General features: G+C 39.9%; 2 protein-coding genes across 3 annotated transcripts; both read right to left on the reverse strand.

The window, feature by feature from the left end:
• Positions 1-16,524: 16,524 nt before the first annotated feature.
• Positions 16,525-44,791, reverse strand: mtnr1bb (melatonin receptor 1Bb). 2 transcript variants are annotated; one of them, XM_063895423.1, is made up of 5 exons: positions 44,463-44,791; positions 23,146-23,264; positions 22,695-23,039; positions 22,000-22,408; positions 16,525-16,571 (listed from the first exon to the last, which is right to left on the reverse strand). In XM_063895423.1, the coding sequence occupies exons 1-5, from the start codon at positions 44,665-44,667 to the stop codon at positions 16,525-16,527; spliced, it is 1,125 nt and encodes a 374-aa protein (XP_063751493.1). In that variant the 5' UTR covers positions 44,668-44,791. The 2 variants fall into 2 exon arrangements, with proteins under 2 accessions (XP_063751493.1, XP_063751494.1); XM_063895424.1 differs by lacking the exon at positions 16,525-16,571 and having other exon boundaries at positions 21,915-22,408.
• Positions 44,792-52,696: 7,905 nt separating this feature from the next.
• Positions 52,697-107,361, reverse strand: LOC134872205 (protocadherin Fat 3). The gene is made up of 51 exons (XM_063895385.1): positions 104,389-107,361; positions 104,150-104,284; positions 103,506-103,707; positions 98,933-99,051; positions 97,701-97,899; positions 92,576-92,637; positions 91,203-91,517; positions 89,759-89,969; positions 88,461-88,532; positions 86,903-87,039; positions 86,081-86,356; positions 85,679-85,889; positions 85,303-85,517; positions 84,904-85,062; positions 84,703-84,824; positions 84,432-84,614; positions 84,213-84,327; positions 83,835-84,116; positions 83,033-83,383; positions 82,574-82,747; positions 81,920-82,450; positions 80,668-81,032; positions 80,204-80,357; positions 79,568-79,675; positions 79,269-79,452; positions 78,702-78,922; positions 77,774-78,226; positions 77,344-77,478; positions 76,847-77,240; positions 75,874-76,070; positions 74,155-74,308; positions 73,817-74,050; positions 73,376-73,554; positions 71,541-71,754; positions 71,231-71,445; positions 70,810-70,947; positions 70,460-70,603; positions 70,177-70,374; positions 69,279-69,556; positions 68,152-68,711; positions 67,887-68,018; positions 67,606-67,763; positions 66,994-67,504; positions 66,581-66,734; positions 65,055-65,211; positions 63,612-64,028; positions 61,838-62,093; positions 58,253-58,336; positions 57,715-57,774; positions 57,445-57,483; positions 52,697-54,791 (listed from the first exon to the last, which is right to left on the reverse strand). Exons 1-51 carry the CDS (start codon positions 107,359-107,361, stop codon positions 54,040-54,042), a joined length of 14,289 nt encoding a protein of 4,762 aa, XP_063751455.1. The 3' UTR covers positions 52,697-54,039.
• Between the last annotated feature and the right edge of the window lie 1,437 nt (positions 107,362-108,798).

Consider the following 108,798-nt stretch of genomic DNA (forward strand, 5'->3'; position numbering starts at 1 on the left):
TCCCGAGGGAAATTGCTGTGCAACAGTTGCAGGACAAAGTGGGAAAGTAATAAAAAGTGAGAGGTAAAATCAAACTAACATAAAATAAACTAAGTAAGTACTAAGTTTTCTTTCACCCCCTAATCATATGCCTTCTTGCCTCTTTTCAATTACACAACATGATGATGGGGGATGTTTGCGACGTACAGGAAACCTGCTACAAATTATAAAGGTAAGCAATTTCCAGAGACGGTCCTCATCAGAAAAACCATTGCTTAAAAAAAACACTGTGTTTTCCTGACAAGCAACCTGCTCACTGGTTGTTTTTTTGAATCAGTGGAAGCACTTACCATTAAGATAAGGTTAAACATTGAGGCTAAATATTGACCAATTGACTAAGTAGCCTTGTGGATCAGAAAAGAAACCTCCTTTACATACCAACTTCCAACAAGTAACAACTAAATATGCACTATGGAGTTGTGTTTTAGTTTGCTAGTCCCTGGAAGCATCATGTGACGAGTCCTGTTGTGACAGGAGCTTGCTGTTTCACTGCAGTCCCAAATGCACTCAGTGCTGCTATTCCACAAGGGCATGATCTAGCTGTCCCCCTCAATGAATTACTGGCTTAACCGCGTGCAACAGAATAAGTCTTAATGAAGTGTGAGGCTGGGATCATTGCTGATCTTCTTATTTCAGCTCTCTCTTCAGCTCCTCTAAGGCTGTTAGTGTTGTTGCTCAGGTTAGTTCTTGAACAGAAAACACTTTTCAGCTCAGTGTCCTTCAATTCCCATGTTCTCACAATTTGATTATAGCCTTAGCTTGTCTGCCTCCGCTCCTCACAGAACTGATTTTTCTGTCCTTTTTTCTGTGAAAACATTGGTTTAATTTACATTCATGGCCTTTGGAGCATGAAATCTGGTTGACACAAACTGTGCCTGACATTTGAGGAGGTCATGACACTCCAATTAAACTGCTGTCAATAACACAACTTACCTCAAAAGCAGTTTAGCCTTTTTTTCCTAGGCATGTCGGACATCTGTAAATTCTTCACTGCCAATTTACGAGGCAAAAATAATCTTTATGGTTTAAATCCCACCTCCTTCTGTGCTCCCTTCTTCCTACTACATCAACATCTGCTCTGTTATAAACTGTGAGGTGTTAATCATAAAGGTTACAAGCTGTGAATGTTGGCACTCGATGATTACTACGGATTTAATGTAGGTGACAACCTTTCAGATTGTAGTACATAGATTTGGTTAACAATATCTTAGTAAAACATAAGAGAAAGCATCCGGTACGAAGAAGCTGTACTTTTGAGCTAAAAATGAATCATGTCATGAAAGAAAATAGCTTCCTGAAAATAGAAACCAGTGTAGGCTTTGTTTATGTCATAAATCCCCAAGGAAGCTTTAGGCATTAGCAGCGTTTTTTAAAACCGCAGATTAGTACTTTTAGCTTTATTGCTTATGTGAAAACACCCTCACATGTCTTTCAGTCTGTCATGTTTGTCAGTTTGTTTTGATGACATTTTTGATCCAATCTATTTCATCCCACTTCTTCTGTAATTCTCTTCCTTAAATTGCTTTACCGCTGTATTCTCCAACACGGAGAGATATTTCTGCATCAAGAAACTTTTAATGGTGTTATTTGGTAAGATTGGCAGACCCGATTGCCTCCAGCTCTCTCTGAAAAGAGGTGAGGTTAAGGCAAGAGTAATATACCAAAGAGTAGTGAGTGAACAAAAGAGAGCCGGAACCCAATGGCTTTGATACGGTCCAACACACACATCTCTTTTACTTCTTCAAAGACCTTTCTCACTCCCACTTCACTTGATCACCCAAACTCCTCATCCTCTGTTTCCATTATTGTAAACGCAGGGCGGGAGACGAAGTTGGATCCACGAGTCATTCATCCTCATTAAATTCCACAGTTATAGTGGTAACTGTTTAAATTCAGCATGCGGTCTAAAAGAGACGGACGGAATTTGATCAGGTTTCTAATTTACGGACTTTTTAACAGAGACAGACACATCTTCAGCTCCTTGGTGGAACGGATATAATCTGACGTCGAGACTCAGTCGCTTGTTTTTTTGTATCGCATCAATTAAAACATTTACAGCAGGCTACTAAGTGAACGTTCTAGTTTATAATGTTCTTTGACTTTTATGGAAAGCTCACGCACGGTAGTGGCAGAGTAAAACTGTGCACGGGTGTTTATTTCTAATTTCCTAATTATGACACATTTTCTTTGACTCAAACACTTTCAATTTTAATTGAAATCCTTCAGCCATTATAATCAGTAATGAAGGAGAGAATTTAATGAACCGGGTGATAATGTAAGCCCATTGAGGCAGCCATGAGTGAGGAATATGAGACTACTTTTGCTCAACTGCTACACATAATTATCCAATAATAGTCATCTGTGAACTCGCAGACATTTTAGGGATTATTGAGTCATTTCATTAATGAGTTCCAAAATGCATTCATTCAAATTTAATTTCTATTACAATTTGATGTTTGATTTAACTTATAAACCAAGATATTCCAGATGGTGCTTCAAATTGGCGTTACGTTATCAACCAACAGTTTTTAAATTCATCTTCTGCAACCATAAATACCCGTAACTTTGGCCACCATTGTTGATTTATTTTTCTGCACCATAGCTTGAATCGAATTTAGGACAGCAATAATGTGGCTGTGGTAACTGACTCTGGTTTTCAATTAGTGTTTCTGTATCTCACAAAAAAGAAGGTCATACCGAAAGAAAAGTACAGAGCCAAGAGAATAGCTTTTTCTTGAAACCATAAAGGAAATGATCTCTTTAAAGATTACAGTTAGCAGTGAATATGACCTGATTGACGGTGTGAACATCACATGATGACTTTGTTTCCCAGTTTGACTCCTTGTATGTTTATGTAAGCATGATTATGTCATGCAATCATACAAGTTTTCTCCCCGTGGCGTCTTTATGTCGGTCATGCAGCTCCAGAAGAAATTCCGATTCACGGTATCACAGGCGTTCTTTATATTCTTCACTTTTTTTATGTAGGGCACATCATCTTTCTTCTTTATGAATGTATTCAGTAATGAAGACATTTCCAGAAGTATGCAAATGTTTTCTCTTGCTTCCTACACCAAGTGTCATTTCGAAATATGTACCACTTCTTCACTCATGTAGATCGTTGTTAAATTACCTATATCAGGACAGAAGATGCAGAATCATGTACTTTAATTACGGTGTCAGGCTTTTGGCTAATGGAACCGGTGCAGTTAAGGACCTGAAAGTGACAATAATGGTTACATAGCACATGATGTACAGCTTCTGAGATTAATCACTGAGTGACCTTGCTTCAAAGTTTAATCTGGGATTTAAGATTAAGGGTTGCTGCCAGCATATGACAGCTTCACGACATCCATGAAATGTTCCAACCATTGTAAGGAGAAGTAATACTGCTCAGAAGTTGCTATTTGAGAATGAATGAGCCTAATAAATGGTGCACATTAAACGATCTTGTTTTCTTTAATAAGGCAGCGTAGAAAGCATGATTTGTGTTCCTTCTTTTGTTTTAAGAGATGTTTTAATGCTTCTCTGTCTCATTTAAAGCACTTACTTTAATAGCTCTGTGTTTCAACATTCGCCAAAGTGAAAAAACCTGTGTGATGAGTTGCTGTTGCTCTTTCCAAATGATTATGCTGGTGATTTCTCTCCCTTTGAGATTGATTAACTGATCATCTTCACGATATACATGTGACGTTGTTGTTGTTGTTGTTGCACACAATTGTTACTCTTCCTGCAATGTATTATTTAAGAAATGTAGGGGAAGCTCATAAATAATGCAGTGTTTGTTTGTTCCCCTGTACATGTTTTTCAAATGTGGTGTTTTAAAGGCTGTTTACCTCGTCTGCTGCATGTTATAAGACTAGTGACTTGTGGTGCAGGGAGAGAAAGTGCCAGCAGATGCACTGAAAGCAGGCAGGTGTTCAAATGTCGGTGATCAGAGCAGAGGAGACATGTGGTGTAAAGTGCTCAGGTGGTAGAGAGTTATAGAAGCTGCTACCCTGCTCTGTTTTCAGTTAGTTCAACATTTGAAGATGTGGGAAGGTTTTTATGATAACCTAGGTCTGATAAAGTAAATGAACCTTTACTTTGGAGGAGTAATCTGGAATAATGGCTTGATTTCATTGTTGAAACTATCAAATAAAGCACTCCCCAATTATTTGACTTAAATATATTTCTGGTCGAGCCAGAGTTATATACATTTTCAACGTAGTCTTTTGTACATGCAGTTTGGTGACTGTGCAATATCAACCTGAGTAATTGAAAAACACCAGAGTTAAGTGCTTCCAATACCCTGCATGTAGTGTCCTCTACATTGTTTACTCGTGTCCTCAATGCAAGGCCTTAAATTCATCTCTAATAGAACAGCAATTACTTTTTTCTTTTCTAAGAATGCATAGTGGTGCATTATTATAAAATAAAATCCCAAGGGTAGGATATTTTAACAGATCAAAGCTTCTTCTTCTTTTTTTTTTTTACAGCTGAATGAAATCAATTTGCAAGGATAAAGTGACTACCCTTCTGAAAGCACTTGAGAAATTACTATTTGTCCTTAGGGGCAAGAAGTGAGGCTTCAGTAAATTAAAAAGCAAAAAACACTACCTGAATATCCAGTATAAGAAACATTTAGAACTTCTATTAATCTGTTATTAATATATTTCCTCACAAGCTCAGGAATGAGTTTTGCAATGTAAAGCAGCCAGGCCTCTGGATTTGCTCGCCTTAATGAAAGACGCTGTCCTTTATCCTTCACCACTAATACGGAGTGGAATACATTTCCATAAACAACCTGTTGATGTCTCAACCCTTGCTTGAATAATGTGTTTCAAAATCAACTTGATAAATTATTTATAACTATGAAATTCTAAAAAGATAAACCACATCAAAACACTGAAAAGCTGTGAATGTGTGACATGGGGCATGGAGTCTTTGTAATGTTCTACGCTTGTATTTCTATAGATTTTCAAACCAGCTCTCATATTTCATTCTGTTTCACTTTTGATCTTACATGAAAGGATGAACTGTACGCTCTGCAGTCTTCCAGGAATACAACAAAAAAAGAATGTCTATGAAGTGTGGTTCGAGTTTTAAAAAAGAAGGATATTTTTCCTTTATCTGTGTTAATGTGTGCAGGTCCAATTATAACGTAATGCAATTTGGCCAATATATAAACTATATACTGTACCTATAACCATTTCTGTGCCTGCTAGTGGTGCTCACGGTCACATGGTGGTCGAATGAATTCAAGCAGGTTGCCAGGCTTCCTTTCTCTATAGTATGTATTTATATACTATCATGCTATAAACAATGATGATAGCCAGGAAGATCTAATTTAGTTGTGACATTGATTGAATCTGTACAATTATCTGCTATTGCTCAGAAAGCAATTTTACAATTTCCAGAAACAATTGAATTTCCTTCTATGTTTAATAATGTTGCGGTTGAACTGCGACCTTCATAAATAGACCGAATTATCTATAATCATGACTTTATAAAAGACAGATTTTTATGATTAAACAGCAGAACATATTTGTGAGTGCAGAGCATGAAGTATTGCATTAAAAAGACAATTCTGAAAATAATGTGATTGTAAAATGTAAATCACTCTTTATTTCCCCTCCAGTTAAATCAATTATTAAAGACTTGCATTACATAAGAATAGTTTGTCAACAGCTCCGGCAAAGTGTTTGTCTGGCCCTTATTAAGGATTGAAATCAATAGGCCTGAGGAAAATTTGACATTATCAAATCTCAGAAAGGCCACATGGTAATGTGAGCTGGAGGAGAACTGTTGATAAAATATGGCCTGCAGAAGTTCTGCTGCTTATGGGATTTGAAGTATTTCCCCCAAAAACTGCATAAGTGAGTCCTGAGAGGACCTCCCTCTATACACACACGCACGCACGCACGCACGCAGTCCACTGACAAACAGAATAAACACCTCCAAGCTGCCTCTTCACTGACACACATATTTTAGGGCCTTATTCTTGAGATTTTAGTCAAATCAAACGTTGATTTCACAATGTAATCGCTATTGAATAAGGACACCATCTGTATTTGGATCGGTTCCCTGCAAGCCTCGCTTTCACTAAGCATGCTGTCACTGCCACAGGCTAAGATCTCCCTTAAAAATGAAAGCTTAATTTGGTGGAAAACAAAATGCACTCTGCCATGTTCAGTGTTGCCAACTCTTTTTAATGGGAGTAGTTAGCGGCGCTAGCTCCAAAGGTTGAAAAGGCGGCTCCAGCAAACATTCTCCGAGACAACTCTGGAGACTTGTACTGCCATAATTGCTACTACACTGGAGTTACATATTATTTCAAATCAGCAACAGTACTGAATTGAATCAAAAATACATTTCCACCTACGTTAACTTTCCATTTCAGATGTGTAATGTACTTACTTGAGTTCGATCTCCTAAATTTGTGTAACAGCAGACAATTGGGAATTGAAGCCAGGGAGTTCAGGCCAGTGCCTTAGCCTCTTTGCCACCAGGGGCCTTAAACCTCCCTACCTTTAGGCACTACTTTTTATTGCTTAATAAAATCCATGCAAATGGATTTCTCTTACTAGTTTGTCATGCATTTTTTTAATGAACATTCCACACATGTATTTATTTTAACACCCCCCAAAAATACAGGTAAAGACTATTCTTTTAAACTTGTGATTAACATGTTCCTTTTCATATATCCAGTAGCAAAATTTGTTCTGCTTTTTTAGCGGTTTGTAAGTAAGTAACCCAGGTTAGAGAAAAATAAATCAATGAAGGGAGAAAGAAGAGAGGAAAAGGGTGGTAGGGAGAGATAGGGTCATGATGTGAGGAAAATGGGGAACAGCTGTGGGAGTTGGGTGAGATGGGAACGCTCTATTTTGAGAGCTAATGAACAAGTGTAAAAATACAGATAAAACACAACCAAATACAGAATCACAGTGAAAACCCAGTACAGCTTCTCGTATTCTACGGTGTTTTCTGCATTTGTCGGAAATGCATGGAGATGTCCTGTCAAACGTATTAAGATTGATTCTCTACAGGCTTTGGTTTTGTCTATTTCCATGCATTGTCTTATGTCGCCGAGCATTGGGCTGGCAGTGACTCTGTGTAGTATGCATGTAAATGTCCATACCCACTGTAGCTGGAGGAAGAGGATGAAAGTAAAGAGGGTTGAATTGCAGCAGTCATGCCAGACTAGCCCCATATTTCTTAGAATTGCATTCATATTGGACATTTCTTTTCTACAGCGTGTACTGAATGTATCGAGACAGAAAGTAAGGGTGAGAAAGTCTGGGTGCTGGAGGAAATTTGGAGAGGCTGTGACCGGTAACTATTGGATAGTCTCAAACTGCTTCTGAACAACTAGTGAATTGAAAAAACTGGAACATCCATCCAAGATGGAATGGAGAAGCAAACTAGTGGATGATAAGCTAAATAAATTGGCATTTAAAGAACCCTGGGCAAGTAGTTTTTCAGTCTGCCTGTATATAAGCACCATCAATTATGTCTGCATCATAGTAATGACCACCATTTAGTCTCTTTAACCATTTCATGAAGTACAATAGGTTCTGTCCTACATTTTAAGCAAAGTGCTGAAAGTGAAGAATCAGAAAAGTAATCAGAACTGTGAATATTTTTTCTATTCTCCTCCTGGAGGAAGATCAGACTGCTCACTTCTCTCACTCCTCGATGATGAGCGGTCTGAAATGAACTGTTTTGTGTTCAAACAGGAGGGCACTAACATCCATTATACAGTGTTTTCCTCTTTTCTTATACAGCTTCTTTTGTGCCTTATGGTACAAATACCTTCTTGCTGCTTTTTATTTCAATTACAGAATCAACTCAAAAAGAACACCCTGCTATCACCCACTGGAGGCATTTTTCTTCCCTACATGGATCACATTCTTCTTTGACATAAATGAACAAATTACCATTGTTATACTTGCTTTGGAAAGAGCTTCAGCAAGTTAGGAAGTCTGATATAAGTGCTGCTGTTTCATTATGTAGCCCCTCAATTGTGGAGAGTCACCATCTCTGGTTATAACAATCCAAAGTGTGGCTATAACTTCTCTATAAAGCCGTAGTATAATTTATATATCAGGTAATATATATTCAGTGAGACTTAAATGAATAATGTAATTATGTGAAATGGAATTCTTGAGGGATGCAGTTTATGAATTTAATCAATGTGCTGAAAGGATTTGGAGGTGCAATTTATATCACAGACGTAAACAACGCAAGATCAGTGTGGTTAAATGACATTACAAGATGAAAAACAGAAACAGCCAGACATGGCATCAACTGCCGTCGGTTGTCTCTAGCCAATAGCGTGCTCGTAGCAAGTCGGGTGACTGTTGTCTGGAGTCTGTTGATGTTTAATGTCAGAGAACACAGCCTGGTTAGTCACCTACAAATGCAACCACACTATAAAAATGAAAGCAAGATCAAATGTTGTATTATTTCCTGACAGGAAATTACTAAAGATGGTTGTTTTAACACAGGCTTACTGAGCGGGTCCAATCAGCTCCTCCCATTTCATTTATTTTTTAAAGGTTTTGTGGTTTTCATTCTTCCCTGTAACAAAACTACTGTAAACAAATAGACGAATGGAAAAGCTAGGTGCTGCACTTTCCAACTAGGTCTCCTTTTATCCAACACCTTTGTGCATTTGCGGCTGTTATTAAAAATAAGTATAGCCTTTTTTCATCGGTGTTGTTAAGGTTTTGATAAAGGCTGGACTGATACATGGAAGGAAGACATGTCTGTATTCTGCTCAGACTGGTGCATGTTGTGGGGCCAGGTAATCTTTCCTGTTGCTCATCTGTGCTTCTGTTGTCATGATTGCAAAAATAAATAACCTTAATATAGCTAAGATAATTATCAAATCACAAACATCTTTCGTGCTTGGTTGCTAACACGTTTTCATTCACTCTCTTTCAAAAGGTTGCTTAAAGAGAGTGCATCAAAAAAGTTGAGGGCCACTTACAGGTTTGTTTTATTTATTCTAGCATTGCACTACTTTCTAACCATACTTTCACATTTGTACAGAAATATGTAGCTATATTTTCTAAATCTTATCCCAATTTCCATTTTGTATTTTAGTTAAAGGTCTCCTATTATGCTCTTTTAAGGCAGGTCTGAAATATATTTTTTTAAAAACATGTATTTGACGTGTTTTGCTCAAAACACCAAACAGATCATGCATTTTAGCATGTCCGCTATCCCTCTGTTTCAGCCCCGTTTTCGAAAGTGCTGATTCTGTGACTTTCCCTTCGAGGCAAATGAGCTGCTGCTAGCCACGTCCCCTTCTCCCCTGTCTGAAAAGAGAAGTTTCTAACGGAGAAACTCAGCACCATATGATGTTCAAAACCACATCAAGCATTATTTCTGAAACACTTCTCAGTGTTTACCACTAGAACAGAGACTTTATATGCATACAACAACTCCAAGTCCCTCCTGCAGACATCCTGCACAGAGACACAGAGATACAGAGGTGCTGCATGGGATTCAGCTCGCGACTGTATATTGCGGACGATAGGTTAGGACTGGTCATGTGGGCGGGACGTTGCCCGGAGTTCAATGTAAAGCCAGCCCACATTTCCGATATGATATCATATCGGCAGTAAATGTGGATCAGCTCTGTTATACCGCCGTTTTTAGAGATGTGGGTAAGGAGGAAAAGAGAGAGGGTTGTATTTTCTGACACTTTGTGAGTGTCCTTACACACGGGGACACATATTTAAGTATGAAAGACAGCAAAAAGTTCCTTTTGCATAATAGGGGACCTTTAAGTTAAGTTGATCTCTTTGCGTACCCACTGGAAACTGTAGATACAGCCCGTTGGGTACAGTTATGCACTCTATAGGCAGATATTTTCTATTGAAAAACCAATACACACACACACACACACACACACACACACACACACACACACACACACACACACACACACACACACACACACACACACACACACACACACACACACACACACACACACACACACACACACAAACAGTCACTGAAACACTGAAACACTGCCCTCTAGTTTTTCTGGGAGGGGCAATGGCATTCTCTGGTGTCATCTATGTTGTGTTCCTGGAGGTGGAATGGTCTTGGACTAAATTGTGTTGGGCAATGAATATAATGCAGTTCGTTGAAAGACTTAGCCAATACATTTTTTGTTTTGAATGCAGAGTAGACAGCTGGAGTGTTGTGTTCTGCCTCCCTGTTCCCTTCCTCATCCACAATTCCACTTCCCAAGGCCCCTCCGCTGCCATTTCATTTGTATGTCCTATTCACATAAATGCCAAACATGTTCCAACTTTAATTGTCTTCTATGCCTCCCTCACCTACCTCTTCCCCTATGTATTTCTTTTGATTTGTTGATAACAAAAACTTTAAGAGCTTATAGCCTTTAGCAGAAGCATCCCTTAATTCATTTTAATGGAACCACTTTAAAGCACAGCATTTGATCTATCCCCAGTGATTAAAAATATACAATAAACATTTTCGGTATGTGGTTATAATAGTAGGGGAAATTAAAAAATATTGTGCGTAGGAAAGGAATGAGACTATTCTGGGAAAACCGTAGACAATAAAATAATGAAACAGTGCGAGATAAACATAGCCAAATAAGAAAAAGTCAACTGAGGACCCAATGCCTCCAGGCATAGACAAGTTATGTGGGATGCTTTTGAAGTCAGATCACTGTGTGACCAATTAAGAGGCAAAATCAGTGTCTATTAAACCTGTGCACAGCTTTTGAAAACCCCTCTAGGAGAGAAAACAAAACAACCAAGAGCACTGTTGTTTTTTTTGTTTGTTTTTTCCATCCATTTGTTCATTGGACTACAGAGTGGGTTTTCATCAGATGAATTGCTTGGTGGTTTAGGTTTTTGGATGCTATTCACTAGTGATTTAGTGCAGTCCCCCCCAGACCCTGCACAGTACATTACTGCCAGTGGAAGGCCTCCATGAAAGTCTAATAAAAAAAACTGGCATGACCTCCTTTTTTAAAATCTGTATACCCACAGTGTTTGGCTATACCTCATGTTCTCTCTGATAGGAACGTCATTCAAGAAATGTTGTACACCTCAATTTTCAACTTGCCAAACTTCCTATCGCTAAACCCATATCTGTTCTGCCAGAGAAACCCAGTGAAGAAAAGCCAGTGTAATTATTCATCTGGAACATCATCACATGGCCACCAGCCACTCAGTGAAATTACTCTCTCCCATATGGCAATCAGAAAGCATGGCTCAGATTATTCTGGAAATCAGCATATGGTATTAATACATAGCCAACATGTATTACTAATGAAGACTCGGCAATCAACCCACCATCAGGGAGATGACATTTAAATCAGCATAGGATTAACCTTGTGCGAAGAGCCAATATACAATAAACTTGTTTGGCTTCTAGGCATCCGCAAATCCCATGTTCAATCAGACATTTTTCTCTGTGCTCATCGACCGTGGCAAACAGTGTGCAAATGGCTGTGAATCAGTGGAAGACTCAACAAAGGTCAAGCATTAAAGGAAATCTGAAGGCACGAGTGCAATATTGATGACTGAAATGTTATTATAATGTCAAGATACCACAGATACAGCCAGTGGATATGATATTGTTGCTGATGAACCACCTGTTTGAGGTGGATGAAAGTAGTAAATCTTATCCTTCATCAAGTTGATTTTAATCTTTTAATCTTCTGGAATAGTCATTAAGTATAATCATACCAACACAATAACATTACACAAGTATCAGTATATATTCCACACTGAAATATAGTAACCATTTAATGTGCAACAATATATAACATTGTTAAATCATAATAACATTTGATAAACAAAAAAATCATTTACTTGGGAAACCAATCTGTGTCCTGTATTTAGGAACACACAAACAAGGGCCGCTTTTAATCAAATTGAAAGGGAGGCGGAAGATTGAGCTGCAGCAACAATGAAAGACATAGTGAGAGATGTAATTTAGTGGTCTTACTGGAAAGCGGATCGAAGTGAGGCACATAATTCAGTGTCATTTGGCTGCAGTGTCTTGAAGATATGAAGGTTAAATTGATATCTCTCTTTACCATCTGAAATAAATGACTGACGGTAATTCATGCAAAGAAAAACAAGGTCATATATTAAATATGAAGACAGGTGTATAAACATCCTGGTTGCTTCAATTTTTGATTAATACACGAGCATAATGGCAGCCGAACTTGAAGTCAGGCGAATTAACAATCTGCAAGAAATGTCGAAGCTAATGATTTGTGATAAACGTTGTTGTGAGTAATTGCCTTGTTTTCCTTACCAGAATGGATTTTTGATATGCCCTGAATTCACTTTATTTACTTTAGATGACCAAGCTTATCATCATAAACCGTTCAATGTCATCAAATATTTAACTACGTACTGCAACTCAACGATTCTCAGTGTGTCTGTGAATTTAAATCCCCGGAATTCAGAGGCTCCCTCTTTCTTTTTTCATAATTCATGTCCATTACCATTTACCAGAGGACCAGAACAGATTATTGATGCGGTCTTTAAAACTTCCAGCCAGGCAACTGAGACAACTTCTAGCTTGCCGCTGCTGAGCAGATCTGGATCAGGAGAACAGGGACTTCCTGCCAATCACCCAGTGAGTGTCTAGCAGGAAATAGCCTATCAAAGTAGGGAGACTCGGTGCACAATGTGGGACATGTTACCACGATGCTGGGAGGAACTATAGATTTTGATATTATCTTGTTGCATTTAGATTGTCTTGTCGCTTTAAATCGTTTTCACCTCAATGCACAGTTGAAAAGAACCTCTGGAAAATACCACAAAAAACTCTCTTGGAATTACCCTCCACTAGCTTCACACATGAGTACACACTGTATACTTTCCCAGACTTTTTGAAACAGCAACTTTTTAAATTCTTTATAGTTTCCATCATATTCCACCCAAAAGTGAAGCTTGTACTGTTTTGTGCCAGCAGGCAAAACAAAGGCAACGAAAATGATGACAGGTGGGCGAGGTCTTGACCCCATCCTTGTGTGTTGACTGACTCACGTCCAACACACACATTGGTGATAGTGTTAGTTTCAAAACTGCTAATCAAACGAGGACATCGGCTCAGCTGGATGTGGGACAAGTAAGGGAGAGACACTTGGACCCCCTATCTGTGAAGCACCCTGATATGCAGTTTTGATGTTGTATCAAAAGTGTCACGGTATATTTAATCAAAATGGTGAACAGTAAATTTCTCCATCTCAATTATTCTCAAATCCTGGCCATGTAGATGTCATGATTGTCTCATATATAAACTGTACTAATGCACCAGCAATTATAATCCTTCACCCTGGCCCCCTTTAAAAACTAGAATGAATGGTAGCAGTTATTTTTAAATGAAAGGAAAACCCTCAATAATTTAAAAGCGTGCCATTCACGTTAATTATGTGCTAAAAATTCATGTAATGAATTTACATTGAAAAAAGAAATTGAATCAGAAAAACTTTTAAATGTAAATCTTAACTTTATTTAACAACTCTCATGTTACAGAACAAATGTAATTTTGACTGAAATGTGGAAGTCCAAGCAAAACACAAAATATTGCACATATGATATATATTTAATATATTTGTTGTGTGAACTTCAGGTAATATATAGACATAAAACCAAACAGTGCTGCGGCACTAATGTTATCACTTGTTGGCTAATTGATCCCAGACTGCTGGGTCGGATCTCGCTCCTAAGCTGTTCTCTTTATGTCCTCTGTGAGAATATGCAATATATAGGAAAAGAGAGAAAGGGAATGACTGGTTCAAAAATAGTTTTAAAAGCAACTCAGAAACCATTATACTAAAATAACATAATAAGACTTGACTTAGATGATGAACTCTGGTGTGAGAGCTGCCAAAAAGCTAAGTCATGTGCATCAGAGTTGTGCAGATGGGATCTTAAATGCCCTTCAGACTTACCACTTTAAAACACTTTGGTGTTCAATCCTAAAAGGATTAAAGGGGATCATTTAAATGAAAGCCTGTTCAACCATGTAAGTGCTCCATACCTATTTCTTTGTTTACATACAATTTTCCATTTTTGTTTAAATACCCAAACTCTCCTTATTTAGATAACTGGTAAAAAAAAAAAAACCCTAGAAATAGTTTACTTTAGTTTATTAAATATAGTTTTTTCATCCATTAAAGCAGAGAGGGGATACTACTGTTGTTACCGCTCAGAAGCGATATTTTTTTAAGGCTCTGCAGAGTCAACAGTTTGGATGGTGATGGGTGTCTGCCTCCCAGAAATATTTTAAACCTCCCTCTCTTGTGTTCTGCCACTTTTCTCAATGAGCAGTTAACTAAATAAAATAAAATATATTTAAAAAAATACTTTACTTTAATCAAAGTCACTTTTTCTGTTGTAAATAAAATAAAAGAACTCTTAAACTGTGTTTAACGGTCAGACCTATTCCCTTCAAGAAACAGCATGCTGCATTCAAAGAGCACGACTCGCAGGCAGATGAAAGATGACTTATATCAGGAAACAGGAGAGGGACAAAAGCAGTTAAGTAATTCATGCTGTACAACTAAACATTGTTGTTACACACATAACTTAGTTTATCATTCTGGAAAAGTTCCCAAAGTGCCTAAACGTGGCAGCTTTGTCAAAGAAATTGACAAAGACATCAAATACTGTAGCTTAAATTACATTATGGAACAATGTGACGGAGAACAGTTATGATACTTTCGGAAATAACTTGATTTTTCAAACCTTATAAGAGTTATGAAAGTAGAAAATGTTATATGTCAACAGAAAGACTTCAGTACTGAATTTATTTGATGTCCTACATTGCCCCTAGCATTTGCCGCAAGTCATTGTTAAACATAATATTAATTTCAATCATTTAATTTACACTTAGTGCAAACCAAATGGCAGAATACAGTTTTCAAACAAACAGTATCAGTGCGTTACTTGTGTTTCTGACATCAAGTCCAAAGGATGTTTATTTATATCAAAGGTCTAACTTTCTGAATAAACCTCGTAATAAACCTATACAGTATTCACCTCATATTATTCAGATAATCAATGTGATTTCATACAAGAGGGCCTTCTAATCTCTGCTTGAAAGAGAATTTAAATTGTTAAATATGCTGGACGATGCAGCTATGTAGTTTGATATTCAAGAAAGAAATGTATGGTAATAATGAAGAGTGGAAAATCTGATTATACTTGAAAGCCTTATTAATCACTTTAATACCAGCTGACATACTCATCATGACTCGTGTTACAGTACGTGTCGTGCTTGGAAAAGTAGTTCTTTAAATTAAAAGGACACATAATTGATGTCTGAGGCTGAATCTGAACCTTTAGTTAGATTTTTTTTACAATTATTTAAATCATCCCCATTTCTCAAAAAGGTCATATGAGAAGATAGTACATGCTGTGTAAATTCTTGAGGTCGTTCTCTTGATTGTTTTTCTAGAAATTCATCACTGACTTGACATTTCCATTGAGTTTACCATACAGATTCAAGTCAAGAGCACCATCTGGATATGTCCTCTAGCAATTATTCGTTATGAGCCATGCAGTCATTTCAGTTAACCCCCCCCCCCCCCCCACACCCCAGAATAATCATAACCCACGACTCCGGTGCTGGATCACCTCCAGCCACTTCTCCATGTCCTGCTCTCTGCTAAAATCTATTCTGCATTCACTTTTCCAAACGCCTTTTCTTCCTGGCAATTCCTTTTTTTCTATAAAACGTCCGTGGGGTTGTATGATGTTCATTGTAAGACTCTAAGTTCCTTTATAATATTATGAGCATGTAAGAAACACTACTACTGACTGGTGATCGGACATTTTTTTAATAAAAAAGTGCTGAAATCTTCACAGATTTTAAAGAAGACAAAGTAAAGGTATTTACAGAAGCACAGGTAAGCATGGTTGCAGTGATCCATCTTACAGCCTTTCACTCTGGAAGTTCCTTACTTCTTTCCCACCCTCAGCATCTTTTCACCGACTGAAGGTAGCAATCAATTCCTTCCTTTCAAACTATCTTTCCATCTCCTACCCGCATAAGAGAAAAGTCTGCAAGTGCTAGGCAGCAGGTATATGGACATAAGGGAGTTCAAAGTATGCACCACTCACTGGCAAAAGCTCTCTTGCTCCAATTCTCAACCTTAAGAGAGAATCACTACCACTGGAAGCTCAGTCAAATCACCCTCAAAAAGTCTGGCATCTGTATCTAAAATAAGAAATGACTTCTAAGTAAATGATGTATTTAAAAAGTAACCTTGGAACCGCTTTCTTGGGAGATAAGCATAATATATATAAGAGCAACACAACTTAGAGCGTCTTTAAGATAGCAAGCAACAAAAAGTATGATACATCAATTTTATTTTCCATAACATTGTGTTTCAGAGCTGTACACATCTTTTTACACACGGTTCACTTTGATGAGACTCAGTGTCACAACCGAGTCGTTTGAGTGTTGCATTTTTAAAATCCATTACATTCCACAGATTTCCCTTTGGTTACTCAGAACATCCTCCGGGCGTCTCGACTTGCACCTGTTAGTGAATTCTTCTCAATGAGATTCACCTCATTAAAACAACATAAGACAAAGCATGCACATTCGCACAGCATCTGGGACAGAAGACACAGCTACTTGCTCGATGCCAATCCCCAGTTTCAAACTCTGCTCATGTTCCAAAAAGACAAAAGTTTTTAATCTGGTGGTTCGTTAAACCTAAAACAAAACATTATAAAACAGGAAGTCTTGAAGAATTGGGGCAACCAGAGATCCTTCATCAGAGTGTGAATGTTTATCAGATACAAATGTTTTGTGCTTTGCAAACATTTCAATAGCTGTTTTATTTACGTTTTTGTTTGTTTTGTTTTAATGGTTTGAATCGATTGGCTTCCTACCTGTAAACTGTAAAGACAGCTTTTGTTACTGTGGTTCGTCTTAGCATTTCGTCTTAGTACTGTAAGCACATTCAATTACCAGTATGATCCCGAGGCTTGTCATTTTATTTTCATCTGAGTGGACGTACCTTGCGCCTAATTAGATCAGCAGAGCATCCTCTTCTGCCTCAAGCTTTGAGCTGATGTTGTCATGCTGTGACATAACCCTGTATGACACAAAAACACAACTGGCTACTGTATGATGAGTGTCCCAAATTGAAAATAAAGGTAGAGAACATTGAGGTTTAAGAACTTCAACCCTGAAAGACCCATGCAGGCACGTAGTTCAGAGTTATTTCTTACACATGCTTATAAAGCTGCCATGTTTCTGCATAGCAGACAGATCAAAACATGATGTTTTATTTCTGATAATACCAACGCTTTAATCACTGATGAGGTTTCTATAATTTGGGAATATGTTGTGACCTATGGCCTGCGATCTTAAAACTGCATCCATAAAAAAGAAATACAATGAAGGGACGGGGTTCATTACAGCTGGGAAATACAAGCTATTTCATATGCAACATATCCCCCATGCTACTTTTTCTCCAAAAGATCATAAGGTAGAATGCTAAAGTCTGAAATCTAAGGAAATGTCAAACCTGCAAAAACCAAAACCAATCAATAATTTGCTCAGATTTGGGGGATGGTGCCATATGAACGCCCACAGCATATTGCAGAAAAAGTGAGTGTGTTTGAGAAAAGCACTCAAAATGATTACTAGCTTTAGCTTTCATGTTTCAATGAAAACAGTGATAACCTCCACTGCCCATTTCATCTATTTATTTATACATAATATGTTTCTTTTTCAAATCAAACTAAAAACCAGCTTTAGTACACCATTTTTAGTTTTTTAGATAAGCATTGCAATGTTAGTTTTCTCACTTTGAAAACCGCATTCCTCATTTGGCAGACTAAACCATTACCTTATAGGCTATTACTCATTAAAGTTGAGTGAGAAATTGCACTGGTTTGTTTTAAAAACTCAAGCTGCTCAAGCAGTGAAGTTCAAACATGATTTGTGGATCTATCCTTCAAGCTGTTGCGCAAGGTGTCATTTTCAGTGGCACAGAGAAAAAAAACCCAAAGTAAGGGGGCAGACGGTGAGCATAGGGAACATAAATGAACAAAGTTACATTATGTGGCTTTAGGGTATAAAGAAAGAAAAAGAGAAAGAGATAATATTTGTTCTTCCGTTTCGGCAATTGAGTCTCTTGCTGGAGGCCTGCATGTGGACTTCTGCACAATGCTGAAGAGAAAATGTTCTTAAGATGACTCTGCTGAATCCTTAAAAAGAAGGCAATAGAAAAACTGGCACTTGCCATAATATTAAAGATTGCCAAATGTTATTAACTGTAAGGCAGTACTGTGGAATGAAAGAAAAGACTCTGAAGGACCCCAGGTGATGTAAAGATCCCCCCCCTGCAATAATTCAACACATTGTATGTACAACTAATGTTAACTATGCACATTTCTTTGGTTTGAAGTGTTTAAAAGTCATCTCAAACACTCTCCAGATGTTTGAGCATTAGTTCTACCATAAACACATCGCTCTTTTTGAGTTGTTAAGCGTTTGCTTTGAAGCTCTTCCTTCACTGCAGCAACCTGGACACAACTCCCACTTCCCGAGTGACCTTCTCACCTCCCCTTATCAGGACAGCATTGTGTCGCCTCATCTTATTCTTATCTCTCAAGCAAAACACGTTATGTACCGTTGATTTCAACCCTCCTTTGCACCGCGGGTGTCAAATTGGTGCTTCCAAATATTTAGACTTTGCTTTCAATTCAAGCTCTCCATGTGTGACTATGTTTGATATATTGGCTTGGCACATTTGTACCCTGTATAAGAACACACACAGGTGTTATTACCTATGTGAAAAATTCAACCCCAAAACAAATAAATGGTTGTGAAGAACTTCATTAGCATGTTTTTAAATGTATACGATAATATGTTTACTTCTTTTTTTTTTACTCTAATGAAAGTAATATACCTATGAACGAAATTATATAGATGATAACTTGCAATTATCAGTTCATTTAATCAAGCCACACTGGAATACAAATGCATGTGGTAAAGCAATGTACATGCCCATTAAGCAAGAGGTGGTTTTTGATACACTTTGCATTTGTAGTAGAGTTAATGAAAAGAGAGCATTGAACAGTAATGCACTGTTCATCTGTTCGGTTATTGAGCTTCAGACACGTATATTAACATTTCAAATACATCTCCAATAACAACATACCACTGTTAAATACCACACTGACAGTAATTTAAAAAATATCGATTTGAAACGTCTTTTGACTCCCTTATATGGCAGCCAAAAAACTGCAAATATTTCCGACAACTGTGTAGCATGACAACATGTTCGGTAGGCACCCTGAGATGTGAATACAGATATGAGCAGTATCTTTTTACATCTTTCAACACACGATTCAGTTGAGAGGCGATGAATGTCGCTCTTCTGTCAGTTTATTTACAGCCAAGTGACAGTACAGCTCCAAAATACATCCCTAGCTGTACTCTTTTTGATGTTTTCTTTCCACGTTGAAAGCATCAAAATGTGGCCCTGATGAATTAGGTTTGTTTTTTATTGAATACGAAAACACATTACCTATGAAATGAAAAGCTAAAATGTTGCATAAGTACTCCAGAATAAAGAAAAGTAATTGCCAATGACCACATTCTGCATACAGTATGATGCAGTAGCCAGAGGAACCTGCACTTCTTTATAACTTGCTGCACATTCGGTAAATGTATTTTCCAGCTTTCCTTTTTTCAAGTGACTGGAGCTTTTTAAATCATTTTGCACTGAATCAGTAAATAAATAAATATACTAAGTCGAGGGACTATTTCCTCAAAATGTATTTGGGTCTTAGTTGCAACTGATGTTGAATCAGGACCACTTTTTTTCAAATTGCATAGCAAAGTGTTCTTGTGCCCACTACAGTATATTCATTCTTATGAATGGCTATTCTTGGAAATTGTACTAAGATGTGGTTAATATGTCCCCATCGGTGTATGGAGTTGTGCTCTCGCTGTGTAAAGTCTGCACTGCGGGTCTACAGTGGGGAAAGAAGAACTAACTGTATGTGATAGTACAAACAGTATAAGCATCAAAATAAACTTCATTAAAAATACCTTTAAAAATCAATTTCAGTACTTGAGTAAATGTACTTACGTTCCACCACTGATATTCTCTAAATTAAATTGTGCCCTATATTGTAGGTTAAAGGGATAGTCCGGCGAAGATTGACCCCAGGGTCTTTTTCTGGATGAAAACTGATCAAGTGAGCCCTCCAGAAAGTATTTTTCGTTCATCAACCAGTATTGAGCTTGCCCGGAAAAACCAGGAGCAACGCCAAAATGGCTCACAGTGCATTCGATCGGGGCAGTGCGCAGAACGCTTCCAAAACGGCATTTTTTAACCATTAACATTGCTTGAAATAGCACCAAACCTCTACAGCAGCATGACTAGGGTCCCTGCACATAAAACGGAGCACCAACAACGTAGTTTTCAGACCCGTTCAGTTCAAGGAGGAATGTTTTGGAATGTATAATTCCAATGAAAGGAGTTGCATGTAAGGTGAGTCTTGTAAAATAGTTCTTTTTAATAAACTTCGGGTTTGCCAACTACGTTGTTGGTGCTCCGTTTTATGTGCAGGGACCCTAGTCATGCTACTGTAGAGGTTTGGTGCTATTTCGAGCCATGTTAGTGGTTAAAAAATGCCGTTCAGGAAGTTCTGTGCACTGCCCCGATCGAATGCACTGTGAGCCATTTTGGCTATTAGCGTTGATCACGGTTTTTCCGGGCAAGCTCAATACTGGTTGATGAACGAACAAAAAACTCTCTGGAGGGCTCACTTGATCAGTTTTCATGCGGAAAAAGACCCTGGGGTCTATTTTCGCCGGACTGTCCCCTTAAAAATGAATATATATCTATTTAGTTTAGTTGTTTTAATAGCCCTATCTCCACAGTTTTGTAGTTTTGATCACAATTTTTTCAATTAATATTTATATATGTATTTATTTGCTACAAGCTACTGTATATACAGTTGGCTATAACTACACGTTGATGAAATATGTAAAGATGTTTTTGTGCTATTAATAAATTCATGTTGCACTGATATAACATTAGAACATTATGAATCCATATAATGTAATTGTAAACGTTAGAGAGATGAATTTATTGTAAAAGCTGGGTATTTTTTTCAGACATTGTTTTTTGCCACTTAGAGTACATGCAGCTCCCAGTTACCTGTCATTAAATGGTATCGCGATACATTTTCATTTTCAAACCAAAGCAGTTGTGAAGTATTTGTACAAGCAACGGATACAGCAGCAGCAGCAGCAGCAGATATGTGGGTTTCCTCCACATTTCTTTTGAACTGAAACTTAAAAACAGCCATGTTAATTGGCACATCTTATTTTGTGCGGTTCTAGCTTTGTGCATGACTTGCTTTGTTGTTCATTTCCTGAATTATGTTTTATGTTCATTACTAAGTTTGTGTTTGTCATTTTTTAAGTGCAAAAATACATTACTGTCACCACATCAAATCCCATTATACTGATTTCATACATTATGTACACAAAGACGTTATCTAGTCTTCTACCACTCTAACAATCCAGCATTCAGTTGAGGCGAGTTGTACTATTTGAGGCTCTCAAAGTTACTAAACAGTAGTATAGGTTTACCAGTGGTTACCTGGGGTCTACACCAGCAGAAAATTACTAATGTACCATTCATATTGTTTTCAGATGTACGAGCAAAATGAAACTGCAATGATTGGCTCTGTTTTACCAGCACAAAGCAGCATCTTTAACATGTTTGCTTTGGTAATGCTTAGTAGGTGAGCATTTCAGAGGAAACTTTGTTCTGATCAATGTCATTTAACCAAAACCAAGCCATGTATTCCAGTTTCATCTGTTTCCTTTTAGCTGCACAACTGACTGGTTGTCACATAAAAACAGGGATTACCAGTTAACAGGCTCATAGATTTAGATTTCATTGTTTGTTTGAACGATCTCTGACAGAATCGTTGTTGTTGAGTGGCTGAGGCGGCGATTGCTTGCTCCTCAGGCTCCTGCCCTCCGTGGCGCCTCGTGAAGTCTCCGTCACAAAGAGCCGAACCATCCAGTTTGATGTTACAATGCGTTTGTACTCGTTCCTGAAATTCCGGTTGAGCAAGCCATAGATGATGGCATTCAGACAACTGTTAAAGTAGGCCATGAAGTAGCTGACCACAAAAAGCCATTCTGGGATACGGGGAACCACACGAGACGGATCAATGGCCACCGCCAAGCCAATCAGGTTGAGTGGAGCCCAGCAGATGGCGAACAGCACAAAGACCACAAACATGGTGATGAAGTTCCGCACGTCACTTGGTCTGATTCGAGGACTCTCCTCTGATTTCACTTTGCGTCGCACCTGGACAAAGACAAAAAACACATCACCGTGCGTTGGCTCTCTCTATCACACCCATACAAACAAACAAAAACTCACCCAGATATTACTCCAGACATCTGCCAAATCTAATCTATGCTCAAACAGTAAAGGGTCAATGATTAAAGGTCAACATGTTAAACCTGGGAGTGTCCACCATATTTCAAATCCAATTTTGATGCTTTTTAATTTTTTACAGCTGTTCGTAATGAAATCATAACTTTGTTGGTTCAAAGACACAAATAACCAAGGAGAGAAGCATAAGACTGACCTGAATCACAAGTACCCAGATGCGTAGATAACAGAAGGTAACCACTGCGATGGGAACCAAGAAGTGAACCACCACTACCGCCACCGTGTAGGAGCTGCTGACATTCTGGGCGAAGGTGCAGGAGTAGACCCTCGGGTCGTAGCGCAGGGAGCCAACAAAGAAGTTTGGGATTATAGCCACCACTGTGAGCAGCCAAATTAAGGCAACAAACAGCAGAGTGTTGCGAAAGCTGTACAGCCGACTGTAGGAGAATGAGTGACAGATGTAGCAGTATCTGTTCACTGCAATCCCAGTGATGTTGAAAATGGAGCCAATGACACTCAGCCCCATCACAAAACCGCTGACCTGAACAGAAAGAAAGAAAGTAAAGTGTTTGTGTCAGATAAGGATATGGTTTACTTGCTTTTTATTGGTAGGGAATGGAAACATGCTGTTAGTAATGTGATCTTACCATGCATTGTGTGTTTCCCAGTGCCCATCCATCGTGGAAAAGCGCGTAGAGAACCATGGGGTAAGGGTAGAAGGCTACCACAAGGTCAGCAAAGGCCAAACTCACCACAAAGACATTACCTGGAGAGGAAGACAAAGAAAACAGTCTCTTAGGTACATTCAAAGTAACCTGCTCCCTGATCATGAGACGATTTGTATGCTTCAGGATGCACCATAATTAGACTGTTCCTCTAAATGGGCTCTAATGGCTTCACCCCTCATCTTCCCATCTTGACACATTGAATTGCCTTCTGATCGAAATTGTAAGTAGCAACGCTTTTGATGCATTTACATTTAAAGTGCTCATATGTGCGCATATAAAGCAACAAAATGACCCTCCATATAGTTCCCATATACTGTACTCTATACTAGTCATAAACCTTTGTAGCTTACAGCTTGCATGTGTTTCAGAAAGCTTTAATATGGCATAAGAAAATAAATCTTGCACATTTATTATGAATTACTCTGGTCCAGATTCCCTTAGACTTTTTGTTAAGACTGGAATGAGTTATGGACTAGGATTTATTTTCTCAGTTTTTTTATCGATATTACAACTTTGTGGTTGCCTTGATTTATAAGCTAAAAGCAAGCTAATTGTATCCACTGTTTAATTTATTGCTGGCTCCTCATTCCTGTGTTTGGCTGACAGAGCTAACAGCTAATGAAACAACACGCATATGTCACAGTTTCTGTTCAAAAGACAAAACAGTCAACACAGAGCGTTACACTGCAATGAAGATCATCGACAATCGACTGAGTGTAATGTTCTCGTTGCCGTTCTGTTTTTCCCTCCTTTGCCCGTCTTCACACCTGCTCTGTATCAGCCTCGTAAGTCTTTCCCTGCTCCCACGGTTCTGCAAATCTGCTCCAGCCTAATTACCTCGTTCCTCTCACCTGCACTTCTCCCTCTCTCCATCTGCACTTCCTCCCCTCGTCAGATTGTTCAGTCTCGGTTTAGCTTCGTGACATTAGGTTTTGACTTGCCTTGCCTCTAATTCATTTATATAGTAAGGTTCAACGTCACTGCTCACGGAGTGCTTCACAATCATAGAAATATAATCCAAACAAGCACACTAAAATCTCTGTAAAACTGAATATTCATGGTAACAGACTTAACACACATGTTAAAACATAACATACCACCTTCTACCTAAATGCCTGTCTGATCAGATGTGTTTGAGAGTCCGAATACCTTCTTTGTATTTGTGAGTACACTAACCAAAGGCTTAAGTACAGCCGACTGGAAAGCAGGCTCTACAATTTAGCTGAGTGAAATCGATTATAAACAGAGAATCTAAGGCACCAACAAACACAAAAAGTTTAACAAATATAAGGCAGATGAATCAACATTTACCAAATTAAACATTTGAATTGCACTTGGGATACACGCTATGAAAGCTTTACAGTGCAGTATGTTATTCCATGTGCCCCTGCATGGAATAACATACTGCACAATGAGAGGAAACTCTCAAGGGGCCTGCATTGAAAGACAAGAAGAAATTTAAGTGGGTACACAAAAAGTAATAGCCTTATAAATAAACTTTTTAAAAAAGGTCTCTTTCATTGCTTACACAGAGAGAGAGCGAGAGAGAGAGAGTCATCCACCCTTAACAAAGAGCTAACAATAATGATGATTATTATTATCACAGCATCCAAAGGCTTGAGAGTGGCAGCAGAAGCCTCCATGTATAAAATATCCCCATAATAAGACTGATAAGGCGTGTGTCTCTATTAGTAAGCACCAACATTTTAATTTAATTACAAAAGTGTCCATGATTAAATGTGTGTATGCGAGGGGTTACGGCAAATGCAGCATAGCATTGTCAATTATAGCCCGATAAGACTCAATAACCCAACAGTGTTGCTTCTTTCCAGTGTTTTCCATTATTAAAAGGACTGTGGGCCATGGTGAAACAAAACAAGATTCTCTAAGGGGTCCTTTAACACGATAAAACGGATATCTTGTTGGTCTGAATTGTTCATTATCAAATGCTTTGTGCGTGTGTGGGCTTGTGTGTCCCATTTCAATGACTGCATTATGCAATGAAGGTAGACACACATAAATCACTGTTAAGACAGTTTCTGCTTAAGTTTAACCTTGACGCTGTACAGCCTTATTTAACAAAACCATTGCTATTCTCCTAGTTCTTTCAAAAGGCTTGCTTGTTTATTTTTGCAGCGTTTTTTTTTTTTAAAACTTGATTTTAGACCACACAAAGATGCTTTCATGAGCTGATTTAATTAAGACTTACTGATAAAGGGTTGCATCATTAATCATTAACAGATTGAAAGTAATGCTTTTTAAACTTGCTCAAAGAACTGCACTTGATGATCAAGGCCTATTTTGATTGAGATCACTTTAATCATGGCTGCTCAGTTGAAATTAGACAGTGGAACTTGAGTCAGCCATCACGCAATGAAAGTTAATGAACATACATGAAGGCAGACTTTATTTTTAATTTCCTTTTTATACACTAAACAGTTTCTGACGTTTTTGAATCCACTTCTAATGGGACAGAATTGATTCCTCCATCGTCATAAAAACCTCAAAAAGAAATTCCATGAAGGTGTTAAATCACATATGACTGCAAATACAGGTTTGCTGATATTTATGTTAATTTGATATTCACGCATCTAACTGAGTCACCTGTAACACGCAAAGACCGTAGCATATTTGGAATAGTGACAGTTCAGCTTGTCTACACAAGCTTTAAAATATTCAGACAATTATCACCAAGCGGTCAGAGCCATGTTTTATTTTTGAGAGGCAATCACCACTTTTCTAAAAATCGAATAATAAAGTGTCTGACCTATAAAGGACCCGCTGTTCCACTGTGCTGCCATAGATTCACAAAATATGAGAAAAAACTAAATCTTCCATAAACTCTTGTAAAGCTGCACAACTGTTACTAGCATTTTCATGCATAATTGCATACTAAATCCACTTTCAGGTACTTGGGCCAAATGTATTTGTTTCATTGTTTTGCAAAAGCATTGTTTAACAGAGAAATACATGTTATTTTTGCCATTAGGTTTATTGAGTATATTACTTAGTTTGAGAATCCATGATCAGAAAAAGTAGTCAACAAAATGTTAAATGTGTGTGAGGGTGTAACACTCAACATAAAATACATAACAAAAAATTGTAAGTGAGTTATTTCCACTCACAAAAGAAACTAATGTATGTATGTATTAGGGCTGCTGTAAAAACAGGCATATGGTTACAATTTTCAAGACAAATGAAAGAGAAATCCTTTCTGTGATAGCTGTTATTTTCTGACATGCAATGCTGTTAATGCCTGAAGACTGGATGAGCAGACATTGCCACACATGCTTTGCCCTAGCAAGGACCCAGCAAATCAGTGTGTGGGCTTGAGTTTGTTTGTTTGAGAAAGAAAGAGCTAAAGCTGTTTGCTTCGTTTTCTCCACCATCAGCTTGATAGAGAGCAGCGGACATTAGACGGAGCAGCTGACCACATGTGTGGAGCGCAGATAGATGTAAACCTGAGAGAGTTTTTCAACCATCTGTTCACTCAGACACGGATTATTATGATGATCACTGTAATTATATGCAGATTACAGTCTTAAATTAAATATCTTGTTTTATGGTGTAGAGCAATGGAAAGTATAGTTTGATTACACTACAACTTAATTTAACCAGCAACCCCTGTGAGTGGGGTTTAATTTGGACAAGCAGCTACTCAGAGACCTTGCATTTTTTGAATTTCCAGATGAAAGCATATGTAGAGGCGTTAAATTTAATTTGCAGAAGCAATTTATTTGCCGTTCAAAAAGGAAATTAACAAACATGCATGGTAAGCAGTAATTTTTGCTCTGCTGGAAGTTTGTTTATACTTAATAAGGAGATAGGATATTCCTTGGATTGAAGTTTGCACAGCTCTTGCATGATTTAATATCATAATAACACTGAAACGTAGTCTTGTTTGTCAAGGCATGCGTGCAGATTGCTGTTATAAACAATTTTAGAACTGAAATAGATTTTTTGCATTTCCCTCCCCCTCTGTAAGCCTTTCCCCATCGGCAGAGATTGAGAAAAATGTTTCCTCTTAATAACAATTTTTATTTTAAAATGTTTTTCCTGTGGAAGGAAAAAAAGCAGTTTCGCGTTGTTAGCATTTAAATGTGTGTGCAGTGAAGGAACAGGGCCAGTTACACTAAGATGCTAAAGGAAAGATGGGGACTAAATCCAGAAATGAGAGATGTAGAGGGGGAGGTGGTCACACGTGTGAATCAAATCTGCAGTTTCATGTGGAACGACTCGTTATCCAAAGAGAAGTTGGGAGCAAATCAAATTTTAGAAGGGCTATTAATACAATCACCACAAGACATGATATAAGCAATTAACATCCTGTTTAAAAAAATAATATAAAACCGTTATTTTTGGTAATTTCTGCAATCTGTTAACAGAGAAGAACATGACTCAAAGGCAAAAGGGACTTTCAAACATGGCGAAAAATAAAAGAAGGTTAAAGGTTGGCAGGGGATTGTTAGCAGAAGAAGAAGAGAAGGGAGAATAAACTGATGACAGAAGACAAGATCAAATAGCTTTGTAGGTAAGGCAATAAAGTATTCTGTCATCGCTACTATACATCAGGGTCTTTTCTCATCATGCCAGCAGCTTTCCCGCTCCGCCGCCTGGCAGATTGCCTGGTCAAACGTATCTGACCCAACAAGGGGAAAAAAAGAAAAACCTTCAAAACCTCTCCACCACTGGCAGTTATTTAGTATTCAGTCAGCTGCTCTTGAGATTCCTTAACCAAGAAGTTATGATGATGACACACAAACCCTCCTTCCTCGGATCGTAATGATTATCAGAGGTTGAATGTTTTTCTTACAGAAAAAAAACAAGGGACCAGACACTCACTGAGACTGCAAGGTGAATGATCAGGCAATGCTACCAGTCTGGCATTGAATGGCTCCTACTGTAAAGAAAATAACCTTAAAAGTGCTCTTCATCACGACCACATTAAAACAAGAAGTTCTATGTTTATATGCTGTAACTGAAAAGCAGTTATTGCCCCAGGCAACTACTGAACAGTGAGTTAAACTTCACTCTCATAGCTTACAGTTTGTGTAGGAGCAAGGACAAATATAGCCAAAGATACTTTCCAACATTTAAAACGTCCGACTTTGGCTTTTCAAGACAAAAAAAGAAGCTGGAAATGAAGTTGACAATCAAAGATAACTGTTGGAAAAGTGTTTCTTCAATAGCCAGGAATCTTGTAACATCCGCAAAAAGACAGCGTGGTGATGCTGAGCTGGCATCACTATCATCTTGATCTGGGACTGAAGTTTGAAGGGGCACAACATTTGCAAATAAAAAAGTCTGACAGGTGAAACTAAAACATATATATATATATTTGTATACATATATTCAATAAAATGTAGTCCTCAAAGTCCACATAAATAAAAACATAGATGTCCTATTTGCATACAAATTCATGGCTTTCTCATCATCAAATTCCAAGATATTCTAACTCACTATTTAATCATTTCTAGGTGTATAGGAGAAAATCCATTTTAAGTGAGTATATTGGTAAGAGAAAAAAACCCAAAAACATCCCTTAGGTAACATTTTAATTGAAAACCAGCGAAAGTTTTGACAATTATTTTTTAATTTGACCGTCTTAGTTTACCTTGAAGTCGGTGCTGGACTCCAACCAGCTACAAAATGTCAAACATAGTTAAGTTTGGATCAGCAATAGATTAAAAAAAAGGATAAAGAAATAAAGAAGTTGCATTTTGTACCGTAACAAAAATACTATACATTTCTTATTCGAGTCCAAGTCTAACTTATAATTCAACATTTCCCGAAAGGTAAAAGTTTTATACAAATCTAAGTATGCAAATATATAATCAGTTTGGCCCTCTGTACACAGAACATTAAACTGCTTCCTAAAGCTTTATTTTATTCACTACGGGACTAAGGGTTATGTTTCTGCTCTTTATGCTGTGTGCATACTAAAACTAGCTTATCAAACTCATTCATCGACTAGTTTCATCTGCATACCATTCATGCCAAATGTGCTGCCCCAGCATGTGCAGAAGTGTGTATCTGTGTGTGCGTTTGTGCAGCTGCCCTAAATAGCCTGTTCATGTACAAACCATGCCACACAGTGTTACTGTTCATACATTATTCAAAATGTTGTCTGTTTCAGGGGAAGAACAGACTCGTTTTGGCACAGACAGTCATTTGTTTAGTACCACAGTCCTCTGGGATATTTCACAAATATGTCAGCAAATGGTATTTTTACCCTGAAGCGATACATGTGAATTGGAAATTGCGGTGGACCAGAAATCTCCTTTTTAAAATCTTAAGCTCAAGTGTTTTGCCACATAAATAATACATTGTATGGTAATAGTTTGATGAATTTGATACATAACCATGTCTTTTTTAATGATCTGTAAAAAAGTGCCTTTCGTGTTGGCTATTTACTCTAACCCAAGGAACTGTGTTATGGTTTTTGATTAAATATTTATGTAATTATCATTAGAACGTCCTTTCTGCAGCGTCTAGACTTCACAGCCACCACGGCCCCGGGTAGACCCCCACACCAGGGACGGATTAACAGTCATTGGGCCCCTGGGCCTGTGACGGCCCCCCCCCCCCAAAAAAAAGAAGCACCACGCTAACCCTCTCGCACAAATCAGCGGTGTTAAAGGTTGCGCTAAAAGCACAGTTCGAATGCTCAAAGAACAAGTCAAAGAACACACATAAGCACACAAGTCAAAAATAAGCAGGCGCAATGCAAGGGGCCCAAACCCCTACATCACACAGATCACATCACTCATAAGAAAACTGCTTGAAATCATGCATTGTCATCAAGGCTTGACAATATTCTAACCTTCGAAAGGGGGGGCCAGCTTGCAAAAGGTTGGGAACCCCTGCTTTATGGTATATCCTACCCCATTCTAACTGATTTAAGGGCCCTTTTCCGATATTAGGGATGAATAACATTGATAAGCTGTGGTTCAGGAGCACTATATGACATATCATATGCTATACTATTTAATTGATCATCAGACCGTCACTTTTTTGTTACTGGTTTCTGTTCATTTCAAAATAAAGTGTATATTGTGTTCGTTATTTTTTTTGTTTATTAACTAGACAACTTGGTGATGTTATAATAACATATATCAGTCATAAACTAAACCCTAAGTGTATATTTTGTAATTGAACGTTTTTATAACTTACAATACAATACAAAAAGATTGAGGATACAAATAATGTCATGCTATCATCATCATAAATAACTTTGAATTCACATCGAAGACAAGAAACATAAATTACACATCCAAAAAGCTCTAGCTCTATATTGGCATTTATTAAATGAGTACGTCTTACCCTGTGGACCAACGTAGCTATTACACGTTTATGTGTGAGACTGGTTTGGAAAGAATACATGCAAATTGATTAAGTGACACACTGAGCAGACTAATATTTAAGTGTCACATTATGACCTGATAACATGCAGAGTGAGAGCAGAGAAAGGGTCTGAAAGCAAAATCTTAGCAAGTTTTGAGATCATTAAGTCGAAATGCTTCTTCTTTAATTGCAGCTGGGATTAATTACTCCATGAAATAAAACCCTACTTAGTCCGAAAATTACAATAAGAAGAGTCAGCGTTCATTTCCAAATAGACATGTTAGCATATGGACTAAGTTGGTGGGATGGCAACATGGTGTTGTAATGTGATTTAAAAGGCTGGTGATTGTATTCCACTCACAGAAACCTCTAAGCTCCCAGAAGCGGTCTTCCAAAAGGTGTTTTTCTATGTAATGGCCACACATCGTGATTCTGAATGGGTTGCCAAGGAAAATAACCTTTAACTCAGCTTTATTTTATTTATTTGTTCTTTCTTTTCGAGGAAGAGAATTTGACATATGTATGCAGAGTCATCTCTCACGTCCCAAGTGTCCAACTATCTTTGTCCTTGGGCATAAAGGTCACTACGTTGGTACTATAATAATTCCAAGCAAAGTAGTTTTACAGTAATATATATTTTTAAAAAGGTGTGATCAATAAGGTCTGATTCAGATGGTGCACTTCTGACCAGGTTATTGTTGCTCAAACAGTTCTAGACAGCCCAATCAGGATTGAACATGATAATTGCTTTACACAAGTACCATACAGTACACCGAGACATAAGTAAGTATAGATTGTTTTAGTGGTACAGCTGTACTTCAGGTAAAGGATATTTGCAATTTACCATATACAGCATACAAGCTTTGCTCTTTAAAATCACAGACATCTGTTTCAGGAACACCATGAAATGAACTTTGATTTAGAGATGAAAAAACATGTCTTCAGTGTTGCTGAATGTGCTGCATAATTCATATTATGCCAGGCATTGTGAATGTGCTGTGAGCCAGAGACCCTGTGAACATCTCACAAAAAATGGGCACTGCCAAATGATTTCTCATCATTTGTCAAAACAACAAAAAGAAATTGGTTTAATGAGAGAACTCAAGCCTGTTATGTAACAACACGTTGAGCCAAGCTAGACCATAAATGGCAAAGAATTCCAGAAAACTAAAGCCAAAATACAAGCAATATACTTTTTATATATATATATATATACATGTATGGCATTTCAGTAAAACCTGAAATGCCACCCGTAGTGTTAAGAATACTGATCATATTTTATTGGTTCTGTATCCAGAGAAACGAGGACACAGTTTTTGGAAAGAGATGTTGAATATTTTCTAATATGCTGATTTTCAAATGTGACATCCACGAAAAAAAAGCGGGTAGCACAAATTGCAGAGGTGGATATTTCAAAGCAAATCTGCATGGTAATTAAACCACGAGGGAATTTGAGATTGGGGTTATACTGTATCTTGACAATATTCCCTGACTTGTGATCACTGAACTGAATGTTGACACCTTTAAAGAGATGGAGGGAAAGACAGAGACTGAGCTAGAGAGATCTTAAGATAATCAGACAACATCTGTGAAATCCAGCAGTTCAGAGGCTGTGTGGAAGTTAGAGTTTGATGCTGATCAGAACAATCAACAAAGAAACTTTAGTTGTTTCAAAGAGCCAGAGATGAACTCACTTCTCTGGGGCTCACCAGGCACGTTAACAATCAGCTGATACAAGGGCTGTAATGTATTTCATGTTAATGCGGAGGGTGAAAACAGTCGGTTATTTGCTGTTAGAATAATACATCCTTGTATGGATGCTTAAGAGTTATTTTTATAAACCTGCACCTCCTATACTAAAACTGTCCTATTGTACTTTTCAATACCCTTTATCGCCAAGGCTGCATGTCAAATTATTGCTTTCTCAAAATATCTGCAAATGTTTAGGACATTTTGTAACTAATGTGGATCTCAAGCCTGTCCTGGCCGTCCAAATATTTTCAACAGGACTAAAAGATATTAGACGGCCAGTAAAGTGTCGGCCATATACTGTAGGTATAATGTGTGCCATGTTTACCATCTTAGCTGAGCATGTTAGCATGCCAACAGACTCTTATTAGCCCCAAACTCCCGATCGTGTTTTACTGATGGCAACATTTCCCTCATTTCTTTTGGTCCACTTGGCACTGGTTTACTTCTTTGAGTTTATCTTTGAGGAAAGTGTACAAGCTCCTGTTGTCACAAATTAGGTCTGCTAGTGTCAGCATTATAGTTAAAAGAAAGACCTTGGTGAAACCCAAAGCAGATCAGTAATGAACTATAATTGGCAAGGGTGGGAAAAGTACTGCCAGTCAGCTCTGCATGTTGGTTCCCCGCTGTTCTAATCATCTTGCCCAAAGGTGATGAAGCTCAGCAGCCAGGCTAGCTGCTATCGAACTGTGGGCTTCAGCACCATCATCTACATCCTTCTTTTGGCTGGGGTATTTATAACAAACAGTATGAGAGCAGTAAGTGTGTACAATACAGTACAACTGAGGACTATAAAGCCACAACATGTTGCTGAGATATGGTATAAAACTTTGTGGAGCAAATTTGAGGAATCATGTGAAAATTCCCCCAACGCAAATCTACTTGATATATGATTTACTTTTTAAAAAGCTGCGACAAGAAAAACAACAAGAAAGTCTAAGAATAAATCAGAAGGCAATTTAGCATATAAACTGAAAGTGTCTCTTGGAGAATGTGGCTGGAAAAATAGTAGAAAAACAACTTCCTCCTTGTCATGCTCGGTGGGGTTGCTAAGCACACACTTAGTTCAGTTCTTCCTCGGGCTAACTTTTATTGTGGACTTTGTCATAATGTCACTACTTTGATTAAAACATGGAAACAAGGTTAAAGTTTCATGTTTTTCTCAACAAAAAAAAACAAAAAACATGCAAATGCTGGAAAGCCCTAACTGTGTCATGTTTTCCACTTCTTCTTATCAAAAGTATATCACTGATCAGTCAATCTGTGAATCTTATCCGCACTTTGTTTCTTCCTTCTTCAGCTTCTTTTTATGCGTCACATTTTTAGTAGACACCTTGAATGGTTGGTGTCATGTTTTCCTGTCAGTGTCTCTGATTTTTTATCTTAAATGCATGCCACATTAATGATGCACTCTTGATGATGGCCTTGGGTGTGAGTGCATGAGAATCAACACAGCACAACAATCTCATGTCAGTCAATAACCCTTTACTGCCAGATTTCTACAGAATTGCTTTTCTATTACAGGTGATTTCACCTCCTGTCTCCCTGACATGCTGGGGTGCCATATATAGCGCATGTGTGCCTGCCGACAGCTGACTGTTATTTGAGTGTTCTGTTCGCTTTATCTGTTGGGAGGAGGATATTTCTTGGAAAATCCGTAGACCTATGGGAGGTAGGGATTGTGAAAACAACAAGTGCTTCAATTTACATAAAATTACATTTTAAACGGGCAAATTGCACGTCAAAAAAGTGTAAATAAAATATGTATTGAACAGGAAGAAAAGCAATTTACTGTGTTTTTTTTCATGTTGTTATGACGATTTTCTGTTCCCCACAATTTTTTCTCCAGTCTATAATTTTCTCTTACTTAATCAAAAGTTCTCGCAGGTAGAACTAGTTGCGATATCCACTGCTTTCTGGAAACCTATGACAGACGGGGATATAATGTTAACATTATTCATTAAAAAAATGACAAAACCATTCCATAGTGAGTATAATTTGAATATTGTTAGGCTGCTGTGGTTTATCACAGACAACACATTGTTTTGCCTGTTATAGGTGAAGCAGGTTAAGTCAAATAAAGATATTGCTAGCTATTCATCTTTTGCAAGGCTGTTAATCCACCTGTCTCTCCAACCACAACATGTTGTGTACATCACAAAGGTGTGTGTGCATTTGATGAAGCTGTCATGTATCATTAAGCTATTGCTCAAGGTGAATATGAACTAACTTCAGGATGATAGCCCTCAAAATTCACTTTGTGGATGCTTCGCCTCAGGCAAACCAAACCCTCCATATCCTACCCCCCAACATTATGGATGCACAACACCGGCCCTCGTCGATTTCTCTCCACTCCTCACATTTGTAATGTCGTTCTGCGCCGTCTGCCACCACCTGCTCGCTGAGACGTTTAACAGCAGCTGCATCTCTGTCTGTCTGGGGTATTTGCATTAATTCAACGTCTAATGTAGGAAATTTAAGACAGAAACTGTAGTGAAGTACAAACTGCCATGCTGTGGAAAAGAGGTCTGCACATTGGATTCGGTAGAAAATGTTGCACTGCATGCATTTCTTTGTCTTCACTAGTTTTTTCGAATGAATGCATTAGACAGACATTAAGCCTGGTTAGTCGAAGCAGATTGACCTTTGAAGTACACACTGAACAGTGAAGTAAAGCAGATCATTAAATCAGAAAGCTGTCTTAGCTCATCATTGTAACAGTGAATATCTGTAAAATAAAAGTGAAGATAAAAGCTGCCCTTTTCCATGAATGACTATTTACAATTATGGAACCATCACAATCTGATGGTTAAGCGCAATCTCTTTCACAATGTAAAATGGTTGGCTTGTCTTTTCCCGTCATACCAAGAAGGGGCTATATGGAACAGACCCCGAATGCCTAAGGCTATGCCCTATCTCGGAATGGTGATGAAAGAGAGAAAATGATTTGTTTATCCGCCATGTGATTTTCATCTGCGGAAAAACAGTTTTTTCCTTGAACACAGCTTCATCCTTTTGTGAAGTTCCAGTACATACCAGGCCAGTAGTTCTTCTGTAATCCTGCTGACAAACCAACAGTCAAACATAACCCCCTTGTTGGGTAATTATGTCCAGTGGACTGACTGCTGCCTTTGAAGGGTTTACATTTCTCTAGGCATTCTGTTTGATCATAAAACTTGGCATTTTGGATGCAAAGCATTTTAGTGCTTAAGTTATACAGGGAGTTATGACAACAAAAAAACAACAAAAAAACAAAGGACATATAATCCCCCGGGACAGAGATTTGCTCATGTTTATTTTTTGTCTGGGTTTTCTTACAAATACCCTTTCTGCTAATTGAACTTGATATATTTCACTTTATTGGTGTTTTAAGTCCTAAGACAATTCTGATTAGACTTTCCAGAACAATGTCATGATAGTTTAATTAGTTTTAATATTACAGTTGAATTGTTTTCTTTTACTTTGCATAGGAGAATGCCAATTTTGAACCTGGTGTCTGGAGTTTGAAAGTTTAGAGGGACAGTAGAGTAGTTTATTCACGAGTACAAACCAAAAAGATCTGATTAAGCGTCCAATCTAGGATTTTTTCAAATTAAAAGCATGATGGGCCCCTTTTCACATCTTTCTTCAGTCCATGTTTTTCTAATATGCTCAACCCTAATAAGATGAACTGCTATAGCATATTTATCATGACTTCACGGTTTATATCTGAGAAAAACTAGTTGAATGAAAACGTAACACTTTTCATCTTTTGACCTTCTTTGAAGCGGTGCACTCAGTGTATCAAATACCACTGACATGGCACAAATAAAAGGGCGTAAAACATCAAAGTGTAGCTCTGAATCCTGTGCTTGTGCTGGAAACTAAAACATTTTGAAGTCTATTTCACTATGATTTATTTGGCTTTATGATGTGGTATCAGTTGTGCTGCGATCCCTTTTCAGTTCAACATTACCCATTTAGTATTTTAACCAAAAACAGACCCTTCCCGGCCCATTGCATTTAAATCTGAACCTAAAATTGTGTAATAACGCTCCAGATGCATCACACATTTCACATTTGGCCACTAAACCTTTAGTCTGTATCTATATTTCTGTAGGGGTTGCATCCAGATAAGGAAGTAGCTTCCATCCTGCTTCGCTGGCTCTGGCTGCGTCGCCCCTTCGACAAACATTTTGTTTTTCTGTCTTGTTTGCTGAGTCGTTTGCAGTTCCTTCCTCCCTCCCATCTCCTTTTCTCATTCTGAGTTGCCCTTAATTTCTCACGTCTTCTGTATTTCACCTCCCTCCTCCTTTCATGCTCTTTCTCTTTCTTTCTCTTGAAGCAAACCCCTTGCTTATTCCACGTCTTCACCCACGGCTGCCTGAGGGTTTTGAAAAACGGTTACATAATGCACTTAGAAATGATCGCAACACATGCATTATTGATACAGGAAGACACAGCTAGCTTTATGGGATTTGAATAATCATAAAACAATGACATTTCTGATCTGTTACTTCACAGATTAAATGGGTCAATCTGTCATGTTTGTGGTTACTGAGTTTAAAGAAAATTGTTCTGTCTGTTGCTGTGTGTGCGTGCATATGTGCAAACTTGTGCTATTGAGTCATCCCCCATCTCAGCAGTAATGTACTGATAACAACTGGGTGATTGTGATGACACTTGACAGTACTTCTTACATTGTCTCGGCTGTGCCTCTTCCCTTTATAAAACAGCATCACTCCTACATTTCGTAGCGAGGATATTCACTCCTTTTCCTCTCCTATCTAAAAGAAGGGCTGTCTTTCTCACCTTTAAAGCCTTTGTTCTTGTCTTATTTTTGGGGAAGTTTACAAACCTTCCTTTTTTTTTTCTCTCTCTCTCTCTCTCTCTCTCTCTCTCTCTCTCTCCCTCTCTCTCTCTCTCTCTCTCTCTCTCTCTCTCTCTCTCTCTCTCTCTCTCTCTCTCTCTCTCTCTCTCTCTCCTTGCTCCTGGGAGCCAGTCTCAGCTCCTCCTGCTTATTGTATCCAACTGTCTGGGTTCATGCTTCACCCAAAAAGTATAAAGGACGGTGTCTGGGCACAGCTCAGGCAGAAGTAGACTCTCAGAGCACTTAGAGCTGCTGAAAATCAGCTTGCCCTTATTTAACACCTGCCGCAAATACACAGTGAGCCAGACAAACAACATTAAAACAAGATAATGACACAATTATATATTAAAAAGACTCATTACATTCAGAAAATGCCTAATAGATCAGTGGGAAACCAGCTCCCCTGTAGACTCTGTGTGAAGCTACATGATATCCAGACCGAGTGGCTAATGTTTTTCGCAATGGGTTGTATAATGGGATATCAAATGCAATTTCAATGCTTGATTCAAATGATTCAATATAAAAAACAAATTGATTATTTAAAATCAAAACAGCAACAGAGCCCTTGTGTCTAATCTCTACTCCCTTTTCTTTCTGAGCCACAGCTTAACACTCTTCCATATCCATTTCAGCTGCTCTGTGATCTCTACCTCTCTCTGTTCACTTTTCCCTATCGTGAAGTTATGCACATAAAAAGGATCAAGGAGGGTATTTGCGTATGAGCCTGCTTGTAGCAGTCTGTTTTGAAAGCTGACACAATTCCTCAGCATTAAATAAAAACACATTGATCTGACAACTGGTTCAGCTGTTTCATCTCCTGCTTTGATTTTAATGACATTTAATCAAACCCTCGAGTGTGGCAAAAATGTTTAATGCCGGGAGCATTTATTAATTATCATAGAAACCATTAAAAAAACGATTAAAGAAAACAAGCACATCAGGATTCCAGGCTCCCTTTCACGTCAGAGTGGAAATGAAGGGCATAGGTTTGAAAAAATGATGAGCGGAACATAAACATTCATGAGATTTGATTTTTACAAAACAGTAAATTAAACTGCTTGTGTCAAAGTTGTTTATCTGTTCTCATTTAACTTTGGATGGTTTTCTTATCATTCTTATATCTATATTACAGTCTTAAAATCACAAAACCACAAATGGATGATAACTCCAGGAGGAGGAACTATACAATGAACAGGGCAAAAAGTCTCACTTACCAACAGCATTACCCAGATAGTTCATGATTGCCATTATTATTGCTCAACTTTTGCTAAACTGCTACTCAATTCAATTTGGAAAAGTAAATCTCGTTAAGTTGCACCACTGAGTATTCAAACTACAAGAATGTAATTGAAAGTCAAGTTAATTGAGTCTCTCGTTAAACCATCTGTCAATTAAATCTTTATTATCCACATTTTAAAACACAAGCAAGAAATAGTTGCAAGAGAAACATTATTAACAAAGATCAGCGTAATATTACCTGATATAAAGAGACGAGGATGAGATAGGGTTGTATCAGTTGACATTTTTCAAACATTTCACCCATTATTGGGTCAAAACAAATGTATCTTTTTCTTGTACAAAAAGAAGTACACATTTTATACACCTGCATGATACATCTGTAAGAAGCCAGTAGCTAAAATCAGCAATTCCTAACTATCATCTGATAGGGATGCAGCGTGGGTAAGAAAGATACCGTGCATTGTCTGTTCTATGTCCTGTCAAAATGTCTCTGAGAAATCCTCTATACCATTTTCAGGAGGAGGAACTCTGGAATAATGTGTCAGAGCCACGGTTTGCTTAGAACATTTTAAAATGTAGAGGAAGTGTTAAATAAATTAGGAAGTTGAAGACGTCCGTTCAAATCCATATATATTCTCTGTCTAAACTTTCTAATAGAAACCTGCAAACTTTTGAGGTTAATGTAGACTCAGAACAACAACCAAAACTCAAAATGAAGTTCAATGATGTTGGTGATCTGAGCAAGGGGGGGGGGGGGGCAAAAGGCTATTGTCCCATCCATTTCATACCCTGGCCCAATTACTCACAAACTTTACGTATGTAGTTCAGGTCAAATTAAAGATTGAGTTGGACGGTGGGTGTGGTATGAGCAACAGCTCTCTCAGTAGGGGGCGTAGGAAGAGAGGTGGCGGCAGATGTCACTGAGGACACTTGGGAGACACAAAAATATCCGAAGAGAGACTGGGTTTAAATGTTTCACTACCATGGAGAGAGTCAGGCAGACTGGAGGTATTTCTCCATACAGAGGCTTGCAGTTTGGACTTGTGTCCTTGGGAGTTTGTACTTGGGAGTTCAAACTCTCCAGAACGGTAGAGCGCAGCAGGCTGCATATGCAGTTGTAGCAGCAGCGTACCTGCTGCCAGAACAACTCAGCTGGGCTCTAGTGATCAGGCTTCACTCCAACACAAGTGCAACTGTTCACAGTTAAAAACAACCTCAAGTCAAAGCTTCACTAATAGGCTCTTGAGGGAAACCAAAAAAAAAATGTTTGGATGGAGCTTGGGTTTTGAGTTGCAGCCAACAGAAGTTTTGGCTCTTAAGAAGATCCACATTCTATTTATACGATAATGACCCAAAGGTAAACAGAGGCTGCAGTATAACATTACTGTTCAACTCATACTGTAATGGCATTAAGTTCACCTCTTGGGAAAAACATTTGGGACAATTACCAAATCACTTTCAACACTTTACACCACTTTGAAATGTACTTGCTAGGAGTAAATTCTGAATTTGAACAGTTTTTGGGCTACAGGTCATGAAGTTCCGATCACAAGCAGCGACAAGGAAATAAATTGAGAGAAGCCTTAGGTTTTCAGGTTTCAGCACCATGGAGAGAGGCAGAGCCTTTACCCTCAAATTTACCTTAGGACTATTTTAGGCATTGTCTTTGCAGAGGCAGGGAGCCTTAGCGAAATGTAGCTTTAGAGGGAATGAAGAGGATTGGCAAATATGTGTTGTAAATAAATTCTCTGTGAAGAGAGTCTGTGTAATGTGTGATCCTCTCTTTGAAAGTTCGCAACACCTACGCACCTTCAAAAGCACATCTCAGGAGACATAAACCTCTGTCCCACACAATTGTACAAGACACCTTGCACACACTCTCACAAACAAATTCCACACGACATTCAAATGAGATATGTAAATTAACTCTGAACGTTCTTTGTGTTTACCATGCAGGCAAACACATGTATGTTAGCTTGAGTGTGAATCAAAGCTTTTCTTTTATAAGAAGAGTCAGTTAAAGGACAAGTATTTGTAATTGCTCATGAATACATGCATGCCTGAGTGTGACAAGAGCGCATCCTTTTTTCATACACAATCGCATGTGATGAGAGAGGCAGCCTATCTAATGAAACATTGAGGATTTTGAAAAGACAAAAGAGGAAAAGGTGAGAGGGCAGAAGGGAATTGTGCAATGGTAAAGTAGCACTTTCCATGAGCAACAAAGTATGCATATATCAGTATTACGAGTAGCTGAAAATGATGCAGAGTTGGTCATCGATCACCAATCTTGCATGTAAAATGTTTTGGTCCAACATTCAGCGGTCAGCTTTGGCTCCCTGCCACAGCAGCTACTTATGCAAAAGCCAGGACAACTGCAGTGTGTAATCATATGATACACTCTGCTTCTGCTGTGACTATTTATGTGCTGTTGTTAAGTCAGGTGTTTTTCTAATCTGTAGAGTGGGTTGTTTCACTCCGCAGGAGCCGTCCTTTGAGTTCACGACTGTGGATTCAGCGTGGTTTCTCAACTGCTGAGTGGGCTGTTTGAGTTGAGAGAGATCAGCTTTAAGGCAGAAAAGCACCATGTGAGTGGCAAAACCTCGACTGGAAATGTTTGTTTTTTTTTAAAGCACTCTGTCTAGTGAGGTAGGCTACAGGAAACCTAGAATTTAAAAAAGGTTATTTTTTTATCAAGCAATAAACTGAAGATACTGTTCGTCTGGTGTTGCTGATCAGGAAATTGTTCAAATTGTGGATGAGTTGACAGGTGTGCTATGTGTCCTGCAATGGAAAATGCACTGATCTGCTCTTAAGTGTTGTCATGATCGTAATTGTGCAACAAATCAAAAATGATTACCCTTTCCTCTAACAGCCAAGCCTCAAGTGCTTCCTCTTAATAGCCCGAGTGGCACTTGAATCAGGCCCTGTGGACAGATAAGCCTGTTTTTACAAAAAGGAGAACGTGGTCACAGTACAGAACATGATCTTATCCACGTTTTTTCATGGGATACCAGTGTGTGTTGTGTGAGATTTACGTGGCACAAAAACTCCCACACTCCTTGTTTCAATCAGCCCAGGGCTACATGGTTTTTTTTGCACTCATGATAGTATTTTTTTGTGGATGTACTCCCAGGCTGCATGTCTTATATTGGAAAGGTTGTATCAACATATGGTAGGAGTCAAAACAAAAAGCAGCAGAGATAGAGATGTTTAATAAAGGCTCCTGCTTACAGCATTTCTCTTTTTAATAAGACATCTCTTAGTCGGCTCTCTCCTTCTCTCTTATTCATTAAAGAAATTGTTCACACCTGGCTACTGCAAAAGTCCAGTTACTGACACTGGTTTAGAGTAATTGGTACGATTCAGTTTAATAACTGAGCTCAGTAATATTTTCATTATGTTCTCTTTGTTTGTAATGAGAAAGCCGCTGTGTTCTTGCACACCTTAATAAGGTCCTGAAGAAGTCCACCTAACTCTTAATGGTGGCCAGTTTCTGTATCATTTGTATACTGTACTTAAAAGTGATATTTTTACATTTATTTTTGGAAGTGTGTCATTTGCTTTGAATCAGTTCTTCTATGAGATTTTTTTTTCTTCTCCAAACTGCTGATCTGCTCACAGCAGATAGTATCTCATTTGTATACAGATGAATATTACTCATGTGTGCAATAGAGTAAATACCATTGTCTACACATCACTGATTACTGGTTACTGATCCAAACAGATGAGTTGACTCTCATATGCCCCTTTTCCACCAAACCAGATTGAGTTCAAGATCCGATCTTTTGCTTTTCTGGCACTTTATGGTTCTAGCCTGTAGCACCCGCTTGTGTTTCCACCGTTAAAAGAGGCCGAGAGGAGCTCGAGTGGATTTGCGTTGTTGCGTCATCGTTTGCCTTATGACGTGACCGTTTACGTGCGTTCTCATGACCCACACGGCGTCTAACGTCGCTGATTTTCTCCACAACGTCACATCAACAACTACCAGGGACTGCGTCCTTTTATACGAAGCCGGATTAAACATTATACACATATTATATGAACTGTTATTGCAAAACTTAATCTCGCACTCCTCTGACGTAAGCGTGACGTATTGGTTGGTATCGGTTTTTGGATCTTGCCAGGCAGCAGGAAGGGCCAGCTAAGATCCGGTTTTCGGCACTTAAAGCTGGCACGCTCTGCGATGGAAACACGAAAAACCAGATCTTTGTCAGCTAAAGCTCCGGCTCCACCTCCGGACCCGGGTTGGTGGAAAAGCGGCAAAAGGGTCATCACCTGTAAAAATGATTCCTTTATGTTCTTTAATCTCTAAAACATAAGAGTTCTCAAAAAGCTCTGGCCCGACACCCACATCACTAAAAGGATGCCAACCAATTAACCCATTACAAAATAACCTGTAGTAGGCCTAAAGTGAGGAGGTCAATTGTTTTGTTTTTTTGCTGAAATACTACAGTTTATTTTTTTGTGGCAAATATTCTGTTCACTAGATGACCAAACATGACAGATCAATGATGATGTTTTGCTTTTTTTTGTACATTATGTAACACATTGCTACAGATGTACTTTATAGACACAAAGGAAGTGTGTTTTTTTACCAGATACCAAATACTCATTGCTTAATATGGTCGGTTGAATAATGGTGAAAAGTATATGTTGTTATATATATTGTTTGTATAAAGTAGTTTAGTTCAATAAGATAATGATTATAAATTAATTTGCAATTAAGCTTCAAACAAATACACCTAATGTCCAAATGTGTGAACTTGAAAATTTCTTAAGAGCTTTACTAAATAAATGGCCTAAAAACTTCGTTTATAAAAGATGAAATGCTATTTGATGCTAAAGTCTTTAAACAAAGTTCTATTGAAATGATTCTGTTTAAAAAGTTCAAATAAAAGAAAACATTTGAAAGTACTGCTTCATAATGTTCCTAAATGAAAAGAAAATAGGTGGGTTTGGTTATTCCCTCAAGGGATTTTGCCCATTGACTGTAGTGAAAAAAGAGTCCTGGTTGGATCCTACAAAAATAAATGCCTATTTCCTTGCCCAATACAGAGCAAGGATAATGGTCAGGAGGATACTGACATGAAAGCAATTTCATGAAAATAATAATAATAATAATCCTCATCAGAGTGAGATACATGTTTCATTATTTTTCTTAGAAAAGAAAAATGATCACTAGATTGTGATTGAACAGGGAATTTGGAACATCAACAACATAAACTGAGCATAATTCAGTATATTTTGGAAGGCGTTCATTATCATCAGAAAATAGTTGAATTACAACCTCAAGGGTGCAATTTCACCCATAGTGATGACTCACTGAAAGAGTGTGATTAGGCATTATACTTCCCAGTAGTCATATAAGGCCTCCTAATTTCACACATCAGAATAGGTTCATCAACACTGGTATGAAAAGCTTTTCAGAAGGATTCACCCTGGCTCATTAACCTGCTCTTGCACAGCAAGCATGAGACAGACTACCTTTGAACTTTAAAAGAGACACATGAATCTGTTACAGCAGTCAATCAAGTCTCTGTAGTGGCATACAAACTGTGAAGATAATAATCAGTCAGTCAATGCACTATATGTCCTCTGCAGGGGGTTAAAACGCTCATTACTGTGGCTTTCAGCAGCTATGTGTCTTGTACAGATCAGCATGATTTGGTGTTCTGGATAATACATAAAGTGGAAGCTAAAGCATTAACGTTGCAATCAAAGGCCTTTGTTTGAAACGACATATGAAGTGTTGTCAGTTAACTGTGTTTTATCTATTGTAAAAGCAATATAAGATGCACTCATTTACTATGGACTGGTTTTTGATGTTGGGTTTAAAGTGATAATTTGGGAGAAAGCAAGCTCAAAGGTGGTTTAAAACGTGAAATGTTCAAAAAAATGCAGTCTAAAACAACATTTCGGAATTCACTACAGAATGTATAAGAGAGTGAGACATTCATTAGTTAGTGCCACAATAAAAGTCGTTCAGCAGGCAAAAGTGCACAACGCCTCTTCCTCAAAATGGTAAAGATTTTTAGTGAGGGAAATGTCTTACCAGAGTTCCTCAGTTTGCGGTTCCTGAACACGGATATGATTACCAGCAGATTTCCCAGCACGTCCACCACCGTGGTGAAGATCAAAACGCTGGCCAGGATTGCTATGACCCAGGCGGGGCGAGTGCTCTCGTCCGTGGCCAGTGTGCGCTCCAGCTGCCCCAACCGTGGCTCTGTCCGGTTTATGAGTGTGAATGTGTCCGGCATCACTGGCCCACAGCCCAACGCTGCCTTCAAGTCCCAACTGTGCTTTATGTCCCGCAGGTACCGCCGGTAACTGTGTGTCCTAAACAAAACATGAATCGCGCCTGGATGCCTCTCCAAATTCCAAAACGCACGTAAAGTCTGCTACATAAAGTCGATAAGAGTAAGTTGATATCATTTGGTTTTCATTCGTGACCTTTATATACTGTTACACGGAGTCCTCCCATTTATGTTCGCGCGAAAGTCATCCATATAACACCGAGAGCTGATCGGACACGCGACGGGGCCACGCCTCCTACCTGGTGAGAAGATGTAACTTAATTGTCGTTCAAATAACGTTTCCTAAGACGAAGTCTACTTAAATTCAAGTCTTCATCCTCTTCAAGTGCTTCTGGCTTGCTGATTGGCATTACAGATTCGTGTGCCAACGTAAGAAAATCCTTTATAACATGTCAAACCATTACACCTCCCCGGAGTCCTTGTGTTTCATTCAATATTTTCTGCAAAAACTGAGGAACAAAGTGTCCTCTCGTTCCATTTTTGATGCACATACCATTCGACGAATTACGACGCAGCCGGCGCTGTGCGTGGCAAGGAGGCACAGTGGTAAATATCACGGAGTTGCGCTCAGATGGGCACACAGCTCCGCTCTCCACAGGCTCGCTCCTGCTTTCTCCCACTCTGTGATCTCCTCGCGCAATCTCCCACCAGCATGCCGTGGCAGGCGTGCAAAGAAATACTAATTTCCCCTGCCCATACCCAGCGTGCCCTCCCAGAGTCTGTCTTTGATTCCTCCACAATACTCGTAGCTCTAAGTGTACAAAGCGGTGGGTCTGCGCGGGAAGTCCAATCAACGCACTGTGACTTATGTGGAACATGTGTCACAGATAAGCGCGAGACAATTTGAATACAGTACTCTAATTGAGCATAACAAGACTCAAGTCTTCGCTAGGGCTTAGTGTTTATTTTGTATTATGTTGTGTTTTAGTTGGTTTCTTAAAGTCTGTGTTAATGCACTAACCATTTCAATGAGAAACAAACTTGATAAGAAAAGAAAAAGAAAAAAACAGCTGGAGCTATGGGAGTCTTTAACTCACACAATATTGATTGAACCAATATAATTTAGCAGAGTGGGCTTGCATCCACAGGGTTGTCATGTTTTGACTCTGGACTATTTGATTGCACCATGCAGTCAAAGCAAGTAGAGGAGGCAGTTTAATCCCATTCATCCATAACGCGACTCACTGGTGGCAGCAGTGCAGTTGAACTTTCCATCTCATCCAGTGGATGCATATGTCATTGATGCTGTCAGCGCCTGCGGTGACACATTGAGGCCAGCACCATTCGCTTATTTAACTGTTCACCGCTGGAGGATTGCTAAAGCGGATACCCTCTAGCACAGCAGCAGGAGTAGATTAGAGCAGACCAGTGTCAGCTTCAAAGCAGGGTGATGTGATGACCAGGCGACAGGCTGTGGGGTTAGCTAGATTTTGTCACACAGACACACACACACACTGAAAAATCCAGGGTTAGGGTTGAACAATATCCGAAAATCACACACCAAGAAAACCAATGGCGTTGATGTTCAAAACATAAATCTGCAAAATAAAAGCCCTCATAAAATTGCTATTGCTATTAGTCTGGTGAACGTGCTTCAAAGACCTCCATCCAATGGGATTACTGTGTTTGCCCGCTAGGAAATAACTAGTCCTAATCACTGACTCACGCATATGATTGCGGGAATACAATCTAAAACGTCAGGAAGTGAATGGATGATGTTTCAGACAAACCTGGCCAGAAAAACTGGGCATCAACATTTCCCTTGTAAAGAGCCAATAGCGTATCTGTCCCATATGTTCTTTGCTCTGTTCATCATTATTTCATTGATATTGATTCATTTGTGTTGGCTAATTCTCAGAGCCATTGTTCCACAGAGAGTTTAGTTGAAATTACCAGATGGTGCCATCAAAACACATTGGTGCAGAGAATATTGTAAAGAAAACAAGGGAAAACACGTCTGGAAAAACACAACTGTGTCCATTTATTTCATTGTTGCGAGCGTCTTTTGAGAAACTGCAACAAGAGTAATCACAGTGCAATCAGGCATACAAACAGCACTTTGTAACTCTACTCTGAAAGAAAGGTTTGGAGGAGAAAGTGTTTGCAGTCTAGAGTGGAAGGAGTGTGTTTTCTGTACAAAGTCTTTAGCTATACTTTATCTAATGGATGGGAATGTTGATCCGCTTGTTGACACTGAATCTCAATCACTTACATTAGCTCAAAGCACCACCACTATAATAGATCCTCTTCTTCTAGTAATTCTGTAATAAGCGATTAGGAAAAGGCAATTGTGGTACCACACTCTGATAATAACGTGTTGGCTATCAGCGATCAGTTGTCACAAAATGTATATTTGCGGATGACCCTTACTTGATGATATGACTCAATATTTTTCACCGTGGAAAAATATGTTTTGTTAGAAATATACACCCTTTATCATAAGAGGTAAACGGGTTATTTATTAATTGAGTTATACTTTGTTTTGTTGTGTTGAGTGATTGTTTTAAATAATTATTGGGAATCACAGTCTTTTTTTATTTGTCTGTCAGCTCATCACTTAAAAATAGAGTAGGACATTTGGTGCAAAATCTGCCACAAACCAATGAATGTTAAAATAAATTTGGTAGAATTTGGATATGGAATTTCTGCTACTGGATTATCATGTTATAGCAACGACAAAGACACTGACAGAGGCTTAAAGCGCATCGGTAGAAGCTTATTTTTGATATGCTTTTAATTTTAATATGAAATCTTACTATCAGTAATATTCTCTTCAGGTATATCAGCAAGAATACTTTTGGCAGAGTTTTTGACTTTGTTGGTATTTTTGTCGCACAGTTGTGTGCGTTATGATTGTTCTTACCTTTGAGTCAACAGATGGACTGTAAAGGTTATTACCACCGGCATTTCACGCTTGCACAGTTCAACGAAGACCTTATAAAACTCATACAGCTGTTGCAACTTCCGCAAATCTAGATGTTTTTTCTTCTGTCAAGCATAAAACATCCTGATGAATGACACCCAAGATAGAACAGAGGAACCTCCTTCCTACCAAAATCAGACTTCAGCAATCTCCGGGTGACAGCCTTCCAATTCTTCAAAGCTAAAGCATATAATGGGCAGAGCTCTGATGCAGCCAAATTTCTCCGCAGCATTTTTGATCAATCATTCTGCCTCACCTCTTTGTAAGGCAGCATTTCTTTACAAGATCAAAAAAGTGGGCAGTGTTGTCCAACAGCGTAATACTGAATACCCCTGTCAAAACAACACAAAAGAGCCCAAGCCTTATGGTATGGTAGACCAAAAAACACATCCCCTGGTAATTGGATTCAACTTTTTCTGTGCTCTTTGTCTAGTTTTCAAAAAGTGGCCAAGAGAGAAAAAAATAATGTGATGATGTTCAGTAAGCATAATCTAATGACATTCATGTGCATTTATCCACACTACAAAATCCAATAAAATGGCATAAAGTACGCAGTTAACTTCCCTGTCTCAGAAATAGCCGTTTTCCAGGCATATGTCAGAGGATTGCTTAAGTAATAATCTATTACAGCAGAGGGGGGGATGGAATGGCGCTGATACACACAGCGTCCTCAGTCACACAGCTGAGGGGAAGCTCACTGATATGTATTCATAGTGTCATACATAACCCCCATCCCATAAAATCTTCCCATCCCCCCTGTTGCCTTGTTTTCTCAGTGTATGCATGTTGTGTCTGGTTACTCGTCAGTTGAAACTATTTGTGAATGTAACGTGATGGAATTTCCTCAGACACTGACAGCAATTTGTTCTGCTCATGTTGGTGTTATATGTAAATGTATGACTGTGTGTGCCTGTGCATGTGTCACCAGAAGCAGATGTTAGCACGTACTGTACTGTAGATCAGGTCTGACCGGGGGTGTAATCCTGGTGTTAGTGAGAAGAGTGTGGATTTCTAATCGCCCACACAGCTACTCTTCAATAAGCAGACACCAGGGAATCTCTTTTACTATTGTCGCTTCTCTTCTCATTCCCTACTTCTCTGACATGATGTATCCTTCTCTCCCCTCTTCCTTATTCATTTTTCTGTCCATCCCTGCTGTGTCCAAACAGATCTGGAGGAATGTCGAATAAGCAGAGAAGAAGAGAAAAAGGAAAAAACAAAACATGGGGGCTGTTTAGGGTAAAGAGGTTATTAGTGGCTTAGCTGACTTCATGTTGTATGTTGTTGACCAGATGGTCCGATGAGAGACAGAGCTAAAGGGACTGGCTGGTTTTCATCAGTTTCCTCTGATAAACAAACACACCAACCACTCTGTTTGCTCTCCCTCTCTGTTCTCCTCTGTATTCCCTCACAACGCCCTCATATTTGCCTTTGGTTCGACCTATGTCTTTCATTAGGACAGCCAGCATGTTGTATGGTTGTCACTTATTTGGATGATGTTGCTTATTCCTTGACATAATAGTTTAGTACACTGTGAAAATTGATGAATAAATTGCTTGCATTATTTCCTATCCCTCAGACCAGAGAGCTAGACTATTCTACCTGCGGTCTGTTTAAGGTTTTGTTGTTGATTCAGACACTAGAGCTGGAAGTAGGTCATGTAAGGTTTCGCCTGAAAGGATGCATGTCCTGTAGGTAATGACTTGCATTTTCTTTCTGTAAAGAGACAAACTGAAGTCAGGATCACAAAAAACAATGTGAATGAATGAGTGGATTCAGAGAAAGCTCACATGCCACCGGTAAGGTTTTTTTCTGGCTGTTATCGCTCGAAACATCTTTAGCATATTTAGCTAATTGATCAAATGTAGCCTTGTGACAGGCAGGAGGAAACATTGATTCATGATCAACCTGGGAAGCAAAACAAGATGATTATTTTTGGGCTGTCAAGTTGGTAATATGAGTTGTGGTATGTCTCCCACGTTGACAAGCTTCGTCAAGTTTTGGTGTCGACACAGAAATGAATGATTTTTCACTGAGCTGAGGATCCATCTCCCTCAGGTTCTGCCTTGTACCGGACTTGTTTGAGTCTTCAGTGGTTCAGGGATCCTTCAGGGAGACAGAATAGAACTGGAGCTATTTCCATCTACTGCACTGACACATACTGGCATACACTAAAAGATATATGAAGTGTTTTACTCAAAATGATATCCACCGCTGTAAAGCTTACTCTGACAAAATGATTGCTGCTATGGAAATACAGCTATGGAAGCAGCTGCTGACCTTCTTTAATGTACACTTTAAAGCTTTAATGACATATTATGAATGGCCCCCACTGTGGGAGCAGTCATGTTGAACATTATGCATCTGTACTAGAACACACAAACTCATGTACTGTACTGTACTGTACAGTGCACACACACACACACACACACACACACACACACACACACACACACACACACACACACACACACACACACACACACACACACACACACACACACACACACACACACACACACACACACACACACACACACACACACACACACACACACACACACACACCTCCTCCCCTTTAATTGGCCACAATGTGTGGTATGTGTCAGTTAAAAATGAAACACAAACATCAGGGAAATCTCTAGTTGCCATGGGAATGTTTCTATTTTGCAGACAGTGTGCCTACTGTTGTTTACACTAGGGGGGTTGGATGATCAAAACTAAAAAGTTTGTGCTTCAGATAGGGGTGCAGGGTGTAGGCACTGACCATTCTCTTTTCTAACTTCAACAAAATAAAAGTATTTTCATCATTTGAAGATTTAGAGTTTAGAATGTCACCTTACAGCTTGTAACAATCAGTCATTACAGGTGCTTTTTATTTAGATTTGGTTAAGAGGTGCATGTTCTATTAATGAAATGCAGATTTAGTCTGTGGAATTGTTATGTTTCATGTGTAGCTGATGTACATGACACATACACATTTCTGCACCGACTGCAGAGTATTGTCTAATCACTGACAAGTGCTTTTTTAAGAGCTGCACAGTCAGCATCATTTGATCACAGCACTGGGTCAGTTTAGAAATAAACTTAAGAGGAACAAAAAGTGCCACACAATAAGCAGGATACCTCTATTCAATTCAGCAGAGGAATCAATTCCGAGGTAAACAAAAGCCGACTGGGAGAAGATTATGTTGAAATCGGCTCAACTATCCCTAACCCTTCATGTCAAGACATCAGTGTCTTTAAGCTCTGCTAAATGAATCTGCCAGATTCCAGTCAGGAAATAAAAAAAATGATATAGGAGGTGTGACAGGACTGATTTGATAGGATTAAATATTTTATGGGGATTATTTATCTCTTCTAGTCTGCCTGGAGATGGAGCTCAGCTGCTATAGCTCACCAGGTACATTTCTACCCTTAGGAGAGAAGCCATTTCCTTTCCAAATAAGTTTGAATGTGAATGATTGGGACATACTTTTTTTAACCCTTGTGTGGTGTTCATATTGTTGTTACTCAACAAGTAAGTGTTTGTGGGTCTGGTGGACCCGTAGCATTTTGTGATTTTTAATGCCTCACAATCAAGCACTTTTATGTTAGAATACTCAACAGATGCTCTTCTGGAGCTTCCCTCTGTTCCACTCTGGGTTCAGTGCCATCCAAATGACAAAGGCGTTGTTTGCTGAGATGTCCAACATGTCAAAGGATATCACCAGTGGCCAGCGTAGAGTCCTCCGTTTGCAGCTGTAGGCCGTCACCAGCTTGTCCATGTTGTCTACCCCTCCTTTTGTGGCATTATAATCCATGATGATCTCTGGTTTGTGATGTTCCTGGTCACAGATTCTTCCATCCCCGTGCAGTGTACTCATGAGTACCACATTCCTGCCTTTCTTTGGCACATAGGATACCAGGGATGTGTCAGCCGTGTAGGCAAACTTGGAAGACTTGACAGGACTGTTCTTTGAAGTCAGCAGTTGGGGTGGGAGCTCTGACTTGTTTTTCCGTATGGTTCCCACCATGGTCAGCTTCCTCTTTAGGAGCTCCTGTCCCAGCTTGTGCGAGGTAAAAAAATTGTCGCATGTGATGTTGTGTCCACTGAGTCCCTGAGACATGTCCAGGACAACTCTCATTCCTTGATTTTTTCTTCTATTAGCCCTGGGTCCAGTGGACCCGGACCCCTTATATGTAATAGAAATGTGTAGGGGGGTTGTACGGTGTGTGGTCATTAAAAATGTATTCTGATATATGTTCTTCACAGAAAATGAGCCAAAGCCAGTGAGTCTGAGTTTGAAAAATTAATTAATTGTATAATTTTTCTTTTAATAAAAAATGAAAACGGGTCCCACAGACCCGAACACCACACAAGGGTTAAACTCCTAAACACTGACAGGGGTAGATAAATATTGTGCTTCTACATGTCAGTCACCTGAAACTACCTAAATCCAGCAGACTGGAAAGCTACTTTGAGGATGATGGATAGCAATAAAGCAGTAAAACATGACAGCAAAGGTTGCTTACTTGTTAGCAGACTTGTTGATCGCACAATTGAAGCTCTACATTAAAATGTGAGCCCTTTGAAGTGACACTGGGTTTCTTTCAGCTGCTCCATTTTCCCCCTTCAGTCCAGAAGCAATGCAGACCATGTGAACTGAAAATTGTCAAGTGACCACAGGTGTGAACGTTTTCTTTACTTTCCTTCAGTCATACGTGTCCAGGGATGTTGACCGGTGCAGACTTGGACACGCTTCAGCAAGACACTTACACTAGACCTGAATAGGAATGAGTAAAGAGGATGAAAAGATGCATAGAGGGACACTATACTGTGCAACATGAATACATAAGGTGACACTAAGCCCATGACAATGTTAAGACCTGACAGTATTGTAGGTGATGCTGTTTTCACGAGTTAATCCCTATGGTTCAATATCCAGTATGCCATTCTTCAGTTATTCTGGAGAAAAACATTCTTGCCCAAAAAAACCAACCTACCGGCAAACAGATTTTTCACTTTCAACAAAAGTCATTTAAAACATGAAACTTTTAATGGCATTTTCTGCTGGAATTCTTAGTACTGCATTTGGATCCTCTAACAATGTGCCTCTTGAATCTTCAAAGGGTATTTTTCTTCACAGTGTTACATCTTATTTAAGATACATGTACCGTGATGTTTTTCTCATCATCACGGGAAGAGTGCTTTGTAAAAGAAAAAAATCCATTTCAAATCAAAACACAAGTAGTCATGTTTACTAGGAGATACATTTTGCTTTCAGATGAAAGCAGTTTTGTGCAGTTGTGTGACAGTAAACCTGGCTCCTTCACAATGGTCCTGAACTGCAGTCATGAATACTGTATGTTAATCCCAAATTACGCATTTTTAAGTACCGCCAGTTCTTTCTGCCTGCCTTTTAAAAGCTGTCTATTCTAATTCCATATACATTCCCTTTGTTGTATTCAGCGCTATCAGTGAAGCAACCATGTGTAAACTTTTAAGGGTGAGTAATTTACAAATGCATATTTGCCTAATTCTCTTTCAGCACATAAACTCTGAAAATTCACACATTGATGATAGATGTTAAGTGGGATTAACTCCGTCTGCTGCTAAAAGATAAGCTTTGGTAAAATACACAAGGTACATAATGTACATCAGAATCTATTTATGTCCACAAATTGTCTTTCACATTTCTAGAGAGGGCGGTGTGAGTCAAAATGAAAGGTAAAAACTATCTGCATGAGTAAAACGAATTATGTAGCACTACCTAAAGTGTATATTAGCCGTACACTCAACACTTTTGTTTTTCATGAGGAGGCTCCTAAGCAACCAGACACAATGAAAAACACATATTAATGTCTGGTAATCTTAATAGCTATATATTACAATAGCTCTCTGGGGCTTTGTTCGGGATGTGGGTGGGTAGTTCTCTTCAACACACTCCCGGTATGTGCCAATTAATATGAAAAACACATAAAGCATTGCATGGTTGAGCTGTCAAAATGATTGTGTGTGAGTTTTGAATTAAACACAGCAGATCACATTCATTTGTATAATCTAAAAACACACACAGACTGGTTCCTTTCATATTTGCATGTTGATAAATGCTGAGCTCCAGTGGTTCTATAAATATTCAAATGTAACAGCATTAGATTAACACATAGATTCCTTCTTATTCCCCCAGTTTATAAATTACCCAGGGTTTGCTGATGGATAAGTGTTTGCCTACATCAGGATGATAATGCAGGATAATGAAAGTATATATGGTAATATACCCCTTTAAATATTTCTATTTGGTGGACCACTGGTGTTACAATATAAAGGTCAAGTACAATCTGAGGGTCAGTGCCTGTCTTTCAGATACAAATGAATATTAAATCTATTTCTTTTAAACAGTCTTGAGTGCTCATTTAAATTCATCCCAGTCTGTCGAGGGTTCGGATTGGGTGGAGGCTCTGTTTATCCGCGTGGCCCTCCTGGCTCTGAGGGACACCAGGTTCAGAAGTCTCTCCAGCTCGTCCCCAGAACCCGACAGGCTGCTGGAGCCGAGCCCTCTGCGACCCTCCTGCGACCCCCTCCACTCCCCTGTCTGTAGGTCCCACGCCCTGAGGGGGGGCAGGAGTTGAGCCGGGTGCAGGTTGATGGCTGACGGGCTCGACGGGTATCCTTCGTAGGCTCGTCGTGTCGGTGGGAGAGTGTCATAAAGGCCTTCCGTGTCTTCAACTTGATCTGGGTCATGGCCGGACTCTCGGTATTCCTCATAGACAGGCGAGGTGTTTTCTTCGCCGCTGTCATGGCCGTGCAACTGCTGCTGGTCCTGGCACGCCACCCTGTCTCTGCTCTTGTTGCCCTTCTCCTTTTCTTCCTCGTCCTGCCTTCTCTTTTCTTCTCTCTCCAGGATGCGTTTCCTTACCCACTCACCCGACTGATTCCTTTCCCAGTGGAAGGCCCTCCTCTCGTTCTCCGGCCCCTGCTCTCCGCCCCTGTCACCGCTGCAGCTTATCACTTTGTAGTCCAGCTGTAGAGACCGCGTGCTTCCTCCCCGTCTGATGTTCTGCTCGCTGTCACTGAGGTTAAAATTAGATCCCAGTTCTGGTAGACGCAGACGTGAGGGTGACAACCAGGTCGTAGTCTGACTGCAAGACTCCCAGCGGTATGCTGAATAGAGAAGAACAAATGAAGAAAGAATACTTTGTTTTTTAAAATAGTTTAGAATAGTTTCAGAGAGAAATACTTTGTTTTAATGGATAGGAGCGAATGCCTGTGTTAAAAGAGAATGTTTTTTTAGTTAACAAACTCTGTTGGCAGCCTGAGGCTTCATTCCCTGGACAAATTAGTGCTGCCAAATCACTTGAAGTATGTAGTTCTCTCTTGAATGTACGTTACAATCAGCCTTTGTGCAATGCACAGCGTGAGCAAAGAATGAGATTATGTATCAAGTGGGATCAGCCGGCGAAAGGTCCCACATCAATAAATCACTTCACTTCTGAAAACACAGTATCATCACAATCTTATCTCCAGGGGGGAAAGCGAGGTGACACAGGGAATATGCTCTCAGCTGCTGGAAGGACTGATCTACTGAAGATGTTCATTATTCACTGCAGATTCCATCGCTGACCTCCTAAAGCAACAGCTAACTTTAGATGTGAAAAAAACACAACGACCTCCAATACTAAAAAGATCAATGACTTGTTGGACTTGTTGTGTTTCTCCACTTGGGATTTTTCTCCCCACTAATTATGTACTCCCTTATTTTCATTAAATGTGGTGCTTGTTAGTTTGTCTGTACATGTGTAAGTGTGCGCTGCCTGAGTATGTATTTTTTTTTTGTGATGCAGAGGGAGGCTTGTGAATGGCCCTGTTTCTTATTGAGTTGCTGTAAAGTTCACTGTGTTCAGTGGGACTGCGTGTTTACTGTCTGTAATTGCTCCACTTCTCATTAAGATCGTATCTCTGTGCAAATAAAATCAGTCAACAAACATTGCTACAGCTGAGTTCATGCTGTTAAATTAACTGACACATAACTCCCCACTAATCCACTTTTCCATTCAAGTTACAGCGTGCAGGTTGCATAATTCATGGTCGGGTTAATGAGCTGAGAGTGAATAAATATTATATTGATGGAAAGAGAAGACAGGGGGGGGGTCATCCCCTGTGTGTAATGGAGAGTAGTCTTCATAAGCAGTGCCAGATCCTTGTATATAATGCATGACACGTGTAGAAAGAGAAACCTGACAGACTGCTGTGCCAACACTCCACAAAACATGTGGGAGTTCTAACTTTAGGCCATGCTGCTGAAATATGTTCGGATGAAAGCTTAAGAGATGAAACAAATATTTAATATAATGTTCTTACAATCCACTATGAACTCTTTGATGCACTCTACACAAATGTCATCTTTGCTTGCAGGTGGCGACTTGTTCATTAGAAACCAAGAAGAATATATCATGGGACTGGAAGCCTTTGATGTGGAAATGCTGTTTTTATAGAGATGAATGAATGCAGAAACACAGCGTGAAATAGACGGACACAACTGGATAATGGGAGGGAGGCTGCAAGAGAGCTATTAAGCTCATCACAGATTAATGTCAAAAAGGGAGACACACAACAAGAAGATAAGTACATATGCACTTCCTTAAACAAACACATGTTATCTCACGCAAGCAGGTATTTTGATCTTTGCAATGGTATAATACATGAAGTATGTTCACCTTCAATCTTTTCTGATTATATTGGTATTTTTGTCTTTTTTAATGCAGTTTTCTTTTCCAGAACTTTATGTTTTTGGCCCTTTTCAGGATATGAAATAATATAAGAAATATGCTTGTGTTTAAAAAACCCAGAATGAGATGAGTAATTTAGAAGACCTTCTGGACAACACTTCCATTCATCTTTCAATGCAAGCTCTCTGAAATTAAGCTTGTTGTGCTTCAGTCGGCTGGCAGTGACAGAGGCTTTAACACAGTCTTGTTTTGGGTAAGTTTTGAGATGCTTTGTTGACCCAGTAAATTACATTCAACTGAGAACAAACAGACTTGGTAACAAGAAGCCAATTATGTTGTTTTTGAAACTGTAGCACAAGCCACTAACGAAAACATTTCAGGAGAAGTGCAACTGGGTCTTTCCTAATGTTTATAGACGATGTATGTTGTATTAAAAATGTGTTGCAGAATGTGTATCACATCTAAATCCTTTGTCAAACCCTCAGGACATTAATAACTAAAACTCAGATTGAAGCAGACCCAACACCGATTCGTACGGGAGACCATAAACATTTCAATATCAATCCTTACTTGTAACTACATTGAGCTAGAATCCTAATGATGGAGGTCCCTTGAACTAATGAACTAGCACACTATTAATATTATATTATTACAGGTATGAGAGATATAAAAATGAGAGATGGGAGTTCAAGGATTCCAAAAGTGTGTTTTGCTTCTTATAAAACAACTCACGATGGCAGAAAAGTGTTTGAAAGTGTACAGAGTCTTTCTGATCCTGCATTTTTGAAGTCAAAGCTGGTTCTGATATTTGAAATCTGCCAAAATTCAACACTAACTTGAAAACTAAAAAGTATAAGCTTTTTTTTGTGGCAAGAAACTGGTAAGCCGCATTTCCATTCAAAGTGTGGTTGGTTAAATATATGTGGATAAAGAGAAATAATAATCTGTGTTCTATTGTGCATGATAAAAGTATTGAGGGGTAAAAAATGTTAAAAACAGAACAGCTTTAGTTTAGGGATCTGAGCTTGAAATCTGAAGCCTAAGCAATGGAAAGCTAATACGATGTAGTTGCTTTGTGTTTGGCTCACCAGGACTGTTCCGCTGCTGTTCTTTGTCCATGCTTGACACTACAAAGGGAGAGAGAGAGCCGAGTCAGAGAGAAAGACCGAGACAGACATCACAGAAACCAAAGGGGAAACACTGAAGCTCAGAGAGATCCAGTGTAAGAAACTGACAAAAATACTAAAAGTCTAAGCAGGGTGTCAAAGATTGGCTTCATTCTCCAAGTCATTTGTGGGATACACCAGTGAACAAACACAAATGAGAAATAGTATTTAACAGGAGCTATTCTTTCATACCTTCACTTTCAATATGATCAACAGCATCATTGACTAGACGAATGACTGTCACTATGGAGGCTGGGCAGACCACCGAAAGAGAGAAAAACAAGAACAGAAACAATGTCAGTCTTGTGGCTTGTGAATAAGGTATGACTTTATGTGCTGGGTGTGAGAGAGTGGGTGCACAGGTGTTAAGAACAAATAATTATCCTCAGTCACATTTGTTTGCATAGTATTTGATGTGTGTGTTCTGTAAGACAGTAGGGGATATATGATGTCCCTGTAGCTACAGTAATTAGATGGGAAAAACAAACACCCACACACGTAGGTTCCACTCCTAACATTAAACAAGGAAAGATCACGGTATTGCTTTATCTGGGGAGAAGAAGACACACTGTCCTAAGGGAATTGTATCACAGTGCTTCACAGACGGTTTTTTGTATGTGACTTAAATTTGATCCAATGTGTTCTTGATGACTTTTTTTTATATCACTTTTCAAAGCCTTACAGTATGTGGTAAACTAGTAAAAAAAAGTGTGTGTTGGTTCAGTCTTACCATTGTCATCGAAGGACTCGGAAGTGTAGGAAGAATGTTCCTCAGAGGTGGAATCTGAGAGGCGTGCCACCTCCTCCACCAGCCCTGATACTTCTGATGTACAAACACACAAAAATAAATAAATACAGGTATTCATTTATTTCAAATCCCCTCCTATGAATGTACTTATAAACAAACTAGCAATATAACACGTCCCACTTTAATCACAAGAGGGCATGATGTCCTGTCTCTAATTTTGAAGGGTTGTCTTTACAGCCCGGATCAACAGGAGAAATTATAACCCTAACCAACACATCTTTTCTCTTCACACCCAACACAATCAATTCAGGTCTGTTCTGAAAGGCAGCTTCACTGCTGTGGAGCGTGACATTTTCAAAAAATCCCAAAACACCCACTCCAGGTCATTTAATGCCATGTGCGGCAGCTGGTGTGAAAATCATTGAGGGTAAGGACCACAGAGGTGTTCTTGTGTTTGTCGCAGCAAGGTGTAAACTGTTCTAAACAGTGATGCAAACAGACCATTTAAAACATTTAAAAAAGTTACTCAGAGCAGCCTACTCTACACTGCCGTTATCAAAGCCACAGCCACAGTCACAAACTTGACATTTTGCCTGTGCGAACAGCTCAGATTACGTTTCATTTGGAGAAGGCTGCTAGCCTAAGGGTCTCCAGTTAGCCCTAACCTGCATCCCTGAAGAGGCAACATTTCAGATGAATAGGCTTACAAGTCGGCATTGGCAGAATTGTCACTGAGTGATTGTTTTCAAACCACTGCCACAGGGACAAAGCTGCTACTTACAGTATGTGCCAGAGCTGGCCTCAGCTAAAGGCACGCCGCTGTGAAGACTGTTTGCTACATACGTCTTTCAACCAGGTATGCCTGCATTCCACATTAGTCTTTAAATTGGAAAAGAGATTCAGGAGACCAACAGAGCAGAAACCTCTGGGTTTTTAAAAAGAAAATCTATTTGTTCTATAAAACTGCTTGAAAATCAGAACTGAAAGCTTTGCTGATGTGATTAAAAGTTACTAAAATGTAAAAACTCCATGGTGGTTAGTAGAACAAATGGAGGATAGCAGAAAGAGGAATGTTTTAGGACTTTCAATGCCGCCTCTGAAGAATATGTGAGTGATTAGAGTATTAACCTTGATTATCATTGAATGCTCAGGATTTTTAGTCTTATATTTCCAAAACTCCTAACTTTAAATGTTATGGCTTTATGTAAATAATTGTACTGTAATCTGCTTGTGTTAAGGCATCAGTGAAAATGATCCAAGTTGCATATTTTGCAAAGTAAGGTACTGAAAAATGTTTTAAATATCAGTACAGAAACTCAGGTATTACATAATATAGCATTCATACAGTGAATCATGAATATCATATATTAGATAACATTAGTAATTAGCTTGGCTTTTATTTTGACAAGCAATTTACCGGTGATTTGTTGGTGGGTTGTTTAAAGAGGTCGCATGCTTCTCAATACCCAACCTGTCTTTGTCCACCTTGTCTTCTGTCACTTCCTCTAAAAATGCCCTTGTTTTTATCAAAATGTGCGTTTCCCCTCAACGATCTGCAAGCAGTCAGGGTCTGGCCCATCTTATAAACAAAACCCTGACCATGAAGGCCAGGTTGTCTGCAAATCCACATGAGCTTTCTGAGCCAAACCTAGGTGGTCACGGTGCAATGCGTGCAAATGCTCCTGCGGGAATGTGAGCAGTAGAGCGATACCATCAATCAAACTTAGTGAGGAAGGCAGCGCCAGAATCACCGGTCTAATTCAGGATGCAGGTGAGGGAACACATTTCCAACATAATCAAGATTTTTTTGTTTTTAAAGAAAAAAAATGTGTCATCCCTTTCTTTCCTCACACACTCATTTAGTGTGACTGCGCTGCCATGTGTGCCTTCGCAGCCAGGATTGAGTGTTGGGACTGAAAAACGGGATTGAACTCAAATGCACGACTCACATCGGTTTTAACAAAAGGTTTATTCAAACCAAAGATCCACTATGATGGACAAAAAACAAAAGCTTGAAGCTCTGAGGCGTATTCGTGGCTTGATGACACTGGTAGAAAATCACCATGAACAAAAACGAACTGGCGCAGGACAAAGGGAGACGAGGACAATAAATACACCAGGTAATGGGGAACAGGTGGAAACAATCAGGGGCGGGGCGGACAATCACAGGAGAGGGATTCTGAAACGAGAGGGAAGGTTACTATTCAAAAATAAAGGGAAAAGTCACCAGACCAAAACACTTAAATAAACTTAACATAATTTCCGAGATATGACATTGAGGTTACGACCTTGAATCCCTCTTCAATCCTACCAATAACATATTCTCATCCTGGCACCTAAACTTTTTACAGCCATCAGGCTCAGTTTTTCCATTTTTCTTCTCCATTCAGGAAAGTTCACTTAGCGTTTTTAATTGGAAATACTTCAAACACAGCTTGTACCGCCAACAAGTTTCAACACTTTTTTTCAGAAGCAATATCAGGTACCCAAATTGCTTTCTGTAATTTATCCTGTAATTGGAAGAGTAATAGCTGAGGCTTTTGAGCTCGAAAATCTTCACTAAAAATGTTCTGCATTATAAGAGGAGCTGGGGTTCTGATGTTTTTTGTGAGGTCTTAGTTGTCAAAGTCATCAATAAAATGTATTCAGAGACATCCAATATATGAGAGAACAATAAGCAGAAAATGTGCATTATCAGACCTGATTTGTTAAAGTTATTTCCTTATTTTTTAAATGTAATTTATTCATGAACAGCGGGTAATGATAGAAAAACAACTAATATGTTTCCTGAACAACTTGTGCGCATCTATGGAAATATAAATGTGTTCTTGTTTGTAATGCTGTGGTGTAAAATGTCTAACTAAACTGTAACCCTCAATGACTACCTTTTATTTAATGTATTCCTTTGTAACTGTGACCCCATAGGGCACATGCTTTTCCTTTTATTTTCATACACTCAACAGGGAAGCAGAACAATAGACATTTTCCCACTGGAAGGAATCAACAATTAACAGGAAGTTCCCACCGCAGGCTGTATTATTCAAAACAACAGGTTGAACAGAGAATTGAAGTGTGTGGCGTCCACTTCAGCACAGCGATGCAGCGTGGTTATTTCACTGACACAGAACAAGCTGTGTTGGCAGCTGACTGGAATTATCTGACAACTACTTCTCATGTCCTCTCAGTTGACAAAGGCGTACTTGAAGAAAACTAAGATAAACAAATAAAAGGGGGAGACAACTTTTGAGTGGCAGTTCTGTCTGACTTTAAACAGATGTAAGACAGTAGCGCAATAGAAAAGTATTAATATGTTCGCCTCACAGGGAGTAAATAGTGAAACTGGAATGATGTGAGAGCAAAATAAAAATATAACTTATAACCACTCTTGCTAACTGTGGGCCATTTCCTTTGATGTATGGGATCAAAGGCATAGATCCCTGTGAAATGAGCTCTCTCAGAGGAGATGACGGTGGGGGTGTAACACAATAAGCACATGACCATTACACTGTGCTTTTTCACAGGTCAGAAACTGTGTGTACATGTGCATGCATGTGATCGCAGTCTTACCCTGTGGACTGTTATCTCTCTGTGTCCTCTCCAGCTGAAAAGCTCTCTGCCCCCATTCCTCCTCTCTCTCCACTCTCACTCTCTCCATCCCTTCTTCCCTCATCTCCTCTCCCTCCCAGGACACTTTGTGAGCTGGACTGTGGTCTGAGCGGCAGGCTGATGCAGAAGGGAGGTTGGGGGCCACGCTGCACACTGCGATACCCCTCCTATTGGCCAAACCTCGGACATTAGACATGTCTGAGAGAAAGCTGCTCAACTGTAGAAGAAGAGAAAAACAGCAATGCACAAACAAGTCTAGTAAGATTTGTGTACTGTCAACAAATCTAATGAAAAGTCAGTCCTACATTCATCCTACTGCTCTGCTAGTACATTGCTCAAAATAGTCCCAAACAAATGCTCAGTTACTTTTCAAAGAAGGCGCATAATAAGTGTTCCTTGAGGAAATCATTCAGCCTTTTATAACAAATAAAAGAACATATTTATGAGCTATTTATTTGTATTTACTACTTCAGTTGGTATAAATGGCTTGAGGCCTAAGAGCCACACACAGGGCCAGGAAGTGAGAGACTGATGTGTGTTGACTTTGGTGTTTTTATAACACCTATATAGACTATCCCCAGCCTTAGCCTTTTCTTTAAACCTTTTATTCTAAAAAAAGCATCCCAAATCGTATTTTAAAGCATCTTTTATATTGCTTGTGTTGTATATTTTTTAACGTTGAAAGAACAAAACAAAACCAGTGAAAAATTGTGCAGTTTTTTGAATTTGTTTCAGCCCAGGTCGGGTCATTGTAGCGGGGGATTTCCTTTAATACCACCGGTCAGTCGCACCTACGTTATGCATTTTCAAACTATTCTCATGGTTGCTTTGAATCCAAATTACTTCTTTATTTTTTTTAGCTAATCCTGTTATTTTGATATTCGGATCACAGCACCATACATTGTACTTTTTGACCCCATTGTCACTAATCGAGAAAGGAGATTATGCACCGGAGAGCTGTTTTGGATCCACTCCTTACGAATTTGCAACCACTGGGTCTTAACGAGGATTGTGAAAAAACAATAATAGATTTTTTATGATCTAGGTGTTCAAACATCATTTATGATTATTCTGTAATGTTATTTAGTTGTATATACGGTGAATTTTGTATATTAGTTGACATTGATCACTGCTGCATTCACTTGCTTTCTGTTCTTGCCGTGAATCAGCTCTCTAACTGAGACATTGCTTATTAACACGATTTTCACACAGATTTGAGAGCAAAGGTTTTTGTTTTGTTTTTCATTACATTTTCCATTATAACTGCAATTTCATTGTCCCATATTTTCTTTTGACATCAGAACTCTTTCATCACTCTACTTCCTACTACAAAAGCCCTTCTTTTTTTTTACCCCAACTCAACTGTGAGGACAGAAAAAAATGTCTGAAGTGCACCGTGACTATTGGGCTATATGATTAAACAGAAGTACTATCATTTTGAGTCCTTGTGGAACAACAAAAGACTAAAACTGAATAACAAAAGTACAACATAATTAAAAGGGGGAGCTGGAAGATATTTGGACATAAATATTCATATTATAATATAAAATGTATATTGCCTGGGAAATGTCCTAACATTTTCTAATTAGTTTACAGTGTGATGTTTATCATTTCTGACTCGCTATCAAAAACCAAAACTGCAAAGACCACGTCCCTCAGTCCTGTTAAGGACAGGATACAGGAGACATGCAAATTAATTATAACCATAGATACTTTCATGCACGCTTTTGCATACCTGACTGCCCTCACTGGATGTGGTCCTTTCACCATCTCCTCCCCTCATGCCCTGGCTGCTGAATGTTCCTGGTAAGGGAGAGTGGGTAGTGGGGCGCACCATGACCTGGGGAGGGCCCCCAGTGCTGCCCCCCACCTCACCGTAGGTGCTCGTGGTGGCTGGTGATCCCGACACGCGCACGGCTTTAAACTCAATCCCTTCGGCGCCCATGCCAGTCTTGTGCAGCATGTATCTGGTCTCCGTGGAAATAGCTGAAACACCCATGACAGCCTGAGTCCCGGGGCCTGGATCTGACTCTTTCCTGAATTTAATTTTCTTCCTGAAGGCGATGAAGAGTATGAGGAGGAAGATGATGACAAAGACAAGGACCCCAATGCCCACTATCTCTCCCGGTCCGACATAAGATAGGGGCTCCGCCTGGGTAACACAAATATAAATATCATATTTAAAATGTCAAAATAGCCGTACTGTATCACTGTCTGGTTGAATTCACTTCCATTTAGATAAATAATAATCACATTTAAAAAACATGGTGTTATCATAAAACCTGAGATTAAAAATGCTCATTATCTCTAATAAAATGTTTAGCCAAGGTAGGAATCACTCCTTTTCCCTTACTCAATGAGTTACAGTAGTGCCAATTATTTTAAAGCAGTCCAAGCAACCATATAACACCTGTAGTATATATGCATGCTTTATACTGTAGTAGAGGGCACAAATACAGTACAGTTGACCTTCCAAGTCCAATTACTCTTGATGTAAATCTAGAAAGACCACCAGCATTGCACAAATGTTAGAGCCAAAAATAGTGTTGGTGCAAAATTAAGATTCCATATCAGGTGATGTTGGATAACATTTGTTGTGTGTATTCATTACTGCTCAGCAAGCATCACATCTTTGGCCTTGGAGTATAGAGGACATTAATTAGTTTAGCACAATTGTTTCTTAATAGGATACATGTAGGCTCCAATAAAAAAAGGCTTTATTCCCAAGCAGAAGACCTTTAAATGTCCTTTAAAACAACAAACAAAGTTAACTTATTAATTGCTTGTGAACGCAGCCTAATAGGATTTTTCAAATGGCTAGTTCTCTGCTAATTACTGTCTTCTAGGGACAAATTAAGCACCTTCTCACAAAGTGTAACATGAATAGGTGTGCCGTCTCAATATAAGGAACGTAGTGCATGGCAATAGCCAAGTGTGACGACTTCTAAAGGACTCTTTCATTTCCCAATTAGCACACTTGTTTTATGCTACTGCTGGGACAAAGATACAAAGCTAATGAAAGAACCTTCTGGGAGTCTGCCACACAATAACAATTACTGGCTGCTTCACAAAGTTTGCCATTGAGAAGAAAGAGGAAAGCACAAAAGGTGCTTTTTTACTTATACTTTAAATTATATTCTATGAAATGTAATCCTATTTAGAGTTTTTCATACTATACCTGTGTGTCATCCCCCGGATCATCAGGTGACTGATCATCACAAAGCTGACCCTCGTACCCCTCTGAACAGTTACAGTAGAACGACCCGAAAGTGTTGACACAGTCTGCTCCATTTCCACAGCCGTCCTGCTCACACTCATCAACATCCTGATCACATCTGCAAAGGCAGATAGACAAAAACATTGCTATGCATGGGAGTGGTGAGGAGGATTAGCTTCAAAGTGAAAAAGAAGAATTAATTATAAAAGTGTGTCAGTGAGTTAAAAAGAGAGGAAGAAAAAAGATGTATTCAGGGGACCTCTTTTTTTACTAAATCAAGGGTTATGTTCACAGATTCCCTATCATTCTCATTGATGTGGTTCTTATTGAAATACATATTCTTGAGTGCAAACACACAAATACACACACTCACGCTCATACTCTTAGATAAAGACGTAAATGAATACCAAAACCCACAGTCATAATCGCTTCTCATTGTCATTCTGCACGAGGTGCCTTCCTTTGAAGCAGATAGAACAATATATTTTTTACATTTAAATTCCTTTTCTTGACGACATTTTCCAAACACTCTGCAGGAGTCGGTCCAATGTAATAAAAAGAAAAATCATAAATGAGAATTTCTGGGAACCTTACTTTTACAACGACCCAAGTTTTGCTTTAAATGATGATTAAGGGAAGGAGTCATTAATGTCTGACCTGGACATATTTGCCAGTGTTATCCTCACATGAACACAATACAGCCTTGTTTACAGTAAAACATGGCTGAGCAGCTTTTTGAATTTGCGAGTCTAGGACTCAGCTTTTAAATGAAAATGTTTACCTTTTAACTGAGTTTTTCCAATGAATTATATTACATTACATTGTAATTAAAATTCTAATATTTCAATGTGTTATGATTACTTATCCATCTGAAGCTAAATCAATTTCAGAGTTAATTACCCTCAACAGCTGCAGAAAATAGTAATCGCTATAGCAATGGTTTCAATTTGTGTTTGTCATTAACTGATAATGATTAGTCAAATCTGCTGCCTGAAGAGAACATCTTCATTTTTATCTTTCTTAAGATTTAGTTAAATCCAATTCAACCTCCTCAAAAGCTTTGTCAGTACATAAAAAAAGCAGAAACATGGACTCCATTGAGGGAAATCTGCTCTCTTGTGGCGGCTTCATTGAACTACCACACAAGCAGAAAGGTCATTTCAAAAGCAATTACTGAGCTGTAATTAAGAATGCAGCTAGAGAGTTATTACGTTTCTTTTCAAGCTAAATTACACTGATTAGAAAAACAATTTATTTCACACACTAAGTAAACAAAAACAGCACAGTGTACTAATGTGGAGTGATGATTGTTTGTGTGCGTGTACATGTTTGAATGCATGAGGAGATTATGTTGTGTGTATAAATCAACACTAACTTCAGGTCAGTGAGTACGTACTGTCTGAACAGAGATCACCATTCTTCATCACTGTTTTTACAATCAATAATTTAAGAGTGTGAGGGTGAGTGAGCAGGATACTTTTTCTTACATAATCCCCCCGAGTCCTGCAGGACAGCCACAGAGGAATGCACTGCCGACAGGTTTACAGTCCCCACCATTCTGGCATGGGTTTGGCATGCAGGATGTCAATTCAATTTCACAGCGCACCCCAGCGAAGCCACCACTGCAAGTGCACACAACGCCTGTTGGTGAGAGATTCACAATGTGTCAAAAATAACAATTCTGATTTAACTTGAGTAACTGACTGAGTTTCTGAATACAAGCTGATTGTCACGACTGCACCAAAAAAACATCAAATTAAAATGAAGGAAAAACTTAAAAGCTGAAATTGACGCAGAAGCTATACAATTGAGTGAATCTGATTCAGATGGCAACATGTATTACTGTCATTTATGTATACAACAAGATGACTAACACCCACACACATTCATCCACACAGACCTCCAGATGGTAGGCTGCTGCACATGGCTCCGTTGAGGCAGGGCTGACTGACGCATGGATCTGGATAAAGCACGCAGCCCAACTTGACCTCGCTCAGTCCGGCGATCTCTGCATAACGGCTCCTCTTATTCTGGAGAGGCAGCTCGTTACCATTCAGTCTCAGCGAGCCCAGGCATCCCTGGAATCCATCCTGGGCTCTTGGCTGGGCCCTTACCCCACGGTCCCAGAGCCCAGGCCCCAGGCTCGGCCTCTCACCCTGCCCGCTCTGTGGCCTCACTTGAGCTCCAAAGAAAAATGATGAATCTGGGGCCAGAGGCCAAAGGCGAACAGGAGCTCTGGCAGCTCGCCTACGCTCAACATAGCTGTCATCCAGTGACAGGAGGGTGTAGTTTCTAGTTAGCTCAAGGGCAACAGCATGCCAGAGGCCGTCGTTTATTGGTCTGCCAGAGATACCCATAATGCCAAGGGTGTTGTCACAGTCCAACTGGAACCAGAGTCGACCCTCTTCAATCTGTGGAAGGACAGGGAATATATGTTTATAAAAAACTATGTTGAGAAACAGCACACCCTTTGCTAAGCAGAGCTGGCATTGGGACGCGATCACGTGTTTACCTTGAGCATGGTGCATGGGTTAACACGTGTGAACATGATGACTCCTCTTCTCTGAAGTGTTCGGATCCTTAGGCCAAGCCTCATCTCCCCACTCTGGCCACTCTCTGTCACTCTGTACTTGATGTAACTGTTTCCAGAGAAACTAAGAGAGGTTTGACCTAGGAGTTCACAAAACATAAATATACACGATTAAAAAAAGAGAAAGTGACAATCTTTTTTTTTTCTATATGGATCAGGTACAGTACATAGGTTTTAACTTCAAGCAGCAAAATAAATCATACCTGCACACTCGTCTAGTCTCTCAGGCTGACACTGGCAGACAGATGGCGCTGTAGGACCAGAACGAACACACTGCATGTCTGCTGGACAGGACTGACCTTCACAAAGTTCCACAGGACTGGAGCATTTCCCTCCTGTTTGGGCCAGATACAAAAACCACATGAGAAAATAATACCCTAAGGAAGGAAACAGCTTTGATGCATGTATACATCTTTCTTTGCATGTATCTGTCTCTATGTTATGTGTTTTTCGGAGTGCACTTCTCACCAGGGCAGGTGCATGTCTCTTTTCGGCTGAACCTCTGTGACACCAAGCTGACCCTCTCTGTGCTGTAGGTGACAGTCGAGTCACCATCCATCACCAGTGTCTGTTCACACACCCTGTCCCCACACTCCAGCTCCCCAGAGCAAGCAGAGCTCACCACCTCAGCCCCAGCCAGGATGCCCCGAATCTGCCCACGCACTGCTGCCTCCTCCAGCTTAGCAGAGAACTCTTGCTGCGAGTAGATCCCACGCATCCGTCCGCTGCCTGACGTCTCTGGCATATCTACGGCCAGAAGCAAATCCACTTTCGTTGTCCCCACTGGCTGAACACCCAGTATGTGGAGGGGATCCTGTTGTCCTGGTGACCATTTCCAACCAGCCAGTCCCCGCAGCGTTAGTTTGATCTGGTTCAAGTAACGGCCAAGCAAGTCTTCCGGGGACAGAGAACTGAAACGTAAGGTCAGGGCGCTACGTAGCAGCACATCTGTCACCTGTTCCACCTGGACTGACACATCGGCTATCACAGCGAAACGTCCGTCACTCACTGTGGCATTCATCTGGTATCTGAGAGAGGACATGGAAATGTGTTTGGGACAATTTTTTTAAATTTTTTTTATCACCGTTAGCTTCAATGAAAGCAGCTCTAATCTTTTTTGGGATTCAAGAAGTTAAATAAACACTGACAGCATAATAACATAACAACAAAGAAAGATTGTATTAAATTACACATCTGAAATATAAGTAATCAAAACATCAATAAATGAAAAGGAAAAAACTATAGAGGTTATCACCAAACGAGTTACTCAGAACCCCTAACAAAACCGTATGGCCTGATCCATAACTCCTATTGGTTGCTCCCTTTCATTACTTCTAGTTGAAGTGTTTTTTTTAAAGTTGTTTTGTTTTATGTGTGAAGGTAATGAGTTCCTCTGTCTGGATACTCATGTTCTGAGTTTTAAAGTTGAAAACTTGCTTTCAGGCTCTATTTTGATTGAGCTGGAGTTTCACATATTGTTTTTAGCATAGGGCCAAACCACCATACGGTTGGCAGGCTTTCAGTGTTACAGTTTTCAGCCTGTGCTATAAAGTGATGTGTCTGTGTGTTGTGGTTTGGTGTGGTGTGGTGTGTACCTGCCAGTTTCCAGGCCCGGCAGAGCCACAATGCTGCCATCCTGTCTGTTTATTGTAAACAAGCTTTTGGGCTGAAGCTTCTGGGTAAATGAAAGCACGTCATTGGGGTCGCGGTCGGTTGCATAGATCTGACCAATTGGCCCGCCCTGGAACATGTCTGTTACCATGACGATGAAGATTTCCAGGGGGGAGACAGCGGGTTTATACTGACTGTTCCCGATGACTCTCATAAATATCCAGGAGGAAGAAGTCAGACTTGGTTTACCCGAGTCAGTTGCCTAATAGACCAAAACAAAGTCACAGTCGGTGGTGGATGAAGTACTCAGATCAGTAGTAAAGCACAGAGTAAACATGCCAGTCCAGTATTCAAAATGGGTCTAATTCTGAACAACGGCCTTCATCAGAAAATGTTACTTTATCTTCATCATTCTTAATGCATTAAATTGTTCATCAAGCTTTTTTTTCTAGATACTGTCAGGTAATTGTAACTTGAAAAGAGATCAATAGGGTTTTATCTTAACGTAAAATAATACACAACAAGTTATTTGATCCATTTTATAAATCTCTATCGAAATATTCAATATAATCAAAGCTTTCATAATGGTTATAGCAAAGGGTGGCCTTGTAGATTACTGTAAACTGAATGAAACATCAATATTAAAGCTCAGTCCCCCCTTCAGTCTCATCATAATAATGGTGTTAATAGCTTCTCTATAATTGAAATGAGTTCATATGAGGCTAATGAAAAAAAACAAAACATATTTTAGCACCACTTAGTAGCTAACAGTGGAAAGCAGTGAAAGTGCATTTAGAAATGCTGAGTGTGTGTAACTAACGCTGTACTGTCAATCAACTTTACTGCATACATAATGGTTAAAGAGAAACAGCTACTACTAACCTGGATTTCAAGAGTGAACTCTCTGGGGGCTTCAGGGCCAAACACACGCTTGGACCTCAGGGTTCCAGTCTGGTCCAAGGAGAAGAAATTTCTCTCATTTCCTGACACCAAGCGAAACTCAAAGGGAGGGCCATTTCTAGGGGAGTCTTTATCGCTCATTGACAGCTTCAGCAGGGTGGTGCCGGCAGCTTGGTTTAGCTGAAGGTATTGGGAGAGAGAGAGGAGTTAATGTGACCCTAGCACAGATAAACGTGAATAAAAGCAGACACAGACAGACTGTTACCTGTATGACGCCTGTGGAGTTGGGAGGAGTGAAAACAGGAGGGTTGTCGTTAACGTCAGATATGTCGATGTTGAGGGTGACAGTGGAGGACATGGCAGGAGAGCCACTGTCGAACGCCTGCACTGACAAAGAGTACTGGGATACCTAGAGGGAGTAAGAGGGGATGAGAGTCATCTTTATGTAACGGGATGTATGAGAAGCACAGCTAAACCTTTATGACATAAATAAATCTGAATTTAATCACTTCATTTGGTGATGACCTTGAGCAGACTTTGTATTTTGTGTGCTCATGAACCGTAAAATTGCTATTGATTGTAAATGAGATATTGAAGTTAGAGATGCTTCCTTACTAGTTCTCTGTCGAGCCGCTTATTGACTTTGAGCAGTCCCGTCACAGGGTCAATCCAGAAGTGGTTAGTGCGGTCACCTTTCAGGATGGAGTATGTGATGCGCCCATTTACCTGGCTGTCTAAATCTTCTGCTGATACCTAGAAAAACACATACACATGGAGAGAAACGAAGTTAATAACAAATATAGCAGAACACTTTAGATCCAATATGTATAATTCTTATAATTCTTTATTTTTGCAGAGATGTCACACAGTTAAAAGCAATGCAACAGACTTAGCTAGTTGCTAATTACATCTGTTGTTCCTGGGCAGGTAGAAAAAACAATCCCATAACAAATAATATGCTACATAAAACATCACAGATACAAAGTCCATCAATGTGAGGGAATGAATAGAAAATAAGAGTGCAAAAGAGTGTTACCCTTGTAATTGTCTGCCCGACAGACGCATCCTCGCTGACCAGAACATTGTAGATTTCCTGACTGAAGGTTGGGGCGTTGTCGTTGACATCCATCAATTCAATGGTTACCATGGTAGCTGTACTGAGAGGAGGGTTCCCGCTGTCCCAGGCCTCAACGGTGAGGTAGTAGTCCTTACAAACCTCAAAGTCCAAATCATCAGCCACAGAAATAGAGCCTAAAACAAACACATTGTAAAGCATATAGGATTTAGCTCAAGATTTGAAGTGAGTTTTAGTTTAGCATTCAGCACATACAACGACTTCAGCTCACCCAGGTTTCTGTCTATGCTGAACTTTCTCAACTCGTTGCCTGACCGGATGGTGTAGGTGATATCAGCATTCGGTCCGATGTCCACGCTCGTCGCCAACACTCTCAGCAACTCGGTTCCCACGGCAACATCCTCAGGGACGGTGACAGCGTAGTCCCTTCTCTGGAAGACTGGAGCATTGTCATTCACATCCAGCACCAAAATGGTCAAATCCACCTGAGGGAGAGACAAGACTCATTTCACTGCCCTCAGAGTTTAGTTTCAGCACAAGACAAGGACATTAACGGGAGAAAAGATACAAGAAGCTCTACAAACAAGACAAGCGACTGGGGGAGGAAAACCCATTGACGTTTTTGCCCACCAAAGCCCCGAAGAGAATCTATTTAATTATTTCTTCCTTTCTTTTTGGTCACTAGATAAATATTAAATAGAAAGTTACACTGTGTCATTTGATTCTGCTTTCTGGAAGGTCAAAACAACTTTAAAACAAGGCTGTGATGTTAAGCAGTAAACCTCTTTATAATATGTGTATTTGATTTTCCTTTGGTGTATTGCAAACAAAAGTCTACAAACAATGGAGATTTTCATTGTAGCTGAGGGTTGGGGAAAAGTGTATCATCAGTTTCTAGTAATTATTTCTTAGAAAGAGTTTCCAAATGTAATGTATAACATTGCTTTATTTGTATAGGAGAATGTAATGTTATTACCCTTAGCCTCATTTCCCTTTATTTCTTACTTTTGACATATGATAGGTTTGGTGAAATGAAAATGTTTCTGTTGATTTGATTTTCCTTTCTGTGGTATTTCTGTTGTTGGTTTTTCTTGTATGTCTTTTCAATAACTGTTGTGGTTGTTGTACCCTATTGAGACCCCTATTTCATTCATAATTCACACCTTCCTCCCTCACAGGATGACATGCTTTCAAGCTAAACTGCATCAGACCTTCACTATTCTCAGCCCCCTTATGTATTCTGGCATACACACTCAGCATATGGTACGGTATATGTTATGCTACATATGGAGTCAAAGAGGAGAGTCACTTGAACCCAGTTCCACTCACTGCAAGTGGGATGTCATCGCATTTCTACCTTTTCTGCTTCCATACTTCTACTAATCGCTACTACTACTATCTCAGCTGTTACTCCAGTTACACCTAATGCTATGTTGGTCCAAATAGGCACACCTGATCTCACTTTTGTCTGGGGTTCATTTAAAGTTATAGCATGTTCCGGCAGTCCTAAAAAGAACCCTTTTTACCTATTTTCTTCCTGACTCTGCATCTGTATCCGTCACCTTCCCCACTTTCCCATCCAAGACACTCCACCGGTTGATGATTTATCTTGATTAAATCTACCAGGTTCTTTATCTGATCTCTTCAGTAAACAACATGTTTTTATTCATTGGTTTTTTGTTATTCATGTGTATGGACAGCAATACAAATTGCCCATCAGCAGCTGGGAGACTCTTTGACTGACTAATGTGCCACTTAATGTTCAGTGTATAAAATGTAATTGCGTAATTATGGTGAAATGGTTTCATAAATAATTACATTTTTAATATATAATTGGTGTAAATTGCTCAGAAGCCATTTTCATTTAGTCTGTATCTTATTTAATTGCCATGTTTATTTCACCTTGTGTGGTAATGTTGTGAAGCCTGTTGTGAATTTTAATCATGTTTGGCTTTCTTTTCATCTTGGCGTTATTTCAAAAGTGTCATGTTTTGTGATTGTGACCATCTTTTAGGATGTTTTTTTCCCTGCACTTAGGCTTTATGCATACTGCATAGCATGGGAATAACTCAACAACATTGAATGTGTGTCACTGGGATCACTTACCTGGGAGGACAGCGCCCCCTGTTGCCCATCTTGATCACTGGCCTGGACACGGACTCGATAGGAGTCTTGGCTCTCTCTGTCTAGAGATTTCTCCAGAATTACCATCCCTGTTACCGGGTCAATGGAAAACAATCCATTGACTGAATCCACCAGAGAATAGACTACTGTACGGTTAAATCCTGGAGAGAATGGGAGAGAAATCCAAGCACAGCCAAGACTTCATATTCATGTCAAAATGTTTTTCTTCCTGTTCAAGGAAGTCTTTTCTATTCGAAAAATTGTGCGTGATAACATGTATCTGTAAGTAATCTCAAGTGAGAGTCAGCAGTTTGAATGCTTAGTGACAGTATCTTGAAACTGCATTTATTGTGACTCTATTTGCTCATTATCATCCTTGTTCAACATCTTACTCCTCCAGAATTAAACTTCTTATTAGCTCACCTTCATCTGGGTCGCTGGCTTGCAGCCGGGTAAGCAAAGCCTTGGGGGCGGCATTCTCATAAACGCTAGCCAGGTAATGGTTAGAGGAGAAGGAGGGGGGATTATCATTCACATCCAATACTTTGAGAGAGATGTCAGAGCGGCAGAACAGCCCTCCTCCATCAGTTGCCTGGGCAATGAGTTTATAAGTGGTCGTCATTTCCCTGTCCATAACCGTGGCCGTGCGCAATTCACCTTAGGACACAAATAAAGATATGTAGAAAGGAGGCGTATTCTCTGACATACTCTGCATATTGTTTTTCCTACAAAAGCATAGAAAATATATGAACCGAATGTACCAGTGTTGGCATCCATGTAGAAATCTTCAACCCCGATGCCAAACAGTGAGTATTGGATGTCAGCGCTGGAGCCTGAGTCAGCATCTGTTGCGCCCACTGTCAGAATGCCCTTGTTAATGGGAATGTTCTCAGGAAAAGAGGCACTGTACACCGCCTGGCACAACAAACACACAGACACACACACACACACACACACACACACGCACACACACACACACACACACACACACACACACACACACACACACACACACACACACAAGCACAAAGTGAAACAACAGTTTCTGGGGGGAAAAAAAGGAAATCTGTCTAACACATAAAACTGTTGAGCAATGCCTCTATTATCCCTGGTGAGAACGAGCATAACAGTAAAGTGCCCTTTCCTGACCCTGCATTCACTCCAGACAGTTACCGCCTCTGGAAATCAACTTTGTGACCCCATTATTTCACCACACACACACCAACTACTTTTCCATTTTTTCCCAGACTTGCTGAAATGATTCGTCCATAACCTGATGAAACTACTATATCTACTACCAATAATATTAATTCACTTTCAACTAATATTACTTGTACTGCTTTTCCACTATACCTATCACTATTATTTCCTATGCTGCATCAACCATGACGAAACACGATGGCTAGTAGCAGAAGTGGAGGTTGTTTATCGCCATTACTGCTACTACCTTGACAGCTGAGTTCTGCAGCTACCATTACTTCAAGTAGAAATGCTTTTGTTTCTATGGTTACTATAAGAGCATCAGGCACTTCAATACTACCACTACTTCTCAAACAACTAGCACTTTTAATCAAAACACATGAGAAAGAGGCCATAATAAGCTACAGAATAGTGTGTGACTAAACATATTTTGATCAATGTGATGCTGTCACCGTACCATGCAAACTTTGTAGTTATCCTGGCTGAACTTGTAAAGGAACAGAAAGAATATAAGAGGAGAAGAGGGACACGGGGAGGGATGATTTCAAAGAGAAAAAGTTTGGACTGGAAATTTAACTTTCTTAACTAATGATGTGAAATTTAAGAATTGAAAAGGGGGTATTTCTAGAAGATGGAACATCCCAATTATAGTCCCTTTTCACAGTTGCTGGCCTCTTCTACAGCGTTCATTTGAGTTTGCATCTTAAAATAAAAAAGCTGATGTTGATTGTTTTTTGTGTCACACAATTTGTACAGTATGTCAAAAGTAGTAAGTTACAGTTTAGTACTATTGATATATCTGATGAAGTAATTCAAATGAAATTCTGTACTTTACTAAACAGTGAAACAAAGACTATTTTAACAAACCCTTTTCTGCAGCCGTTTCACATACATAAATACACACCATTATTCAACAGCATTTAAAAAGACAGATTGCAGTTACTGTTTGTTGCTCTCCGATTCTGCATGACATGATAAAACATTGATCAACTATTTGATATTCAACTTTGTATTTGTTTATCTTCACTTTAAGTAACAAAGTAATTTGTCTGTAGCCAGTGTAACTTGGTTTTTCACAAAGATTTTGAATAGATGTTTTCTTTCTATTTTTAGCCAATACTAATTGCAATGTGGTTAACGTGGACATAGGCAGACCACAAAGGCAATTAGAGTGCCATGAATTCTAAAACAGCTATGTAATAATACTTCATTGTCCTACATTCCAATAATTATTTGTTTGCGTTGCATATTTTTACGCATCTACATGTGTGTATTCTGACCTGGTTGCAGATGGGACTGTTGTCATTTGCATCCATGACGGTGACTTCCACTGCAGTGCGAGTGACATATAGGCCATCGCTGGCTGTGATGTTGAGCAGATACCAGTCCTGCTGCTCACGATCCAGCAGACCGCTCACGTAAACTTTCCACTCTCCCTGTACTAGAGCCAGGCCAAACACGCCCCGCGGGTTCCCCCCTGAAGATTAAACGGGTGAAAATGAAACCGCTGACAACCCACAGCATAGAAAGAGGCAAAGATGTATTGTAACAGACTTGTGAATTAACAGGCATTCTTATTTAGTCACAAGAAGAAAAAAACACCAGCTCCCCACCCATCCACACCCCCACACAAATGATGCAAGTACCCTTTGGCATAATCAATAAACATCTATCATCATAGCCTAAGCCGTGCTGGTGGTAAAGCAGTTATGGCCTTTCAAAGTGTTAAAAAGATGACCTTTCATTATGACACTACAAAGGCCAAAATACATCACCCTTAGATATTATCAGACAATTTTATGTGAATACAAATGATCAAGCTGAGTGTCAAGGTGAGAGTTTTGCCGGCAAGGTTTTTATTACTCCCATAAAAAGGAGTAACTACACAAAGCCATGTGTGAGTGTGTGGAATTCCAACCAATATACCAACTTCACATCGAATTAAAGACTCATTAAAACATCTGTGTGTTAGTTTGCACTCTATATATTATATAAATACAAATGTGCATTTCTCTGCCTTGATTAAGACGGGGTTTTTTTTGTACGATGTGTACATTGTAGAATGAAAAGGAAATTCCCAAAAATAAAAGGTTTGACATTTGGATTGGAATTTATTTGAAATGTGACCTTTAATAATAACAACCTCCTTAGTGGAATTCATTTTTATGCAACACCACCTTATCTCACTGCATAATGCAATTACTGCAACACATTATGCTGCCATTATGTTAGTATTGTTTTTCATTTCCTCACCAGTTATGTAAAAGTTGACGAGGCGGTTTTGATCCGTGCCATCTTGATCTTTAGTTTTTAGAACAGCTACCACCTCACCGAGGGGGTCGTTCTCCTTTACTGCACCCCGGTAAAGCTCCCTCTCAAACTGCGGGGGGTTGTCGTTGACATCCGACACAGTGATGGTAACCACTGTGGTGGAGGAGAGCGACTGTGACTCCCCCAGGTCAGAGGCCACTACTTCAAAGCTGTAGCTCGAGCAGGCCTCGTGGTCCATCTGACTCAGTGTGGTGATCCAGCCTGTTTTACTGTCAATAGCAAAGACTGAGCTCATGGTGATGGGGCTGCTGAAGGTGCTGGTGTCCTTTGTCAAGTCCAAGTTGTAGTTGATCAGAGATCCAAGGCTGTAGGTTACCTGGAATTAAGAAAATTAAGTAGCTTTCAAAGCATCAACAACAACAAAAACTGCTAAAAAAAACAAAGTATTTCTTTGTCAGTTGAACTTATCTGTCACACACCTGTCCATTGGAGCCCCAGTCTGGATCAAGTGCACGGACTTGTATCACTCTAGTCCCAACTGGCATCCCCTCCATCACTGTGGCAACATAGGCATTTGTCTCAAACATTGGCTTGTTGTCATTCACATCAAGGATCTGCAAAAAAAAAAAAAAAGAATCAAATTAAATGTTAAATTATACTGGAAAATATTGCAAATTAATCCACTCATTCTCAGAATTATTCAACCTAATTTTGAATGTATTGAATTGAATTGTCGTCATGTTGTGCAAAGTTTAATTATGTTATGTAGCAACTTCAGAACCTCAAACAGAGGAATCTTTGGAGAGAAGTAAGAACAAATAATGATCTAAATTTGTATAGGATATTTCCGTTGGCGTGCTTTTACATAATGAAATAATAACAGGCTCTTTGTTTAGCTTCATCACAAACCTTAACCTCGACGTCCACAGTGGAGACCGACTCGATCAGGTCTTTTCTTGTTGTTGCTGCAACCTTAAAGCGGAAGATGCTCATGAGCTCATAATCAAGTGGCTTGATCAGACGGATGAGCCCCGTGTCCCTCTCCACCAGGAAGGTCCCTCCCTGGTTGCTGTCGAGCGTCTCTCCACCAACTGCAGAGAAAGTCCCAGTCTGTCCAGGGGCCATGTACACAGACCCCAGAGCTGTTCCTACTGCTGTGTCCTCTGGGATGGTGAAGGAGTACTGAGGCTGGCTGAAGGACGGAACAAATGCATCTGCTGGGACGACGTGGATGAATGCTGACACCAGAGAGTGTTTTGCAGGGGAACCGCAGTCTGTGGCTTTGACGAAGAAGGACAGCACCGTCCCCTGGAGGTGGTCCACAGTGCTTTTCGTCATCATCCAACCACTGTCAGCCTCCACCTGGGCTCCGGCAAAAACCACAATGAATGATAGTTATATTTATTCCACTTTCTTTATTTTCCTGCATATCAAATTAGCCTCTTATACTTCAGCTTTTTGTTTCGTACAGTTCTATATTTTCTCCTAGCTCATAATTTAGTTTTTCTTTGGAACAGGCAAAACTAACTGAGGCATCAATCTTAATGTAACATCATTTTAACTTGATGAGTAAAATGTACAACTACAGATACCAGATAGCTGTTCCAATGAAAGGGGGAGCTGATGTCACTTGAGAATGTCTCTTAAGTAAGATCTACCGTATCATGAGTTTTAATATAGTTTACTCTTGTTTAATACATTTGTTAAGGTTCGAATCTGGTTTGATTTTTAGTCTTTCTTGAAGAAACTGAAAATGTTTGCTGCTCTATTAAAGCTTAGCATACAGATATGAAGTACAGCAGTATAAATTATAAGGTTTTAAAGCAAATGTACTCACCTCCAGCACATCCACCAGAGAAAGGCGTGCCTCGCTGTAAAGGGAGTAGGTAACCCTCCCATTGGGCCCGGCATCAGCGTCAGTGGCTTGGATCTGTGTGACCAGAGAACCTTTAGCAACATTGGCTTTAATGCTCATACGGTACTCCACGGCTCTGAACCGAGGGGCGTTGTCATTCTCATCAGCAAGAACCACTCGAACTGTGCAAAATGAGGCACGGCCTGGAAAAAAAACACAACGTAAATGTCTATGTATGGTTTCATACAGACTTAATAATTTGCCCTATTAAACAGTTTTCAATCAGTTAAAGCAAATGGCAAAACGTAACAAATCCTTAATGCAAACATGCTTCTCATTGTGTGATCTTCTTATACAGAATAAATGATCTTGAAGGCAATGTAAGAACAGTGACTACTCATGCACTCATGTTAGCTACATGCTTGGTCTGCCAGATTAAGGTATAACTTAGACTTTTGTGTATGTCTACAGTCATAAAGATGGGCTGATTTGAAGAGAGCCTTTGTCAGGCTATCAGTGTTATAGTCTGGTAAGTGTCATGAATAATACCTCCACCATCCAGGGCCATAATGGTCAGCACCATGTCCTTGTTAATAGGATTTTCTCTGTCTAATTTCTGAGCGGTTGATATGAATCCATCCGCATCGATAGTGAACTGAATTTTCCCCAGGTCGTTGATGAAGGAGTAGCTGATCTGGCCAAACAGCCCGGAGTCCTCATCTGTTGCACGGACCTGGAGACCCAAACAGGAAACAATGTCAAGGCTCTACAGCTTCTTCCATGTGGGAATGTTGAAATAAAATCCCTGATAGAAAGTAACTTAGTGAATGGTGAGCAGGCAAACTTACTTGAATGACCCTTGACCCCGGAGGAGCATTTTCTTGGACTTCAGCCAGGTAGAACCTCTGGCTGAACACTGGGCTGTACAGGTTGGCTCCCAGGACACGTACAATCACCTGCAGATTACATCATCATCATATCATTCTCAATTTGATGCCATCACAATAATCCTTACTGACCGATTTGTCAAACATGATCACATCAATCTGACACGCACACCAGCAGCATAAGCATCAGGCCTGTGATCTAATGGTGATTGATAGAGCTGTAAACACTCGGGAGAAACTACTGTGGAGGTCTGCTGTCTTCACATTATGTCAGAAGCGGCAGCAAAAGAATGAGGTGACATTGTATCTATAACATGTAATATAGACTGTCAGAGATAAGGGATATCAGAGCACACACGTGATTACCACTATAGGACAGTTTTTTACAGTATGCAGATCATCCTCACAGTTAATCCCTTATCACACAAACACATTAACCTCTAACTGCAGAGCCGCTCAGCAGCCAGTGGTAGGAAGCATCAGTCGTACTAGACAGCTGCAAATGTTTGAGATCAAATTGGAGGTTTCTCGGAATGAAACACTGCAAAGGTTAAAAAAATAGCAAATCAGTTAATAGTAAATTGTACGTTGTCTCACCTGAGCAGTGTTGGTGAAGACTCCATCCGACACGGACACATTTAGCTCATAAGAGAGTTTCATGCCTTGTCTCCTCTTGTTAGACAGACTGAGCACTCCAGTATCTGGCTCCATCATAAAAATCATTTTGTCATTCCCGGAGAGAATAGTGTACCTGAAAGCAATTTAAAAAAAATAGTACAAAGGTGTTTACATTGTTTCATGTTGTTTTGCTCAAAAGCTGCTGGAAACACAAAGTATTTACTTTTGTTGCTTATGCCTGAGAATCAGACGAACAAAAGTTCAAACCAGTAAGATTGCGTTTGAAACACAAAACTAAGAATGCCAATAGCAAGTACGCCTTGTAAATAATATAATGAACAGAAACATTTGGACGGGGTTCAGTGGGATACAATGCAAACACATTCTAACCATCACTTTAAGAACAAAACATCAAACCCACAGTTATATAAAACACATTTTACCTCAGTCTCTGAGCATCACAGATGTCGGCATCCGACGCCTGAACACAAGTCACAAAGTGCCCTCGGGAAGCCAGCTCGCTGACAAAGGCCTCGTACAGCGCTTGGCTGAAATTAGGAGGGTTGTCGTTTGTATCGGTTATAGTCACAGTGACACTAACATCACTGCTGAGGGCAGGGTCTCCACTATCTGTCGCCCTGACAATGAAGTTGTAGCGTTGGATGAGCTCATAGTCGAGCAGGCGTGCCGTGAATACCAATCCACTGTTACTGTCAATGTGGAAGAAGTCGGTGCTGTTGTAGATGTCAGATAGGATCTGGTAACTCACCGCAGCGTTTTTCTCTGAATCTTGATCCTGAGCAAACACCTACAGGGAGAGAAAGATTAAACATTTGCACTGCCTCATGCATTATTCAGAAAACAGTCTGAGTTATTTACCCTGACATACTCAATTCCTACAGTACTAAGTCACTGAATACTGAGCCCAAATGAAAAAAAGTGTACTAATGTTCTGGGATTTTTGATGGAGATCCAGCATTGAAATCCAAATCAAACCATTCATAAGCATCCAGCACAAACATTTTGTTGAAGCGCAATCATTTATCAACAAAAACAGACATTATACTGTATTCTGAAACCATTGTCACTTATATTTTAAGTATTAGTATTATAGATAATATTAATATTGATTGAGGGAAAGGAATTTTAGGTGGCACAACACTTAATATTTTAACTGAAAAACCACAACCTGCTTTTACAATGCATGAATGATTTAGTATACAAAACTAGAATACCAGTGAGCAAGCCAAAGTTTATTTTATGGCATGAAAACGATTTGTTTGATACAATATTCTTAGATACTGATTCTTTCTAAAACTCTAACAAGGCCATGACTTATGATGATGACTCAAAACTTTCAAAGAAATTGTTACAGAAAAGAATATATTCAAAAATCTGCTCAAGGCAACATCTTCCTCGGTGAAACAACATTCAGTAGCTGGTCCATTATTTGCTAAAGGTCAAGGGCCTCACAGGGAAATTTGTAGGGAAATATAACACTATTATCTCATAAATAAATCAGTAAGAAAACACTCGCATATTCATCCACAATACTGCTGAAGTGAATCCTAAGTGTAAACACTTATTTACTATGAGTATCACTCAACACACACACACAGACACACACACACACACACACACACACACACACACACACACACACACACACACACACACACACACACACACACACACCTGTAACACGGCTGTTCCAATCATGGAGCTCTCAGCGATCACAGAGGAATATGAAGTGTTCTGAAACAGTGGCGGGTTATCATTCACATCCAGCACAACGATGTCCACATCGACCTCAGACTTTGCTCTGGTCAGTGGATCTGTAGCCTTCACCGTCAGCCGGTAGTACTGTGTGGTCTCGTAGTCCAACAGATAAATCACGCTGATGATTCCTGTGTCAAAACCAATGTCGAACTGGAGTGAAGGGTCTCCGTCTGTGATGGTGAAGATGATGCTCTGGCCTTCAGGGCTGGTGGCATTGATACACAGGACAGATGTGGAGACGGCTACATCCTCCCTGACAGTGAGACCGTAGAAGGGTTTGTCAAACACCGGCATGGCTTTATTCACTATGGTAACAGGCAGCTCCACCTCACTTGACAGAGGAGGGAAGCCACCGTCACTGGCCACAAGGACCAACTTGTACTCTGCGTTGGATAAGCCAGCCTCAAAGGCCCTCTTTAATGTCAGCTCTCCTGTCACTGGGTTCACCTGCAACCAATATATCATAACTTGTTTCTAACATAGGAAGCATGAGAATGTACCAGAATGTTCAAATATATATCCCCGTATAAAAATATGAACACATTTAGAGCAGGAATGTGTAGCTCTTACCTGAAAGTTCCTGTGCTGCTTCTTAAGACTGTATGTCACTTCTCCATTAACACCGTAGTCTGAGTCGATAGCTGACACCCTGAAAATACCTGATCCAGGCTCTGCTTCCACCTGCACTGCAGCGTAGTAAGGGAGGTTCACAAACTCTGGAGCATTGTCGTTCACATCCTCCACCTACAGAGAGATCATCATTTTAAAGAGGCCCTAATATTGTTTTGGGGGTATTCCCTTTCCTGTAGTATGTTAAAAAGGTTTTGTGCATGTAAATGGTATGCTCCCAAAGTTCGTGCCAAAGGGAGTTTCTCCACCACACCTCAATTGGATTGCTTTTTTCCATAACATAATGAAATCCCTCTGTTACACTCGCTTTTCTACAGGCTAGCGCTTCAACACATTGTACTTGATAGACTAAGAGCCCCTAATGGGCTCTGTGTTAAGAAATTAAAAAAAGACAGCCACCTGAACTTGTACAGTCACCCTGGCCACCTTCACTATTTCATCTTCTCTGCGGACCTCCACCACCAGCTCGTAACTCTCCTTCTCCTCCCGATCAAAAGGCAAACCAGTGGTGAGCACCACCCCACAGGTTGGCCGAATGATGAAGCGTCCGCTGGGATTCAGCAGAGTGTACTTCAGCGGTTCGTTGAGACGGTGGCCAACTGTGTTGACAACAGTGACTACAGTGACATCAGGTATGTTCTCTGGGATTGAGGCGGAGTAGACCGGAAAGGTGAAGAGAAGGCCACTATCTATAGCTTCTCGGACCAGAACTGTGACCAAGGCCATGCTGGAGAAACGCCCATCCCAAACCTTAAAACGGACACATACAGAAGAGCATGAGTGCCTTTTTATGGGCATCCAGCACTGAGTGGGAAAGCATTATTTTTTTGTGTATTTGACAGCTGACCCTCAATAAGCTAATGCAGAGGATGTGATGCTGGGGTTTTTATCACATACTCAATGACACTATGTATGCATAACTTTGTTTCTCTTCTAAACAAAAAATAACACAACAGAAAAAACATTAGTGATTACCAATTTACCAGGGCATAAAACCCTGCGTCATTTAGCTGAAGTGTTTCATATCAACACAATGAATAACAATGGGTGTGCAGCTGACCCAGCGCTCTGTCCTCCCTGTGGGAAGCATTATCATGCAAGCCAGCTGAAGCCAACTTCATGCTGTAAATCTAAGCTAGTGACAGGATACATAAAAATTATATGTGTCATGTTCATTGAACACGTGTAGCTAATCACTTACCTTCACATTAAAGCGGTAACGGTCTTTACTGAGGTCTTGATTGATGACAGTGACAACACCTGTGTAGCGCTCCACAGAGAAGTACTCCGCATTGCTGTCCACCAGCGAGTAAACTAGCTGCGAGGCGAAGGATTTGTCAGGGTTTAGGGTGGGGTCAGAAGTCATATCGGGGTCCAAAGCCTCTACCCTGAGGACCTCGACACCTATGTAGGTTGGTAGGAGGAGTACTGCCTCGTAAGTGTCCTGTGACAACTTTGGAGGTGAGTCATTGATGTTGATCACCTAAGATTGAAACAAATACCCACAAATAAAAGATACAATTGAGTAAGGTAGGTGTGTATAAAGCACTGAAAGTGGACTCAGATGTCATTAACTTACCTTTATTATCACCTCTGCTGGGCTCTCAGTACTCAATGGAGGCAGACCACTGTCTCTAACATGAACCCGGAACACAAACTCAGAGAAGTTCTCATAGTCCAGGCTGGAGATCGTTCTAGAACAAAACAGCCATACATTTAATCACAAATCATGGCACATTTTGGTTTATAAGCAAGTTAATCATATGCCCAATATTTGTGGATTCTGCCCTTCACATACCGAATCGATCCAGTCCCAGAGTCTACGCTGAAAAACATACGAGCGGTCTCGTCTATGATCTGGAAGACCAACAGGGCGTTGTGGTTGCGGTCCCTATCGGTCGCCTGGATGACGAGAGGGTTACCATCCTCTCCCAAGACCACAGTGTTGACTAGAGCAGCCTCACTGATTACACCCACATACCTGTTAATGTAAAAAGATAACAGTGTTGCAAAAAAGGAAAATGTATGCTTAAAAATTGATCTAGAGAATCGCATGTGGTCATTGGTACCTGATTTCTCTGAAGATTGGAGGGTTATCATTGACATCCCCCACCTGGACGATGACGGTGGTGCTGGCCTCCACTCCGGCCATGCTCAGGGCATGCACCACCAGAAAGTAGGATGTTGTTTGCTGCCAAAACAAATAAATTCAGTGAGTAGTGAAAGGGATATAATGAAATTGTATGAGCACTCCTTGATCATCAACACACCTCGAAGTCAAGTGGTCTGTGTGTGATGATTACACCAGTATGATGGTTAATGAAGAAGCAGTTCTCCTCGTTGCCCCTGGAGATATCATATATGACTGCCGAGCGGCTGAGTGCGTTAACAGTGATCACGTGTGTTCCAATGGAGCTGTTCTCCATTATCTGCGAAAACATAGACATCAGTATCAGTTTATTAGTAATATTTGCATACAATAATTTCCCTGCACTGCTTCCTGCACATATACATGTTTTATTATTGAGTACTATCTGTGTTTCTGTCTTGATCTGTTGCTGCTATGAGACCTACATTTCTCTATAGGGATCAATAAAGGTCCCTCTTATGTTATCTCTTATTATCCCCCATGTTACCATCCTTTCAGTCAGACATTTCCTTCTGTTTACCTCGGCCTGATACTCATTCAGAGAGAATTTGGGTTGGGAAAAGTCGGAGAGTATCAATGAGATGCGAGCTGAAGCTGTGGCCATTAAAGGAGGAAATCCACTGTCTGTGACTCGCACAGTTAAGGTGTAAAAGCCCACAGAGGTGAGGTCCAGGTCCCTGGCGATGAAAATAAGGCCAGTGGCATTATCAATGCCAAACACACCAGCAGTGTTCCCTGAAAGCAGCAGAAAGGTTACAGACATAATTACTAGTAAATACACAGGACTTGAATCTCCATTTGTTTTTCTCTGACATATCATTAAGAAGGCTGTCGCAGGTCAAACCACTTCGCTAATTAGAAGCAAATACATACATTAAAATAAGATAGCAACAAACCTGCTTCCATAATATAGGAGAGTTTCCCGTTAATTCCATTGTCTTTGTCTAAGGCTGTCACTTGTAGGACAGAAGTGCCTATGGGAGATGATTCATAGGCCACAGCATCATATACAGTGCTGGTGAAATAGGGGATGTTATCATTAGAGTCCTCCACTGCCACCAGGATACGAGCCAGGTCGCGGTTAAATGGAAACTCCTGATCCTTGACCTGGAGTGAAATGACAGATGAATATGGATACCGTTTTAGGATGCAGTAAAAAATAAATAAAGAATGAGCCAACAAAGAAGAGGAGCTGAGAGGAGCTTCATTTTGAAGAGAGCCCAGGTAAGCACACACACAGACAGCCAAGCAATCAGACACAAAACATATATATTAATTTTTCCATGTTCCCGTCTCACCATGATGGTGAGGATGTGCTGTGTTCTGGCCTCATAGTCCAACCGGTCTGCAGTGTAGACGACCCCAGTACCAGGGTTGACCCTGAACAGCCTCATACTGACTGGGTCTACACTGCCATAGATGGAAAAGCTCAAACGGGCACGCTCATCCATGTCCGACGCTCTGACCCGCAGTAGCTCCATGTCAACTGGTGCGTCCTCTGAGACACTGACATCATAGGCTGGCTGTGAGAAGACCGGAGGGTTGTCGTTGCTGTCCAGTATTCGGATAAATACCTGAGTGACAATGATACAGAGGGAGAAATTAAAAAGTAATTCAAATAGGTAGTGAGGGTGCTCAGAATTGTATTCTTAAAGATAAGAGCCATGTTGATAATACTGATAATATTTGATTCAGTCGTGATGTATTCTTTTTTCATTCGCAAAATGGAGATACCAGCCCTATTTACACTAAATCTCCTTAGTCAAAGCCTTGGGTATCTTTTTCAAATTGGACAGGGTGTTTTCAATAAAGAATGTACGCAACTGTGGCACAACCTTTATTTGCACAGTCTAATCCCATTAATCCAATGATATCAAGGATTTCCCTTACGAGGCAGAACGAGTAGTCCAGCCAAGACAGCAGGAGGAAATGTCAAAGACAAAACCACATTTCATAGTCAGTGAGAGATCATTTCAGGGAAAGAGAATGCAAGCATAGCAAGGAGAGATGCTGAGAGTATACAGCTCCCCAAGGAATAGGTAACAATAATTTAATTTGATGTGGGTCTGGAGTGTGTTAGAGGCAGTGCCAGTGCATAACAAATCATCAAGTGTGCTTACCTGAGCTGTGGCAAAGTTGGTCCCATCTGTCACTTGAATAGTCATGTTGTACACAGACTGCACCTCTGCATCCAGGGGCTTGGCCACAACTAGAGTTCCAACCCCCACTTGAAGGTCATACTGCATGTCAAAGCTCCCTGGAATCACACACAAACACATACACACATAGCTCACACAGAGTTTCAGTCGTTTAGTATTCAGTGTGCGTGCTAAACTCAGGTGCTCTAAGTTATTACTGTGTAATTGTTTTGGCCAGGTTCCTGCGTCTGGAGCTGGAGGGTCTGTGAAATAAAATGAACTGAAAAGCAGTGCAATGTAGCAACGAAACCCACTTGGCAGCCAGAGAACTGTTAACAGCCACACAAACATCTGTCTTATCACTCCAAAACACAACCCATCTCAGGGATCAAAAACCTGCAGCCGGGTCTTTTCCACGGGCGCCGAGTGTACAGTTTAGAGGCTTAATGTTTGATTAGGATGACGGAGAGGATTGATACGTGTTAGGTATTCAGTGCCATCCTCGGTCTCATTCCAGCTTCTCTCCAGAGATATCTGGGAGCCTGAGCCCTCTTCAGCATATGAATACTGATTGGCCATTTTTCACAGGAGCACTGAAGCATGTTGAGTCGTGCCAAACCGTGGGGATTCGCTTTCTAATTCAGGTTAGGTTGGTCAATATTACACTGTGATCACACAGCATAAAAAAAACAGAAATCACAGACTGTAGTCTCTAAATAAAAATAAGTATTCTTTTTCTGTTATGCATGTTAGAGTTGCCTCTAGGGGCTCTTCAGACTCAGTTTTGCTATTTTTGGTAGCATCTTTAACAAACATACACTGATCCAAACATCTAAACAGTTACAATAAACCATGTGTATTAGCAGCAAATGTTTTACATTTTGACAAATTGTTTTAATGACTGACTTTTAGTCACTACTTTAAGTCTTAAACAGCTTGAATACCAATGAGATAAACAAGATGTATTTTGAGTGGGTCCCTGTATTGTTCTTATTACATAATCTTCCAGCATTTAAGAGGCAATGACACAGTTTAATCTCACCGAACAACACAATACATGCATACCGAAATAGCATTTGGTTAAAGGTGAGAGATCTATTGCAATAACATTGTTGACACAGATTACCATACAGTTTTCCCCCTTTTGTTACGGAGCATACCGGGGTTGTCAGTAACTGCATAACAAATCCTCATGTTGACTTATATTGTAAATTACTGTAAGTATTAAAGGTCATTATTTCAAATGTATTTCCATTTAGAGAAAGGCTCAATGATGTAAGAATGCTACAGTAAGAGGTTGAATGTGTCATGCAGAGCAAAAAAGCACAGTGGCTGAACTAATGATTTGAACCTATGCTGCCTGGACCGGAATAACAAACTACTACTACGTGTGGAGTGCTTTTTCAAACTCAGATCAATCAATACCGCCTTTGGCCAAACACGGCCCTGGTACTGTTTGCTGCATTTCCTGAATTTTCTACATTTCTCCAGACACGGGGCAATTTAGGAAATCATTCGGCAAAATATGCTTTGACCAGACCTGTTTCAAGTGAGCAATTTCTTCCACATGCATTTTGAGGAATGTAGAACGTTTCTCTGGCAAGACGTCCGCCTTAACAAGAGAGAAAGAGAGAGAGGTTAGACGTATTTAGGAAATCAAGGATGTCATTGTGATCAAAGGTCTGCCTCATCTACAGCACTCTGAAAAGTCAACCTCTTGAAGTTTTCACATGTTTGTGCATCATTAAATACTGCAAGAGGATTCAATACATGCGCGCAGTAGCGGGAATGTGATTCATTCAGGGACGATATTCAAGGCCGGAGAAAAGATTATAACTAAGGATTTGTTTTTTAAAAAGAAAAAAGCGAAATATTAATGAGCTGCACAATTACATCCCTGACAGCAACAGTAATAGTGGAAAAGGAATATAAAAAATGCTCATGTTCATCATGTTCTTCTCATTTTCTGCTTCTGCTATGCGTGCGTCAAAAGGGAATAATCAACTCATCAACTTGTTTTTAATTCATTTCCAAATAAACTTTCAAGCAGGGTCTCTGTTTAGATTATTTAATCAGGGTAGCAATGTTCAGCTTTTTACTGATACTTAAACAATTCTGAATCAAGGGGCAAGCTTCCCATTTTTGAGCAGGCAGACGGATGTAAAACCAGTAATCTCTTTTTAAAGAATCCTTGTTTCCAACAGAGCAAAATAAATAAGAGGAACCTTTATTGTATTGTAATTTGTTATGCTTTTAACAAAATCCATTTTAAAGTAGTGAAACGTTTTATTTAGATAATTAACTTTTACCTGCGTACAGTTAATCGCAACAAAAGAGCCTTTCGATTTTAACAAGCTACTTTGGATCCTGAGAAACTGTCTTTAGTATCTCTCATGCCGTAAAAGGTTTTATAAATCAGCTGAAATATGTCCATAGCTGTTATGGAAGTCTGTGGGAAAGCCTGCAGTTTGAGTCAAGAATTGTAACACTTGCAAACTATTACACTGCATGGAGTGAATTGCATTATTTCCATTGTGTTAATTCGGCTCACCCAGCGTAGGTCTGACCCAAATAACATCTCTCAAAACTAGTATTGTATTATTCCAGCATGCATATGGAAATACCATTTCAATTTTGACTGTCTCTTTACAGTCATGATTGATAGGGTTAGTAAATTCCCTTTTAAATACATCAACTATACAACATGACAGATGACAAGACTTATTTAGTTCAATTTGATAGTGTGGCTGGGTCGCATTTGAATGCATGTGTCACCTGAAAACATTATGAATACGCATTATTCTTTGTTAGTTTGTTGTCACACATTAATTTTCTCACCGATAATATTGAACCAGACAGGTGTGCTCGACTGGCTGACAGCCACTACTCCCACCGGCTGAGCCACGACAGCTGTCTCCGAAATGGAGAAATTGTAGGACCTCTGGGTAAATAGTAGAGGTACAGGCGAGGGGACGGGTTTTCGAATCCACTCTACGTGGAGTTTGACAGTGGACCATAATGGGGGATCACCGCTGTCCTCGGCTTTTATCTGAAAGAGGGAACAATACGGAGAAACCAAATACTTAGCTGACACATGCTGGAGCCAATGAATCAGGCATTTGGGGAACATTTAACAATGATAAACCAGACAGGTAAACAAGCGAAAGGAGTGTTTAACATTATGTTAGTATGCATGTATTCAGGGCAAGCAAGCAGTGAGAAAGTATTAGTATTCTGGCCACATTTATGTCAAAACTATGCCGATGAGCTCTATACTCATCTACATTTACTAACACCTGCACCTCAGCGACAACCTCCTATCCATAAATAATATTTTACTAACCTCAAAATTGATTCCAGAAATTACAGCTTAATGGGATGGCTGTCCCTGCCTGACTTTAAATACCTCGCTCTGCTTTTCACACATCAAACTGGAAAACATTAGCGATAAAAGAAAACTCTTCGGAGGAACATGCAGCATGTCAGAGGCAATTGTAAAATGTGGCACTAAGTGGTGCTCATTAAAGAGCAGAACCTGTGAGACAAATACATTATTGGAACAATTATTCACTCAGTGTTACGAGAAAACCAAGAAACACATATGAAAGAGAGAAAACCGGTGTGTTCATTGTCGATCTCACATTCCAGTTCCAAAGTGGTCACAAGCTCAAAGGGCACATGGGCGTGAGAGACTAATCAGTGAACCAGACGCATAAGATAAATCAGTTCTTCGTAGCGCATACTTAAAAGGGACTGGAGCAGGGTGAATAGACAGCAGACACTATCAGCATGAATAATTTCATATACAAATACGACCACTAAAATTGCAATATGTGCTTGTGAGTGAGCATTGACATTTACTGCCAGAGAATCATAAATGCTTTGTGCCACCTGATGTGCATAAACACAAATTCAGCTGTGCCACTCCATCCACCTTGGCGCTTTTGAGTCCATTTGGCCATGGTAACACCAAAAACCAACAAGCTCTCATACCTGGGCTTGAGCCCGATGAAAAATGAACTACGTGACTCTGTTTGTTCCTGCCAAATTTGCAAATGCATGTAAGCAGATCCACTAACCTAATGGAACCCACGTGGCTATGAATTTATTTTGAAGAAAGGAAATTGGGACAGCGCTTTGCAAGTGGAAAGAGAGAAGCACTATTCCTGAGAGCGGTCACAGTCTTATCCGTAGTAAGACAATATTATTTAATAGAGATTTATATTCAAGTATGCCAAGTTGCATGCTATTTAAAAAAAGAAACTTGGAAAATGAAACTCACAGTGAGGATGTCATAGCTTCCCGCTGTCACCATCTTCTTGGATGACACCATGGCAGTCCTGGGGTCAATACTGAACTTGTCATCCCCATTACCATCGACAATGCTGTAGGTGATGTTACCGTTGGCTCCTAGGTCACGGTCATAAGCGAAGACACGGTACACCTGTTCGCCACGTTTGTTGCGGTCTCGTTCGGTCAAGCTGATGCGGTAGGTGACTTCGGGGAATGTAGGCGGGTTGTCGTTCTCGTCCTCCACGTGAACTATGACCCACACAGTAGACTGCCGGGTGGTCACTGGGCCGTCTATTACTGTTACCTGAGTAATACAGAGACATAATGAGTCATTAATGTCTTGTGAACCTGGTTTGTCATGTGCAGGATTTGCATGAATTTATCAACATCTTAAATCTCACACTGTGTGGCTGAGCTGATGGGAAATCTCTTTGTGTTATTGATCCCTGGAGGCGGAGGCAGAGGTCTGATCATTGATCAATTGGATCAGGAAAGGGTGAACACCGCCGCTGCCAGCCTGACTGCTCACTAGACTATTAATTACCAACAGGCCGCAGAGAATGGCAGACGAAGCAGTGGGTGGCATGCATGGAGCGGCATTTATATCGAAATCTCAGGACAGGACAGGACAGGACTGGACAGGAGGATGTAACAACAAAGGCTTCTCTGGCCCCAATTTCAAACTCCCTTCAGGTGTGAATGTTTGACTATATGATGCTGTAAGGTGGAAGCGTCCTTGCCCAACTTTTTCATTTTGTAGTGTGCTGTCATACGCTGTGTTCCTATTTCATACTGAAGCCGAACAAAGCAGAACAAAGAGTTATTGTGTGTAGACAAGTCAATTGGCAATACGGAAAGAAAACACTACGCTGCAATGCTGCAGGTGAACTGGGGGTTATTTCATTCCATTTTGTAGAAGGGCAAAGTGCTCGCAGATTCAACAGCATTCAATAATGTGTAAGAGAAGTCTGGGGAAGTGGAAGTTTGCTCGGGTCTCTGAAGTCGAGAATCTCTGATTATCATGTTCATCTGCATGCAGAGCAGCAGGAGCAACGAGAAATAGTAATCACAGAGTTATCTGTGTGCCCAGTGTCTGCGCTTATCAAATGCGGGGCAGAGAAACTCCTCTCCTCCCTTTTCTCGTCCTGAGTAGAAAAGATAACCAATGATGAATGATTATATTTAGAAATTCCTAAACCTGGGGCCCAAAACTACAGCCATTCATCACAGTTTATGGACTGTTGAAGGCCTGCCAGGTTTGTCCTCCACACCGTCTCTGTTAATGGTGGCTAGTGGCAGGCGGCATGGCCAGATAAATAATAATAGCAAAAACCAATAAACACGGTTAATGTTATTCTGTACCTCTAAGAAGTGCTCAGCCTGTTGTTCTCTGTCCAGTTTTCTCGCGGTTGTCTTGATCAGACCTAAGAATCGCAAAAGAACAACTTTAGATTACACAAACACAGACGCAGATGGTGGATAAACAAATTAGATTACAGTCCTTGTCTCCTTATCATTCAGTGATTATACAAGTTTCATAAAAGATGCATGATCTCCATTCAGAGGTTTATAAATATTATAACATTTAAACATTAAAGCCAAACTAAACACTAACAAGGAATTCTTACACTGAGTGCATGTATGCACCAACACGCACACATACAGACTAGAGCCTGCAGTCCTGGCAGAGATGACGGCACTTGGCACATGTTCATATGGAACTGTATAGCTGGGGGTCACTTAGTTGGCCAGCATGCCACCATGACAGAGCGAAAGGAGTGAGGCTATTGATAGTAACTGATCGAATCAGATTATTCCGATGACAGCTTGACCAACCCTAGCAGGCTGCATTGCTGATCACAGACAACAAAGGCCAAATGTTCCTCTGATAGTTTATGTTCTCTTTTTGTATTTTAAGTGTTTCCTTTTTTGTTATGTATTCTCAACGCACACAGCAACAGTGAGTGTGAATTAATAACTGCTGTGTTAATTCAGTAAAAACTTTGCTAGTTAAAATGAAAAGCTCCCCTGACATTATCCAAGCCAGAAAGCCCACAAGGATTAAAAAACGCATGCATTAATCCATAAGCAAATTCGACCCTAATGAATGACAGTTTTACAATATTGTAAGCAGGCTTTGTTCTCCAGAATACATTGATGTTGTTCATCACAATACTTGTATACTATTCAAACTTTCTCAAAGGCATCCAAACTCTGGAAAACGTGAGCATTACGACGCAGAGATACACACCAAAGCACTGTATTGTATAAGGAGCTATTTCTGTGTAGATTCTTTGTGAAATGACTGTGGTAATGTGCTTGAATGACGCATTTGTTTTAGTGTAATGAGCCGTTGCGGGAAGTAGAATTTTTTGGGATGAATACAATATCTATGCAGTAAATGAATAGACTAATTCCATGGTGCAAACACACACTTACACATTTCCATGCTAGTGCATATGAAAGTGTCACCTTGAGCTTGCTATGCAGGCTAACTTCAATTAAGCAAATTAGGAGTAAATCTAGAGCAGCGGTCACAAGCTGTAGGGGGGTGGAAGAGGGGGGGAGGTGGGGCTTGTTCAGCAGAACATAGAGCGAATTACTCTGATGAAAATCAATGATCTACAGAGTGCAGCACATCTGCAACGGTACATCCGCCGGTTTTAATTGAACATAGGTAAGAATTCTCTAAAAATCCTCACCCATGCCTTCACAATATGTGTGTCATGGTCCAATACTTTTCTTCCTTTAAAATGTTCAGTAGCAAATATGGATTTCCGCACAATATCTGTCATGTCATTGTCATAACCATTTTTTTGCCATGTAGGGGGAATAGCTGACATGTTTTCTAACTGGAGCAACAGTAAAAAACACCAACTTGACATTTCTAAATTCTTCCTCTTGTTCATTGTTTATCATGAATATTGACTCAAACATGTACAATTGATTTATTAATATTATGGGACAACAAAGCCAGTGCAATCGAACAGTTGATTGCAGGAAAAGGTCACAGCCGCCATGATTCCATGACGGCTCTCTGCAAACATGCACTTTTTAGAAACCAGTATCCCTTCTAACACCCTTTGTCAACACTTATCTTTTCTCTCTTCACCCCCAAAGGGGGAAGGCTCCACTCGCACACCCAGAGACAAACAGACAGCCCTGGAAGCTGTGACAGCACATTTGCACACTTTGCACTCATTCAAAGTTTGCCTTCAATACATTTTGGGAATTGAAGCAAAACCTCAAACCCATCAAGCTGACACTTCCAGAGTGAAGTTGAAAAATGGATTACTTTGAACCCCCCCAAAAACTCAGTTCTAAAAACAACAATTTGAATTTTGACGGGGTTTTGCAGCAGCTCAGGACCTAGTGTGGCAGGCTGCCACTTCATGAAATTAAATCAATCAACTGGCTGATGTTTTTTCATCTATCCAATGAAGCCACACTGGTACATGGAAAGTTTTGGACTGGGCAAACAGTGAGGCGTGCTATTTATTGAATGCAACTCTCCTTTGTGCAAACTAATCTTCTGGAACTGTCATGCACATTTTTGTGAACATTATAGTCATTGTAGTGTAATGGATATGCCTTTCTAAAGCTGCAGGAAATAGTAGATCCAAACTAAAAATATAATCCACAAATTTCATTCACATTATTTAATGCGCTTCAGTAAGCTAGTGGAAGTACACCAGAAGGAGAAAAGACCATTAAAAGCCTATTGCTCAGTTATTGCAATGACAGTTCATTTATCTCAGTGTGAACAAGATAGTCATCAATGTGATCTGGATAGTATGAAAATAATGAGTAACAGATAACAAGATACTGAGGGTCTCCCAAATAGAAAGAGAGCAGGACTCAGATGGCTAAAAACCTCTCCCCTGTGGCGCGTACACACACACACACACCCACACACAAATCATTTGTATACAGCTGTTGGATGAAAGTTGTGGTTCACACAGAAACACATGTGCACAAACACTCTCAAGTGAGTTTCACACATTATGAGGTGGCTTTATCACCATCGAAACATTGCAATAGAGCTGCCCTCTCTAACCTACTGTAACCAATGAATAAATGGATTAATTTGCCACACTATCTCTCCTGCTCTCACTGAAAACGCAGTGACAAACTTGCTAGTGACACATCTGATGAATGCAACAGATCAAGGACAGAAACGAATCATTACAGCTAAGGATTAACCGACATGAATCATATTCTAATCTGAAGGATTTCAAAGAGTCATGAGTAAGGGAGGTTGCCTGTTTGATGGCTACAGTTTGCATATTGATGAGTGTGTGATGACCAGTGTTTCTCTTTTGGGATCAATATTAGCCTTTTCACCCTTGTTCAGTCCAATCCACTTCCATATGTGTTATCAATATTGTCTATACATAATGCTGTAATGTAAAAAGGCCTATCCACAGAGGGAAAGAGAAACGGACATACCACGCAGCAGCACACCATTAGGGTAATCATTTCTTCTGCCAAAATGCTTCATAACTGACAAGTCACATACTGTATAGGCCATTGCCTTTTGCTCATTACATTGACATTTCTTGGAATCAGAATACAGGTCCCTGTGACATGCCGAAATGTGCCCTTTGTTGTTTACAAAACACTCAAAACCTAAACTAGGGCAGAGACAGCAAAGACTTCACAATTTTTGTTTTTTCCTCAAGATTTGAATAAAACATTTCAACTCTTTAATAATTCTTGAAGCTTCAAGCAAAGCGTGTACCGAGAATGCATGGGGACCTCTGCAGACTTCCGACTTCAGTCAAAAGTGAAGCATGTCAGAATTTATTTGCTTTATTAATGTTTGTATTCTGTGCAGATATATATGTAAATAAATCAGAAATACTTGAAAATAGAAAAAGTAGAATTGTAAGTAGTTTTAGGAGCACAGAGAAAAGTGTGGGATCAATACAGGCCCAATAGAGTTTTCCATCAAAGAGAGATATGGTAAAGTTTGACACTAAAAGACTATGAGTTTTGAAATGTTGTTCAAGCATAATGTCGGAAGATGAGATTCAGTTCATAGGCTGCTGTTTTTGTAAGCCTGTTAAAATGTACCGGGAATTCGAGTGCGTGAAATGTCTAAATAAAGATTTTTCAGAGCACATAAAATTCACAGATGTGTATAAATGATTTGGAAGCATTTTGACTATATAAATAAAATATGTGCACAATTTATCTCGTAAGGTAAGTCGTGCTAACAGTCTGTTCACTTTTGGGAATACATGCGTACTGATTAAAAGCAGGAAACAGTGTAAAATGAAAACTCAAAGATGTAATGTTAAGTTTAAAAGGTTACTCCATCAATGTTTCCTTATCATCTGCTTACAAGCCTTTGAGAGTTCTACCGTTTAAACAAAAAACTTGTGAATCTGTCCATCTTGAGTCCATAGATGCTATAGCAGTGAAATACTTAGTTGATGGACTATTTTAAAATACACCCAAAATGTGTGATCCCACCTTTATAACCCCATTTAACCAGACAGAAATAGAACCGCCCACTGACTATTACATAAATCAGGAAGCAGGTTTTAACACCCAATTAGGCCACATTAACAGAGACAGACGGGTATTTTTGCATGTGCACATTAAAGTTAAATTAGTCTGGACAGGAACAGGGAGCAAAATGTGTCTTTCTGCACAAAGAGGTTTTTTTTTTTTTCGCAATCACAGACCTTCATTTCTCATGCAGTATTTTCCCACAGGCTCGAGAAGGTAATATACAATCACAGGCTGTCTGAGCATCATTTTCACAAGCTCAGACTAAAACCCTATCTTGATCCCATGGTACAGGGCTTATTGTGAACCCATATGGTGGTTGGCAGTACTTTTTTGATTAAAAATCTAATTCCAAATCCAAGATAATACTCCTGAAACCTTTTGACAACTTCAGATTTCCTTTTCCCTTCTACTTTATTCAACTCTCTAAGAAAACCATGTTTTTATTCATGTTACTATAAATCAAGTAATGCATTGAAATATACTAGTTGACCGTCCTTGAGAGAACAAAAGGAATGGAAAAGAAAATTGCTTTGACTAATTTAAACTCCTTCTTGTCTAGAAGATATTCACCCACACACTGGCTTAATACAAAACTAACAACATTAATTTCCTCTAGTGCATTGCAGAGAGCTTTCACCCCTTAAGATGACTGAAAGCAATATTCAGTTAAGAGCGTGGGGAAGATTGTGTGGAGGGCAGCTCATCAGTGTCTCAGATTTTTGATTGTGTGGGCACAAAAGTCTTTTTAATTTGTTGTGTGGGTTTCAAAGCCTTTTATTGAATGAAATTGAAGTAGGAGGGACATGATGAAAGAACATTTAAGTCATTTGAGAGACATGCAAACATGTAAACATAAAATACTTGGATAATGAATGTGTTATTTGTAAGGATATACCAATTACTAGTTCATTCTAGTACATTAAACTGTCAATTATGATACCAACATCTCTTTAAAATGTTGCATTACCTGTTCTGGGGTTGATAGAGAAGAAATTCTGCGGGTTGCCGGCGGTGATGCGGTAACTTAAACGACTGGGAATGGCAGTGAGGTCAGGGTCCTGCGCCTGGATGCGGATGATTGACACATCCTTTGGAGAGTTCTCCATGACGACTGGGTGGTAGATAGGATCTGAGGTGAGGGGAGCATTATCATTGACATCTTCTACCTGAGAGAGAAAAAGGGGAGAGGAAAATGAGGAGGTAGAGAGAGTGAAAAGTTGCGAGAGGGCGAGAAGGCGGAGGAGAATGACAGGAATAAGCAGTGTTGTTTGTTTATATTACAACCGTGTAATTTATCTGAGTTAAATCTTAATTGGCCTAAGATGTGTTGATAAAACATAACCCTCTAAATCAGAATTGTAATATAGCGTTTGGTATCTTTTTTAATCAACAACTCATGAAATGCAGCATGTCCTTGGTCTGGGTTGATCTGTTATCAATCACAAAATGGATTTTTTTAACCAGAAAACGTCATGGATGTCACACTTTAAATGCACTGCAAATTCATTTCCCTTCTTACAGCATATATCTAGAATATTTATGGCAAACACAGCGTTGATGGAGTGTTTGCTGCAAGGCACAGAGAGCCAAGACGTTCAGCCGGTGAATGAGGAGCACCTGTGCCTGATTAATCTCCCTATTTTCGTCGTGACGAAGAGGCCGGGAGTAAAGCGCCCGATCACACCGCCACACCTGAATATCCCGAAGCCAGACAAGGCGGTTTGTTTTTTTATACACTGCTGAACTCTGCCCCAAACGGGGAGCAGTGTTGGAGCAGTGATGTGTGTATTTCAGTGTTTGGTCTGTGGATTACTTGGTGCAAAATAAAAAAAAGAAGCCGAAGCAGAGACTTCCCTCTGGTGGGTATCTGTAGCTCGCAGACAGAGCATTGCTATAGTTATCCACTGCACTGAGCTCCATGTGACATTAAGCAAAGAAACCTCCACACAAAACTCAATTTTGTATATATAAAATAACATAGAATACCGAATGTAGACTTTCAAATATTGTGCTTTTGAAAAATGTCTTTTGGAGTCACAAACAAATCTGTCCAAATTATAAATGAGCATGATGTTTTTGATATTTTGTAAGCAATTAAGGTTAAACTGAAGAGTTTTATTCAAAACAGCAACAGAAATAACTGCTTATTAAGGAACTTCATGTTTATGAATGTGGATACTACCAGTAGAATATGGGTACCTGTATGAAGACTTCAATAGAGGATGACTGGGGCGTAACTGCTCGGTCTGTGGCATATACAGTAAGCCAGTAGGAGTCTTTGGTCTCACAGTCCAGGATTCCAGCAGTGTAAATAACCCCTTTGGAAGCAGAACAAAAGATTCATGGAACTGTTACTCGGGCTTGAGAAAACATATCTATTAGGTGGTGTGCATGTGAGTGATGGGACAATGTGGGTGTCATCTGCAGAATGCACTGCCCAAATACCTCATGAGGAAAAGTCTTTGAGTACTAACTTTCTAGAGGAAAATACAGAAATTCAGAGAAAAAACGTTGTGTCGCGGCTTCAGTGACATTCACAGGCATTAGAGGCGCCGCTGTAGTCACCTTCAATGTTTCAGCCTCTCTACAGCTAATCACAGCTGACCAAACTGCTCCCAGCTGCAATTTGCTTGGTGCTAAACGTACCCTGAACTGCCCTACACCAATAAAGACAAACGCAGACACTCAGACACTCATGCACAGTGACTGGCGTGTGTTTAGGCGCCCTAAGGAAGATGAGTAGCTGACAGCTCTGGTGACCTCTTGAAAGACAAAGAGAACTCCCACAATGGACAACAAATGGGTGCCTGTTTTACTTCTTTTTTTTGAAAATCAGCCATGCAGGACATCAATGGAAAAATGACACACATGCTCACACCGTAGGTTTAAGGCTTCACTCATGCCATAGTCATACATTGCCAAGAGCAGTGGAGCTCAACAGTGCTCATCACTGTCACACACAGTTTATTTAAAAACCTAAAGTTTTGATTAAAAAAAAAACACATGTCATTTTTATTTACAGAAAATAACCACTGAGTCCACTGAGAATAAGGACTAGCTGTTGATGAATTTCTGCTCCGTGCACACAAACTTTTAAAAGGCAGCATGACTGTGTGACTTTAACTAACTTAAATAAAGTCCGTTAGAGCTAAGGCGTGCAATAAGTGTTTTCTCAATTCTTGCAAAGTCATGCTTCAGTTCACAAGCAATTAACCCCGACAAGATGCTAGGCAGAGCTGAGACGGCACATGTTAGAGTATACATTTACTTTAGGCTTACCTTAACATGGCTATTTCATTTCTTATAATTAACCACTGAGGGATGTTGATGAGGATAATGAGTTTATGCTCTTGCATGCAAAGACCTGCAATATGTAAGTATCACCATTTGAATACTTATGTGTAGTGGCGTGAATAGAATTAGTATTCATTGATGCTTGAATGGCCTTAACTCATATTTCTGAACATAAAATTCACATGTGTCTTAATGTTCAATGTTACCACTCTGTTGTCATGGCAACATAACTGTTGAAATGGATATTGTTATGATGAGAGTAAATCATTGCCCAAGTAATCAGCATGCAATTTTGTGACTAGAAGTGGGTTCTTAAGTCCTTTTGCAGATTTTTCATCCACATGCCATAGGTGTTACCTTATCACCAGAAAGTGTGTGTATGTGTCAGATTATGACTAAGTAGCTGCCCAGGAGCATGCACAATGCATAGTAAATGTATTTGCTTAAACACAACCTTGCTCTGTCGTCCTTGACCATGTCCTTTTCAAACCCCATCCCATCTCTGTCAGATAACTCGACAGAGAGAGGCAAGGAAAACAGAGCTGGCTGTTTCAAAAGCTCTTTGAACTTTAAGACCGACAGGCACTATTCAGTGAATTCAATATAAATCTGACTTGACAGCCTCCATTCTCACCATAAATAACACACTTCAAAGAGTGGAAAAAAGAAATGAAGGGGTCAAGGCATAATTTCTAATCTTGAAGCTCACAGTACTCTTGGGTTTACATCCATCTGTCATGTCTATTCAACTTCTCCATTCTTGGGAAACCGTTTTGGGGTCCCACTATTGAGTTAATGTCACCATATCAAATAATCAATCTCAAGATTGATGAGGAAAATATTGTTTGTTTTTCTCTGCCTCTTAAGGCACAACTGAGTAGCTCTGAGTGTGGCAGGAAAGAAGACATTTAAAGTAAAGCTTGTTCATTTTTTATCAAAACAGGATAAATTACTTTTTAAAAGTGTGTTTGCCCAGAACTTAAAGACTGCTTTATCACGACTGCCCAATGAGAAATAGCAGCGCTTGCTTCCACCCTAACTGATGACAAGAATACCAATTTTTGTTCAAAGTACAGGGGTGCTAAGTATTTAAGCCAGAGAAGATCCTACTTTTCTTTTGATGGATAGCCCCTGTATTCTCCATCCATACCGGAGTGAGTCATCGTAGGCATCTAAATATCAAACCCGGGAAATTCATAAACGTTAAATTAAGTATACGACAGACAATGGTGGTCTCGTTAGCAACACAAGATGCATCATCGAGCCCATTTACAAACTAAAGGAGTAGGTAATGCACAAGTTAAGGCAGTCTTAACAAAATAGATTCCTCACATAATATCTAATTCTCTCTGTCCCTTTTACTCACTCTCACTGTCTGTCTCACTCTATCTTCCCATACTTAGTTTTGGCAATAAGAGCCACGGATTGACAAGCAGTCAGAGCCAAGCCACTCAACAAGGCAGCTAAATGCATGGTGGGAGGACGGTGCACTACTCTGTCCATGCCTGACAACACAAACATCTATGCTACAAGATAAAATGAAACACTTGATGAGAGAAAACTTGGTATGGGCTTACTGTCTCTTCTAATCAGATAGCAAAAAGGGTCAGAGACTTTTGAGTTGCTTATGGGGGAATAGATGCAACTACAAAACAACTTCCAGAATATATATATATATATATATAAAAGCCTGGGAAGAAGAAAGCAGTATTTTCTTTTGACAGTTTTTATGTACTTCACTCTCCCCTGCATCCCCTTACTTCCTCTCTTTGCTTCACTTCCACTCCCCTCTCCCTCCACTTTCGGCTCTAACAACCATTCTGCTTTCCCCTGAAAAATCTGCACTCAATAAACTTTCTCACTGGCTGTGATGCTCCCTACTGAGGTATTAATACCAGTATGAGTAAATAACAGCCCCAAGTAACATTGAAGAAGACTGTCTAGGTCTTCTGTAACACTGTCGTCCATGACTACAGCATGCACACATACTGTACATATACGCAAGTAATTATTTATACATATTAAAAGTGACATTCTTTCCATTTGGCCGTCTGTTTCTCTCTCGCTTCCTCTCAATAAAGTCAATACTAATTACCCTAGTTAAAGTCAATACAGGCCTCCAGTGCAAGTCCTGTACAGTAGGCACCAGCGTGACCAGAGGAAAAGGAAGAGGCAAAGAGGAACGCTGTCGTTAAAATAACAACTGAAATCAAATGTAATGGCTAAAATAGCCACATATTTTGTTAAAATCCTACTGAAAATCTACTTTAGAAGTTACTGTACTAAATAATATTGCTGTTATTATATACATATTAGGGACAAATGTGGGTAAAGATACTAATTTAAACAGTTGCTTCACGTACGATGCTTAGGGTCTACATGGCTGTTCACAATTATTTACTAAGTAGTCTCAATTACCCTCCTATTAGAATGCATTGGTTAATAAGAAAGTAATATCACCTGTTCTTATTGTATGTCTACATTATCTCGTTAAATTTTTAGATGGCAGCCACTTGAATTTAGGATTTCATTCGACCTGCTGCGTACATATGTGATGATAACAATAGGATTTTGATTCCCAATTTGCACGCTTGTACAAAGTCCAGGACCTGTCATGGGTAAGACGTTGCATCAGTGGTAATTATGAGGCACTACTCACTACGGGGTCCCCTGGAGAATGGGTGAATAAGGGACTGATTGTGGAGCTTAAATGTTTCAGACAGATTAGGTTTAAAAGCTTCGGCTGCGGGGATAAAGAGAGAGACTGCAAGCCTTGATAGGAAGCCTTGATGGGAAAGTAAGAGTTCTCACACCTGCTTTTGTTCACACGGAAATATCAAATGTACAGATATGAGTCCTTTTCCTTGAACGGAAATATAGAAAATGGGAGAGAGTTGGCATTTCATTCTGTACATGAATTTATATGACCTGTTCTATTTTAATACAGGGTATTTGACACACTTTATCCCTGGGTGAGTGAGTCTCACTTTGGATCAATATGTTTTTACAGATGCGGTTTGACAATGCGGGACAGTTGGAGACAAAAGCACACTTTTTTGGGTCAGGCCTCCGTAAATAAGTCACAGTGATTTCACTACTTTTGTAAAGGATAGTGGAACTGTGCAGGAAAGCCTTGATCAATGTTATCCACACAGCACTGGATCAGTTGTACTGGGCGGCCTGAGGCTAGTGTGCCTGCCATGCTGCCCTCATTTCAGTAATGATCTCCCAGTACACAGCTCCACGTGAGGCCCGGTCCACACACTGAGTCTGACTGTAACTCACACCCCTTTCACCCCTTTCACCCCTTTCAATGCACATATTCTTCCACTACACATGTGAAAGTCATGGCAGATGCATAGTAAGATTTCCTAAACATACGCAAAGCACTTGGCTGTTTAAATTCCATGCATGGCACTGTGAGATAATGGAGAGCCACTTTACATAAATAGGCTTCGTTATTGATCTTTTGTCCCACCTGTGTCCTCGTCAATGGTGAAAGTGCCCAGTCCGCTGCCTCCTCTGACAGAATACCTCAACACGCCATCTCGCCCTTTGTCGTCATCCTTAGCGCTGACTGTCAGGACACTTGTGCCTGCTCGAGAGTTCTCCTTCACTGAGCCTCTCACAGCAAACTCAGGGAAGTAGGGTGCATACAAATTCTCATTGACGTCCACCACCTGAAAAAAGGTAAGGGTTCACTTAAATTTTGACTGGCAATCTGAAAAATTAAGTGAGTTATCTGTAGTATCATAAACACAACATAGCTTCAGACTGATATAACAATGGTACTATTAATTAAATTACAGCTAGCAGCTTTTCTGATGAATACATTTTTTCTTTGCAAGTGTACTTTAAATGCTAATTTTACCTGAATTTAATTTAATTTCAATTAATTAAATGTAATCAATTTGAAACCTGAAATTAATCAACAGACCTATGTCGATTTCAAATTGATGATTTAGAATTTGCTTCTGACCCTGTTTCTTGTACTATCGTGTGTGTGCGTGTGTGTGTGTGTGTGTGTGTGTGTGTGTGTGTGTGTGTGTGTGTGTGTGTGTGTGTGTGTGTGTGTGTGTGTGTGTGTGTGTGTGTGTGTGTGTGTGTGTGTGTGTTACGCACCTCCACCTCCACAAATGTCTGACTGGTTAGGCTGGGTACCCCTCTGTCCTCAGCTTGTAATGTCAGGTTAAAAAACTGCTGTTTCTCAAAGTCCAGCTCCTTCCTTATCCTCAATGCTCCGCTCCCAGCATCAATCTGTTAAAAGCATTACAACCCATGCATCATAAAGAGTAAAAAAAAAAAAAAGAGGATCTGCATATGGAACAGTTTAGACATTACACATTTGTGACATCACATACCTCAAAAGTGCCATTGAAGTCATTACTCAAGGAGTATCGGACATGTCCACCAGGGCCCATGTCTGGATCCTGAGCCTGCACCCAGGTAATCACGGCCCCTGGAGGGAGGTCCTCAAGCACTCGAGCACTATAGCTGCTAGGGATGAAAGCTGGAGCGCAATCATTGATATCCTCCACAATTATGGTAAGAGTTGTCACTGATGACCTCCGAGTCGCTCTTTCAGCCTTGTCTCTCACTTCAATCTTTAAAGTGAACATTGGGACAGTTTCTCTGTCCAAGTAGCTGGAAACAAATACACTTCCAGTTTCACTGTCAATACCAAACTGAGGGACACTGGTCAGCATTATGTAGGATATTTGTCCATTTTGACCCATGTCTCTGTCGAAGGCAGTGATTGTTATAACCTTTACACCGATGGCCGAGTTTTCTGCAACAACAGCAGAGAAGCTTTCCTGATCAAACTGTGGGTCATTGTCATTTGTGTCCTCGATGATCACAGTCAGTAATCTCCAATTGGACATCAGAGGAGCGCCCTGATCGTAAATGGTAATATTAAGGAAGTAACGATCCAATCGCTCACGGTCAAGTGGCTCTAAGACAGTTATCAACCCGCTCTCCATGTTGATATTAAAGCAGTTATCCTTGTTACCATCAGATATGGAAAAGAGAACACGGCCATTGAAGCCTGTGTCCCCATCTCGTGCTCTCACTGTAAATACACTAGCACCAGAAGTCAGGTCCTCTTTCACCAGAATACTAGTAGGTAAGGCTTCAAACTGTGGAGCCTGTTTGTTTATAGAGAAAAGTGTGTCTGTATATTTCTCTTCTGGTTTTGGTCTAGCCATAGCGGATGCTTTTGAAAGCATTCTTTCTGCCAACATCTGGGCAACCCTGGTCTCCTTGCAGTTGAATCCCCTGGGTGGCTGACGACCCCTCACCACAGATACATTCACAAATGTAGGTTCGGAAAACAACTCACCATCAGTAGCAACTATTTTTAGGTTAAATATCCCGCTTTTTAAATTAGCCACTCCTAACGATCTTTTCAAAGACAAAGCCCCCGATTCTGGATTTAATTCAAAATAGTCCAACTCGTTACCAGACAGTATTTTGTATGTAACCATTTCTAGCTCATCCATGTCCACGGCTGACAAAGTGACAATAGTCTGACTGACAGGGAAATCACGGCTTATCATCCCTCTGCAAGAAACACTCTCAAAAAGAGGCTGGTTATCATTTATATTTGTCAGACGAACGGTGACATTAACTTCACTCTCCCTTCTGAAGGGTGAACCCCAGTCTGAGGCCCGCACTGCAAAAGTATAGATATCATCTGATGACTCAAAGTCTAAGTCTCTTGTTATTCTCACTTCCCCTGTGACCTGGTCTATTGTAAAGGGAAGAGACTGTTCTCCGTTTATTGTGTGGGTTACATAGCCATTCTCTCCTTTATCAGCATCCACAGCAGACACCACAAGAGCAACCGTGCCAACAGGTAAGCTTTCGTTGATTGCTATTTCATAGAGAGGCCTGTTGAACACTGGAGAGTTGTCATTAGCATCCTCTATGGTCATTTGGACCCTTGCTTGCTGCTGACTGATAACATCCACTACCTCCATCTCCATGAAATCCTGTGATTTCCTTGTCAGCTGCCTTGTGGTCATGATAACTCCAGTCAAAGGGTTTATATCAAAGTACATTAGATCTAAGGGGTTGCTGAAGCTGTAATTGACACTCAGAGGAGCTGGGGATATTTTCACCACCTCCACAATAGTGCCTGGGGGAGCTATTTCACTCAGCTTGACTTCATAAACATCTTTCTCGAAATTCCCTAACACTGGGTCCGGCTTTGTAACCAACAACTGCACAACTTCTGTATTAGAAAACTTAGGAGGTATACCTCTATCTTTTGCTTGGAAGGTCAAGTTACAGCCATATGGGAATGTATCCCAGTCGAACAATTCTGATGTTTTAACCCTATACTCATTACTGACAGGCGAGCGATCAATCACAAATTGTTCAAGGGGGTCACCCTCAATGATGGACACCCACTCTATATCCCCAGATACCCCTTCGTCTTTGTCCTCCACAGTCAGTATGGCATATACTGGGTCCTTGTCAGCCCATTCTGGAACAACAGCAATTGCATTGAGAACAGGAGCAAAGTCATTAACCCGCTCCACTGTTAGGACCAGCCTAGCAGTGCTGCTGATACCATTGTTCCCATAGAGTTTCATCCCTCTGTCAACCACCTGCACCTCTAGTTCAAATCGCTCTTGTCTGTCCAACCTGGGACGACCAGTTAGGGTGATAACACCACTAGTTGGATGAACAGCAAAGAGTTCAACTCTGTTCTTGAAGAAGTAGTAGAACTCCCCGTTGGAACCCACATCAGCATCTGTGGCTGTAACACGTCCTATGCTGGCACCCAGTGGGGCACTCTCAGAAACAACGTAGGAATAGGAGGTAGGGGAGAAGAGAGGTCGGAGATCATTGGTATCCATTACCTTGATATAAACAGTAGCTAAAGACTCAAGCCCTCCGTGGGCAGAAGCCTTAACTATCAGTGTGTAATTGTCCTGTACTTCCCGATTTAATGTACCACCACTGCCTCCATTGGTGCGTACACGGAGGAAACAAAAATCTCCCATTACAAACTCCTCAGCCTGGAAGATTCCCTCACTGTCTCCAGACGTAATGGAGTATTTTATGTCTAAAGACCTGGGTGGCCCAAGAATGATGCCCATTTTAGCCTCACTCCTGGTATAGGTTCTCGTTGCAGAGTTCTCGAAAATGGAAGCATTGTAGGCAGGCTGCGTAAAAAGCAGCAGGCCTTGCCCTGACTTAGGTTCTGTCAAGAACTGGGCATGGATTGAAGTTAAACAGAAGAGGAGAAGAATGAAGCAAATATAAGGGAATAGAAGAGAGAAGCTGTGTTGAGGAAGCATATCTCCCCACCGATTAGGCTTCATCACAATTCCATCACCCAGTCACCCTATATTTGGACACAATAAAAAAGAAGAACAAATCTGGATTCAGCTGGTGAGCTGTTAAAGAAATGCACTCTAAAAGCTAAAAATCGAAAGAAGACATTTCAGGAGTACTGCTTATCGCTTCAAGAATATGATAGCATAGTTGTCAATGATGCACTACAAACGCTTGCTTTCAAACACTGAATATTGCATCTAAAAGACTGAGAAGCAAAATTGACATATCTTTAAACAAACCAAATCAAAGCCTGGTGAACTTACACAGCCTCAGGGGATCACATCATGTCACCAAATAAAATACCAGGGATCGGGAACAATGTCTGTTACTTTAATAGAGCGCCTATAAAAGACACAAGGGCTTGTTATTTTTTTAGCAAGTGACTTCCAGGGTTGTGTTATTTTCACAAAAGAAAACAATGGACTGATAAAACATAATTTTGCACAATAAAAAAAAAGGAAATGATTATTTATTATTATTAACTACTTATCTACCTTAACCAGCAGCAACATGTGTAATGCTTACACATTAATCACACTCATTTTGATCCAATAATATGAAACATTGTTCTGAAATGGACACAGTAACACATTCTAATCATGCTCATGCTACTTTCTTAACTCAGATTTCCAATAGAGGCCTTATACTTTAAACATTGATGTAAACTTTTACATAAATAACATCTGAGTGATTTACCCAGCAATGTTAAGTGTAAAGCATAGCCAACTTTAATTATAAGTTTAATTCATGGGTGAGAAAATTGCATATGACTGTTAAACGTTTTGTTTTGTATTATATTTTTATTAAGATTCTGCTTCTATACTATAGGCCCATCTGCGTGGTCTAATGTTTACTTAATGCTAAATGCATCCCTTCATAGCATGTTCTTGATCATTTTACAACTTCAACATAAACTACATCTAAAAAAAGAAAACCTGATGAGATGACATATGCACCGTCCGAGTCCAGGACATAGCCTATAGCATAGAGATTTAAATCAACACCAAAAAGGCTAGGCTGTCATAATCCAACGACTCAAATGAATATTCCCGAGAGGCAGACTGTCCCGGGAGATATTGGCGTGCATTTATCGTCTCCCATGTTGATGCAGATGCGATGGAGCTCGCCTCCATGCAAAATCCACGACTTTACCGAGCCACAGGCTGAAGCTACAATGTCTATCTTCAATAACTACACAGACTTCACTCACAAAACGCAGCTTGTCCTACCTTTACACGAAACAGCAGTAACCAGTGAAAGTAAATCCTTTTCCATCCTCTCTCCGACAGTCCTTAACAAAAGACAAAGGCAAAAAACAATCGCGCAGAAGTCAGTGTACTCGAAACGCAACATTCATGTGCACATCCCGACAGGCAGATGTCTACTAGGCTGCGGCCATCCTCGTAAAACTAAATAGGCTA

This window comes from Eleginops maclovinus, chromosome 11 (assembly GCF_036324505.1).
Source record: "Eleginops maclovinus isolate JMC-PN-2008 ecotype Puerto Natales chromosome 11, JC_Emac_rtc_rv5, whole genome shotgun sequence".
In the NCBI taxonomy this organism is placed as follows: Eukaryota; Metazoa; Chordata; class Actinopteri; order Perciformes; family Eleginopidae; genus Eleginops; species Eleginops maclovinus.

Coding starts and splice junctions, on each gene's coding strand:
- mtnr1bb (XM_063895423.1), bottom strand. CDS start 44,667: ATGCCGGACACATTCACACTCATAAACCGGACAGAGCCACGGTTGGGG. Junction 22,409..22,694: donor TCTGGGTACTTGTGATTCAG/GTCAGTCTTATG, acceptor GTCTTTGTCCAG/GTGCGACGCAAAGTGAAATC. Junction 16,572..21,999: donor CGATTCTGTCAGAGATCGTT/CAAACAAACAAT, acceptor GCAAGTCGAGAC/GCCCGGAGGATGTTCTGAGT.
- LOC134872205 (XM_063895385.1), bottom strand. CDS start 107,361: ATGAAGCCTAATCGGTGGGGAGATATGCTTCCTCAACACAGCTTCTCT. Junction 104,285..104,388: donor ACTTCAATGGCACTTTTGAG/GTATGTGATGTC, acceptor TGCTTTTAACAG/ATTGATGCTGGGAGCGGAGC. Junction 67,505..67,605: donor ACCCATGCACCATGCTCAAG/GTAAACACGTGA, acceptor GTCCTTCCACAG/ATTGAAGAGGGTCGACTCTG.